The sequence below is a fragment of the Halichoerus grypus genome, chromosome 2, assembly GCF_964656455.1.
Source record: "Halichoerus grypus chromosome 2, mHalGry1.hap1.1, whole genome shotgun sequence".
In the NCBI taxonomy this organism is placed as follows: Eukaryota; Metazoa; Chordata; class Mammalia; order Carnivora; family Phocidae; genus Halichoerus; species Halichoerus grypus.
The window spans coordinates 148,508,373-148,652,551 of NC_135713.1; the positions used below are offsets into that span (position 1 = coordinate 148,508,373).

Sequence of the window (144,179 nt, forward strand, 5' to 3'; positions counted from 1 at the left end):
AATTCAGTGAAGTAGTGTTTACAAAAAACTCAGCGAAATAAAGTGTTTACAAAAAAAGTTCCAAGAATCAAGATGCAAAAGTTACTCCTTTCCAGAAAAGAAGTGTTTTTTTCTTTTATTTTTTTAACTTAACTTCAATTAGCCAACATATAGTACATCATTAGTTTTTGACGTAGTGTTCAATAATTCATTAGTTGTGTATAACACCCAGAAAAGAAATGTTATAAGCAAAGGCCATTTAGAGTGAAGTCATGGGAAACAAATCATCAATGCTGTAACATAAACAAGAGGAGTTTGACTAAACTTCCATCTGGAATATAAATCTCCAGGTTATGAAAATATCTTTTATATAGAGAAATGTAGAGTTACACTAACAATAGTAAAAGTTTTTATTTATATGTATTTTCAAGCCCTAGAATATTCTATAGCTGAGCTTTTTCTTATGAATCAGACTTTATTGTTAGTTAGTCAGAACTAGTTTATTGGTTCAACTACAAAATAATAGAACCAGGGTTGTTCCATCTACTTTATCCTCTACCTGAATGTATGGCTTTTGTCCTCATGTGGATTATGCCCCTCTACACATCTCTATCACATTCAGTGTAGGAGGAAATTAAAATTCTGCCTCATAACAGTTTGCTTAAATTTATTCCATCTTGGGCACAACTTTGGAAAAAAGGAAGACACCAGTCCATCTAGAGATACAGGAAAGCTGAGAACTAAATGTGTTTTTCACAAATAAATAAAATGACTAGTTTAAAACATTTCTCAAATATTTTTATGTAAAGTATTGACCTTATGTTGCTACTGGAAATGGCAAAGTTGGGACTAGACACATGTATTCTATAGTATATTATAGAATGTTGTATAGGTAATTAACCAAAAGAAAATGGGAGAAAATAATCCAAATAGGCTTTTATTAAAACATTTTTTGTGTTTTTTACCACACACAAAAGAGATGTTCATCACAGTAGTGTTTTAAAAAAAAAAAAAAAAAAAAAAAAAACTTTTTTAAATAATCATGTAAAATTTATTCCCAGAATCTTTCCTGGAACTTTCTTTAGTGCCCGTTTAACCTCTTTATTTCTCAAAGTATAGATAAGAGGGTTGAGCATGGGGGTCACCACAGTGTAAAAGAGGGAAACAAACTTTCCCTGGTCCTTGGGTCTACTCTTGGCTGGCTGCAGATACATGAAGATGATGGTTCCATAGAAGATTATGACAACCATCAGGTGGGAGGAGCAGGTCCCAAATGCTTTCTTTCTTCCAGAAGCTGACTTAATCCTCAAAACTGCTTGGGCTATGTAGCCATAGGAAACCAGGATGATGGAAACAGGTATTATAAGGAAGATGATGCTAGCTACAAAGAGCTCAGCCTCATTGAAAGTGGTGTCCACACAAGCCAACTTGATGAGCACAGGGACCTCACAGATGAAATGATCCACTTGACGATGCCCACAGAAGGGTAGCTGCAGGGTGAGAGTGGACTGTACTAGAGTAGTGACAACCCCACTGAGCCATGCCAAAGATGCCAGGGCCATGCAAAGATGGGGATGCATTAAGACAGTGTAGTGGAGGGGACGGCAGACGGCGATGTAGCGATCATAGGACATCACAGCCAGGAGGACACACTCTGTGGATCCCAGGGCAAGAGAGACATAGAGCTGAACCACACAGCCACCGTAAGTGATGTTTTTCATAGGATTCCACAAGTTTACCAGGAGCTGAGGAATAACACTGCTGGTAAAGCAGATATCCAAAAAGGAGAGATGAGAAAGGAAGAAATACATTGGTGTATGAAGCTTGGATTCCAGACGAGATACCAGAATGATGGTGGTATTCCCGAAAATGGTTAATAAATACAAGATCAAAATGACCACAAATAAAACCTTCCGTAACTGAGGGTAATCAGAAAACCCCAAAAGGATGAAACCTGTTAGTTTGCTCTCATTGGTACTCCTCATCATCCCCATGTGCAAAGTGTTTTCCCAAAGGCTGTTACAGCTGAGGAAGATGACATATTACATATGGTCAAATGAGACAGTATCACCTTCCCCAAAAGTATTCTATGTTAAATTCTTAGAACCTATGTCCTTACATCTAGTGACTTAGATCTTTTTTCCTACTATGTGTTTTGTAAATAAATACACATCCTCTTAATGTCTTACCTCTTCTCTGATGCTCTCTAAAATAGAGAAGAGTGACAATTGTAAAAACATCATCATCAAGCTCCAATAATTAGAACATACAGTACTGGCATAAATGTAGACATATAGATCAGTGGAATAAAATAAAGAGCCCAAATATAACCCATTTATATACAACCATTGGATCTCCAACAAAGTTACCAGGAATACATAATGGGGAAAAGATAGTCTTTTCGATAAATGGTGCTGGGAAAGCCAAATATCCACATGCAAAAGAATGAAGCTGGATGTCTAGCTTACACCATATGCACCATTAATCAACTTAAAATGTACTGAAACCTTAAATGTAGGATCTAAAATTAAAACTCCTAGAAGAAACATAAAGGAAAAGTTCATGACATTGGTCTTGGCAATGATTTTATAGATATGATACCAAAACCACAGGCAACAGAAGGAAAAATCTAGGAAATGGGAGAAAATATTTGCAAAAAAAAAAAACACCAAAAGGACTTAATATCCAAAATATATAAGAATCTCAAATAAAACAATAGCAAAATAAATAAATAAATAAAACTTGATTAAAAAGTAGGCAAAGTTTTGAATAGGCATTTCTCCAAACAAGACATACAGATGTTTAATAGGTATAGGAAAAAGTGCTCAGCATCATTAATCATCAAGATAATGCATATAAAAAAATGCAATATCACATCACACCAGTAAATATGGATGTTATAAAAAACAAAAGATAGGAAACATTGACAAGGTTGTGGAGAAATTAGAATCCTCATACAGTGTTGGTGGGAATGTAAAATGGTACAGTCATTATGAAAAACAGAATCAACATTCCCCCAAAAATTAAAAACAAAACTGTCATATGACCCAACAATCCTATTTCTGGTATATATCCAAAAGAATTGAAATCAGGGTCTCAAAGAAATATCTTTATCTTTGTGTTCATTGTAGCATTATTTACAATAGACAACTTAAGTGTCCATCTATGGGTGAATGGAGATGTTGTTTATTACTCATCCTTAATTAATGGAATATCATTTGATATTAATGTAATGTGATTCAGCCTTAAAAAAGAAATCCTGCAATGCACAACACGGATGGACCTTGAGGGCATTATGCTAAGTGAAACAAGCCAGGCACAGAAGGAAAAATACTCCTCTTACATGAGGTATATAGAACAGTTAAACTTACAGAAACAGAAAATAAAATGGTGGTGGCCAGGGGATGGGAGGAGAGGAAAACAGGAAGTTGTTCAATGGTTATAAAATTACAGTCATACAAGATGAATAAATTCTAGAAAACTACTGTTCAACATATTGCCTGAATTTAATAATACTGTATTATGCACTTAAAATGTGTTAAGTGGGCAAATCATGTTAAGTATTCTTATTTCACACACACACACACACACACACACACATACACACAGGACACAAAGTAAACTAGGAAACTTTTGCAGATAATTTATTGCCTTGATTATGGTTAATAGTTCATAAATATGTCCAGATTCATCAACTGTATACTTTAAATATGTGAAGATTTTTGTGTATCAGTAATACATCAATATAACTGTGCGTGTGTCATGGGGGAAACAATATTATGTGTTGTAGAAAATAAATTAGACCATCATTTCCATCCAATCAAATTTACCTCTTTATATTAATGTTTTTCTAATTACAGAAAGACAGAAAAAAATGTTAATTTCAATAGAAGAAAAAAAAACAGGTTTTATTTAAGCAATTTTCAATCAAGAGGGAATAAAACCATTTTTCACCATCCAAAAATAGAGGAAGTTAGTTATAAGTTTATAAAAATATAAACTCAACACTCAAAAAACAAATAATATAGTCAAAAAATGGGCAGAAGACATGAACAGACATTTCTCCAAAGAAGACATACAAATGACCAACAAAAACATGAAAAAATGCTCCACATCACTTGCCATCAGGGAAATACAAATCAAATAACAATGAGATACCACCTCACACCAGTCAGAATGGTGAAAATTAACAAGTCAGGGAACAACAAATGCTGGTGAGGATGAAGAGAAAGGGGAACCCTCTTACTCTGTTGGTGGGAATGCAAGCTGGTGCAGCCACTCTGGAAAGCAGTATGGAAGTGCCTCAAAAAGTTAAAAATAGAGCTATCCTATGACCAAGCAATAGTACTTCTAGGTATTGTATCTAAAGGATACAAACATAATGAATTGAAGGGGCGCCTGAACCTCAATGTTTATAGCAGAAATGTCCACAAACTGTGGAAAGAGCCCAGATGTCCTTCAACAGATGAAAGGATAAAGAAGACCCTCCTACACTGTTGGTGGGAATGCAAGCTGGTGCAGCCACTCTGGAAAACAGTATGGAGGTTCCTCAAAAAGTTGAAAATAGAGCTACCATATGATCCAGAAATTGCACTACTGGGTATTTACCCCAAAGATACAAATGTAGGGATCCAAAGGGGTACATGCACGCCGATGTTTATAGCAGCAATGTCCACAATAGCCAAACTGTGGAAAGAGCCAAGATGTCCATCGACCGATGAATGGATAAAGAAGAGGTGGTATATATATACAATGGAATATTATGCAGCCATCAAAAGCAATGAAATCTTGCCATTTGCAATGATGTGGATGGAAGTGGAGGGTATTATGCTGAGCGAAATAAGTCAATCAGAGAAAGACTTGTATCATATGACCTCACTGATATGAGGAATTCTTAATCTCAGGAAACAAACTGAGGGTTGCTGGAGTGGGGGGTGGGGTGGGAGGGATGAGGTGGCTGGGTGATAGACACTGGGGAGGGTATGTGCTACGGTGAGCGCTGTGAATTGTGTAAGACTGTTGAATCACAGACCTGTACCTCTGAAACAAATAATACATTATATGTTAAAAAAAAAAGAAGAAGAAGAAGAAAATAGCAGGAGGGGAAGAATGAAGGGGGGAAATCGGAGGGGGAGATGAACCATGAGAGACGATGGACTCTGAAAAACAAACTGAGGGTTCTAGAGGGGAAGGGGGTGGGAGGATGGGTTAGCCTGGTGATGGGTATTAAAGAGGGCGTGTTCTGCATGGAGCACTGGGTGTTATACACAAACAATGAATCATGGAACACTACATCAAAAACTAATGATGTAATGTATGGTGATTAACATAACATAATAATAATTTTAAAAAAGAAAGCATAAAGAAGATGTGTGTATATATACACACACAATGGAATATTATTCAACCTTCAAAAAGAATGAAATCTTGCCATTTGCAATGATGTAGATGGAACTAGGGGGAAGTATGCTAAGTGAAATAAGTCAATCAGAGACACACAAATACCATATGATTTCACTCATTTGTAGAATCTAAGAACAAAGCAGCTGAACACAGGGGAAGGGAAGGAAAAATAAAATAAGATGAAAACAGAGAGGTAGGCAAACCATAAGAGACTCTTAACTGTAGGGTTCAAAATGAGGGTTGCTGGACGGGAGGTGGGTAGAGGGATGAGGTAACTGAGTGATGGGCATTAAGGAGGGCATTTGTTGTAATGAGCACTGGGTGTTGTATTTGAGTGATGAATCACTGAATTCTACCCCTGAAACTAATAATACACTATGTGTTAACTAAATTTAATTTAAATAAAAATTAAAATTAAAAAAAAAGAATGAGAGTGCATAGCAGAGACCATATAAGTATATGTTGTTAACACACAATGACTTAAACAGAAGCTTCGCGCTCTCTTTTTCAATCAATATCTTATCAAGAGCATTTTTTTGGGGGGGGGGCGCCTGGGTGGCTCAGTCATTAAGCGTCTGCCTTTGGCTCAGGTCATGATCCCAGGGTCCTGGGATCGAGTCCCACATCAGGCTCCCTGCTCAGCGGGAAGCCTGCTTCTCCCTCTCCCACTCCCCCTGCTTGTGTTCCCTCTCTCGCTCTCTCTCTCTCTGTCAAATAAATAAATAAAATCTTTAAAAAAAGGAGCATCTTTTCCCTAAAACTAAAAAGCAGAAATAAAAAAATCTGCCTAAATTAGAGGAATTCTGTATAGTCATATGTCCCTATATATGCAGATACACAGGAAGCTGCTCACAGCAGTGGCGTATAAGAGTGGTGGACCTTTGGGAAAGAGATGAGACTTTGCCATTCACCGTTTTATTCTTTTGACTGTGTACCACAAATAGTAATTACTCAAATGTGAATAAAATATATTCCCTAATTTAAAAAGATGGAGTGAAAAAAAACTGATCATGTATAGCAAGTAGTTTTATAAAACGTACCTCAGTTTTAAGTATATAAAAGTGTATTTAATATATATTAATTAATATGTTAACTATAACCTGAGCTGAAGGCAGACGCTTAACAACTGAGCCACCCAGGCGCCCCCAATATGTTCACTATAAATAAATATGCTTAATGGTGGAAAAAAACATCCAGGGGAAGAAAAGAATGAAAAGGAAAGACAAATGGTCCTAGTATATTTTAGAAAAGAAAAACCTAGATCACTATGCACATCCAAAGAAGATGAGTATTTAAGAAATATAAAAACACTGGACCTAGGTTTTGCACATCTCAAAAAATATATAATACAAAACAAGACCAAGGACAAAGACAAAAAGGAAAAGGTGGGACCTTCAAAAAACAAAAGTTTGGTGAAGAACATACACTTGAAGAAGAATTTCTCCAAAAACCAGTATAAATATTTGGGAAGCAAACAGGAGTTCTTCACACTCAAGAAATTTAAGACAACAGGGACTTACTAAACCAAATGATTCAAAACAACAGTTGATTTTAAAAGGGAAACTGGCTGTAGAAAACAGTTCAGGACATACAGAGTGGTTACATCCTAATTTGTATTTAGGAAGTGAAAACAAAGAGCTGAATAAAAGATATGCCTGAGTAACTTGGCCAGAGGTAATAAAGGAGAAAGAAGGAGTTACAATGAAAGATGGCATGAAAGAGTAAAAAACATAATGTATCTTGAGGCTTCCAAAGTTAGTAAATTTTGACATCAAACACTCACAGTTTAACACTATGAAAGCTAACATGCAACCTAAAGTACTAATTCTCACAGTTACTTTATAACTATATGTTACTCCACAATGAGACATAGTCCTGTTAAATTCCCAGGCACCAAGTAACATAAAATAAACACATAAAATATGCAACACACTGGTCATTTAATAAAGTTTGTGTCATTGATCAGGTATTAAGCTTTAATGAAAAACTCCATTATGTGGAAAATAGAAATTTTCCTCATTATATTCTCTAACTCATTGCTGTAAAACTTAAATAAATAATAGAAATTTAGGTGAAAGAGGATGCCAACTTCAACTGGGGATTATTAAATGAATTATTTTTTAAAAATTTGAATATGAAAATGTAAGCATACTTTTTTAATACTTCTTTTAAACAGAAAAAATGAATAAAAGAAGATAAGTTAGAAAAATGCCAGAGAGGGGGTGGAGCAAGATGGCAGAGGAGTAGGAGACCTGGATTTCATCTGGTCTCAGTAATTCAGCTGGATAGGGATCAAACCACTCTGAACACCTACGAACTCAACAGGAGATCAAACAATAGCAACAACTCTCTGAACAGAAAAGCGAACACTTTCTGGAAGGTAGGACGTGCGGAGAAGTGAATCCGAGGCGATATTCGGGAGGTTAGATGGCGGGGGAGGGGGCCTCCTTTGGGCGCTACTGGCAAGTGATAGAGCCACAGACACAAAATCAGAACTTTTAGAAGTCTGCTCCGCTGAGGGACGTCGCTCCGGTGGCTAAGCAGGGGGTGGAACCCTCGTGGGACAGTGTGGTCTCAGGACCCTCGGGGTCACACAAAGACCGGGGGTGCCTGAGTGCAGCAGAGCTCCCACGTATCGCAGCAGGGAAGCCGGCTGCAGAGACGGAGCCCAGGCGTGGGCTGTCAGCTTGGGGTTGCCATAAACCGTGATCCACGGCACAGTCGGGCCACTGCTCCTCCAGCAGGGCCTCAACAAGCGGCAGATCTGGGGAGACTCCCCTTCCTCCCCCGGGAGGAGCGGCGCGGGAGCGCACCGCAGGGATCTGCTGGGTTTGGAGACTCCACCTGGGGTCGTGTGCCAGAGATAGAAACGCTCGGTCACAGGCCGGGTGAGCACGGAGTGCGGCCGGAGACCGGGGAGATGGGAGTGACTGACGGCTTTTCTCTGGGGGCGCACTGAGGAGCGGGGCCCCGAGTTCTCGGCTCCTCCGGGGCGGAGATTGGGAGGCCACCATTTTCACTCTCCGCCTCCAAAGCCAAACAGAAAGCTTGCAGGGAACAAAAGCTCCTGAGAGCAAACCCGAGCAGATGACTTAGCCCAGACCGGCAAGGGCGGGGCAATTCCACCTCCGGCAAACACATTTGGGAACCACGGCAACAGGCCCCTCCCCCAGAAGATCAGCGAGAACAGCCAGCCAAGACCAAGTTTACCGATCAATGAGAATGGCAGAACGCCAGCACTAGGGGAATACTGCACATAGAATTCATGGCTTCTTTACCATGATTCTTTAGTCTTTCAAAGTTAATTTTTTTTTAACTGTCTTGTTTTTTTTGAATTTTTCTTTTTCCCTATTTCAACCAACATCTTATCAATCCCTTTTTTAAAAAACATTTTTATTTTTCATTTTTAGAGTCATATTCTATCCCTTCAGAGTAGTTACCTGTATTTTTGATATATATATATATATATATATATATATATATATATATATATATATATAAGTTGTTCTCTCTTTAAAATTTTGAGATACAGTTTCTTCTAACAGATCAAAATATACCCTAAAATTCTAGTATATGGCTTTGTTCTAGTCGCCTGCCTAATCATATTCTCTCCCCTTTTTTTCTTTTTTTTTTATTCAAATCCTCTTCTTTCTTTTTTCAAATGACTTATCTTATCAATTCCTTTTATAAAATCTTTTATAATTTTCATCTTTACACTCATATTGCATCCCTTCATTTTTGTACATATATAAGTTTTTCTTTCTTTAAAATTTTGGGAGGCACTTTCTTCTAACAGACCAAAATACACCCAAAATCTAGTGTGTGGCACTGATCTATGCACCAAGCCTGATCATATTTGATCATATTCTGTTTTGTTGTTGTTGTTGTTTTTTTTGTTTGTTTTTATCTTTTTCTTTTCCTTTTGTTTTCTTTTTCTTTTTTCTTTCTTTCCCTTTCTTTTCCCCCAGTTTCAGGTCTTTTCTGATTTGTGTAGAGTATATTTTCTGGGGTTGTTGTTGTTACCCTGTTAGCATTTTGTTCTCTTATTCATCTATTCTCCTCTGGAAAAAATGACAAGACAGAAAAAATCACCTCAACAAAAAGAACAAGAAGAAGTAATGACTGCCAGGGACCTACTCAATACGGACATTAGTAAGATGTTGGAACTAGAGTTCAGAATGACGATTTTAAAGATACTAGCTGGACTTGAAAAAAACATGGAAGTTATTAGAGAAACCCTTTCTGGAGAAATAAAAGAACAAAAATCTAACCAAGTCGAAATCAAAAAGGCTATTAATGAGGTGCAATAAAAAATGGGGGCACTAACTGCTAGGATAAATGAGGCAGAAGAGAGAATTAGCAATATAGAAGACCAAACGATGTAAAATAAAGAAGCTGAGAAAAAGAGAGATAAACAACTACTGGATCACGAGGGCAGAATTCGAGAGATAAGTGATACCATAAGATGAAACAACATTAGAATAATTGGGATCCCAGAAGAAGAAGAAAGAGAGAGAGGGGCAGAAGATATATTGGAGCAATTATAGCAGAGAACTTCCCTAATTTGGGGAAGGAAACAAGCATCAAAATAAAGGAGGCACAGAGAACCCCTCGCAAAATCAATAAAAATAGGTCAACACCCCGACATCTAATAGTAAAACTTACGAGTCTCAGACGAAAAGAGAAAATCCTGAAAGCAGCTCGGGAGAAGAGATCTGTAACCTACAATGGTAGAAACATTAGATTGGCAACAGACTTATCCACAGAGACCTGGCAGGCCAGGAAGGACTGGCATGATATATTCAGAGCACTAAATGAGAAAAATATGCAGCCAAGAATACTATATCCAGCGAGGCTGTCATCGAAAATTGAAGGAGAGATAAAAAGCTTCCAGGACAAACAAAAACTAAAAGAATTTGCAAACACGAAACCAGCCCTACAAGAAATCTTGAAAGGGGTCCTCTAAGCAAAGAGAGAGCCTAAAAGCAACATAGACCAGAAAGGAACACAGACAATATACAGTAACAGTCACCTTACAGGCAATACAATGGCACCAAATTCCTATCTTTCAATAGTTACCCTGAATGTAAATGGGCTAAATGCCCCAATCAAAAGACACAGGCTATCAGACTGGATAAAAAAAAAAAACAAGACCCATCAATATGCTGTTTGCAAGAGACTCATTTTAGACCCAAAGACACCCCCAGATTTAAAGTGAGGGGGTGGAAAACCATTTACCATGCTAATGGACACCAAAAGAAAGCTGGGGTAGCAATCCTTATATCAGACAAATTAGATTTTAAACCAAAGACTGTAATAAGAGATGAGGAAGGACACTATATCCTACTTAAAGGGTCTATCCAACAAGAAGATCTAACAATTGTAAATATCTATGCCCCCAACATGGGAGCAGCCAATTATATAAGGCAATTAATAACAAAAGCAAAGAAACACATCAACAACAATACAATAATAGTGGGGGACTTTAACACCTCCCTCACTGCAATGGACAGATCATCTAAGCAAAAGATCAACAAGGAAATAAAGACTTTAAATGACATACTGGACCAAATGGACTCCACAGATCTATTCAGAACATTCCATCCCGAAGCAACAGAATACACATTCTTCTCTAGTGCCCATGGAACATTCTCCAGAATAGATCACATCCTAGGTCACAGATCAGGTCTCAACTGGTACCAAAAGATTGGGATCATTCCCTGCATATTTTCAGACCACAACACTTTGAAACTAGAACTCAATCACAGAAGGAAAGTCGGAAAGAACTCAAATACATGGAGGCTAAAGAGCATCCTACTAAAGAATGAATGGGTCAACCAGGAAATTAAAGAAGAATTTAAAAAATTCATGGAAACCAATGAAAATGAAAACACAACTGTTCAAAATCTTTGATATACAGCAAAGGCAATCCTTTTTTTTTTATTTTTTAAGATTTTATGTATTTATTTGACAGAGAGAGACACAGCGAGAGAGGGAACACAAGCAGGGGGAGTGGAAGAGGGAGAAGCTGGCTTCCCGCTGAGTAGGGAGCCAATTGTGGGTCTCGATCCCAGGACTCTGGGATCATGACCTGAGCCAAAGGCAGACGCTTAATGACTGAGCCACCCAGGCGCCCCAGCAAAGGCAATCCTAAGAGGAAAGTATACAGCAATACAAGCCTTTCTCAAGAAACAAGAAAGGTCTCAAATACACAACCTAACCCTACACCTAAAGGAGCTGGAGAAAGAACAGCAAATAAAGCCTAAACCCAGCAGGAGAAGAGAAATAATAAAGATCAGAGCAGAAATCAATGAAATAGAAACCAAAAGAATAGTAGAACAGATCAACAAAACAAGGAACTTGTTCTTTGAAAGAATTAACAAGATTGATAAACCCCCAGACAGACTTATTAAAAAGAAAAGAGAAATGACCCAAATCAACAAAATCATGAATGAAAGAGGAGAGATCACAACCAACACCAAAGAAATGCAAACAATTCTAAGAACACATTATGAGCAACTCTATGCCAGCAAATTAGAAAATCTGGAAGAAATGGATGCATTCCTAGAGATGTATCAACTACCAAAACTGAACCAGGAAGAAATAGAAACCTGAACAGACCTATAACCACTAAGGAAATTGAAGCAGTCGTCAAAAATCTCCCAAGAAACAAAAGCCTAGGGCCAGATGGCTTCCCAGGGGAATTCTACCAAACATTTAAAGAAGAATTAATACCTATTCTTCTGAAACTGTTCCAAAAAATAGAAATGGAAGGAAAACTTCCAAACGCGTTTTAGAAGGCCACCATTACCTTGATCCCCAAACCAGACAAAGACCCCATCAAAAAGGAGAATTACAGACCAATATCTTTGATGAACACGGATGCAAAATTTCTCACCAAAATACTAGCCAATAGGATCCAACAGTACATTAAAAGGATTATTCACCACGACCAAGTGGGATTTATCCCTGGGCTGCAAGGTTGGTTCAACATCCACAAATCAATCAATGTGATACAATACATTAATCAAAGAGAACAAGAACCATATGATCCTCTCAATAGATGCAGAAAAAGTACTTGATAAAGTACAGCATCCTTTCTTGATCAAAACTCTTCAGAGTATAGGCATAGAGGGTACATACCTCAATATCATAAAAGTCATCTATGAAAAATCTACAGCGAATATCATTCTCAACAGGGAAAAACTGAGAGCTTTCTCCCTAAGGTCAGGAACGCGGCAGGGATGTCCACTATCACCACTGCTATTCAACATAGTATTAGAAGTCCTAGCCGCAGCAATCAGACAACAAAAAGAAATAAAAGGCATCCAAATCGGCAAAGAAGTCAAACTCTCACTCTTTGCAGATGAATGACACTTTATGTGGAAAACCCAAAGGACTCCACCCCAAAACTTCTAGAACTCATACAGGAATTCAGTCAAGTGGGATATAAAATCAATGCACAGAAATCAGTGGCATTCCTATACACCAACAACAAGACAGAAGAAAGAGAAATTAAGGAGTCGATCCCATTTACAATTGCACCCAAAACCATGAGATACCTAGGAATAAATCTAACCAAAGAGGCAAAGGATCTGTACTCAGAAAAGTATAAAATACTCATGAAAGAAATTGAGGAAGACACAAAGAAATGGAAAAACGTTCCATGCTCATGGATTGGAAGAACAAATATTGTGAAGATGTCAATGCTATCTAGAGCAATCTACCCATTTAATGCAATCCCTATCAAAATACCACTCACTTTTTTCAAAGAAATGGAACAAATAATCCTAAAATTGGTATGGAACCAGAAAAGATCCCGAATAGCCAGAGGAATGTTGAAAAAGAAAAGCAAAGCTGGCGGCACCACAATTCCGGACTTCAAGCTCTATTACAAAGCTGTCATCATCAAGACAGTATGGTACTGGCACAAAAACAGACACATAGATCAATGGAACAGAATAGAGAGCCCAGAAATGGACCCTCAACTCTATGGTCAACTAATCTTTGACAAAGCAGGAAAGAATGTCCAATGGAAAAAAGACAGTCTCTTCAACAAATGGCGTTGGGAACCTTGGACAGACACATGCAGAAGAATGAAACTGGACCTTTTCCTTACACCACACACAAAAATAGACTCAAAATGGTTGAAAGACCTCAATGTGAGACAGGAATCCATCAACATCCTAAAGGAGAACTCAGGCAGCAACCTCTTTGACCTCAGCCACAGCAACTTCTTCCTAGAAACATTGCCAAATGCAAGGGAAGCAAGGGCAAAAATGAACTATTGGGACCTCATCAAGATAAAAAGCTTTTGCACAGCAAAAGAAACAGTCAACAAAACCAAAAGACAACCGACAGAATGGGAGAAGATATTTGCAAATGACATATCAGATAAAGGGCTAGTATCCACAATCTATAAAGAACTTCTTAAACTCAACACCCAAAGAACAAAGAATCCAATCAAGAAATGAGCAGAAGACATGAACAGACATTTTTCCAAAGAAGACATCCAAATGGCCAACAGACACATGAAAAAGTGCTCAACATCGCTCGGCATCAGGGAAATCCAAATCAAAACCTCAATGAGATACCACCTCACACCAGTCAGAATGGCTAAAATTAACAAGTCAGGAAATGACAGATGTTGGCGGGGATGTGGAGAAAGGGGAACCCTCCTACATTGCTGGTGGGAATGCAAGCTGGTGCAACCACTCTGGAAAACAGTATGGAGGTTCTTCAAAAAGTTGAAAATAGAGCTACCATACGATCCAGGAATTGCACTACTGGGTATTTACCATAAAGAAAGAAATGTAGGGATCTGAAGGAGTACGTGCACCCCGATGTTTATAACAGCAATGTCCACAATAGCCAAACTGTGGAAAGAGCCAAGTAGTCCATCGACAGATGAATGGATAAAGAAGATGTGGTGTATATATATGCAATGGAATATTATGCAGCCATCTAAAAGAATGAAATCTTGCCATTTGCAATGACGTGGATGGAACTGGAGGGTATTATGCTGAGCGAAATAAGTCAATCAGACATAGACATGTACCATATGACTTCACTGATATGAGGAATTCTTAATCTCAGGAAACAAACTGAGGGTTGCTGGAGTGGTGGGGGTGGGAGGGATGGGGTGGCTAGGTGATAGACATTGGGGAGGGTATGTGCTATGGTAAGCGCTGTGAATTGTGCAAGACTGTTGAATCACAGATCTGTACCTCTGAAACAAATAATACATTATATGTTAAAAAAGAAAAAGAAGAAGGGCGCCTGGGTGGCTCAGTTGGTTAAGCGACTGCTTTCAGCTCAGGTCATGATCCTGGAGTCCCAGGATCGAGTCCTGCATCGGGCTCCCTGCTTGGCAGGGAGTCTGCTTCTCCCTCTGACCCTCCCCCCTCTCATGCTCTCTCTCTCTCATTCTCTCTCTCAAATAAATTAATAAAATCTTTAAAAAAAAAAAAAGAAAAAGAAGAAGAAGAAGATATGAGGGAAGATTGAAGGGGGGGAAATCGGAGTGGGAGACGAACTATGAGAGACTATGGACTCTGAAAAACAAACTGAGGGTTCTAGAGGGGAATCGGGTGGGAGGATGGGTTAGCCTGGTGATGGGTATTAAAGAGGGCACGTTCTGCATGGAGACTGGGTGTTATATGCAAATAATGAATCATGGAACACTACATCAAAAACTAATGATGTAATATATGGTGATTAACATAACATAATAAAAAAAAAAGAAAAATGCCAGAAAATAAAACCTAGTAAAAACAAAGATAGTATTTTACATAGCATAATAAACAAAAGTAATCATAAATATTAATATAATATCCTCCAAAAAGTATAAAAAATAACATATTAAAGATAACACAAAATAAACAAGATAATTTTTTAAAATATTTCAGAAACAGCTTAATAATTTAATAATTTTCATATAAAACAACAAATTAAGAGGTTATATTGTAAACAGTTTGTATGTTTTGTCACAAAACTGTAAAGCACCTGCTTGACAAAATACTATCACTGTTTTCTTAATTAAAGCAGAAAATATCTGTAAACAAAGACAAATTTCCTTAAATATACAGTGATACAATGGAAACTATGAGATTGTCTATTTGGGAACTGAATAAATCATGCTAATCATTGCCTCTTTTACCAATATCCAAAGAAGTTTCTTTCAGAGTTCAACCAAACTTCCTTCCAGTCCCCCCAGATGTTGATCCCGCCCCCTATGCTCTGTTTCTCCTTTCTGTGCAAACTAGTCTTCCTTGTTGCTCAACACACACTATAGCCTGGCCCCTAAACTATCGTATAAAGCTGAATTTTGCATTTGGCAACAGAAAAGACCTTTTAACATGAACACTTTTAGTCCCTTTTTCCAGACCCTATCCACAGTGACATGCAGCATCCCATGGGACAGGGTTCTTTACACATTTGCAGATAATGCTTTCTGTGTCCCCATAGTCACCCACCACCTTTAAAGACCACTGATAGTGCCAATCTCAGAACATGAAATAATCCTAATCAATGCTATTTTGGGTATACCTCCTGCCTATCTACCTCAGAGTATAGCAAACTTCTGGGTGTTTCCATATCACACAGTGTCCAGCCTGATTATCATATGAGCATTGATAAAGCCCCTGCCCTGGCTTGTGCTGGATGCCCCCACAGCTGCTCACGCCCACTTGGAGCTTGTTCCTCCCTTGAGAACCTGTTCACAGGATTCCAGCTCTAGAGTCACTCTCTCAGTCTGTTATTCTAGGTTGACCCTGTCAGAAATACTACACGGATCACCAAATGCTGTGAACTCCTACATCATGCCTTCTTCTCTAAGTGAAATTATTTTCACTTTGAGAATGTGTGCCATCCATTATTTCACTGTGTGATTGTAGAGCATGAGTTGAAAGTACTGTTATAGTGATGAACCCACATATTATTAATCTCCTCTAAGTACTTTCCAGTATACAAATGTTGCTATGAACCATTTAGCCTGCTACTCTATTCTGGTAGACTTTTTTTCTTTTCTAAGATCCAACAACAAAACACAAAAATAGGAACTTATTTTTAAACATACTAAAAACAAATTTCTCATCCTAATAGAATAACCCTATGCCAAAAGACACAAATATTGTCAGCTAACTAGATGTACCTTTTAATAACAAGAAAAGTTGCACTCAAAAGCAATACTTAAAATTGAATTCAGAGGCACCTGGGTGGCTTGGTTGGTTAAGCAACCAGCTCTTGGTCTGGGCTCAGGTTGTGTTCTTGGGGTCGTGGGATTGCCCCAGCATCAGGCTCTGCACTCAGCAGGCAGTCTGCTTCTCTCTCTCTGTCCCTCCCCCTGCTCACTCAAAAATAAATATAAATAAATAAATAAATAAAATCTTTTTAAAAAATGAGTTCAGATGCTCTCTCAAAAATGAGATTATGAGATGTGCCATGAAAGGAGTGAGCATGCTGATGTAAAATACAAGCATCTTCATTGTCTATAGAATCAAATGTAGCCCCAGAGCAGGTCAGGAGACTGCGGCTGCAAATAGACAAAGGAGCAAAGAGGGTGGTAAGTGGACATGTGTGCCATATATTAACCTCCTTTTGGACCTGAATTTTTGAGAATTTATTTGTAATCATAATTAAGATCAATTCATTGAGCGAATAATGTATATCCTCACTTAATTCCCTTAATTCAATAAGATTGTCTCCATACCCTGGTAAGATGTTTCACAAATGTGTATCACATGCAAAAATATTTGGGTAGGATAATTTTTTTTTTCAGTTTGAAGAATATAGAAAGCTCAGGGAAGAACAATTTAAACCCAGTCTTTGCTGTCTTTGAGCAGAAGGGATATTGGGTATTAAAAAGAGAGAGAGAGAATGAAGTAAAAAGAATTTTATGAGATATTTCCTGTTTGGTTTTGAATAGTCAAAGACAACATGGAAAGACTACCCTGAAATTCACAGACTTCACGATTCTGAGTTGCTTTAATTTCATAGTTTGATCTACGTGCAATAAAACATACAACCTGACCATCAATGTAAAGGTACCTATTTCAGGCCAAGGACATTCATTCTGGACTCAGGAGTTACTTTCTTGTCTGCAGTATCTTCAGCTGCCTGTGTCTTGAGAGGAAATAAAAAGGTGTCCCCAGGTTAAGATCTCAGAAAGGACCAGCTAGGAACTACATGTAGGGTTCTGAGAAAAAGAGGCATCTGGTTGTTGTAGACTCCAGTCACTGACTGAGACCTAAACCAGAGAGCAGTATGCCCAGAGAGATGATACATAATCTTTCTCCGCTGCCTGGAAAGTTATGCAAAGATGTTGAAGCCATCATCAAGAGTTGGGACCACAGGTGAAGTTTGACCCTCAGTTATGCTTGCAAAGTAACACAATGGCTAGAACGCTACTCTCTGGGGTCTGAATCTCTCTGCAACTGTTCCAAAAGTGGTTGCCTCCTGGTCCACGCAGTTTGTGGTACAACATGGAAGTGTTCAGTCCAAGTAAGGTAAAAAATTAAATGGTTTCTAGATTAGATGTCAGGACTTGCTTGGGAACATGTCAGAAGAACGTGAGCTAACCTCAAGGACTACACTTCTAAGAAAAAGCACTTGGAAGTTAGAAACCCCAGTGACTTACCTCTGCGATGAGGAAATGGCTTAAGCCAGGAAAGAGGAAAAAAAAAAAGGTCCTGTTGATGTGGCCTAATCACATCCCCAGAAGGGTAAGAGAATTACCATCTTCCCTCCATGGAAAACATGTAGCTCATTAAAATGTCCATAGGAGAGGATGCTGGGACGTGGTCATGCTCAAGAGCCCTGCAGTCCTAATTTTCCCCTATCACGTAAGGATTCACTAAGTAAGACATCAGGAGCTTACCCTGACACTTTCCAAAACATTACCAATTAAATTCATCCTGATTATCCCATTGTAATTCAGTAGGTGGTAGAAAAATGCTAGCTTTCAGTAATCACACAGAGTTCAAAGAAATTACAGTAATTCAGGGAAATAACTTCAAGAGTAAATCCCTTGAGGAACTGGCTCACAATATCATGGTGTCTATGGACTGAGTTCCAGTAGGACACCAAGTGCCAGACATTATTGCACTGTGCTATTCTCACTATAGTAAACTGCCCCTTTACATTTTTGAGCAGAAAAATTAATACTTCTTATTTATCTTTTCTACACTTAAAACACTTTAATTGTCCTATAGAAGTAAAAATAAATTGTTGCTTTATTGTTATTCAAAATAGGAGAGTTCATATTTTTCCTTGGTTACCTAAGTCTCTGATCATGCTTACCAACAATTCCCAAACTCTGCCTAAGAAATCTATTTTCATTTCTCATATGTTTTACTAGATCATTAAGCCCTGTTTATTTGGAGTTCAGAGATGTTTGTGCATTCCTCAGCACAAAGGAAAACAGTCTATTTCCAACCATCTCTTGTTATATCTTATATATCCTCTGACTCTTCTAATAATTTTAAAGAAAATGGCCTCTCTGTCATCTAAAATGGATTGTAGCATTTGAAGACTGTTTGGCTTCTGTTACAAGCTGTCAGCCTCTTTAAGATTCACCCATGGATTTTTTTCCTTTCTTATATACATATTAACTTATTTGTAATTTAGCAAATAACAATGTAAACTCTTTCCTCCTTCTTCAAGTTGATGTACCACTGTTTATTTTATTTATTTATTTATTTTTTAATTTTATTATGTTATGTTAGTCACCATACAATACGTCATTAGTTTTTGATATAGTGATCCACGATCCATTGTTTACGTATAACACCCAGTGCTCCATGCAGTACGTGCCCTCCTTAATACCCATCACCAGGCTAACCAATCCCCCCTCCCCCCTCTCCTCTAAAACCCTGTTTGTTTCTCAGGTCCATAGTCTCTCATGGTTCATCTCTGCCTCCAATTCCCCCCGCCCATTTTTCCCTTCCGTCTCCTAATGTCCTCCATGTTATTCCTTATGTTCCACAAATAAGTGAAACCATATGATAATCGATTTTCTCTGCTTGACTTATTTCACTTAGCATAATCTCCTCCAGTCCCATTCATGTTGATGTAAAAGTTGGGTATTCATCTTTTCTGATGGCCGAGTAATATTCCATTGTATATATGGACCACATCTTCTTTATCCATTCATCTGTTGAAGGGCATCTCGGCTCTTTCCACAGTTTGGCTGTTGCGGACATTGCTGCTATGAACATTGGGGTGCATATGGCCCTTCTTTTCACTACATCTGTGTCTTTGGGGTAAATACCCAGTAGTGCAATTGCTGGGTCATAGGGTAGCTCTATTTTTAAATTTTTGAGGAACCTCCACACTGTTTTCCAAAGTGGCTGTACCAACTTGCATTCCCACCAACAGTGTGAGAGGATTCCCCTTTCTCCACAACCTCTCCAACATTTGTTGTTTCTTTCCCTGTCCATTTTAGCCATTCTAACTGGTGTAAGGTGGGATCTCAGTGTGGTTTTGATTTGGATTTCCCTGATGGCTAATGATGATGAACATTTTTTTCATGTGTCTGTTAGCCATTTGTATGTCTTCTTCAGAGAAGTGTCTGTTCATCTCTTCTGCCCACTTTTTGACTTGATTATTTGTTTTTTGGGTGTTGAGTTTGAGAAGTTCTTTATAGATCTTGGATACCAGCCCTTTATCTGTAGTGTCATTTGCAAAGATCTTCTCCCATTCTGTGGGTTGCCTCTTTGTTTTGTTGACTGTTTCCTTTGCTGTGCAGAAGCTTTTTATCTTGATGAAGTCCCAAAAGTTCATTTTTGCTTTTGTTTCACTAGCTTTTGGAGATGTATCTTGAAAGAAGTTGCTGTTGGCCGATGTCAAAGAGGTTACTGCCTATGTTCTCCTCTAGGATTTTGGTGGATTCCTGTCTCACATTGAGGTCTTTCATCCACTTTGAGTTTATCTTTGTGAATGGTGTTAGAGAATGGTCGAGTTTCATTCTTCTGCATGTGGCTGTCCAATTTTCCCAGCACCATTTATTGAAGAGACTGTCTTTTTTCCATTGCATGTTTTTTCCCGCTTTGTCAAAGATTATTTGACCATACAGTTGAGGGTCCATATCTGGGTTCTCTATTCTGTTCCATTGGTCTGTATGTCTGTTTTTGTGCCACTACCATGCTGTCTTGGTGATCACTGCTTTGTAATATAGCTTGAAATCGGGCAACGTGATGCCCCCAGCTTTGTTTTTCTTTTTCAACATCTCCTTGGCGATTCAGGGTCGTTTCTGATTCCATACAAATTTTAGGATTGTTTGTTCCAGCACTTTGAAAAATGTCATTGGAATTTTGATCAGGATGGCATTGAAGGTATAGATTGCTCTGGGTAGCATGGACATTTAAACAATGTTTATTCCTCTGATCCATGAGCATGGAATATTTTTCCATCTTTTTGTGTCTTCTTCAATTTCTTTCATGAGTGTTTTGTAGTTCCTAGAGTATAGATCCTTTACCTCTTTGGTTAGGTTTCTTCCGAGGTATCTTATGGTTTTTGGTGCTATTGTAAATGGAATCATTTCTTTAATTTCTCTTTCTACAGTTGCGTTGTTAGTGTGTAAGAAAGCAGCTGATTTCTGTGCATTGATGTTGTATCCTGCTACATTACTGAATTCCTGGATGAGTTCTAGTAATTTGGGGGTGGAGTCTTTTGGGTTTTCCACATAAAATATTATGTCGTCTGTGAAAAGAGAGAGTTTGACTTCTTCTTTGCCAATTTGAATACCTTTTATTTCTTTTTGTTGTCTGATTGCTGTTGCTAGGACTTCTAGTACTATGTTGAACAACAGTGGTGAGAGTGGGCACCCTTGACGTGTTCCTGATCTTAAGGGAAAGGCTCTCAGCTTTTCCCCATTGAGGATGATATTTGCTGTGGGTTTTTCATAGATGGATTTTATGAGCTTGAGGAATGTTCCCTCTATCCCTATACTCTGGAGAGTTTTAATCAGGAAAGGATGTTGTATTTTGTCAAATGCTTTTTCTGCATCAATTGAGAGGACCATATGGTTCTTCTCCCTCCTCTTATTAATGTGTTCTATCACAGTGATTGATTTGCGAATGTTGAACCACCCTTGCATCCCGGGGATAAATCCCACTTGGTCATGGTGGATGATCCTTTTAATGTATTGTTGGATCCTATTAGCTAGGATTTTGTTGAGGATTTTGGAATCCATATTCATCAGAGATATCGGTCTGAACTTCTCCTTTTTGATGGGGTCTTATCTCTCCCCTTTCATTCATAATTTTATTAATTTGGGTCCTTTCTTTTTTTTTTTGGATAAGCCTGGCTAGTGGTTTATCGATCTTATTAATTCTTTCAAAGAACCAACTTCTAGTTTCATTGATCTGATCTACTGTGTTTCTGGTTTCTAATTCATTGATTTCTGCTCTAAGTTTAATTATTTCTCTTCCAATACGTGGCTTAGGCGTCGTTTGTTGCTTTTTCTCTAGTTCTTTAAGGTGTAGAGTTAGTTGGTGAATTCGGGATTTTTCTGTTTTTCTGAGTGAGGCTTGGATGGCTATGTATTTTCCCCTTAGGACCGCCTTTGCAGTATCCCATAGGTTTTGGACCGATGTGTTTTCGTTCTCATTGATTTCCATGAATTGTTTAAGTTCTTCTTTGATTTCCTGGTTGACCCAAACATTCTTGAGCAGAGTGGTCTTTAGCTTCCAAGTGTTTGAATTTCTGCCAGATTTTTTCTTGTGATTGAGTTCCAGTTTCAAAGCATTGTGGTCTGAGAATATGCAGGGAATAATCTCAATCTTTTGGTATCGGTTGAGACCTGATTTGTGACCCAGTATGTGGTCTATTCTGGAGAAAGTTCCATGTGCGCTCGAGAGGAATGAGTATTCTGTTGTTTTAGGGTGGAATGTTCTGTAAATATCTATGAGGTCCACCTGGTCCAATGTATCATTCAAAGCTCTTGTTTCCTTGTTGATTTTCTGCTTAGATGATCTGTCCATTGCTGAGAGTTGAGTATGGAGGTCTCCTACAATGAACGTATTGTTATCAATATGACTCTTTATTTTGGTTAACAGTTGGCTTATGTAGAGGGCTGCTCCCATGTTGGGGGCATAGATATTTACAATTGTTAGATCTTCTTGTTGGATAGACCCTTTAAGAATGATATAGTGTCCTTCTGTGTCTCTTATTACAGACTTTAGTTTAAAATCGAATTTGTCTGATATAAGAATTGGTACTCCAGCTTTCTTTTGAGGTCCGCTGGCATGGAAGATGGATCTCCACCCCTTCACTTTCAGTCTGGATGTATCTTTAGGTTCAAAATGAGTCTCTTGTAGACAGCATATGGATGGGTCCTGTCTTTTTATCCAATCTGCAACCTTGTGCCATTTTATGGGAGCGTTTAGGCCATTCATGTTGAGAGTGATTATTGAAAGATATGAATTAATTGTCATCATATTGCCTGTGAAGATGTTATTTTTATAGATTGTCCCTGTAAATTTCTGTTGTAGATCACTCTTGGGGTCTTTCTCCTTTTATAGAACCCCCCTTAATATTTCTTGCAGGGCCGGCTTAGTGGTCACATATTCTTTCAACTTCTGCTGGTCATGGAAGCTCTGCATCTCTCCATTCATTCTAAATGACAGCCTTGCCAGATAAAGTATTCTTGGCTGCATGTTCTTCTCATTTAGTACCCTGAATATGTCTTGCCAGGCTTTCCTGGCTTGCCAGGTCTCTGTGGATAGTTCTGACATTATTCTGATGTTCCTCCCTCTGTACATAAGGAATCTCTTCCCCCTAACTGCCCTTAAGATGGTTTCCTTGGTTCTAAGATTTGTAAGTTTTACTATTACATGCCAGGGTGTTGGCCTGTTTTCCTTTATCTTAGGAGGGGTCCTCTCTGCCTCTAGGACTCGAATGTTTGTTTCATTTCCCAGATTAGGGAAGTTCTCAGCTACGATTTGCTCAAATACATCTTCTAGCCCTCTCTCTCTCCACTCCCTCCGGGATTCCAATCGTTCTGACATTGGAATGCCTCATGGTGTCACTTATTTCTCTGATTCTATTTTCATGGATTCTGAGTTGTTTTTCCCTGTCCTCCTCTTTCCCTTTTTATCTATTATACTGTCTTCCAGATCGCTTATTCTCTCTTCTGTCTCAGTTACCCTAGCTGTTAGATTATCTAGATTGGATTGGATCTCATTGATAGCATTTTTAAGTTCTGCCAATTCACCTTTTATTTCTGCCCTTAGAGACTCTATGTTGCCATTAATTGATTTCTCCATTCTAGCCATTGTCTTCACAGTTGCTAGCCTGAATTCCATCTCTGACATCTTGGTTATATCTGCATCCATTTGTAAATCTGCAGCATAAGTCATAATCTCTGAGTCTTTTCTGTTTTGGGGGCTCCTCCTCCTAGTCATTCTGTTGATGGGTGTTTGAGGGAATGTATAGAGTCCAAATTATTGACCAGAACCCAAGCAAGATGCACCTGTTTTCTTGGGACCTTAGGGTTGCTGGCCTCTTGTTTTCCCAGCCTGTCTTCTGGGGGAGGGGCCTGCCACGCTGTTACTCAGGCAACCCTGTTTGGGCGGAGTTGTCCTGTGCCCCTGTGGCGGGGGATGGGCTCAGTGGGAATCAGTCTTTGGGGCTTTTGTTCTCTGGTGCCTTTCCCTGGGGGCTTTCTGCGTCTCTTCTGCGAGTCAGAGCAGAAGAGACCATTTCCAACCCTCTGCCTCAGAGCAGAGAGACTTCAGTCTGTTCTTCAGTGAGCTCTCCAGGCCACACTGTCTCCGTTTCTGTCCGTGTTGCTATAAACTGCAACGTCCTGGGTTGTGCGCCCCTCCGCAGCGCTCCCAGTCCTTCCTCCAGGTCGGGGCACGTCTCTGCCCTTTGTGCTTCTAAAACCACCAGCCGCTCCCAGTTCACACGCGCGCATGACTCCAGCGGTTGGGGTTCTGTCCCGGGGACTGCAGTTCACCTGCACGCGACTCCGCCACTCGGGGATTCCACCCAGGGGGTTGCAGTTCACCGGCCAGACCCCGGCGCACCGGATTTCCATCTCGGAGGCTGCAGTTCACGAGCGTGCGACTGTCGCTCCGGGTTTCTGTGCGGGTGGCTGCGGTTCACGTGCACGCGACCCCGCTGGTCTGGTTTTCCACCCCGGGGCCTGCCCTAAAGTCCTTTCCCGACGCTACCGGTCTGCGAGTCTGTGCCCCGTCTGCAGCACGCGAGGCTGTCACTCACCGGCGGTGTAGGATCCCCACGGCCAGGCACCCTCCCGCTGCTGTTTATCCTCCGATATCTGCCCGCAGAATCACGGCTCTCTGCTTCGTACCTCAAAACCAACCACCTGCGATATTCTGTTTGTAGAGATCCAGATCTTCTTACATCTCAGGCTGGTTTTGTGGGTGCTCAGAGTGGTCTGGTAGATATCCAGCTCAATTCCGGGGACCAGTTGAAATAGGGTCCCCTACTCCTCCACCACCTTTCCCCCCTCCCTCCGAGGTACCACTGTTTAGATAAAGTTGCTTTGCAACCATATCAATTTAGAATAAAAAATCCAAGTAAAATAAAAACACATAGCCATTAAGCTTATAACTTGATTGAGATAGATTTGATTTTACAATCAGCTTTCTGAAAGTGACTTACTCGCCCAGTATTGACTTATTTTGTTAGATAAGAGATACTATCACATAGTAAAAATCTACCAATTAACGGAATTGGACCACTAGCATATAAACTCTATAAAGGCATGGGTACTGTTCCCTTCACATATGTGCCCACAATGCCTCACTAATTGTTGGACAAATAAATGTATTTCTTAAAGCAGATAAGACAAGCATAAGTTCCGTGGTACATTAAAAATTGGTGCACCTATTAATGTAAGGTAGTGGGTATGATGGAAAAGGTGATCAGTTAATTAAATAAATATCTCTCCATCTAGTAAGGAAGCTATCTCAGTAGTATGCAGGTAACAGGAAATTAAGATGGAAAGAATTGGGTAAACCAGAGAGATAATTAAAAATCCACAGAATTGTGTATAGGTTATATACAGTTGGTGAAAGAAAGGGTGGGATTTAGGATGATGCATGCTCCATTTTGTGATATTGAGAATAGTGAGAAAGAGCCAAAGGCCAGGAGCTTTTGACTTAGTTGTGATGTGCTCATTTTGAAGCTGTTTAATATGCCCAGATGAAGTAAAATACATACTTGAACATGAGAATATGGATAGAAAATGTCTTTGTTGAAATACAATTCTGGGAGTCACCTGCAAATATATTCTGCTTTAAATTGTGATTAAGTCAAAACATAGTTATATGAAAACAATGAAGCGTGGATCACTACATCAAAAACTAATGATGTATTGTATGGTGACTAACATAACATAGTAATATAAAATTTAAAAAAAACAACAACAACATAGCTGCCATTCTCAAAAACCTACTAAGGAGAGAAATACAAAAAGTCAGAAACTTTAAAAAAATAATAATAATAATAAATAAAAAGTCAGAAACTTGCCAAGCAGGGGGAAAGTGCAGCAATAGAGATGAGCTCAGTGTGTGATGGAGACTTGACCACAACCTCAGGGTCCAGTAATCCATGGTCTGTTGAAAGAGCAATGTCACTGAAGTTTAGGATTTCCTCTTTCTCTTTTGAGCAAATGGTCAAAAGACCTTGATCTCTGCAAAATAATTATAACAATACCCATCTAGCATACAGTTGTGGCTATTAAATAAAATAAACTTTATGAATAAACCTTATTAAAAGTCAAATGCTTAAGACAGTGATCTAATTTATTTTATTTTATTTTTTTTAAAGATTTTATTTATTTATTTACTTGAGAGAGAGAGAGAGAGAGAGAAACAGCATGAGAGTGGAGAGGGTCAGAGGGAGAAGCAGGCTCCCTGCTGAGCCGGGAGCCCGATGTGGGACTCGATCCCAGGACTCCGGGATCATGACCTGAGCCGAAGGCAGTCGCTTAACCAACTGAGCCACCCAGGCGCCCGACAGTGATCTAATTTTAATTTCAGTTGTTCACTATTATACATTCCAGTTCATAGATGGTATGCAAATTGTTCAGGTCACACAGCTATTATGTAGTGAAATGAGCATTCAAACTCAGGTTTGTCCAACTCAAAAATTCAAGCACTACTGAATTTTTTTTTCTACCAAAACCCACTATAAGTTTATGAACATAACCAAATAATTTATTGAGTCATCATCCATTAAATTAATCAGTCATAATAACGGCATCCTAAAAAAATTCTTGATAATCATGTTTCACTAAGTCATAAAGTTCTTCCAAGAATTTTTTTCAGTGCCTCCTTCACTTCCTTGTTTCTCAGGGTATAGATGAGGGGGTTGAGTATGGGGGTCACCACGGTGTAAAAGAGGGAAACAAATTTTCCCTGGTCCTTGGACCTACTCTTGGCTGGCTGCAGATACATGAAGATGATGGTTCCATAGAAGATTATAACAACCATCAGGTGGGAGGAGCAGGTCCCAAATGCTTTGTGCCATCCAATGGCTGACTTGATCTTCAGAACTGCTAGGGCAATGTGCCAATAGTAGATCAGGATGAGTGATAAAGGCACCACCAGGAATAAAACACTAGCCACAAAGAGCTCTGCCTGGTTGAAAGTGGTGTCCACACAAGCCAACTTGATGAGCACAGGGACCTCACAGAAAAAATGATCCACTTGGCGATGGCCACAGAAAGGCAGCTGCAGGGTGAGAGTGGACTGTATGAGGGTGGTGGCCACCCCACTGAGCCATGCCACAGATGCCAGGATATGACAGAGTCCAGGGCGCATGGCAAAGGCATAATGTAGAGGACGGCAGACGGCGATGTAGCGATCATAGGACATCACAGCCAGGAGGACACACTCTGTGGATCCCAGGGCAAGAGAAACATAGAGCTGAACCACACAGCCGCCGTATGTGATGGACTTATCTGAACCACCCAGGTTGACTAGAAGCTGAGGAGTAATGCTGCTGGTGAAACAGAGGTCCAGGAAGGAGAGATGGGAGAGAAAAAAGTACATGGGAGTGTGCAGTTTAGAGTCCACGAGGGATACTAAGATGATAGTGGCATTGCCTAGGAGTGTCATCATGTACAGAAACAAGATTACCCCAAAGAGAACAAGCTCTAACTGAGGCCGGTCAGAGAAGCCTACCAAAATGAACCCAGGGAGTGTGCTATCATTAGTCCACCACATTACTCTCTGATTATTAACTCCTGAGTGATAAGGTCATATTAAACAGAAACTGCAGGGATTTTATGTAAATTCCTTTACAATTAAGATCTAAGTGTTGAAAAATAAGACTTCAGATGTAGGTAAAGATAAAGAGAATATCGAGTGCGATGTCATTGATTGTCCCATGAAGTGGCATACCTGGTGTGTTGATCATAGGTTTTCCATCTACCTTGAGGACAAAACAAAAGTTAAAATGCTTCAAAGATGAAGTTTTCCCACTGTTTCATAACTATCTTTTTTTTCAATATAAAGGTAATGGAATTGTGTAGGAAATATGGGAATTGCAAACACCATACTGCATTCTCAGAATCGATCAAATGGATGGATATATTAGGTAGGAACATGATGAAATATGCCAGAATGTACAAGATATCACCTGGGTAAGCAGTGTGTTATGAGAATGCTGAGTAGGGAGAGGAGTCTATAGCGGAAAGGTTGAGATTAAGTTCAAGTGCTAGATTACATCTTGCTCTTAAAAAATGAGAAGGAGAGCAAAGACGATAGAATTGCACAATGGTAAGAAATGAGTATAGAAATGGGAAGTACACTATAGAATGCCATCAAAAAGAAAGGAACTAAATTTGAGGTGTGTATACTGCCTATGCTACATAACAGAATATGATACCTACAAGGTAAATTTGAGTCACTTTTTCAGTGACCATAAACATCAGTAAGCATTATTTGGATAGCAGAGGTTTTTGTTAGGAGGGTGTTTGTTTGATTTGAATTGTCCTTTTCAAGATAAATACGGCTACACAACATAGATTTGGGGGGTAACTAGAGGGGAGGTGGGCAGGGGGATGGGTGAGGTAGGTGATGGGTATTAAGGAGTATACTTGTCATGATGAGCATCAAGTGATGTATAGAACTGTTGAATCACTAAATCCTAAACCTGAAACTAATATTACACTCTATGTTAACTAGCCAGAATTTAAATAAAAACTTGGGGGGGAAAAGAAACAATATAGAAGATTTTTAAAAAGAAGACACTCTAGTCCAGAAATAATGTAGGCAGTTAATATAACAGTGAACAAACACCACGTTATGAATTTGGGAGAGAAGGAAGGTGATGTAAATAGAATGCAAGAAATGCCACAGAGAGTTAAGTGACAATCGTTAAGATTTAACTACTAATGGGATATTGGATGAATGAATAGGAAAAAGTTAAATTATTGAAGTTTTACATACGATGAAAAAGGGAAATGGAGTAATTAAGAACAGCCTGCAACCATTCAGTCCAAGTTACTTGGTGATGCCAGGAAGAGTCAGACTGATAATTTCTACAGAGTCCAAGGACAGAATTGACGACCATTGTTTTGATGTTCTCCTTGGGATAAAGACTTGGACTCAGAGTCTCACTTAAGCAACAACACATGGATAGCAGCTACTCATTTGACAGCCCTCACAATTTAGACTCTATGTAACCATGTAATTCATATATATCTTATATAATTATGATAATTGCATAAAAACATAATTAGGGAAGCTCAGTTAAAACAACCACTACCCCCAGTCAAAACCCTGCATGTCTGAAGAACAATATGGTGAATTAATAATTGTGATCTCCAGTCTCTTAAAAAGCAAAAGCAGTTGAAAGGAGTTCATTGAGTTCATTAAGATCCTAAGTCTTTATTCTGAAGTTATGTTTCAACAATCCTATTGAACTTTTAAATTTTTGCTGACTATATTTCTTTATACAACCAAGTTTGCCATCTCAGTTCAAGTTTAAAAAATTTTTCTTTTATGGTCTGAAAATGGACTTAAAACTAGTGTCCTTCCACCGGAACACAACTGAAGCCGTATTCATTGTGCTTAGATATACATGCCATCATTCCCTCTCCCCGTGTTGAAGGCAGTCTATAAAGCATGATGAAAATTCAAGGACTTTGGTAACAGAAAAAGCTTAGATTTAATTCTTGGTCTTCCACCTTTTGGTTGTGCACCCTGAGTAAATCAGTAGGTATCACTAAGCTTTGGTTTGTCTGTCTGTGACATGGAGATGATAAATAGTTCCCGTTTCTAGGGATAGTGTAAGGAAAGTATGAGGTGGCAGCTCACACTACCTGTGCTGTCGTTGGGAATGAAGGTGCATGAAAAAACAGTGTATTCAGTGTGTGAATCAGAATATTAAATGGTAAGGTCAGAAGTCCTTCATATGGCTTACAAGCCCCTCCGTATTTGCCTAAACCTAGCTTGCCAGCTTTTGATGCCTCCTTCCAAGCCACAGAAGGAGGTACCGCCAGTCCTCCAAACTCAGAGCATGACGTTCCATGGCCAAGTTCTGTCACCTGCTGTGATTTTCATAGTGTTCACTCACGGCATCTGCCCAGACATTTTTACACAGCCTTTAAGATTTGGTTCAAGTAACGCTTTCTGGGAATCTTTATAGAAAAGTCACCTTTCCCAGTTCATTTCTACATCACTCTGTAGGTACTTCTATATACATTGTTAGCATTAAAGGATATTGAATGCTATATCTCACTGATCTTGATGACCTTAATATGTAGCACAGTCTCCAAAAAATGATTGTGAAATCAATATGTGTGTATGTGTGTAAATGAATTAAAATAAAAATGAAGATTTTTATCACTTATTTCATTATATATATCTTTTATCTGCCAACATTAATACTGATCTTTTATCTTTATCATGGATTTCATTATAAATACAATATATAATTAATAATATAATATATAAAACATATAATAATAAAACATATAATGAAATCCATGATAAAAATAAAATATCTATAAAAATATGATATACAGTCATGTGCACATTATATTATAAACAAATATTAATATATAGTCATGTATACATTGTTATATTAAAATAAATGTAATGAATATATAATGTATATTTTATATATAGTAAAATAAATGATAAAAATAACAGATAATAGATGAAGAGAAATAAAACTTTGGAAATAGATAAAAAGAACGGGTTAAAATAGAGAATATAAGGATAAAATAAAAAATACATTCAGGTTAAGGGTTTCCCTACTTTTTCATCACTATCAAATTTATTTATATATAATTTTTATATATATATGTATATAAAATTATATGTGATTGACAAACACTGCTCCATTCAACCATACACACACTGAGGGTATGTTTTTCCATCTTTTCAACAGCAGGTTTTAAGGTATTTTATAGATCTTAGATGGATAATTATAACTTATTTCCCATTGGGCATTATGTCAATTAATGTATCCACCAGTATTTATTGGATATATACAGTGTTCCAGGCCCTCTGCTAGATATCAGGGATATGAAATTAAAAGGGCATGAATTTGCGGTGCCTGAGTGGCTCAGTCAGTTAAGCATACGACTCGATTTCTGCTCAGGTCATGATCTCAGGGTCATGAGATCAAGCCTTGCATCAGGCTCCACACCCAGCGTGAAGCCCACTTGAGATTTTCCCTCTCCCTCTGCCCCTCCCCCTGCTCATGCACACTCTCTATATATAAAAACAAAACAAAAAGGCATGAATTTTGCTATCAAGAACTTTCTTGGCTATCAGAAACAGAAGCAAACTAAAACAAAAAAAAAAAGTAAGAACAATAGGAAGCTTTAGGTGCAACTGCATGGCAAATCTTACTCTACTCTACAATGACAAATAGAAGAGACAAAGAAGGAGATGAATGAAAGACCTCAGAAAGCAGATTTGAGTTGAGTTTTTAAGACTATGAAGTGTTCTTGAGTTGGACAAGGTTGTTCCAGGAGGAAAAAGCAGTCTGATTGATGATACAAAGTCTTGAAATAATTGAGCATCATCTTTCATCACTCCTGGAGGTTGTGTGTGCTGCTGGAGCTAAGATTATAAGGGATGGAGGGGAAAGGGGAGAATAAACCAGCTTTAGATTGATTTTAGGCCATGCTCTTTAGGTACTAGAAATCCAAACAACATTTTACAAACTATGTGGAAAATTTTACCAAAAGGAATGTTATAAAATGACTTTGAAGACCTCAGTGGCTGAGTGAGGGTAACAGGATCTGAAATGGCAGGATGGGAAGGATATGGATATAGGGACCACTGACCTCCAGTTTCATTTCCCACTGTCTCTGACCCAATTTATGTCTTTATCTAAAAATAAATGCATCTTGGGGCACCTGGGTGGCTCAGCCGTTAAGCATCTGCCTTCGGCTCAGGTCATGGTCCCGGGGTCCTGGGATCGAGCCCCACACTGGGCTCCCTGCTCGGCGGGAAGCCTGCTTCTCTCTCTCCCACTCCCTGCTTGTGTTCCCTCTCTCACTGTCTCTCTCTGTCAAATAAATAAATAAAATCTTAAAAAAAAATAAAATAAAAATAAGTGCATCTCATTGCTGCTTTTGAACAGGACATTCTGATAAGAGAATTCCAAGTGGGTTTTCTGTTTATCTACAAATATTGATTACATAATATACAGAGACCTAGAAGTCTGGCTCTTCCATCCTCATGTAAATAAAATATTAGCTAAGGATGTCACTCTTCAGGAGTTCTACTAGGAGGGTTATTGGGTGTAAAACAGCCTCAGGTCATTTCTATGAATGTTCCCTGCACCGTAGTAACACATAGACAAGTAAAGAAGTATGCAGGGAGGAGAATAAAATTAGGGGAAAAAAGGTAATAGACATGAGACAAACAATAAAAATGTAACAGTGGTTTAACAGGTATCAATAGATAGCAGTACAGAGAGAAAGCATGATGCATTTCTGAGAGTTAAAGCATAATTCATGTGGCTGTTCTTAAACTTTTTAAGGTTCTTTAGGATATCATAAATATAAAGCTCAGATTAACAGCTTTACCAGCTGTGTACATCAGTGTTTGTCTGCACTCCCTAACTCAAATACCCTGTTATGTTTTCCTCTTTGCTGGAAGAATATGTGAGTTTATCCAGGGGAGGGCTACCAGTTGGGTACAACCCATATCCATTTGGAAAATGACCTGAAAGTGAAGAGACAGCCTGATCTGTGTCTGCAGGGAAGTGGTCAGCAGCATATCCCTCTGAAGCCTGAGGCACAGAGAGAACTTCCAAGACAAACGTCCAGGTCTGACCACAAATCAGGCACTCAGAAAATAAACCCAGCACTGGGTGTTATGTGCAACTAATGAATCATTGAACACTACACCAAAAGCTAATGATGTACTATATGTTGGCTAGTTTAAATTTAAAAAGAAGAAGAAAAGAAACCCATTGGTGCATCTCATATTGTTGAACAGCTTCCTTCTACATAACAATGCACCACCTGGTTTCCATGCTTTGCTACAGAAAACTTCCACCTGCTCTTACCTTTCTTTTGGAACAGAAAAAAGGTGTTCTGGAGTGCTAATGCTGTATTTATCCTGCAGGAATGCTAGGACTACAATCTGTGCTGCTGCCCAGGGATTCACTAGATGGTTGATGAGATACGAATCCATGCTCAGGTTGATCACTAACCTTGGGAAATGATTTCATGTCCCTAAAACTAAGTATCTCCATATATAAAGAAGTGAGGATAGTAACATCAGTTTCTGCAAGCACTTAAGACATGTTGCCATGAAGAATGATAAATGTCTGAGCATCTGCACTGAGAGTCCACAGTCCAGCCCTGAGCTCATGGTGATCATGATATAAGGCACACTTACAGAGGGCTCACCATACACCTCAGATTCTGGTCCGAGGACTTATCTTTCTTGAACCCACTGAACCTCTCCACGATGAAAGTAAGGGTGTTACTATTCCTATCAATGCGGATGAGGAAACTAAGACTCTGAGTGGATAAGAGACATGCCCAAGTTGACCTTAGTGCCAAAGCCAGAATCTGAGTGCAGGTGCTTGCATTCCCAAGCCCCTTGCACTGTGCTGGCCTCCTGGATTCCTGCTGAGATGGAAGGAATGGACATGATTGCAACTGCTGGGCAGGAACCGGTACCTTCTAAGTCATCTCTCTGTCATGCTCTTCATAGTGCTTTGCTTCCTTGTAAGCTATTTGTTTTGCTGAATGTTAGCTCTGCTTTGAATTACAGCTTTGAGCTTCCAAGTTTGTGCTGGTCACTTAGAGAGCTCTCAGATATTTCACGTTTAAACACCTGACATTTACACTGCAAGACTGCAGACAGGACACAGTGTCTCCTTGGTGACATACCAATTCTCATTTCAAATATGCATATCTGAATGTGCTGCTTTGGGTTACAGAGACAAAGAAAGATTGTAAAAGAATATATAGAAAAGGCCAGTGACAGGTGGAGTTCTGATAAATATTTGGAATAGTGGAAAAGGAATGAGGGCATAAGAAATAGAATCTTGAGATAACTGGCAGATATGATCCAGTTTACAGCTTCTGGGGCTGAAGATACTTTCCTTATCATCTGAATAAACCCTGACATGAATGAGGCCGATGTTTAGGGTTTAATCTCAAGGTGGTATCTTTAGGTTCAGAAGTGTGCATCACAGGACAATGTGTGGAGAGGGGTGGCAGTCCAGAAAAATGTTTCTATTGCTCAACATAATGGACCCTTAGGCACTATGTCTAAGCATATTTTACTCAAATTAATATATAATGGGGTTATCTGGTTAGATTTTGTGAAACACTTAAACGTTACTTATGGGAGAAGGGGGTATTGGAAAAATCTTAGCAAAATCATTCTTGAATCCTGATAATAAAAGACTATGTATAATTGTTTCTCTGAGCTGCCCAGTGTGAAGCTCATAAGTGACCCTTGCTATGATAGGAGACTCACATCATTTCTGCAAGAAACATTTGGTCTGATCTTAATAACTAGTTTTCTTCTTTTTTTTTCTTTTTCTGAGGAATGCCCCCCCTTTTTTTTCCTGAAGTAGAATAAAAGAATGGAGAAGAAAATTGAACTGTGAAAGGACTGGGTTATAAAAATTTAATTCTTCAAACTAATGGTCACCAGAGGGGAGGTGGGTGGGTGGATTGGTTAAATGGGTGATGGGCATTATGGGTGATGAGCACTGGGTGCTGTACTTAAGTGTGGAATAACTACGTTCTACACCTGAAACTAATATTACACTGTCTGTTAATTAACTGGAACTTAATAAAAACTAAAAAAAGCTCAAAAAATGAAAAAATAAAAATTTAATTCTTATCATAACCCAAATCTAAGCGTTGCCCAGGGCACAGGGAATCTTTGCTACTATCTCATCTAAATTATATATATTACTATAAAGGAAATACAGTTTAAAATGCAGTGTTTTAAGCCCACAAAACATAAGAGGACCTTGTGTTTTAATAAATTTACCAAGGAATGGGACTTTGGAAGCCAGTCAGTAGGCAATCTCTCACAAATCTGCTGGCATTTCTCATTGGAAATGCATTACCCAGTTACCTTTTCTCTGCTCCATGGTGACATTAGTCCAAACAATCTGCCACCAACTCATTGTAGATTCTCAGACTCATAGTTTCATCTCTATATGCTTCTGTTTTCACCTCTGGAAAAAGGAAATGAAAATTAAAATAACTTCTGTATATGCTTTAAAGAAAAACTAAAATAATTTAATTTTTAAAATTGTAAAGTTACTGTAAGTCAATAAACTATGCATTATATATAAATTTATGGCTCACAAATGGAGATTCTGCAAATGCTTTAGAAAGCTGTCTCTGAAGCAATAAAGTTATGATCAAAATTTGGTTGAAATTTAAATGAACTCCCTCACTTTATCCAACTCTAAACACATGAGCATTTCTCTTTGGTCAGCATGATAGTCCAACCAGAGTTCTAAGAAACATACTTAAAAGCTATCCTTCCAGATGATGTAATACCTAATTTTGAAGAATTTCAAAAAAAAAAAAATGCTATCTTTAGAAAAATCCATATTTGGAGCAGTACAATATTTGTACTAGGTAATGGTATTTTTCTTCCCTTCATGTTCAGAGGATAGACACAATTTATTCTGAAGTTGCCAATTTCCCTGAAGTATGGATGCTTGCATACTCTAGAGAGAGGTCATGAGTCTGTCTTCTGGGTATCAGGCACCATGAGGAAATACTTATTAAACGCAAGATGGCCAAGGAGACCAGTGCATTGTAAATCTTACTCATTTTTTTTTTTTTATCATTTGAATCATTATCTTATAGCCTAGGAAATTCCAGTAGTATTTCTGGAAGCGCTCAATTTTGAACACATGCAGTCTTGCATGCACCCAGCCAGCCAGCTAGCCAACGAGCCCTCTATCCATCTTGTCATGTTAACATTTCATTTAATGACTTCTCATTAGATTCTTAAAATATCCCAAAGTTCCTTTTTTTCACTTTTGTTGTTGTTGTTTCAAGTTTTTATTTAAATTCTAGTTAGTTGGGGCTCCTGGATGGCTCAGTCAGTTAAGCATCTGCCTTTGGCTCAGGTCATGATCTCAGGGTCTGGGGATTGAGCCCCAGGTCAGGCTCTCTGCTCAGCAGGGAGTCTGCTTCTCCCTCTCCATCTGTGCTCACGTGCTCTCTCTCACTCTCTCAAATAAATAAATAAAATATTTTTTAAAAAATTCTAGTTAGTTGACATATAGGCTAATATTGGTTACAGATGTAGAATTTCGTGATTCATCACTTACATACAACTCCCATTGCTCATCATAACAAGTGCCAACCTTAATACCCATCACCTAGTTAACCTATCCCCAACCCCCACACAACTCCCCTCCAACAGGTCTCAGTTTGTTCTCGATTGTTAAAAGTTTCTTATGGTTTGCCTCCCAAAGTTATGTTTGTTTGTTAATAACAACTTTAATAAACATCCTGATGGGAAACAATGCAAATAACCAAACAAGCCTTTATATATCTATACAACAGAATACCACATAACAAATAAAAAAGGAGAAACAACGGATACATCTTAACATAGTACAGGGCCCAGCATGATTTGTCTCAGCTTGCTTCCTCAACTCCATTTGCTGGAGTTCCGTGTTGTTTTGTTTTGTTTTACATTTCTCACATTTTAATTTATTCCTTATTTTGAGGCATTTTTAACTGTTTTCCTTAACATAAAAATGTTATTCTCAGTCTATCTATTCCTTATACTTAATTCCTTACATACATTTTCCATACTACCAATCTGAAACAAATCTCTTTTTTATCATGCCCTTTATTATTTTTTTAGAGCACCTAAAAACAATTAGTAAATTCCACAACATGTTTTTCTAATACCTGGCTATGACCCTAAATTCTGAACTTTGTGATGGCGTCTTAACAATTGTTAAAAGAGGTCTTAAAAGATGGCAGAGGAGTAGGGGACCCTATTTCAACTGGTCCCCGGAATTGAGCTGGATATCTACCAGACCCCTCTGAGCACCCACGAAACCAGCCTGAGATGTAAGAAGATCTGGATCTCTATAAACAAAATATTGCAGGCAGTTGGTCTCAAGGTAGGAAGCAGGGAGCCGTGATTCCACCGGCAGATATCGGAGGATAAACAGCAGTGGGAGGGTGCCTGGACGTGGGGATCCTACACCACTGGTGAGCAACAGCCTCGTGAGCTGGGGGCAGGGCACAGACTCCCAGACCAGTAGCGTCGGGAAAGAACTTTAGGGCAGTCCTCGGGGCGGAAACCAGGAGCAGCGGGGTCAGATGGACGAACTGGGAGCAGCTGGCGGTTTTAGAAGCACAAAAGGCAGAGACGTGCCCTGACCTGGAGGCAGGACTTGGAATGCTGCGGAGGAGTGCACAACCCAGGCCCCTGCAGTTTATAGAGCACAGACAGAAACGGAGACAGTGTGGCCTGGAGAGCTCACTGAAGAACAGACTGTGGTCTCTGCTCTGAGGCAGAGGGTTGGAAATGGTCTCTTCTGCTCTGACTCGTGGAAGAGACAAGGAAAGCCACCAGGGAAAGCCTCCAAAGCACAAAAGCCCCAAAAACTGATTCCCGCTGACCCCATCCCCCACCACAGGGGGACAGGGCAACTCCTCCCAAACAGGGTTGCCTGAGTAACAGCCCGGCAGGCCCCTCTCCCAGAAGACAGGCTAGGAAAACAGGAGGCCAGCAACCCTAAGGTCCCAAGAAAACAGGTGCATCTTGCTTGGGTTCTGGTCAATAACTTGGACTCTATACATTCCCTCAAATACCCATCAACAGAATGACTCAGAGGAGGGCCCCCCAAAATAGAAAAGACTCAGAGATTATGACTTATGCTGCAGATTTACAAATGGATGCAGATATAACCAAGATGTCGGAGATGGAATTCAGGCTAGCAATTGTGAAGACAATGGTTAGAATGGAGAAATCAATTAATGGCAACATAGAGTCTCTAAGGGCAGAAATGAAAGCTGAATTGGCAGAACTTAAAAATGCTATCAATGAGATCCAATCTAATCTAGATAATCTAACAGCTAGGGTAAGTGAGACAGAAGAACGAATAAGTGACCTGGAAGACAATATAAGAGATAAAAAGGGAAAAGAGGAAGCCAGGGAAAAACAACTCAGAATCCATGAAAGTAGAATCAGAGAAATAAGTGACACCATGACGCGTTCCAATGTCAGAATTATTGGAATCCCGGAGGGAGTGGAGAAAGAGAGAGGACTGGAAGATGTATTTGAGCAAATTGTAGGTGAGAACTTACCTAATCTGGGGAATGAAACAAACACTCATGTCCTAGAGGCAGAGAGGACGCCTCCCAAGATCAAGGAAAACAGGCCGACACCCCAGCATGAAACAGTAAAATTTGCAAATCTTAGAACAAGGAAACCATCTTAAGGGCAGTTAGGGGGAAGAGATTCCTTACGGACAGAGGGAGGAACATCAGAATAACGTCAGAACTATCCACAGAGACCTGGCAAGCCAGAAAGGCCTGGCAAGACATATTCACGGTACTAAATGAGGAGAACATGCAGCCAAGAATACTTTATTCAGCAAGGCTGTCATTTAGAATTGATGGAGAGATGCAGAGCTTCCACGACCAGGAGAAGATGAAAGAATATGTGACCACTAAGCCGGCCCTGCAAGAAATGTTAAGGGGGTTCTATAAAAGGAGAAAGACCCCAAGAGTGATCTACAACAGAAATTTACAGGGACAATCTATAAAAACAACGTCTTCACAGGAAACATGATGACAATTAATTCATACCTTTCAATAATCATTCTCAACGTGAATGGCCTAAATGCTCCCATAAAACAGCACAGGGTTGCAGATTGGATAAAAAGACAGGACCCATCCATACGCTGCCAACAAGAGACTCAGTTTGAACCTAAAGATACATCCAGACTGAAAGTGAAGGGGTGGAGATCCATCTTCCATGCCAGCGGACCTCAAAAGAAAGCTGGAGTACCAATTCTTATATCAGACAAATTCGATTTTAAACTAAAGTCTGTAGTTAGAGACACAGAAGGACACTATATCATTCTTAAACGGCCTACCCAACAAGAAGATCTAACAATTGTAAATATCTATGCCCCCAACATGGGAGCAGCCATCTACATAAGCCAACTGTTAACCAAAATAAAGAGTCATATTGATAACAATACGTTCATTGTAGGAGACCTCAATACTCCACTCTCAGCAATGGACAGATCATCTAAGCAGAAAATCAACAAAGAAACAAGAGCTTTGAATGATACATTGGACCAGATGGACCTCATAGATATTTACAGAACATTCCACCCTAAAACAACAGAATACTCATTCTTCTTGACCGCGCATGTAACTTTCTCCAGAATAGACCACATACTGGGTCACAAATCAAGTCTCAACCAATACCAAAAGATTGAAATTATTCCCTACATATTATCAGACCACAATGCTTTGAAACTGGAACTCAATCACAAGAAAAAATTTGGCAGAAATTCAAACACTTGGAAGGTAAAGACCACTCTGCTCAAGAATGTTTGGGTCAACCAGGAAATCAAAGAAGAACTTAAACAATTCATGGAAATCAATGAGAACAAAAACAAATCGGTTGAAAACCTATGGGATATTGCAAAGGCGGTCCTAAGGGGGAAATACATAGCCATCCAAGCCTCACTCAAAAAAATAGAAAAAGCCCAAATTCACCAACTAACTCTACACCTTAAAGAATTAGAGAAAAAGTAACAAACGATGCCTAAGCCACGCATTAGAAGAGAAATAATTAAAATTAGAGCAGAGATCAATGAATTAGAAACCAGAAACACAGTAGATCAGATCAACAAAACTAGAAGTTGGTTCTTTGAAAGAATTAATAAGATCGATAGACCACTGGCCAGACTTATCCAAAAGAAAAGAGAAAGGACCCAAATTAATAAAATTATGAATGAAAGGGAAGAGATTATGACTAACACCAAGGAAATAGAAACAATTATTAGAAATTATTACCAATAACCATATGCCAATAAGCTGAGCAATCTGGATGAAATGGATGCCTTCATGGAAACCTATAAACTCCCAAGACTGAAACAGGAAGAAAGGGAAAACCTAAATAGGCCAATAACCAGTAACGAGATTGAAGCAGTGATCAAAAACCTCCCAAAAAACAAGAGTCCAGGGCCTGATGGATTCCCTGGGGAATTCTACCAAACATTCAAAGAAGAAATAATACCTATTCTACTGAAGCTGTTTCAAAAAATAGAAACAGAAGGAAAACTTCCAAACTCATTCTATGAGGCCAGCATTACTTTAATCGCCAAACCAGGTAAAGACCCCATCAAAAAGAATTTCAGACTGATATCCCTGATGAATATGGATTCCAAAATCCTCAACAAAATCCTAGCTAATAGGGGGCGCCTGGATGGCTCAGTTGGTTAAGCGACTGCCTTCGGCTCAGGTCATGATCCTGGAGTCCCGGGATCGGGTCCCACATCGGGCTCCCTGCTCGGCAGGGAGTCTGCTTCTCCCTCTGACCCTCCCCCCTCTCATGCTCTATCTCATTCTCTCTCTCAAATAAATAAATAAATCTTTAAAAAAAAAAAATCCTAGCTAATAGGATCCAACAATACATTAAAAGGATCATCCACCACGACCAACTGGGATTTATCCCCGGGATGCAAGCGTGGTTCAACTTTTGCAAATCAATCAATGTGATAGAACACATTAATAAGAGGAGAGAGAAGAACCATATGGTCCTCTCAATTGATGCAGAAAAAGCATTTGACAAAATACTGCATCCTTTCCTGATTAAAACTCTTCAGAGTATAGGGATAGAGGGAACATTCCTCAAGGTCATAAAATCCATCTATGAAAAACCCACAGCGAATATCATCCTCAGTAGGGAAAAGCTGAGAGCCTTTCCCTTAAGATCAGGAACACAACAAAGATGCCCACTCTCGCCACTATTGTTCAACATAGTACTAGAAGTCCTAGCAACAGCAATCAGACAACAAAAAGAAATAAAAGGTATTCAAATTGGCAAAGAAGAAGTTGAACTCTCTCTTTTCACAGACGACATGCTACTTTATGTGGAAAACCCAAAAGACTCCACCCCCAAATTACTAGAACTCATACAACAGTTCAGTAATGTGGCAGGACACAAAATCAATGCACAGAAATCAGTTGCTTTCTTATACACTAACAACGCAACTGTAGAAAGAGAAATTAGAGAAACGATTCCATTTACCATAGCATCAAAAACCATAAGATACCTTGGAATAAACCTAACCAAAGAGGTAAAGGATCTATACTCTAGGAACTACAAAACACTCATGAAAGAAATTGAAGAAGACACAAAAAGATGGAAAAATATTCCATGCTCATGGATCAGAAGAATAAACATTGTTAAATGTCTATGCTACCCAGAGCAATCTATACCTTCAATGCCATCCCGATCAAAATTCCAATGACATTTTTCAAAGTGCTGGAACAAACAATCCTAAAATTTGTATGGAATCAGAAAGACTTCGAATCACCAAGGAAATGTTGAAAAAGAAAAACAAAGCTGGGGGCATCACGTTGCCCAATTTCAAGCTATATTACAAAGCTGTGATCACCAAGACAGCATGGTAGTGGCACAAAAACAGACATACAGACCAATGGAACAGAATAGAGAACCCAGATATGGACCGTCAACTCTATTGTCAAATAATCTTTGACAAAGCAGGAAAAAACATGCAATGGAAAAAAGACAGTCTCTTCAATAAAAGGTGCTGGGAAAATTGGACAGCCACATGCAGAAGAATGAAACTCAACCATTCTCTAACACCATTCACAAAGATAAACTCAAAGTGGATGAAAGACCTCAATGTGAGACAGGAATCCATCAAAATCCTAGAGGAGAACATAGGCAGTAACCTCTTTGACATCGCCAACAGCAACTTCTTTCAAGATACATCTCCAAAAGCTAGTGAAACAAAAGCAAAAATGAACTTTTGGGACTCATCAAGATAAAAAGCTTCTGCACAACAAAGGAAACAGTCAACAAAACAGGCAACCCACCGAATGGGAGAAGATCTTTGCAAATGACACTACAGATAAAGGGCTGGCTGGTATCCAAAATCTATAAAGAACTTCTCAAACTCAACACCCAAAAAACAAATAATCAAGTCAAAAAGTGGGCAGAAGAGATGAACAGACACTTCTCTGAAGAAGACATACAAATGGCTAACAGACACATGAAAAAATGTTCATCATCATTAGCCATCAGGGAAATTCAAAACAAAACCACATTGAGAGGGGGCAGAGCAAGATGGCAGAGCAGTAGGAGACCTGGATTTCGTCTGGTCTCAGGAATTCAGCTGGGTAGGGATCAAACCATCCTGAACACCTACAATCTCAACAGGAGATCAAAGAAAAGAATAGCAACAACTCTCTGAACAGAAAACCGACCACTTTCTGGAAGGTAGGACGTGCCAAGAAGTGAATCCGAGGCAATATTCGGGAGGATAGACCTTGGGGGAGGGGCCTCCATTGGCCGCTTCTGGCAAGTGATAGAGCCGCGGATAACAAAATTGGAACTTTTAGAAGTCTGTTCCGCTGAGGGACGTCACTCCGGTGGCTAAGCTGGGGGTGGAACCCTCATGGGACAATGTGGTCTCAGGACCCTCAGGGTCACAGAAAGAACAGGGGTGCCTGAGTGTGGCAGAGCTCCCAGGTATCGGAGCAGGGAAGCCGGCTGCAGAGACAGAGCCGAGGCGCGGGCTCTCACCTCGGGGTTGCCATAAACCGTGATCCGCGGCACAGTCGGGCCACTGCTCCTCCAGCAGGGACCCAACAAGCAGCAGATCCGGGGAGACTCACCTTCTTCCCCCGGGGGGAGAGGTGCGGGAGGGCACCGCGGGGATCTGCTGGGTTTGGAGACTCCACACGGGGTCGGGTGCCAGAGATAGAAATGCTCGGTCACAGGCCAGGTGAGCACGGAGTGCGGCCAGAGACTGGGGAGATGGGAGTGACTGACTGCTTTTCTCTGGGGGCTCATGGAGGAGCGGGGCCCTGAGTTCTCGGCTCCTCCAGGGCGGAGATTGGGAGGCCAACATTTTCACTCTCCTGCTCCAAAGCAGTACGGAAAGCTTGCAGGGAACAAAAGTTCCCGAGAGCAAACCCGAGCAGTTTACTTAGCCAGGACCATGCAAGGGCGGGGCAATACCCCCTCTGGCAAAGACATTTGGGAAACATGGCAACAGGCCCGTCCCCCAGAAAATCAGCAAGGACAGCCAGCCAAGACCAAGTTTACTGATCAATGAGAATGGCAGAACTCCAGCACTACGGGACTGCAGCACATAGAATCCATGGCTTTTTTACCATGATTCTTTAGTCTTTCAAAGTTAATTTTTTTTAACTGTTTTTTTTTTTTTTGAATTTTTCTTTTTCCCTTTTTCAACCAACATTTTATCGATCCCTTTTTAAAAAAAAAAACATTTTTATTTTTCATTTTTAGAGTCATATTCTATCCCTTCATAGTAGTTACCCATATTTTTGGCATTTATATATAAGTTGTTCTCTCTTTAAAATTTTTAGATACTTTCTGCTAACAGATCAAAATATACCCTAATTCTCTAGTGTATGGTTTTTTTCTACTCTCCTGCCTGATCACATTCTCTCCCTTTTTTTTTTTTAAATCCTCTTCTTTCTTTTTCAAACAACTTCTTATCAATTCCTTTTATAAAATACTTTTATAATCTTCATCTTTACATTCATATTCCATCCCTTCATCATATCAACCCTTATTTTTGTACATATGTAAGTTTTCTTTCTCTAAAATTTTGGGAGACAATTTCTTCTAACAGACCACAATACACCCAAAATCTAGTGTGTGGCACTGATCTATGTACCAGCCCGATCATATTTGATCATATTCTGTTTTTTTTTGTTTTGTTCTGTTTTTGTTTGTTTTTACCTTTATCTTTTTCTTTTTTCTTTCTTTTTCTTTTTTCTCTCTTTCCCTTTCTTTTCCCACTGCTTCAGGTCTTTTCTGATTTGTTTAGAGTATATTTTCTGGAAACGTTGTTACCCTGTTAGCATTTTGTTCTCTCATTAATCTATTCTCCTCTGGACAAAATGACAAGACGGAAAAAATCACCTCAACAAAAAGAACAAGAGGTAGTACCAACTGCCAGGGACCTACTTAATATGGACATTAGTACGATGTCAGATCTAGAGTTCAGAATCATCACTTTAAAGATACTAGCTGGGCTTGAAAAAAGCATGGAAATTATTAGAGAAACCTTTCTGGCAAAATAAAAGAACTAAAATCTGACCAAGTCAAAATCAAAAAGGCTATTAATGAAGTGCAATCAAATATGAGGGCACTAACTGCTAGGATAAATGAGGCAGAAGAGAGAATCAGTGAGATAGAAGACCAAATGATGGAAAATAAAGAAGCTGAGAAAAAGAGAGATAAACAACTAAGGGAACACGAGGGCAGAATTCGAGACATAAGCGATATCATAAGACGAAACAACATTAGAATAATTGGGATCCCAGAAGAAGAAGAAAGAGAGAGAGGGGCAGAAGGTATATTGGAGCAAATTATAGCAGAGAACTTCCCTAATTTGGGGAAGGAAACAGGCATCAAAATAAAGGAAGCACAGAGAACCCCTCTCAAAATCAATAAAAATAGGTCAACACCCCGACATCTAATAGTAAAACTTACGAGTCTCAGAGACAAAGAGAAAATCCTGGAAGCAGCTCGGGAGAAGAGATATGTAACCTACAATGGTAGAAACATTAGATTGGCAACAGACCTATCCACAGACACCTGGCAGGCCAGAAAGGACTGGCATGATATATTCAGAGCACTAAATGAGAAAAATATGCAGCCAAGAATACTATATCCAGCTAGGCTGTCATTGAAAGTAGAAGGATAGATAAAAAGCTTCCAAGACAAACAAAAACTAAAGGGATTTGCAAACACGAAACCAGCCCTACAAGAAATATTGAAAGGGGTCCTCTAAGCAAAGAGAGAGTCTAAAAGCGACATAGACCAAAAAGGAACACAGACAATATACAGTAACAGTCACCCTACAGGCAATACAATGGAACTAAATTCATATCTTTCAATAGTTACCCTGAATATAAATGGGCTAAATGCCCCAATCAAAAGACACAGGCTACCAGACTGGATTAAAAAACAAGACCCATCGATATGCTGTCTGCAAGAGACTCATTTTAGACCCAAAGACACCCCCAGATTGAAAGTGAGGGGGTGGAAAACCATTTACCATGCTAATGGACACCAAATGAAAGCTGGGGTGGCAATCCTCGAAGACAATCACAAGAGGAAAGTCAGAAAGAACTTAAATACATGGAGGCTAAAGAGCATCCTACTAAAGAATGAATGGGTCAACCAGGAAATTTAAGAAGAATTAAAAAAATTCATGGAAACAAATGAAAATGAAAACACAACTGTTCAAAGTCTTTGGGATGCAGCAAAGGCAGTCCTAAAAGGAAAGTATATAGAAATACAAGCCTTTCTCAAGAAACAAGAAAGGTCTCAAGTACACAACCTAACCCTACACCTAAAGGAGCTGGAGAAAGAACGGCAAATAAAGCCTAAACCCAGTAGGAGAAGAGAAATAATAAAGATCAGAGCAAAAATCAATGAAATAGAAACCAAAAGAATAGTAGAACAGATCAACAAAACTAGGAGCTGGTTCTTTGAAAGAATTAACAAGATTGATAAACCCCTGGCCAGACTTTTCAAATAGAAAAGAGAAATGACCCAAATAAATAAAATCGTGAATGAAAGAGGAGAGATCACAACCAACACCAAAGAAATACAAACAATTCTAAGAACATATTATGGGCAACTCTATGCCAGCAAATTAGATAACCTGGAAGAAATGGATGCATTCCTAGAGATGTATCAACTACCAAAACTGAACCAGGAAGAAATAGAAAACCTGAACAGACCTATAACCACTAAGGAAATTGAAGCAGTCATCAAAAATCTCCCAAGAAACAAAAGCCCAGGGCCAGATGGCTTCCCAGGGGAATTCTACCACACATTTAAAGAAGAATTAATACCTATTCTTCTGAAACTGTTCCAAAAAATAGAAATGGAAGGAAAACTTCCAAACTCGTTTTAGGAGGCCACCATTGCCTTGATCCCAAAACCAGACAAAGACCCCATCAAAAAGGAGAGTTACAGACCAATATCCTTGGTGAACATGGATGCAAAAATTCTCACCAAAATACTAGCCAATAGGATCCAACATACATTAAAAGGATTATTCACCAGGACCAAGTGGGATTTAGACCTGGGCTGCAAGTTTGTTTCAACATCTGCAAATCAATCAACGTGATACAATACATTAATAAAAGAAAGACCAAGAAACATGTGATCCTCTCAATTGATGCAGAAAAAGCATTTGACAAAGTACAGCATCCTTTCTTGATCAAAACTCTTCAGAGTATAGGGAGAGAGGGCACATACCTCAATATCATCAAAGCCATCTATGAAAAACCTAGAGCCAAATATCATTCTCAACGGGGAAAAACTGAGAGCTTTCCCCCTAAGGTCAGGAACGCGGCAGGGATGTCCACCATCACCACTGCTATTCAACATAGTAGTAGAAGTCCTAGCCACAGCAATCAGACAACAAAAAGAAATAAAGGCATCTGAATCAGCAAAGAAGAAGTCAAACTCTCACTCTTTGCAGATGATATGATACTTGTGGAAAACCCAAAAGACTCCACCCCAAAACTGCTAGAACTCATACAGGAATTCAGTCAAGTGGCAGGATATAAAATCAATGCACAGAAGTCAGTGGCATTCCTATACACCAACAACAAGTCAGAAGAAAGAGAAATTAAGGAGTCGATCCCATTTACAATTGCACCCAAGACCATAAGATACCTAGGAATAAATCTAACCAAAGAGGCAAAGGATCTGTACTCAGAAAACTATAAAATACTCATGAAAGAAATTGAGGAAGACACAAAGAAATGGAAAAACGTTCCATGCTCATCGATTGGAAGAACAAATATTGTGAAGATGTCAATCCTACCTAGAGCAATCTACACATTCAATGCAATCCCCATCAAAATACCACTCACTTTTTTCAAAGAAATGGAACAAATAATCCTAAAATTTGTATGGAACCAGAAAAGACCCCGCATAGCCAGAGGAATGTTGAAAAAGAAAAGCAAAGCTGGCGGCATCACAATTCCGGACTTCCAGCTCTATTACAAAGCTGTCATCATCCAGACAGTATGGTACTGGCACAAAAACAGACACATAGATCAATGGAACAGAATAGAGAGCCCAGAAATGGACCCTCAACTCTATGGTCAACTAATCTTTGACAAAGCAGGAAAGAATGTCCAATGGAAAAAAGACAGTCTCTTCAACAAATGGCATTGGGAAAATCGGACAGCCACATGCAGAAGAATGAAACTGGACCATTTCCTTACACCACACACAAAAATAGACTCCAAATGGTTGAAAGACCTCAATGTGAGACAGGAGTCCATCAAAATCCTAAAGGAGAACACAGGCAGCAACCTCTTCGACCTCAGCCACAGCAACTTCTTCCTAGAAACATCGCCCAAGGCAAGGGAAGCAAGGGCAAAAATGAACTATTGGGACTTCATCAAGATGAAAAGCTTTTGCACAGCAAAAGAAACAGTCAACAAAACCAAAAGACAACCGACAGAATGGCAGAAGATATTTGCAAATGACATATCAGATAAAGGGCTAGTATCCAAAATCTATAAAGAGCTTATCAAACTCAACACCCAAAGAACAAAGAATCCAATCAAGAAATGGGCAGAAGACATGAACAGACACTTTTCCAAAGAAGACATCCAAATGGCCAAGAGACACATGAAAAAGTGCTCAACATCGCTTGGCATCAGGGAAATCCAAATCAAAACCTCAGTGAGATACCACCTCACACCAGTCAGAATGGCTAAAATTAACAAGTCAGGAAACGACAGATGTTGGCAGGGATGCGGAGAAAGGGGAACCCTCCTACACTGTTGGTGGGAATTCAAGCTGGTGCAACCACTCTGAAAAACAGTATGGAGGTTCCTCAAAAAGTTGAAAATAGAGCTACCATACAACCCAGCAATTGCACTACTGGGTATTTACCCCAACGATATAAATGTAGGGATCCGAAGGGGTACGTGCACCCCGATGTTTATAGCAGCAACGTCCACAATAGCCAAACTGTGGAAAGAGCCAAGATGTCCATCAAGAGATGAATGGATAAAGAAGAGGTGGTATATATATACAATGGAATATTATGCAGCCATCAAAAGGAATGAGATCTTGCCATTTGCAATGACGTGGATGGAACTGGAGTGTGTTATGCTGAGAGAAATAAGTCAATCACAGAAAGACATGTATCATATGACCTCACTGATATGAGGAATTCTTAATCTCAGGAAACAAACTGAGGGTTGCTGGAGTGGGGGGTGTGGTGGGAGGGATGGGGTGGCTGAGTGATAGACACTGGGGAGGGTATGTGCTATGGGGAGCGCTGTGAATTGTGCAAGACTGTTGAATCAAAGATCTGTACCTCTGAAACAAATAATGCAATATATGTTAAGAAAAAGAAAAAGAAGAAGAAGATAACAGGTGGGGAAGAATGAAGGGGGGGAATCGGAGGGGAAGACGATCCATGAGAGATGATGGACTCTGAAAAACAAACTGAGGGTTCTAGAGGGGAGGGGGGTGGGAGGATAGGTTAGCCTGGTGATGGGTATTGAGGAGGGCACGTTCTGCATGGAGCACTGAGTGTTATGCACAAACAATGAATCATGGAACACTATATCTAAAACTAATGATGTAATGTATGGGGATTAACATAACAATAAAAAAATTAAAAAAAAAAAAGATCAGCTGATAACCTTATGGGCTTTCCCTTGTTTGTAACTTTTCTATGTTGCTTTTAAAGTTCTCTATCACTACTTTTTTTAAAAGATTTTATTTATTTATTTGTCAGAGAGAGAGAGAGTGCACAAGCAGGAGGAGGGGCAGGCAGAGGCAGAGGGAGAAGCAGGGTCCCCGCTGGGCAGGGAGCCCTATGCAGGACTTGATCTCAGCACCCTGATCATGACCTGAGCTGAAAGCAGACGCTTAACCAACTGAGCCACCCAGGCATCCCTCTGTCACTACTCTTTACCATTTTAATTGTTATGTGTCTTGGTGTGGACCTCCTTGGGTTGATTTTGTTGGGGGCTTTCTGTGCCTCCTGAATGTGGATATCTGTTTCCTTCTCCAGGTTAGGGAAAATTTGAGCTATTATTTATCCAAATAAATTTTTTGCCCCCATCTCTCTGTCTTCTCTTTCTGGGATCATTATAATGCCAATGTTATTAGGTTTGATGATGCCACCTAGTTCCCTTAATGTATTTTTTATTTTTTTATTATTCTTTTTTTTATTTGCTATTCAGCTTTATTACTTTCCATTACCCTGTTTTCCAAATCACTGATCTGCTCTTCTGCTTCCTCTAATGTTTTAGTGATTCCCTTTAGTGTATTTATTTTGAAATTTCAGTTATCGTGTTCTTTATTTCTAGTTCATTTTTATATTTCCTATATCCTTGTTGAAGATCTCACTGATATTTTCCACTCTTTTCTCAAGTCCAGTGAGTACATTTATGACCATTACTTTGAATTCTTTATCAGGCATATCCTGTTTCATTTTGCTCTTTTGCTGTGGCTTTGCCCTGTTCTTTTATTTGAGACATATTCTTCCGTTTCTTCATTTTGTCTGACTCTGTTTGTTTCTATGTATTAGGAAAGTCAGCTATGTTCCAGATCTTGAAAATAGTGGCCTTATGAAGAAGAGATCCTATGGCGCCCTGTTGTACAATATCCCCTACTCACCAGACCAAGCACTTGAGGTGTGTCTCCTGTGTAGGTTGCAGGTGCCCAACTCTTGTGGCTGAACCATGTTTATTTTCAGTCCAGTTGGCTGCAATGTCCTGACACACTAGGGAGGGCTGGGTTCCTGTGCCATTAATGGGCCTGTCTGGAGCCACCATGGGCTTGTAGTTGCCATGTCAGCAGTCAGAGCTGATGCCTGCCTCAGCCTATTTGCTGGGACCACAGTCACACTGAACTGCAGGGCCCTCTCACTATGCGGCCCCCTAAGAGACTTTTGTTGCTGGGCTGATCTGGCCATCAGAACAGATGCCTACTCCCAGTCCATCTATTGGGACTGCAGTCATACCATCTTGCAGGGTGCTCCTCCCTATGTTGTCCCCTGAAAAGCTTTCATTTGTGGGTGGGACCAGACAGACTAGATGCCTGCCCCAGTTTACCCACCAGAGCCGCAGCTGCACTGATTACCAGTGGGCTCTCTCTGTGCTGCCAGGTATAAGATTCAGCTGCTTGGACTGCTGGTGCACTGGTTTGATCATCTTCCCCTCTCCCCAGGGAAGGAGTCACTTCCAAATGGTGCTGGTCCCTGTTGGGGTTGCTTCCAGGGTGTGTTGGGGCAGTAGTCACTTTGGAGGGAGGCCGACAGAGTGTGGTGGGTTGATTGGGGTGGATCTGGAGGAGAACATGTGGGTGAGATGCATGGTGTTAGCAAGGTAGGTGGAGGCCATTCTTGCCGATCCCCACAAATGTCTTGCTATCTAGAAAATGGTGCCTTTTTGTTCTTGGAGAAGTATTTATTTACTTGAGATGAGTAAATAAATCTCCTCTTGTGTATTCCAAGCACTTTTCAAACTGCTGATTCCATGCTGTATCTCAGCAGGGTTATTTTTTTATGCTATCTCTTTAAGGGTGGAGACTCAGTTTTCTATTGCCCTCCAGCTCTCCTGGAGCTAAGCCCACTGATTTTTAAAGTACCTGGAGTTAAGGCCCACTGATTGTAGAAACTCACCAATTTAAGCCCCACTTGTTATCAAGGCCAAATATTAGGGGGACTCATCTTAGTGCAGGTCCCCCATACCTCGGGTGCCTGGTGTGGAAGTCTTATCTTCTTGTTTCACCATGCTTATGGTGTCCCTTTTGTTTGTGGTTAGTCTTGCCAGGTACTTGCTTCCCAAAGTATCTGCCTTTCCTACCTTTTCTGATATGGCCTCTTCTAGATAATTAACTATGGAAAATCTGTTCTGCCAGTCTCCAGGTCCTTTTCAGAGTTAGTTGCACTAATGTGTCTATTATCTCAGTGTGTTTGTGGAGTGAGGTGATCTCAAGATCTTCCTACTCTGGCATCTTCCCAGAACTCCCAATATGCCTGAATTTTAAGACCAAACACTCTTTACAATCCTTCAGCAGAGGTAACTAGTAATAGATTAAACTAACTAATATGTTGTGAACAAGGCTATACACACAAAGCTTACTTTTGGGTTTTTGTTTGTTTGTTTATTTTTGTTTTTTACTGATCTTTGAACAGTCTTCTGATTTACCATTGGAGAAAAAGGCAGTGGGTAACTAAACTTGACGCATTTCTTCCTTTTTAATGACTTTCAGCTTCCCCTCTCAGAAAGGTCAATATCAAAACCTATTGATTCTTGGAACTCTTACCACAATTTACCAAGAAGAATTTCTAATACATGAAAAAATAAAAATTTAAATAAAAATCAGTTTAGCAAAGGGTCACTGGTCTTATATTTTAAAAGTTTATTGAGTAGATTACACCTCAAAAGTGAAATAGATAATTATGAACAGAAATTTTTGGCATTTGAAATTTGGAGAGCAGTGTTGGAATTGGATATTAGGTCATATATCTATGGATGTCCATTGCCCTAGGAAGGTTCCACCATCTCCATGTCTTCAAACCTTACAAACAAAAAGACGTAGAATACTCTATACCTTTATGTCAATTTATATGGCTTAACCCAAACCACAGAATTGTCATGTTCCAAAGGTGTAGAAACACTTCCCTGGAGGTCACGATTCTGAATCATCTCTGTTAGTGTAAGATGATGAAGGATGAGATTTCTAGTGGGGAAGCACAAGTTCATAATCATGCTCGAGGGTACAGGAAGAAGGCCTAGTAACACAAGTCATCTTGACAAGGGCATATTCTGTTTCTGACCCATTTCTAAATGGCCTCACTCTCTTTGTGGTAGAGTCGATATTCTCATAACCATCATCATTGGAGCTCAGGGAGGGCCTCCGATAAGGTCTGTGACTAATGATGGAGTAGCACAGTTCCTCAGAAGCACTGCCATTCTCATTTTCCTGCCAAGCACAAAAACAATAATAACAATAAATAAAGGATCCAGGACCATCCATCAGATTTGAGCTTAGTGACTGCCCTTCCTTTCTTCTTGTCTGACAGTGATCTTACATATCAGGTATCCAAAGCCCTTTCTCCAAATCCTGATATCTTATAGACTTCATTTTAGCAAATATGTATTGTGCTCCAAGCTACTATTCATTATGCTTTCATTTCACTTCAAATAACAAAAGAGAAAAGAAGGATGTTATTATCCTTCTGAATATCTAAAAGAAAGTAGTTGTATACATTAAGTCACACATAATCAGACATTAAATATGCAATAATCATACCTCAAATGAGTAATTACTCAAACAACATAAAAAAACAAGTTTCATAAGACAAAGTAAAATTAAATTTCTGAGCTTAAATACATTCTCAGTTGCATAGACCATGAAAGAAAAATGAAAACATTAAGGTACTATATTGTAATTAAATCAATAAAATGCTTGTGATGTAGTATTAAAAGGAATAAACATTTTTATGTCTATTAATTTCCACCATACTTGTAAATATAAATGTTAACCCCTGGGCTTAACTATTGGAACACAACATAGAAAACAAAAGAATGAATGTTTTATGGTAGTCAAATTATAAGTGTAAATTTATTTCATTTTATTTTTGTTATGGTAGTTTTGAAAATTAAAATAATAAACTTCAGTAGAATTGGGTCAACAATTAGAATTTGCCAGTCACTAAAATCAGTTAAAATAATGTTTTATTTTTTTAATGTTCTCTATTTCAACATTAAAATTATAAATAAAAGTATTTAAAGCATAAGATACTTTGATAAGCTCATTCAGAAATTACAAGAAAGACCTACAGCTATCTTTAAATAAAGTCATCTGTATTTTGACATTTATCACACAAATTAATATTTTTATTACCTGATTAGAAGTAGATGAAACTTCTTTACCTGAAGGATTAAAAAAATAAGATTTTTTGAACTATCATAAGATGGGGGAAAAGGGGGAAAGGATAAAATACAGTGACAAAACTGCAAGGAAGTCACTATCTAAGTATGTGACATTATCTCATGTTATTATTGAGGTTCTCAAGCTGAATGACAAGATCAGGAAAGAATAAATGTTAATATATGTGAATCTATGTAAAAGAACATATGTGAATATATGTTCAGGAAGCATTAATACTGTGTTTCTGTGTAATTTGCTAAAATAAATTTGCTAAATAAAGGTAGATATTGGATTTGAGTAATAAAATTTTCTTCACAAACATGCTATGACAGTAAAGTATGGCAAGTTCAAAGAAAGAACAATCATATATGAAATTTAGGATATAAATTCTATAATATGACAGAGATAGATACTGAAGTAACAAAATCAACTATTTCAAATTAAATACAAATATTAAGATTCAGGTTAATTGCATCTATGAATGCTAAAGTAATTTATATTTTTGTTGTTAATCTGAGATCCACAACTGGTATTTATTTTAGAGAATTATTTCTTTATTTGTTCAAATCTGTTTTTTTTTTTTATTTTTGTTTTTTATTTCCCTTGCTTCAGGAGACATATCTAGAAAGAAGTTGCTATGGACAATGTCAAAGAGATTACAAAACTAAAAGGCACATAAGGAATGGTAGAAGATATTTGCAAATGACATATTTGATAAAGGGTTAGCATCTAAAATATATAAAGATCTGGGGCGCCTGGGTGGCTCAGTTGGTTAAGCGACTGCCTTCAGCTCGGGTCATGATCCTGGAGTCCTGGGATCAGTCCCGCGTTGGGCTCCCTGCTCAGCGGGGAGTCTGCTTCTCCCTCTGACCCTCCCCCTCTCATGCTCTCTCTCTCTCTCTCTCATTCTCTCTCTCAAATAAATAAATAAAATCTTTAAAATCTTTAAAATAAATAAAATATATAAAGATCTTATAAGACTCAAAAACAAAAATAAATTAATAATCCAGTTACAAATGGGCAGAAGACATGAACAGAAATTTTTCCATAGAAGACATCCAGATGGCCAACAGACACATGAAAAGATGCTCAACATCACTCATCATCAGAGAAATACAAATCAAAACCACAATGAGATACCACCTCACACTAGTCAGAATGGCTAAAATCAACAACACAAGAAAAAACAGGTGTTAGTGATGATGTAGAGAAAGGGGAACCTTCTTGCACTGTTGGTGGGAATGCAAGCTGGTACTGCCATTGTGGAAAAAAGTTTGGAGGTTCCTCAAAAAGTTAGTCTTCACATCCAAATGACCAACAGACACATGAAAAAATGTTCAACATCACTTGGCATCAGGGAAATCCAAATCAAAACCTCAATGAGATACCACCTCACACCAGTCAGAATGGCTAAAATTAACAAGTCAGGAAATGACAGATGTTGGCGGGGATGCAGAGAAAGGGGAACCCTCCTACACTGTTGGTGGGAATGCAAGCTGGTGCAGCCACTCTGGAAAACAGTATGGAGGTTCCTCAAAAAGTTGAAAATAGAGATACCATACGATCCAGGAATTGCACTACTGGGTATTTACCCCAAAGATACAAATGTAGGGACCCGAAGGGGTACATGCACCCCAATGTTTATAGAGCAATATCCACAATAGCCAAACTGTGGAAAGAGCCAAGATGTCCATCGACAGATGAATGGATAAAGAAGAGGTGGTATATATATACAATGGAATATTATGCAACCATCAAAAAATGAAATTTTGCCATTTGCAATGACGTGGATGGAACTAGAGGGTGTTATGCTAAGCGAAATAAGTCAATCAGAGAAAAACAAGTATCATATGATCTCACTGATATGAGGAATTTGAGAAACAAGACAGAGGATCATAGGAGAAGAGAGGAAAAAATAAAACAAGATGAAACCAGAGAGGGAGACAAACCATAAGAGACTGTTAATCTCAGGAAACAAACTAAGGGTTGCTGGTGTGGTGGGGGGTGGGAGGGATGGGGTGGCTGGGTGATAGACATTGGGGAGGGTATGTGCTATGGTGAGCGCTGTGAATTGTGTAAGACTGTTGAATCACAGATCTGTACCTCTGAAACAAATAATACAGTATATGTTTAAAAAAAGATAGTAGGAAGGGAAAAATGAAGGGAGGAAATCAGAGGGGGAGACAAACCATGAGAGACGATGGACTCTGAAAAACAAACTGAGGGTTCTAGAGGGGAGGGGGTTGGGAGGATGGGTTAGCCTGGTGATGGGTATTAAAGAGGGCACGTTCTGCATGGAGCACTGGGTGTTATATGCAAACAATGAATCATGGAACACTACATCAAAAACTAATGATGTAATGTATGGTGACTAACATAACATAATAAAGTTAAATTTAAAAAAAGTTAGTCTTTGTTTTACAGTCTAGTTTGTCCAGTGTAAGTATTGCTACTCTGGCTTTCTTTTGACATGCATTTGCATGAGAAATGTTTCTCCATCCCCTCACTTTTAATTTCCAGGTATCTTTAGGTCTAAGATGAGTCTCTTGCACATATAGATGGGTCTTGTGCTTTGGTTTTTTTTTTTTTTTTCAACTTTTAGAAACTGTTTATTTTCTGTCAACCTTATTTCAACTTTGCCTTTGTGGAAGAGCGGCTTAAGACCACACAGAGTTTGTTCCTACCCATTCAGTGGCTTGAATAGTGGGAGCTGCAGACCAATGCTCAGTGGCTGGCTAAGTGCTCCAGTCTTCAGTAGGGAACTGCTGAAAAGACACCAAGAGCACCTGCATGCCTTCAGACCAGTTTGTGACTTTAGGATGAGTAGTGGTAAACTCAGGAGCTGGAGTACATTCACCCTGAAATTCCTCCTCGGTCACAGCCTTTTCAGCAGTGGCCTGATCTTCCTTTTCAATCTCTTCAGAATCTCTGTAGAAGTAGAGATCAGGCTTGACCTCCCATGGGTCTTCATGGGAAATGGTACCACACATGTGCAGAACTTCCCCAGGGCTGGCCTCCCCCACATCAGACCGTGGAGTGAGCTCTGTTGTTGTTACAAGGGATGGCAGTGTCCACATAGGGCAGAGGAGAGTCTGTGTTACACAGAGAGATGGTAGACAGGTTAATATAAGATGCCTCTGTGAAAGGCTGGTGGTCAGCCCTGGGATCTGTAACCACCAGAAATCTGGGCTCCTAGAAGGCTGCCTGGATCAGGTTATTGAAGGTTCCAGGAGTGAAGTGGCCAGCAATAAAGTGGCTCCAGTAGCATCAGCAAACTTTGGCACAGCTCACTGGCCAGTGTTCCTGGACGATATGACACTGACATCAGCTGGGTTTTCAATGGCAACAATGGCACGAGCTTCCAGCAGAAGCTTCTCCCAGGTTCTCCTCAGATTCATGATGTAGATGTTGTCACTTTTCCTTTTGTAGATGTACTGTTCCATTTGGAAGCAAGGTTGGTGCTACCTAAGTGGGCTCCTACTGCAAGGAATTTAAGGACACCCTCTTCATTCATTTGCAGGACATCAAGGGCTCTGGACTTTGTGGAAGTTTCCCTATAAGTTATGATGGGAACACAACACCATACTCTCCTTGGGTACTGTGGAAAGGGATGGGGTTTGTTTTTGTTTTATCTAATCCGACACCTTATGTCTTTTGATTGGAGCATTTAGTCCATTTACATTCAAAGTAATTATTGATAGATATGTATTTATTGACATTTTATTACTTGTTTTGTACCTTTTGTTCCTGTGGTAAGGGTCTCACTGATGTCTTCTATTTTTTTCTCAACCCCAGCGTGTATCTGCATGATCACTGCCTTGGATTCTCTATCAGGCATGTTGCTTATACCTGTTTTACTTAAATCTCTGAACAAGTCCTCATGTTATTCTTTCGTTTGGGATAAATTCCTCTGTCTTTACATTTTGTCTAAGTCTCTGCCTTCTTTGGTGTGTTAGAAAAACCAGTTATGTCTCCTGCTCCTAAAAATAATGGCCTTGTGAAGAAGTCATGTAGCACCTGGCACTTTAGGGAGTATCGCTGGTATATGCTCTGTACACCTGCTGTTGTGTTCTGGCTGCTCTATCCTTCAGACCAGTCATCTACAGAGGCTCTCCTTGCTTGCTGTGGGCAGGGTTTGGCCCCTGACCTGAATATGGTGCAGTTTTAACTAGGTGTGCTCTAGTCTGCTTGTGTAATGACACTTGACACCTCCTCCACTGGAAGCGAGGCCCTGGAAAACTCTGGTCAGGAGATATGTCTTCTGGGGAAAGGGCCCACTGCACTGGAACTGAGGCAAGTGTGACCGAGAAGTGCACTTCCACCAGAGACAGGGGTGTGAGTCTTGGGGTAAGTAATTTAGGCAGCCAGTGTTGGGACTGCACTGTTTCCCAGAGATGAATCTATATTTATGCTGAGGTGCAAGGGACAGAAATGGCACTGACCTGCTCCATTTTTCCCAGAGAGATGTTTCCATGAATGCTGCTTATCAGGGAAGTGCTAGGAGAGGAGCAAATAATCTCCCACCTGTGTGCCCTGGGTGTTCTTCAGATTGCTGCTTCCATGCTATCTGCTCCCCAGTTATTTGCCTGCCTTCTCTCCAGGAGCAGCACAGTGCCCTCCAGGCTCTATTCCAGCCAAGCCTTCGCCTTTAAAACTCCAAGCTTTAAGCCTTGCTGGTTGCAAGAACCCATGATATTCAGGGATCCCCATTTTCCAAGCCAATGGCTTTAGGGAAACATTCTCCTTGTGGGTTCCTCTATTTCCTCCTCTCTCTCTCTTGCCCTTGTCTATGACCATGGCTCCCTCCCTTCCACAACACCTGTGATCTTTCTCCCCTAAACCACATCTCTGCACTTCCTACCTTCTTAAATGTGGCTTCTTCCTTCCCTTTAGTTGTTGAGTTTGTTCCGTCAGTCTTCAGGTCTATTTCTGGGGTATTTAAGATGATTTGCTTGTTATCTAGTCATGTTGGTGGAATGAGGCAAGCTCAGGGTCCTACTCCACTGCCATCTTCCTGCTCCCCACAACTAATATTTTTTTAATTAACAATCTAGAATGAGGGATGTCACAGAACACTAAATATGGCAAAAATACCAATTTGTAAGAGGAATATTGAGTAATTCTGAAATTTACAACTTCATAAGCTTGATAGTGAGCCTTAGTATATACTAGGTAAATTTAACAGATTCTGCAAAACAACAATATGTTAATAATTTCTCATAGCTCACTATTTTTCAAAAATAAAATGTCGTGTTCAATGCACCAATTTTGTGTATGTGACTTATTTTATTTATTTATTTATAAATGTATTGATATAAAATGATTTAATTAAACAAAATTTCAATCTAGAGGGGAGGGGAGTAGGAGGATGGGTTAGCCTGGTGATGGGTATTAAAGAGGGCACGTTCTGCATGGAGCTCTGGGTGTTATACACTAACAATGAATTATGGAACACTACATCAAAAACTGATGATGTAATGTATGGTGATTAACATAACATAATGATAATTTTAAAAATATTTGTTTTTTAAAGATTTTATTTATTTATTTGACAGAGACACAGCGAGAGAGGGAACACAAGTGGAGGGAGAAGCAGGCTTCCCACCGAGCAGGGAGCCCAATGCGGGACTCGATCCCAGGACCCTGGGATCATGACCTGAGCCAAAGGCAGATGCTTAATGACTGAGCCACCCAGGCACCCCCAAAATTTCAATCTTAATATTGTTTTATAATCATAAACTGAGGGATTTCCACTCTCACCTCTTTTATTCAACATGGTACCGGAAATCCTAGCTGCAGCAATCAGACAAAAAGAAATAAAAGACATGCAAATCAGTAAGGAAGAAGTAAAATTTTCACTATTTACTGATAATATTGTACTCTACATAGAAAACCTGAAAGACTCATCCAAAAATCTGCTAAAACTGATGAACAAAGTCATTAAAGTTGCAAGATACAAAATTAATGTACAGAAATTGGTTGCATTTCTATACATTGATAATGAAGCAGCAGAAAGAGAAATTAAGGAATCAATCCCATTTATATTTGCACTGAAAATAAGATACCTAGGAATAAACCTGACCAAAGAGGTAAAAGATCTGTACTCTGAAATGTATAAAACACTGATGAAAGAAATTGAAGAGGACACAAAGAAATGGAATGACGTCCCATTCTCATGGATTACAAGAACAAATATTGTTAAAGTGTCTACACTACACAAAGCAATCTACACAATTAAAGCAATCCCTATCAAAATAACAACAGCATTTTTCACAGAACTAGAGCAAACAATTTTAAAATTTGTATGGAACCACAAAAGACCCTGAATTGCTAAAACAATCTTGAAACAGTAAAGCAAAGCTGGAGGCATCACAATTCCGGACTTTGTTATATCATTAAGCTGTAGTAATCCAAGCAATATGGTACTGGCACGAAAATAGACACACAGATCAATGGAACAGACTAGAGAACAGAAATAAGTCTGCAATTAGATAGTCAATTATCCTTCACAAAATCAGGAAAGCATATCCAATGAGAAAAAGACATTCTCTTCAACAAATGGTGTTGGGAAACTGGATAGCAACATGCAAAAGAGTGAAACTTACCACTTTCTTACACCATACGCAAAAAATAAATTCAAAATGGATTAAAGACTTAAATGTGAGACCTGAAGCCTAAAAACTCTAGAAGAGAACACAGGCAGTAACTTCTCTGACATTTGTCATAGCAAATTTTTTCTAGATATGTCTCCTGAGGCAAGGGAAACAAAAGCAAAAATAAAATGGAACTTCATCAAAATAAAAAGTTTCTGCACAGTGAAGGAAACAGTCAACAAAAGTAAAAGGCAACCTACAGAATGAGAGAAGATATTTGCAAATGACATATTGATAAAGGATTAGTATCAAAAATATATAAGGAACTTATAAAACTCAACACCCAAAAAACAAAGAATCCAATTAAAAATGAGCAGAAGACATGAATAGACATTTCTCCAAGGAAGACATAAAAATGGCCAACAGATGTTCTGCATGAAAAGATGCCCAACATCATTCATCATCAGGGAAATACGAATCAAAACCACAATGAGATACCATCTCATACCACTCAGAATGGCTAAAATCAACAACACAAAAAACAACAGGTTTGGGCGAGGATGTGGAGAAAGAGGAACCTTCCTGCACTGTTAGTGAGCATGCAAACTGGTATAGTCACAGTGGAAAGCAGTATGGAGTTTCCTCAAAAAGTTAAAAATAGAACTATCCTATGATCCAGAAATCCCATTACTGGGTATTCACCCAAAGAATGCAAAAACACTAATCCAAAGGGATACATGCAGCTCTATGTCTATAGCATTATCAATAATAGGCAAATCATGGAAGCAGCCCAAGTGTCCATTGACTGATGAATGCATAAAGATGTGGTATATACGTATTATTTCACTCATATGTGAAATATCAGAAACAAAACAGATGAACATGGCAGGGAAAAAAAATAGAATCAAACCAGGAAATAGATTTTAACTATTAGAGAACAAACTGATGATTACGGGAGGGGGGTGTGGGTGGGGGTATCGTTGAATAGGTGATGGGGATTATGGAGGGCACTTGTTGTAATGAGCACTGGGTGTTCTGTGTAAGTGATGAATCACTACATTCTACATCTGAAACTAATATCACACTGTATGTTAACTAACCAGAATTTAAATAAACACTTGAGGAAAAAAAATAAATGTCAAGTGTTACCTCCCTCCCCACCACCACCAAAAAAAGATGTGGTATATAGGTGATGTATGGAATTGTTGAATCACTGTATTGTACACCCAAAGCTAATATTACACTGTACGTTAACTAACTTGAATTAAAATAAAAACTTTTTTAAAAATCCAAGATACTCTCCCCACCTTAAGATTTTTAATTACATCCTCAAAATCCCTTTTTGTCGTATTAAAGAAAAAATAATTCAGATTTAAATTGGATGTCTTTATCCTGCCTACCACATATGTATCCCTTATTATTGAAGAAAACAGGAAAATACAGATTTGGGAGTATATGAATATTAAAGTGAATATATTAATGTAAACTACTCATCCATCCCCCAACATTTCATAAAATAGCAAAGAAAATCCTCCTTTCCCTAAGTCCATGACATAATACACTGGAAAGCATCACTATGTTTGTTTGTTTGTTTTCTGAAATACAAAATTAACCTTCTGTTTGTTTCTTTTTTAGTAAATCTGGTAACCCTATTATGACTCATAAGACTTTAGTGGACTACAATGTCTTTTCTGCGATTCAAACCAGTAATTATGACTGAACTGCAACAATTGGTACCATGAATGATTGAAAGCAACAAAGTCCCCAAAGTATGAGAATCTAGTTTTAGTTATATCATCAGGTTTGGTTCAGAGGCAGAGAGGATCCCAACAGTATTGAAATATGGGAAACAAGTGGTCCACCGCACACATGGCTAAGAGTTTGCTAAAGCTAACCTGCAGTCACCAGAATGGAAGAGGCCAGCCTAAATGGCTGTTCCAACAGACCATTACAGAAAGAATGAAGAGTACAAAGACTGAGCCATCTGATCATTCTGATTGCTTCTGAAGCACATAAACAGAAATCAAGATACCATCATGACTTTAAATTTGTAATTCAAGAATCAAAAGACCAAGTAAATTGCTCTGAAAGAATATCCTTTGTACTTGAGCCCACTAATCAGAGTAAAGGGTAAAATAATTTTCTCCTATATCTGTTTCACAGTGAGTGGAAAGGATCCATAAACACAGCCTGTGAATATCACCACAACATATTTTGACCAATGGGCAACATGATCACATCGATTCTCCTAATCTGCTCTGGTGACCTGGTCCAAACGGAATGTAAACAAACTAACCAACAGCAATGTATCTTCCTTAAGGAAATCAGGAAATTATTGATTTGAATATCGAAAAGGTGCAAAGGTGGTAATTTTTAAGTCTTTATTTAAATTGCACCTAGTTGGGGAAGGAGCTAAGATGGCAGAGTAGTAGGGGCCCCTGAGCTTGCCTTGTCCCTTGAACACAGCTAGATCAACATCAAACAATTTTTTTAAAGATTTTATTTATTTATTTGACACAGAGAGAGAGCACAAGCAGGGGGAGCAGCCGAGGGAGAAGCAGGCTCCCCGCTGAGCAGGGAGCCTGATGCGGGGCTCGATCCCAGGACTCTGGGATCATGACCTGAGCTGGAGGCACACACACTTAACCGACTAAGCCACCCAGGTGCCCCAACATCAAACTATTTTGAATAACTAGGAATATAATCTGAGGATTAAGAAAACAATCTGCACAACTGGAGGGAGAGAATGTGGGAGATGTGAGCTTTAGAGCTGTGAATTGGGGGAGAGGAAAGCCACAGGGCCGTGAAAGGGAGGGAACCCTTTTTGTCGAACAAAGTCAAGGAGAGGGAGAGAGCAGGAGAGAGTGCAGCAGGTAGGGATTGTTCCATAAGACTCAGCGAGGAGATCCCCTGGGTAGCATGGGAGGGATCACACCCCTTCCTGGAGTACATTTGCAAGAGTGTATTTTACCTCTCCAAGGACAAAAGGCCAGGTGGGAGCTGGGACATAGGTGCACAGAGGTCAGATACCCTGGTAGCAGCTTTCCTCTGTGATCCACAATAGACTCAAGCCACTGTGCACACACAGAGCGGCTGCTCTTCTGGACAGACCTGAGCAGAGACCAGAGACACCTGCAGACTGCAGACAACCTGGTGGCTGCTTTTTTTTTTTTTTTTAAGATTTTATTTATTTATTTGACAGAGAGAGACAGCGAGAGAGGGAACACAAGCAGGGGGAGTGGGAGAGGGAGAAGCAGGCTTCCCGCTGAGCAGGGAGCCCGATGCGGGGCTCGATCCCAGGACCCTGGGATCGTGACCTGAGCCGAAGGCAGACGCTTAATGACTGAGCCACCCAGGCGCCCCATGGTGGCTGCTTTTAATTCTGTGTCACAAGGGAATCAATAGACACAATACTGTGCTTTTCTGGGACTGAAGCATGCGCAGATGGCAGATAACTGGGTCACCTTTCGCTGTGTGACACAATAGACTAGGACAGTACACACACTGTGCAACTGCTTTTCTGGGACAGGATAGTGCTGGGCATGCCGCAAGCCTCTGCTCTGGGGGAGAAGAGTAGGGCTGCACCTTGTCAGGCTCTTTACAATGGGGAGTTTTGAATCCCAGCTGCTCAACGGCCTGAGCACAGACAGGTTAAGGCCAGGGATCTGAGGAAAGCCCAGAACATAGGAGATTGTTTGCTTTTCTGTGAGGGCCACCTGAGCAGCAGCAACCATGAGTTCCCCTCCCCGGAGATGAGAGGATGGGGTGATGCCATCTTCTTCCTTCACCACCACTCCCTTCGCCCCCACAGCCCACCAGCACAGGTGGACTACAGAGAGAAACACAGCACCTCCAGTGGAGGATGGAATCCCCTACCCTGAACCCTGCACCCCCAGCTCCTGGCAGGAGCATCTTTACAAGGGCAAGTCAGCTTGTGAGCCAGCCCACTGGGCCTCTCCCTCAGAAGAGCAACACAAACCCCACGCATATAACTAGTCTACCGATTAAAGAGTGCTCTAAAGCGTCAGCTTCAGTTCTGGTGAAAATAGGATGAGGCTTTCTTTTTCTTTTTTCTTTTAATTTTTTCTTTTTTTATTTCTTTTTTTTTCTGTTTTTATTTTATTATGTTATGTTAATCCCCATACATTACATCATTAGTTTTTGATGTAGTGTTCCATGATTCATTGTTTGTGCATAACACCCAGTGCTCCATGCAGAATGTTCCCTCTTTAATACCCATCACCAGGCTAACCCATCCTCCCATCCCATTCCCCTCTAGAACCCTCAATTTGTTTCTCAGAGTCCATCGTCTCTCATGGTTCATCTCCCCCTCCGATTTCACCCCCTTCATTCTTCCCCTCCTGCTATCTTCTTTTTTTTTTTTTTTTAACATATATTGTATTATTTGTTTCAGAGATACAGGTCTGTGATTCAACAGTCTTACACAATTCACAGCACTCACCATAGCACATACCCTCCCCAGTGTCTATCACCCAGCCACCCCATCCCTCCCACCCCACCCCCCACTCCAGCAATCCTCAGTTTGTTTCCTGAGATTAAGAACTCCCCATATCAGTGAGGTCATCTGATACATGTCTTTCTCTGATTGACTTATTTCGCTCAGCATAACACTCTCCAGTTCCATCCACATCACTGCAAACCAATGAATGGATAAAGAAGATGTGATGGATATATATACAATGGAATATTATGCAGCCATCAAAAAAAACAACAAAATCTTGCCATTTATTTCTTTTTTTTTAATTTTTTATCTTTTATTTTATATATTTTTCCTTCTTTTTTTCTTTACCTTTTTCTTGGTATCAGGCTTATAATTTTTTTTGTTCATTTGTTGGTTTGTTTCTTTCTCTTACCTTTTGGATCAGGCTTTTTTTTTTTTTTTTTTCTTTCCTTACTCTTTTTTGCTTCTTTCTTTCTTATTATTTGGAACCAGTCTTATATATATATATATATAGTCTGTTCGGTTTTTTGTTCCTTTTTCTTTCCTCTTGTCTTGAATCAGGATTTTTTTTTTTCTTTTCCAGGCTTACCTTAACAAACAAATCAAAGCACACCTAGTTAAAGGTCCAATCACTCCCCACTAAAAGCAAGGAGGAACTCTGTAAAAGACAAACCACTGGGAAAGAGCAGCCAAAATGCAACAACAGAGTGTACACAGCCTACAAAAGAAACACTTTCTGAAGTGCCAGGCCCTGGACAGTGTATGACCTCTTTTTAATATACCATTACTCTGAGATGCAGGAAACATAACAAGCTTTCATAGCGCTCAAAAGATAGAAACTTAGCCAAAATGGTAAGATGGAGTAATTCTCCCTGAAAGAAAGGTCAGGAATGTTTCACGGCCAGGGACATGTTCAAAGCAGATGTAAGCAATATATCTGAACTAGGGTTTTGATCAACAGTTATAAGACAATGAGCTGAACATGAAAAAAGCATAGAAGATACCAGAGAAACACTTGCTGCAGAGATAAAAGACCAAAAACTAGTCAGGCAGAAATTTTTTTTAAAAAAATGCTATAACAAAACAGATGGAAAACAGACCGGATATAATCACTACAAGAATTGAAGAAGCAGAGGAGAGGAAAGGTGATATAGATGATAAAATTATGGAAAATAATGAAGCTGTAAAGAAAACGGAAAGAAAACTATTAGGTCCAGAAGATAGACAGGGAAATCAGCGATTCCGTAAAACAAAATAATATCCATATCATAGAATCCCAGAAGACAGGTGGGAAAAAGGGCAGAAGGTTCCTTTGAACAAATTATAGCTGAGAACTTCTGTAATCTGGGGAAGGAAACACACATTCAACTCCAAGAGACACAGAGAACTCCCCTCAAAATCAACCAAAACAGGTCAACACCAAGATATAACATAGTGAAACTTGTAAAATACAAAGATAAAGAGAGAATCCTGAAAGCAGCTCAGGAGAAAAAGTCCTTAACATACAAGGGTAGACACATAAGGCTGGCAATAGACCTGTCCACAGAAACTTGATAGGCCAGAAAGGACTGGCATATTCAACATGCTAAATAGGAAAAATGTGCATCCATGAATACTTATCCAGCAAGGCTGTTGTTCAGAATAGAAGCAGAGATAAAGTGTTTCTAAGATAAACAAAAACTAAAGGAGCACATGAACACTAAACCAGCCCTAAAGAAATATTAAAGGAGACCATTTGAGTAGGAAAGAGAGACCAAAAGTAAAAAAAAGACTAGAAAGGAACAGAGATAATCTACAGGAACAGCAACTTTACAAGTAATACAATGGTATTAAATTCATATCTTTCAATAATTACTCTGAATATATATGTATGAAATGCTCCAATAAAATTACAGGGTATCAGAATGGATAAAAACAAACAAACAAGCAAACAAACAAAAAAGACCCATCAGTATGTTGCCTACAAGAGATTCATTTTAGGGGGCGCCTGGGTGGCTCAGTTGGTTAAGCGACTGCCTTCGGCTCAGGTCATGATCCTGGAGTCCTGGGATCGAGTCCCGCATCGGGCTCCCTGCTCAGCAGGGAGTCTGCTTCTCCCTCTGACCCTGCCCCTCTCATGCTCTCTCTGTCTCATTCTCTCTCTCAAATAAATAAAATCTTAAAAAAAAAAAAAAAAAAAAAGAGATTCATTTTAGACCCAAAGACACTTACAGATTTAAAGTGAGGGGGTAAAGAACTGTTTATCATGCTAATGAACATCAAAAGAAAGCTAGAGTAGCCATCCTTATATCAGACAAACTAGATTTTAAATCAAAGACTAGGGCGCCTGGGTGGCTCAGTTGGTTAAGCGACTGCCTTCGGCTCAGGTCATGATCCTGGAGTCCCGGGATTGAGTCCCGCATCGGGCTCCTTGCTCTGCGAGGAGTCTGCTTCTCCCTCTGACCCTCCCCCCCTCATGCTCTCTCTCTCTCTCAAATAAATAAATAAAATCTTTAAAAATAAATAAATAAATAAATCAAAGACCATAATAAGAGATGAAGAAGGACACTATATCACAATAAAAGGGTCTATCCAACAAGAAGATCTCACAAATGTAAATATGCCCCTAACTTGGGAGCAACCAAAAATATAATTAAATTAATAACAAACTATAAGAAACTCATTAATAATAATACGATCATAGCATGGACTTTAACACCCCATTCACAGCAATGGATAGATGATCTAAGCAGAAGATAAACAAGGAAACAAGGGCTTTGAATGACACACTCAACCAGATGGACTGAAAACAGAACATTTCTTCCCAAAGCAGCAGAATACACATTCTTTTCAAGAGCACATGGAACATTCTCCAGAATAGGTCACATACTGGGTCATAAATCAGGACTCAAGCAGTACAAAAAGATTGAGATCATACCATGCATATTTTCAGACCACAATGCTATGAAACTTTAAATCAACCACAAGAAAAAATTTTGAAGGACCACAAATACATGGAGGTTAAAGAACATCCTACTTAAGAATGAATGGGTTATGGTGAGCATTGTGAAGTGTGCAAGACTGTTGAATCACAGATCTGTACCTCTGAAGCAAATAATACATTATATGTTAAAAAAAAAAAAAAAAGAAGGAGAAGGTAACAAGAGGGGAAGAATGAAGGGGGGGAAATCGGAGGGGGAGACGAACCATGAGAAACTATGGACTCTGAGAAACAAACTGAGGGTTCTAGAGGGGAGGGGGGAGGGAGGATGGGTTAGTCTGGTGATGGGTATTAAAGAGGGCACGTTCTGCATGGAGCACTGGGTGTTATACACAAACAATGAATCATGGAACACTACATCAAAAACTAAAGATGTAATGTATGATGATTAACATAACATTAAAAAAATGAATGAATGGGTCAACCAGGAACTTAAAGAAGAATTTAAAAAGTACATGGAAGCAAATAAAAATGAAAATACGAAAGTTCAAGACCTATGGGATGCAGCAAAGAAGGAAGCAGATAGCAATACAGGCCTTTCTCAAGAAGCAAGAAAAGTCTCAAATACAAACATAAACTCACACCTAAAGGAGCTGGAAAAATAACAGCAAATAAAGCCTAAAACCAGCAGGAGAAGGGACAGAATAAAGATTAAAGCAGAAATCAATGATATAGAAATAAAAAAAAAAAAAAAACAGTAGAAGAGATCAACAAAACTAGGAGCTGGTTCTTTGTTTGTTTGTTCCTCATTTTTAAAAAATTAAATTCAATTGGCCAGAGCCGATTCTTTGAAAGAATTAATAAGATTGATAAACCCCTAGCCAGATTTATCAAAAAGAAAAGAGAAAGGACCCAAAAAATAAAATCACGAATGAAAGAAAAGAGATCACAACCAACATGACAGAAATACAAACAATTATAAGAGAATATTATGAGCAATTATATCAACAAATTAGGCAATCTGGAATACATGGATACATTCTTAGAAACAAACTACAAAACTGAAACAGGGAGAAATAGAAAATCTGAATAGATCCATAACCCACAGAGAAATGGAATCAGTAATCAAAAAATCTCCCAACAAACAAGAGTCCAGAACCAAATGACTTCCCAGGAGAATTCTACCAAACCTTTGAAGAATTAATACCTATTCTCCTGAAACAGTTCCAAAAAATAGAAATGGAAGGAAGACTTCCAAACTCATTCTATGAGGCCCCATTACCTTGATCCCAAAATGAGACAAAGACCCCATTAAACAGGAGAATTACAGACCAATATCACTGATGAACATGGATGTAAAAATTCTCACCAAGATAATAGTTAATGGGATCAAACAGTACATTAAAAGGATTATTCACCACGACCAAGTGGGATTTATTCCTGGTTGCAGGGGTGGTTCAGCATCTGCAAATCAATGTGATACACCACATTAATAAGAGAAAGGGTAAGAACCATATGGTCCTCTCAATACATGTAGAAAAAGCAGTTGAGAAAATACAGCATCCTTTCATTATAAAAACCCTCAACAAAGTAGGGATAGAGGGAACATACCTCAACATCATAAAGGCCATAGACAAAAGACCCACAGTGAATATCATTCTCATTGGGGAAACCTGAGCACTTTTCTCTTAAGGTCAGGAACATGACAGGATATCCACTCTCATCACTGTTGTTCAACATATTACTAGACACCCTAGCCTCAGCAATCAGACAACAAAAAGAAATAAAGGCATCTAAATTGGCAAAGAAGAAGTTAAACTTTCACTCTTTGCAGATGACATGATACTTTATACAGAAAACCCAAAAGATTCCACCTAAAAATTGCTAGAACTGATATACGATTTCAGCAAAGTTGCAGGATATAAAATCAACACACAGATGTCTATTGCATTTCTATACACCAACAACAAAGCAGCAGAATGAGAAATCAAGGAATTGATCCCATTTACAATTGCACCAAAAACCATGAGATACCTAGGAATAAACCTAACCAACGAGGTAAAATATCTGTACTCTGGAAACTATAGAACACTTATGAAAGAAATTGAGGAAGACACGAAGAAATATAACAACATTCCATGCTCATGGATTGGAAGAACAAATATTTTTAAGACGTCTATATTACCCAAAGGAATCTACACATTTAATACAATCCCTATCAAAATAACAGCAACATTTTTCACAGTGCTAGAACTAACAATTCTAAAATTTGTATGAAACCAGAAAAGACCCCAAATGGCCAAAGTAATGTTGAAGATGAAAACGAAAGCTGAAGGCATCACAATTTCAGGCTATTCAAGCCATATTACAAAGCTGTCATCAGCAGGACAGTATGGTACTGGCACAAAGCAGACACATAGATCAATGGAACAGAATAGAGAGCCCAGAAATGGACCCTCAACTCTATTGTCAAATAATCTTCAACAAAGCAGGAACGAATATCCAATTGAAAAAAAGACAGTCTCTTCAACAAATGGTTTTGGGAAACTTGGACTGCCACATGCAGAAGAATGAAAATGGACTGCTTTCTCAGTGGTGGGGGGTGAGAGGGATGGGGTGGCTGGGTGATAGACATTGGGGAGGGTATGTGCTGTGGTGAGCGCTGTGAATTGTGTAAGACTGTTGAATCACAGACCTGTACCCCTGAAACAAATAATACATTATATGTTAAAAAAAAAAGAAGAAGAAGATAGTAGGAAGGGAAAAATGAAGGGGGGAAATCAGAGGGGGAGACGAACCATTAGAGACTATGGACTCTGAGAAACAAACTGAGGGTTCTAGAGGGGAGGGAGTGGGGGGATGGGTTAGCCTGGTGATGGGTATTGAGGAGGGCACGTTCTGCATGGAGCACTGGTTGTCATACGCAAACAATGAATCATGGATCACTACATCAAAAACTGATGATGTAATGTATGGTGATTAATATAACAAAATAAAAAAATGTTAAATTAGAAAAAAAAATACAAAAAAATAAATTCAAAATGGATGGGAAAGACCTAAATGTGAGACAGGAACCCATCAAAATCCTAGAGGAGAACACAGGTAGCAACCTCTTTGACCTCAGGTGTAGCAACTTCTTCCTAGACACATCCCCAAAGGCAAGGGAAACAAAGCAAAATTGAACTATTGGGATTTCATCAAGATAAAAAGCTTTTGCACAGCAATGGAAATAAAATGAATAAAATTAAAATTAAAACAAAATGAATAAAATTAAAATGAACCTACAGAATGGAGAAGATATTTGCAAATGACATATCAGATAAAGGGTTAGTATCCAAGATCTATAAAGAACTCATCAAACTCATCAAACTCAACACCCAAAAAACAAATAATCCAGTCAATAAATGGGCAAAAGACATGAACAGACATTTCCCCAAAGAAGACATACAAATGGCTAACAGACACATGAAAAGATGCTCAACATCACTCATCATCAGAGAAATACAAATGAAAACCACAATGAGATAACACCTCACCCCTGTCAGAATGGCTAAAATTAACAACTCAGAAAGCAACAGATGTTGGCGAGGATGCAGAGAAAGGGGAACCCTCTTACACTGTTTGTGGAAATGGAAACTGATTCAGCCACTCTGGAAACAGTATGGGGGTTCCTCAAAAAGTTAAAAATAGAGCTACCCTATAACCCAACAATTGCACTACTAGGTATTTATCCAGTGGATACAAACATAATGATTTGAAGGGGCATATGCACCCCAATGTTTATAGCAGCAACATCCACAATAGCCAAAATATAGAAAGAGCCCAGATGTCCATCAATAAATGAATGGTTAAAGACGATGTGGTGTATATATACATGGAATATTACTCAGCCATTAAAAATAATGATATCTTGCTATTTGCAATGATGTGTATGGAACTATTATGCTAAGGGTATTATGGGTATTAATGCTAAGCAGAATAAGACAGTCAGAGAAAGACAAATACCATTTGATTTCACTCGTGGAATTTAAGAAACAAAACAGAGGAACATAGGGGAAGGGAAGGAAAAATAAAATAAGATGAAAATAGAGAGGGAGACAAACCATAAGAGACTCTTAACTATAGGGAACAAATTGAGGGTTGCTGGAGGGGAAGTGGGTGGAGGGAAGAGGTAACTGGGTGATGGGCATTAAGGAGGGCACTTGATATAATGAGCACTGGGTGTTATATGCAACTGATGAATCACTAAATTCCACCCCCAAATTAAAATACATTATATGTTAACTAACTTGAATTTAAATAAAACCAAAAAATTAATTAAGTTAATTAATTCCAGTTAGTTAACATACAGAGTTCTATTGCTTTCAGGTGTACAATACAGTGATTCAACATTTCCATACAACACCTGGTGCTCATCACAAGTACACTTCTTACCCCCCAACTTCTCCATTTAATTTCCCCTTTTGGACATTTTCACAAATTTAATTAAATGGCAAGTTCAATCACATTTACTATTGCAAATGAGGTCTGTTTACTTGACTAAAGTAATACAATGACAGACATCTAACATGCCTTTTTTTTACATGAAGGAACACCAGCACAGCTACATTAGTGTATTTCAAGGCTTTATCCATTTTTGTCTCTTTCAAAATCTGCTTTGCAGGAATATTGATCATTTCATATATCCAAAGGACATAGTAATGGTGTACTACATGGAAAACATAAAGCTAAGTCCAGGTGAACAGCAAGGAGCAGGTACCCTAGCCTACCTGAAATACCAGCATGTCTAAGGAAAATGAAAGTGTCAGCACCTTAGTGAAATTTCAGGTGGTTTAGTAGTCTGAATTATTTCAGGGTAAATCCATCCAAATGAATTTGCATCTCTTTTCCCCATAAAACAGCACAGTATTTGGGGAGTCTCTTAGAATTTAAGTAAGTCATATACCAGTTGGAGTTGGACCTGAAAAGAGATTCCCCTGTGGTAAAGAACTAAAAAAAATCAAAATTTGATTCTGTAAAAATATGAATGAAGTGAAAGAACTCTAGCAAGACTGATTAATTAAAAAACAGATGGAAAACACACACACTCACACACATGCATTCACACACACAGAAACAATGTTAGGAATGAGCAAGAAGGCACCATATAGATCCTGAAAACATTAAATACATACAAGGATATAATGAATAATTTTAAAGTTTAATACATTAAAATTTTAAATGAAAAGGACAAATTTAATGAGAAATGGAACTTGTAAAGCTGACAAGATGAAACAGAAAATGGTAATAGTCTGCAACTACAGAAGTGTTTTCATCTCTGTTAAAAAATTTCTTAATAAATGTCCTCTCCCCTAGATAGCTTTACCAGAAAACTCTATCAAAGATAAGAGGAAAGATTTATCAGAAACAAATTCTTCATGAAAGTAGAAAAAAATCCTAGCCTGGATCACTGAGGAGCACCAGCACTTTAGGTGTCCCCAAAAAAGGGCAAGTCAAATATCAGAAAAGTGGCTGTGACCTAGGACATGAACAGTAAAGTGTAGAGGTCAAAGAAATGGATAAAGGAACACTTTTAGGAGGGAGATGTTGAGCAATATTTGTAAGTGCTAGAAATAGGGTAATTGAAATTAAGACTGACAACTGTCCTTTGGAGTCTGTAGTTACATTTTGGCAGAGGCATTCTGCTTTTATTTTTTAAGATTTTTTTATTTATTCACTTAGAGAGACAGCGAGAGAGGGAACACAAGCGGGGGGGGGGGGGAGAGGGAGAAGCAGGCTTCCCGCCGAGCAGGGAGCCCAATGTGGGGCTCGATCCCAGGACACTGGGACCATGACCTGAGCAGAAGGCAGACGCTTAATGACTGAGCCACTGAGGTGCCCCAAAAGGCATTCTGTTTTTAAAAAATAAAACAAAACAAACCCCACAGATAGAAATATCGTGAATCCAATAGCCAAACTATGGAAAGAGCCAAGATACCCATCAACAGACGACTGGATAAAGATGTGTGGGGGTGAGGAGCAAGATGGCAGAGGAGTAGGAGACCTGGATTTCGTCTCCTCTCAGGAATTCAGCTGGATAGGGATCAAACCATTCTGAACACCTACGAACTCAACAGGAGATCGAAAAAAGAATAGCAGCAACTCTCTGAACAGAAAAGCGACCACTTTCTGGAAGGTAGGAGGTGCAGAGAAGTGAATCCGAGGCGATATTCGGGAAGATAGATGGTGGAGAGGGGGCCTCCATCAGCCGCGGCAAGTGATAGAGCCACGGAGCACAAAATCAGAACTTTTAGAAGTCGGCTTCTCTGAGGGCCGTCACTCCGATGGCTAAGCTGGGGGTGGAACCCTCTCGGGACAGTGTGGTCTCAGGACCCTCGGGGTCACAGAAAGACCGGGGGTGCCTGAGTGCGGCGGAGCTCCCAGGTATCAGAGCGGGGAAGCCAGCTGCAGAGACGGAGCCCAGGCACGGGCTGTCAGCTCAGGGTTACCATAAACCGTGATCCGCGGCACAGTCAGGCCACTGCTCCTCCAGCAGGGACCCGACAAGCGGCAGATCCAGGGAGACTCCCCTTCCTCCCCTGGGAGGAGTGGCACGGGAGCACACCGCAGGGATCTGCTGGGTTTGGAGACTCCACACTGAGTTAGGTGCCAGAGATAGAAATGCTGGGTCACAGGCCGGGTGAGCATGGAGTGCAGCTGGAGACCGGGGAGACGGGAGTGACTGACTGCTTTTCTCTGGGGGCTCACTGAGGAGCAGGGCCCTGAGTTCTCGGCTCCTCCAGGGCAGAGATTGGGAGGCCGCAATTTTCACTCTCCGCCTCCAAAGCTGTACGGAAAGCTTGCAGGGAACAAAAGCTCCCGAGAGCAAACCCGAGCAGATTACTTAGCCCGGACTGGGCAAGGGCGGGGCAATTCCGCCTCTGGCAAAGACATTTGGGAAACAGGTGACAGGCCCCTCCCCCAGAAGATCAGCGAGAACAGCCAGCCAAGACCAAGTTTACCGATCAATGAGAACAGCAGAACTCCAGCGCTAGGGGAATACTGCACATAGAATCCATGGTTTTTTTACCATGATTCTTTAGTCTTTCAAAGTTAATTTTTTTTAACTTTCTTTTTCTTTTTCTTTTTTTTTGAATTTTTCTTTTTCCTTTTTTCAACCAACATCTTATCAATCCCTTTTTTAAAAAATCTTTTTTATTTTTCATTTTTAGAGTCATATTCTATCCCTTCATATTAATTAACCTTATTTTTGGTATATATATATAGGTTGTTCTCTCTTTAAAATTTTGGGATACAGTTTCTTCTAATGGACCGAAATATACCCTATCTCTAGTGTATGGCTTAGTTCTGGTCTCCAGCCTAATCACATTCTCTCCCTTTTTTCTTTACTTTCTTTTTTTTAATCCTCTTCTTTCTTTTTTCAACCAACTTCTTATCTTATCAATTCCTTTTATAAAATCTTTTATAATTTTCATCTTTACAGTCATATTCCATCCCTTCATCGTATTAACCCCTATTTTTGTATATATATAAGTTTTTCTTTCTTTAAAATTTTGGGAGGCACTTTCTTATAACAAACCAAATTATGCCCAAAATCTACTGTGTGGCATGGATCTATGCACCAGCCTGATCATATTTGATCATATTCTCTTTTTTTGTTTTGCTTTGTTTTTGTTTGTTCATTTTTATCTTTTTCTTTTTTTTTTTTTTCTTTCTTTCCCTTTCTTTTCCCCCAGTTCCAGGTCTTTTCTGATTTGTTTAGTGTATACTTTGTGGGGACATTGTTACCCTGTTAGCACTTTGTTCTCTCATTCATCTATTCTACTCTGGACAAAATGACAAGATGGAAAAAATTACCTCAACAAAAAGAACAAGAGGCAGTACCGACTGCCAGGGACCTAAACGGACATTAGTAAGATGTCAGAACTACAGTTCAGAATGATGATTTTAAAGATACTAGCTGGGCTTGAAAAAAGCATGGAAGTTATTAGAGAAAACCTTTCTGGAGAAATAAAAGATCTAAAATCTAACCAAGTTGATATCAAAAAGGCTATTAATGAGGTGTAATCCAAAATGGAGGCTCTAACTGCTAGGATAAATGAGGCAGAAGAGTGAACCAGTGAGATAGAAGACCAAATGATGGAAAATAAAGAAGCTGAGAAAAACAGAGATAAACAACTACTGGATCACAAGGGCAGAATTCGAGAGATAAGTGATACCACAAGATGAAACATTAGAATAATTGGGATCTCAGAAGAAGAAGAAAGAGAGGGGCAGAAGGTATATTGGAGCAAATTATAGCAGAGAACATTCCTAATTTGGGGAAGGAAACAGGCACCAAAATCCAGGAGGCACAGAGAACCCCTCTCAAAATCAATAAAAATAGGTCAACACCCTGACATCTAATAGTAACACTTACTAGTCTCAGAGACAGAGAAAATCCTGAAAGCAGCTCAGGAGAAGAGATCTGTAACCTACAATGGTAGAAACATTAGATTGGCAACAGACCTATCCACAGAGACCTGGCAGGCCAGAAAGGACAGGCATGATAAATTCAGAGCACTAAATGAGAAAAATATGCAACCAAGAATACTCTATTCAGCTAGGCTGTCATTGAAAATAGAAGGAGAGATAAAAAGCTTCCAAGACAAACAAAAACTAAAGGAATTTGCAAACACAAAACCAGCCCTACAAGAAATATTGAAAGGGGTCCTCTAAGCAAAGAGAGAGCCTAAAAGCAACATAGACCAGAAAGGAACACAGACAATATGCAGTAACAGTCACCTTACAGGCAATACAATGGCACTAAATTCCTATCTTTCAATAGTTACCCTGAATGTAAATGGGCTAAATGCCCCAATCAAAAGACACGGGCTATCAGATTGGATAAAAAAAAATAAGACCCATCGATATGCTGTCTGCAAGAGACTCATTTTAGACCCAAAGACACGCCCAGATTGAAAGTGAGGGGGTGGAAAACCATTTACCATGCTAATGGACACCAAAAGAAAGCTGGGGTGGCAATCCTTATATCAGACAAATTCGATTTTAAACCAAAGACTGTAATAAGAGATGAGGAAGGACACTATATCATACTTAAAGGGTCTATACAACAAGATCTAAAAATTGTAAATATCTATGCCCCTAACATGGGAGCAGCCAATTATGTATTCCAATTAATAACAAAAGCAAAGAAACACATTGACAACAATACAATAATAGTGGGTGACTTTAACACCCCCCTCACTGAAATGGACAGATCATCTAAGCAAAAGATCAACAAGGAAATAAAGACTTTAAATGACACACTGGACCAAATGAACTTCACAGACATATTCAAAACATTCCATCCCAAAGCAACGGAATACACATTCTTCTCTAGTGCCCATGGAACATTCTCCAGAATCGATCACATCCTAGGTCACAAATCAGGTCTCAACTGGTACCAAAAGATTGGGATCATTCCCTGCCTATTTTCAGACGACAATGCTTTGAAACTAGAACTCAATCACAAGAGGGAAGTCGGAAAGAACTCAAATACATGGAGGCTAAAGAGCATCCTACTAAAGCATGAATGGGTCAACCAGGAAATTAAAGAAGAATTAAAAAAATTCATGGAAACCAATGAAAATGAAAACACAACTATTCAAAATCTTTGGGATACAGCAAAGGCAGTCCTAAGACGAGAGTATATAGCAATACAAGCCTTTCTCAAGAAACAAGAAAGGTCTCAAATATACAACCTAAACCTACACCTAAAAGTGCTTGAGAAAGAATAGCAAATAAAGCCTAAACCCAGCAGGAGAAGAGAAATAATAAAGATCAGAGCAGAAATCAATGAAATAGAAACCAAAAGAATAGTAGAACAGATCAACGAAACTACGAGCTGGTTCTTTAAAAGAATTAACAAGATTGATAAACCCCTGGCCAGACTTATCAAAAAGAAAAGAGAAATGACCCAAATCAATAAAATCATGAATGAAAGAGGAGAGATAACAACCAACACCAAAGAAATGCAAACAATTATAAGAACATATTATAAGCAACTCTATGCCAGCAAATTAGATAATCTGGAAGAAATGAATGCATTCCTAGAGATGTATCAACTACCAAAACTGAACCAGGAAGAAATAGAAAACCTGAACAGACCTATAACCACTAAGGAATTTGAAGCAGTCATCAAAAATCTCCCAACAAACAAAAGCCCAGGGCCAGATGGCTTCCCAGGGGAATTCTACCACACATTTAAAGAAGAATTAATACCTGTTCTTCTGAAACTGTTCCAAAAAATAGAAATGGAAGGAAACCTTCCAAACTCGTTTTATGAGGCCACCATTACCTTGATCCCCAAACTAGACAAAGACCCCATCAAAAAGGAGAACTACAGACCAATATCCTTGATGAACACGGATGCAAAAATTCTCACCAAAATACTAGCCAATAGGATCCAACAGTACATTAAAAGGATTATTCACCACGACCAAGTGGGATTTATCCCTGGGCTGCAAGGTTGGTTCAACATCTGCAAATCAATCAATGTGATACAATACATTAATAAAAGAAAGACCAAGAACCATATGATCCTCTCCATAGATGCAGAAAAAGCATTTGACAAAGTACAGCATCCTTTCTTAATCAAAACTCTTCAGAGTATAGGCATAGAGGGTACATACCTCAATATCATAAAAGCCATCTATGAAAAACCCACAGCGAATATCGTTCTCAATGGAGAAAAATTGAGAGCTTTCCCCCTAAGGACAGGAACATGGCAGGGATGTCCACTATCACCACTGCTATTCAACATAGTATTAGAAGTCCTAGCCACAGCAATCAAACAAGAAGAAGAAATAAAAGGCATCCGAATCGGCAAAGAAGTCAAACTCTCACTCTACAGATGATTTGATACTTTATGTGGAAAACCCAAAAGACTCCACCCCAAAATTGCTAGAACTCATACAGGAATTCAGTCAAGCGGCAGGATATAAAATCAATGCACAGAAATCAGTGGCATTCCTATACACCAACAAGATAGAAGAAAGAAAGAGGGCGCCTGGGTGGCTCAGATGGTCAAGCGTCTGCCTTCAGCTCAGGTCATGATCCCAGGGTCCTGGGATCGAGTCCCACATCAGGCTCCCTGCTTGGCGGGGAGCCTCCTTCTCCCTCTGCCTCTGCCTCTCTCTCTGACTCTTATGAATAAATAAATAAAACATTAAAAAAAAAAGACAAAAAAGGGAAATTAAGGAGTCGATCCCATTTACAATTGCACCCAAAACTATAAGATACCTAGGAATAAATCTAACCAAAGAGGCAAAGAATCTGTACTCAGAAAACTATAAAATACTCATGAAAGAAATTGAGGAAGACACAAAGAAATGGAAAAACGTTCCATGCTCATGGATTGGAAGAACAAATATTGTGAAGATATCAATGCTACCTAGAGCAATCTACACATTCAATGCAATCCCTATCAAAATACCATCCACTTTTTTCAAAGAAATGGAACAAATAATCCCAAAATTTGTATGGAACCAGAAAAGACCCCGAATAGCCAGAGGAATGTTGAAAAAGAAAAGCAAGGCTGGCGGCACCCCAATTCCGGACTTCCAGCTCTGTTACAAAGCTGTCATCATCAAGACAGTATGGTACTGGCACAAAAACAGACACATAGATCAATGGAACAGAATAGAGAGCCCAGAAATGGACCCTCAACTCTATGGTCAACTAATCTTCGACAAAGCAGGAAAGAATGTCTAATGGAAAATAGACAATCTCTTCAACAAATGGTGATGGGAATATTGGACAGCCACATGCAGAAGAATGAAACTGGACCATTTCCTTACAACACACAAAAAATAGACTCCAAATGGTTGAAAGACCTCAATGTGAGACAGGAGTCCATCAAAATCCTAAAGGAGAACACAGGCAGTAACCTCTTCGACCTCAGCCACAGCAACTTCTTCCTAGAAACATCGCCAAAGGCAAGGGAAGCAAGGGCAAAAATGAACTCTTGGGACTTCAAGATAAAAAGCTTTTGCACAGCAAAAGAAACAGTCAACAAAACCAAAAGACACCCGACAGAATGGGAGAAGATATTTGCAAGTGACATATCAGATAAAGGGCTAGTATCCAAAATCTATAAAGAACTTATCAAACTCAACACCCAAAGAACAAATGATCCAATCAAGAAATGGGCAAAAGACATGAACAGACATTTTTTTTCCAAAGAAGACATCCAAATGGCCAACAGACACATGAAAAAGTGCTCAACATCGCTCAGCATCAGGGAAGTCCAAATCAAAACCTCAATGAGATACCACCTCACACCAGTCAGAATGGCTCAAATAACAAGTCAGGAAACAACAGATGTTGGCAGGGATACGGAGAAAGGGGAACCCCCCTATACTGTTGGTGGGAATGCAAGCTGGTGCAGCCACTCTGGAAAACAGTATGGAGGTTCCTCAAAAAGTTGAAAATAGAGCTACCCTACGATCCAGAAATTGCACTACTGGGTATTTACCCCAACGATACAAATGTAGGGATCTGAAGGGGTACGTGCACCCCAATGTTTATAGCAGCAATGTCCACAATAGCCAACCTGTGGAAAGAGCCAAGATGTCCATCGACAGATGAATGGATAAAGAAGAGGTGGTATATATATACAATGGAATATTATGCAGCCATCAAAAGGAATGAAATCTTGCCATTTGCCACAATGTGGATGGAACTGGAGGCTATTATGCTGACTGAGATAGGTCAATCAGAAAAAGACAAGTATCATATGACCTCACAGATATGAGGAATTCTTAATCTCAGGAAACAAACTGAGGGTTGCTGGAGTGGTGGGGGGTGGGAGGGTTGGGGTGGCTGCGTGATAGACATTGGGGAGGGTATGTGCTATGGTGAGTGCTGTGAATTGTGTAAGACTGTTGAATCACAGATATCTGTACCTCTGAATCAAATAATACATTATATGTAAAAGAAGAAGAAGAAGAAGAAGAAGAAGAAGAAGAAGAAGAAGAAGAAGAAGAAGAAGAAGAAGAAGAAGAAGAAGATGATAGCAGGAGGGGAAGAATGAAGGGGGGGAATCGGAGGGGGAAAAGAACCATGAGAGACAATGGACTCTGAAAAACAAACTGAGGGTTCTAGATGGGAGGGGGGGTGGGGGGATGGGTTAGCCTGGTGATGGGTATTAAAGAGGGCACGTTCTGCATGGAGCACTGCGTGTTATACACAAACAATGAATCATGGAACACTACATCAAAAACTAATGATGTAATGTATGGTGATTAATATAACAAAAAAAAAAGAAAGAAATGCAAAGTTCCAAATAATGAGGCTACACAATTTTTTCAATACACTTGGCTGTAAGATGAGAAGACAGTTGAAGCAATAGTGATAAGAAGTGAGTTTCTTTCACATATGTCTGTCCCCAGGGAACAAACATTGCTGTTCATAATTGTTCATTCTGAGTAATTACATGATTACTATACCTGGTTACTATGTCAAAAAAATGAATGCTACAGCAAAACAAGAAAAGAAAAGAAAAGAAAAGGGAGGGGAGGGGCAGGGAGTGGAGGGGAGAGGTGAGGAGAGGAGAGGAGAGGAGAGGAGAGAAGAGGAGAAGAGGAGAGGAGAAGAGAAGAGAAGAGAAGAGAAGAGAAGAGAAGAGAAGAGAAGAGAAGAGAAGAGAAGAGGAGAGGAGAGAAAAAAGAAACACTTAACACAGCTAATTTTCAAAATGGCCCTATTTAAAACATCTATATAGAAATGTAAATCATCAGGATTTGGGTTAATCGCTTCCCATGGAAGTTTATAAAGTGTTGCTCAAAATAAATCATATCACCATAGTTTAACTTTGCTTTTGTTTCCCTTGCCAGATAAGACATATCTTTAAAAAAAATGCTTCTACAACTAATGTCAAAGAAATTACTACTTATGTTTTCTTATAGGAGTTTTATGGTTTCATGTCTCACATTTAGGTCTTTTTTCATTTTGAGTTTGTGTGTGTGTGTGTGTGTGTGTGTGTGTGTGTGTGTGGTGTAAAAAAGTGGTTCAATTTCATTCTTTTGCATGTTGCTGTTCAGTTTTCCAGATATCATTTCACCATTTGTTGAAGAGACTATCTTTTTCCAATTATATATTCTTGTCTCCTTTGTCATAGATTAATTGACCATAGAGTTGTAGGTCCATTTCTGGTTTTTCTATTCTGTTCCATTGATCTATGTGTCTATTTTTGTGCCAGTACCATACTGTTTGGATTACTATCACTTTGTAGTACATCTTGGAATCTGACACTGTGATATTTCTGGTTTTGTTCTTATTCAAAACTGCTCTGGCTCTTCGGAGTCTTTTGTGGTTCCATACAAATTTTAGGATTATTTGTTCTAGTTCGGTGAAAAATATTGACATGTTGATAGGGATTGCTTTGAATCTGTAGATTGCTTTGGGTAGTGTATACATTTTAACAAATTGGTTCTTGCAATCCATAAACACTGAATATCTTTCCATTTATTTGTGTTGTCTTCAATTTATTTCATCAATGTTTTATAGTTTTCAGGGTACAGGTTTTTCACCTCCCTGGCTCAGTTTAATCCAAGGTATTTTATTCTCTTTGGTGCAATTGTAAATGAGATTTTTTTAAATTTCTATCTCCTCTACTTCATTATTTGTGTATAGAAATGCGACAGATTTCTGTATATTAGTTTTTTATTTTGCAATTTTACTGAATTCATTTATCAATTCTAATAGTTTTTGGTGGAGTCTATAGGGTTTTCTATATATAGTATTATGTCATCTGCAAATGAAAGTTTTTCTTCTTCCTTACCGCTTTGGATGCCCTTTATTTCTTTTTCTTCTTTGATTGTTGTGGCTAAGAATTCCAGTATGATGTTGGACAAAAGTAATAAGAGTAACTATTGGGACTACACCGAAATAAAAAGTTTTTGCAGAGCAAAGTTAACCATCAGCCAAACAAAAAGGAAACCTACTCAATAGGAGAAGATATTTGCAAATGATATATCTGATAAGGAGTTAATACTCAAAATGTGTTAAGAACTTACACAACTCAAAGGAGCTAAGTCCTTAAGGACTGAAGAAAAGCTGTTCTCCAGAAAAAAAATAAATGGCCATTATACTTAAAAAAAAAAAAAAAAAAAAAAACACTTACACAACTCAACACCAGAAAACCGAACAACCCAATTACAAAAATGGACAGAGGACCTGAATAGACATTTTTGCAGAAAAGACATACAGATGGCCAACAGACATGAAAAGATGCTCAACATCACTCATCATCAGGGAAACACAAATCAAAACTACAACAATATATCTGTCAGAATGGTTAAAATTAACAAAAGAAACAAGTGTTGGCGAGGTAGTGGAGAAAATGCAACCCTTGTAAAATGGTGGGAATGCAAACTGGTACAGCCACTCTGGAAAACAGTATGGAGGTTCCTCAAAATTTAAAAATAGAACTATCCTAGAATCCAGCAATTGCACTACTGGGTATTTACCCCAAAAATACAAAAACACAAACTCAAAGGAAAATATGCACTCCTATGTTTATACCAGCATTGTTTACAATAGCCAAATTATGGAAGCAGCCCAAGTGTCCATTGACTAATGAGTGAATAAAGATTATATATATGTAATGGAACATTATCAACAATAAAAAAAGAATGAAATCTTGTCATTTGCAATGATATGAATGGAACTACATAGAATAATGCTAAGCAAAATAAGACAGTCAGAGAAAGATAAATACTATATGATTTCACTCATATGTGGAATTTAACAATCAAAACACATCAAACAAACTGATGGTTCCCAGAGGGGAGGTTGGCAGGGGGATGGGTGAAATAGGTGATGGGGATTAAGAAGTGTACTTCTGATGAGCACTGAGTACTGTTTTGAATTTTGGAATCACCATATTGTACACCTGAAGCTAATATAACATTTTATGTTAACTATACTAGAATTAAAATAAAAACTTACTAAATAAAAAAAATACAATTCACAAGAAACAAAAAAGAAGAAGAAATTCAGGCCACCCAGGAAAGAAAGGAATATTTCTTTTTTTTTTTAATTTATTATGTTATGTTAATCACCATAAAATACATCATTGGTTTTTGATGTGGTGATCCACGATCCATTCTTTTCGTATAACACCCAGTGCTCCATGCAGTACGTGCCCTAATTAATACCCATCACCGGGCTAACCAATCCCCACCTCCTCCTCTATAAAACCCTGTTTGTTTCTCAGAGTCCATAGTCTCTCATGGTTCATCTATCCCTCTGATTTCAACCCCTTCGTTTTTCCCTTCCTTCTCCTAAAGTCCTCCATGCTATTCCTTATGTTCCACAAATAAGTGAAACCATAAGATAATTCCCTTTCTCTGCTTGACTTATTTCACTAAGCATAATCTCCTCTAGTCCCATCCATGTTGATGTAAAAGTTGGGTATTCATCCTTTCTGATGGCTGAGTAATATTCCACTGTATATATGGACCACATCTTCTTTATCCATTCCTCTGTTGAAGGGCATCCGGGCTCTTTCCACAGTTTGGCTATTGCAGACATTGCCGTTATGAACATTGGGGTGCATATGGCCCCTCTTTTCACTACATCTGTGTCTTTGGGGTAAATACCCAGGAGTGCAATTGCTGAGTCATACGGTAGCTCTATTTTTAAATTTTTGAGGAACCTCCACACTGTTTTCCAAAGTGGCTATACCAACTTGCATTCCCACCAACAGTGTAAGAGGATTCCCCTTTCTCCACAACCTCTCCAACATTTGTTGTTTCTCTCCCTGTCCATTTTTGCCATTCCAACTGGTGTAAGGTGGTATCTCAATGTGGTTTTGATTTGGATTTCCCTGATGGCTAATCATGATGAACGTTTTTTCATGTGTCTGTTAGCCATTTGTATATCTTCAGAGAAGTGTGTTTTCATATCTTCTGCCCACTTTTTGACTTGATTATTTGTTTTTTGGGTATTGAGTTTGAGAAGTTCTTTATAGATCTTGGATACCAGCCCTTTATCTGTAGTGTCATTTGCAAAGATCTTCTCCCATTCTGTGGGTTGCCTCTTTGTTTTGTTGACTGTTTCCTTTGCTGTGCAGAAGCTTTTTATCTTGATGAAGTCCCAAAAGTTCATTTTTGCTTTTGTTTCACTAGCCTTTGGAGATGTATCTTGAAAGAAGTTGCTGTGGCCGATGTCAAAGAGGTTACTGCCTATCTTCTCCTCTAGGATTTTGATGGATTCCTGTCTCACATTGAGGTCTTTCATCCACTTTGAGTTTATCTTTGTGAACGGTGTTAGAGAATAGTCCAGTTTCAATCTTTTGCATGTGGCTGTCCAATTTTCCCAGCACCATTTGTGGAAGAGACTGTCTTTTTTCCATTGCATGTTTTTTCCTGCTTTGTCAAAGATTATTTGACCATACAGTTGAGGGTCCAGATCTGGGCTCTCTATTCTGTTCCATTAGTCTGTATGTCTGTTTTTGTGCCAGTACCATGCTGCCTTGGTGATCACAGCTTTGTAATATAGCTTGAAATCGGGCAACGTAATGCCACGAGCTTTGTTTTTCTTTTTCAACGTTTCCTTAGTGATTCAGGGTCTTTTCTGATTCCATACAAATTTTAGGATTGTTTGTTCCAGCACTTTGAAAAATGTCATTGGAATTTTGATCAGGATGGCATTGAAGGTATAGATTGCTCTGGGTAGCATAGACATTTTAACAATGTTTATTCTTCCAATCCATGAGCATGGAATATTTTTCCATCTTTTTGTGTCTTCTTCAATTCCTTTCATGAGTGTTCTGTAGTTCCTAGAGTATAGATCCTTTACCTTTTGGTTAGGTTTATTCCGAGGTATCTTATGGTTTTTGGTGCTATTGTAAATGGAATCATTTCTCTAATTTCTCTTTCTACACTTATGCTGTTAGTGTATAAGAAAGCAACTGATTTCTGTGCATTGATTTTGTATCCTGCCACATTACTGAATTGCTGGATGAGTTCTAGTAATTTTGGGGTGGAGTCTTTTGGGTTTTCTACGTAAAGTATCGCATCGTCTGCGAAAAGAGAGAGTTTACTTCTTCTCTGCCAATTTGAATACCTTTTATTTCTTTTTGTTGTCTGATTGCTGTTGCTAGGACTTCTAGTACTATGTTGAACAACAGTGGTGAGAGTGGGCATCGTTGACGTGTTCCTGATCATAAGGGAAATGCTCTCAGCTTTTCCCCATTGAGGATGATATTCGCTGTGGGTTTTTCATAGATGGATTTTATGAGCTTGAGGAATGTTCTGTCTATCCCTATACTCTGAAGAGTTTTAATCAGGAAAGGATGTTGTATTTTGTCAAATGTTTTTCTGCATCAATTGAGAGGACCATATGGTTCTTCTCCCTCCTCTTATTAATTCGTTATCTCACATTGATTGATTTGCAAATGTTGAACCACCCTTGCATCCTGGGGATAAATCCCACTTGGTCATGGTGGATGATCCTTTTAATGTATTGTTGGATCCTATTAGCTAGGATTTTGTTGAGGATTTTGGAATCCATATTCATCAGGGATATTGGTCTGAACTTCTCCTTTTTGACGGGGTCTTTGTCTGGTTTGGGGATTAAGGTAATGCTGGCCTCATAGAATGAGTTTGGAAGTTTTCCTTCTGTTTCTATTTTTTGAAACAGCTTCAGTAGAATAGGTATTATTTCTTCTTTGAATGTTTGGTAGAATTGCCCAGGAAATCCATCAGGCCCTGGACTCTTGTTTTTTGGGAGGTGTTGGATCACTGCTTCAATCTCATTACTGGTTATTGGCCTATTCAAGTTGTCAATTTCTTCCTGTTTCAGTCTTGGCAGCTTATAGGTTTCCAGGAAGGCCTCCATTTCATCCAGATTGCTCAGTTTATTGGCATATAGTTGATGATAATAATTTCTAATAATTGTTTCTATTTCCTTGGTGTTAGTCGTGATCTCTCCCCTTTCATTCATAATTTTATTAATTTGGGTCCTTTCTCTCTTCTTTTGGATAAGTCTGGCCAGTGGTTTATCAATCTTATTAATTCTTTCAGAGAACCAACTTCTAGTTTTGTTGATCTGATCTACTGTGTTTCTGGTTTCTAATTCATTGGTCTCTGCTCTAATTTTAATTATTTCTCTTCTAATGCATGGCTTAGGCGTCGTTTGTTGCTTTTTCGCTAGTTCTTTAAGGTGTAAAGTTAGTTGGTGAATTCGGGGTTTTCTATTTCTTTGAATAAGGCTTGGATGGATATGTATTTCCCCCTTAGGACTGCCTTTGCAGTATCCCATAGGTTTTGGACCAATGTGTTTTCATTCTCATTGATTTTCATGAATTGTTTAAGTTCTTCTTTGATTTCCTGGTTGACCCAAACATTCTTGAGCAGAGTGGTCTTTAGCTTCCAGGTGTTTGAATTTCTGCCAAATTTTGTCTTGTGATTGAGTTCCAGTTTTAAAGCATTATGGTCTGAGAATATGCAGGAATAATCTCAATCTTTTGGTATCGGTTGAGACCTGATTTGTGACCCAGTATGTGGTCTATTCTGGAGAAAGTTCCATGTGTGCTCGAGAAGAATGAGTATTCTGTTGTTTCAGGGTGGAATGTTCTGTAAATATCTATGAGGTCCACCTGGTCCAATGTATCATTCAAAGCTCTTGTTTCCTTGTTGATTTTCTGCTTAGATGATCTGTCCATTGCTGAGAGTGGAGTATTGAGGTCTCCTACAATGAACATATTGTTATCAATATGACTCTTTATTTTGGTTAACAGTTGGCTTATGTAGATGGCTGCTCCCATGTTGGAGGCATAGATATTTATAATTGTTAGATCTTCTTGTTGGATAGACCCTTTAAGAACGATATAGTGTCATATGATACATGTCTTTCTCTGTTTGACTTATTTCGCTCAGCATAATACCCTCCAGTTCCATCCATGTCATTGCATATGGCAAGATCTCATTCCTTTTGATGGCTGCATAATATTCCATTGTATATATATACCACCTCTTCTTTATCCATTCATCTGTCAGTGGACATCTTGGCTCTTTCCACAGTTTGGCTATTGTGGACATTGCTGCTATAAACATCGGGGTGCACGTACCCTTTCGGATCCCTACTTTTGTATCTTTGGGGTAAATACCCAGTAGTGCAATTGCTGGATCATATGGTAGCTCTATTTTCAACTTTTTGAGGAACCTCCATACTGTTTTCCAGAGTGGCTGCACCAGCTTGCATTCCCACCAACAGTATAGGAGGGTTCCCCTTGTCCGCATCCCCGCCAACATCTGTCATTTCCTGACTTGTTAATTTTAGCCAATCCGACTGGTGTGAGGTGGTATCTCATTGAAGTATTGATTTGGATTTCCCTGAAACAAACTGAGGGTTGCTGGAGTGGGGGGTGGGGTGGGAGGGATGGGGTCACTGGGTGATAGACACTGGGGAGGGTATGTGCTCTGGTAAGCGCTGCAAATTGTGCAAGATGTTGAATCTCAGATCTGTACCTCTGAAACAAATAATGCAATATATGTTAAGGAAAAAAAAAAAAGAAGAAGATAGCAGGAGGGGAAGAATGAAGGGGGGGAAATCGGAGGGTTAGACGAACCATGAGAGACGATGGACTCTGAAAAACAAACTGAGGGTTCTAGAGGGGAGGGGGGTGGGAGGATGGGTTAGCCTGGTGATGGGTATTGAGCAAGGCACGTTCTGCATGGAGCACTGGGTGTTATGCACAAACAATGAATCATGGAACACTACATCTAAAACTACTGATGTAATGTATGGGGATTAACATAACAATAAAAAAATTAAAAAAAAAAAAGAATCTCACCAAATAATAAAGACAAGTGTCATGTGGCACATTTGAGAGTGGAAAAAAAAAAAAAAAAGAATGATATAGTGTCCTTCTGTGTCTCTAATTACAGACTTTAGTTCAAAATCTAATTTGTCTGATATAAGAATTGCTACCCCAGCTTTCTTTTGAGGTCCGCTGGCATGGAAGATGGATCTCCATCCCTTCACTTTCAGTCTGGATGTATCTTTAGGTTCAAAATGAGTCTCTTGTAGACAGCATATGGATGGGTCCTGTCTTTTTATCCAATCTGCAACCCTGTGCCGTTTTATGGGAGCGTTTAGGCCATTCACGTTGAGAGTGGTTATTGAAAGATATGAATTAATTGTCATCATGTTGCCTGTGAAGACGTTGTTTTTATAGATTGTCCCTGTAAATATCTGTTGTAGATCACTCTTGGGGTCTTTCTCCTTTTATAGAACCCCCCTTAATATTTCTTCCAGGGCCGGCTTAGTGGTCACATATTCTTTCAGTTTCTGCCGGTCGTGGAACCTCTGCATCTCTCCATCCATTCTAAATGAAAGCCTTGCCAGATAAAGTAATCTTGGCTGCATGTTCTTCTCATTTAGTACCATGAATATGTCTTTCCAGGCCTTTCTGGCTTGCCAGGTCTCTGTGGATAGGTCTGACGTTATTCTGATGTTCCTCCCTCTGTACATAAGGAATCTCTTCCCCCTAACTGCCCTTAAGATGGTTTCCTTGGTTCTAAGATTTGCAAGTTTTACTATTACCTGCCGGGGTATTGGCCTGTTTTCCTTGATCTTAGGAGGGGTCCTCTCTGCCTCTAGGACACGAATGTTTGTTTCATTCCCCAGATTAGGGAAGTTCTCAGCTACGATTTGCTCAAATACATCTTCTAGCCCTCTCTCTCTCTCCACTCCCTCCGGGATTCCAATGATTCTGACATTGGAATGCTTCATGGTGTCACTTATTTCTCTGATTCTATTTTCATGGATTCTGAGTTGTTTTTCCCTGGCCTCCTCTTTTCCCTTTTTATCTACTATATTGTCTTCCAGGTCGCTTATTCGTTCTTCTGCCTCACTTACCCTAGCTGTTAGATTATCTAGATTGGATTGGATCTCATTGATAGCATTTTTAAGTTCTGCCAATTCACCCTTCATTTCTGCCCTTAGAGACTCTATGTTGCCATTAATTGATTTCTCCATTCTAGCCATTGTCTTCACAATTGCTAGCCTGAATTCCATCTGACATCTTGGTTATATCTGCATCCATTTGTAAATCTGCAGCATAAGTCATAATCTCTGAGTCTTTTCTGTTTTGGGGGCTCCTCCTCCTAGTCATTCTGTTGATGGTGTTTGAGGGAATGTATTGAGTCCAAATTATTGACCAGAACCCAAGCATGATGCACCTGTTTTCTTGGGACCTTAGGGTTGCTAGCCTCTTGTTTTCCCTGCCTGTCTTCTGGGGGAGGGGCCTGCCGTGCTGTTACTCAGGCAACCCTGTTTGGGCAGAGTTGCCCTGACCCCTGTGGCGGGGAATGGGCTCAGTGGGAATCAGTCTTTGGGGCTTTTGTTCTCTGGCGTCTTTCCCTGGTGGCTTTCTGCAACTTTTCATGAGTCAGAGCAGAAGGGATGGTTTCCAACCCTCTGCCTCAGAGCAGAGACACCGCAGTCTGTTCTTCAGTGAGCTCCCCAGGCCACATCATCTCCGTTTCTGTCCATGCTGCTATAAACTGCATCGTCCTGGGTTGTGCGCCCCTCCGCAGCACCCCCAGTCCTGCCTCCAGGTTGGGGCAGTCTCTGCCCTTTGTGCTTCTAAAACCACCAGCTGCTCCCAGTTCACCCATGTGACCCCGCCGCTCCGGGTTTCATTCTGGGGGCTGCCCTAAAGTCCTTTCCCCACCACTACAGGTCTGAGTCTGTGCCCCATCCCCAGCAAGTGAGGCTGTTGCTCACTGGTGGTGTGGGATCCCCATGGCCAGGCACCCTCTCACTGCCGTTTATCCTCCGATATCTGCTCGCAGAATCAGGGCTCCCCGCTTCGTACCTCGAAACCAACCGCTTGTGATACTCTGTTTGTAGAGATCCAGATCTTCTTACATCTCAGGCTGGTTTCGTGGGTGCTCAGAGTGGTCTGGTAGATATCCAGCTCAATTCCAGGAACCAGTTGAAATAGGGTCCCCTACTCCTCCGCCATCTTTCCTTCTTCCCCATGATGTTCTTTCTAAAACTTCTTCAAAAGCATTTCTTCATGTTGGAGATTATCAGAATCAGAGGGTTCTCTGCACAGTTTTTCCAAGTCTGCAGTAAGGTTTTTGTACCCAATGATGTGCAGAAGGCAAGCCTGAAGAGAGTCCCAACCTGAAAAATTCTCTAGCTGAGGAGTCTTTGCCCGGCCCTCCTATGGCGGAGAAGCGAATGGAATATTTCTAATAGGACAAATAGCTAAGAATCTGGCTTATTTCCTCTCTTTTTCTGTATTTTATATGTCATTTGGTTAACACTCTATGGGGTTATTAGATTTTTAACAAGATAAATAAATTATTACCTCTAACAAAAAATGAATAAAAAACTTGTAAAACTTAAAAATTTAAGGAAAATGAAATAAATCACACACAGATATTACTTTCATAGAAAAAGTAATGAGATCAGTTTTGTTAGACAAAAAAAAAAAAAAAAAAAAAATGAAGGGCTGAGACATCCCCATAAGGACTCGAAGCTGTGTTTCCTTCAATCCTAACATAATATCAAAACTAATTTAGATGTTTAAATTTACAACTTCCCTTGTATGAAGAATATTATGAAGCAATGACTTACTTTTCTTATCTTGAACTTGATTTTGTCTCTCATATGTAGTCATTTCCTGCCTACAAAGGAAAGAGATAATAACGTAAGACAGCCCAATCATCTGAAGCTGAAAACTCACTTGAAAGAGAGGTTTCATTCCTATTAACCTAATGTCATTGGTAGATTTACAATTCAAATGTTAATTAAAATTAAAAGCCTGCTTACTGTAGGTGTTTCTGAAAAACCATGAAATATAGTTGACAACACTGTGGGAGTTGGTGGATATATTAATTAACTGATGAGGGGGATTCTGTTCACAAAGTATACATATATCACCACATACACTTTAAATATTTTAAAATTTTATTTGTCAATTATAACTCAATAAAGCTGAAAAAAACAAAAATCTAGGAAAAGAAGGGTGCTTGGGTGGCTCAGTCAGCTAAGTGTCCAACTCTTGATTTCAACTCAGGTCATGACCTCAGGGTCATGAGATCAAGACCAGCAGTGGGCTTTGTGCTGGGTGTGGGGCCTGCTTGGGATACTCTCCCTCTCCCTCTGCCCCTCCCCCCTCGCTCTCACATGTGTGCACTCTCTCTAAAAAAAAAAAAAAACTAAGAAAAGAATAAGAAGCAGAGAATAAAATTCCATATTTTATGAAACTTAAGGAATTAATAGATTATCATACTATGTATAATACCACATGTACGAAGAACAGATGTGCAATATAGTAAAATTTGGAAAAATTTATTTTTTAAAGATTTTATTTATTTCTTTGACAGAAAGAGAGAACATGTTCACAAGCAGGGGGAGCTGCAGAGGGAGAGGGAGAAGTAGACTCCCCACTGAGCAGGGAGCCCTACTTGGGGCTTGATCCTAGGACTCTGGGATCATGACCTAAACCAAAGGCAGACCTGAGCCAAAGGCAGACACTTAACTGACTGAGCCACCCAGGCACCCCTAAAATTTGGAACAATTTAAAGGAGAATATTGAAAGCCAATTTATTTCTCTGCTGTCCTTGATGAGGGAGTCTATATCTTTAAAGGTAAATGAGAAAGTCCCAAAAATTCTGAACACGAATTTACAGTGACCAGTATTATTAAGTGTGGGCTGGTGATGAGAGAAATAGAGATTATCTCTACGGGGACACACCTCCACACCACAACAGGGAGTGAGTGGTTAAGAGGGGATGGAGTAGCCAGAATGTCACCTTTTATTTCTCTGTGTCCCAGACTCCTAAACTTGAGGGGAAATATAGACAAAGAATCTTGTAATGACCTGCCCACATCAAAGAGGGCAATATACACAGAACAGAAATGTGCTCAGTGCAGAGGGAAGACAGTATTTGGTGAGGAAGCTGAGACAACACACCAAAATCAAAGCTTGAATCTCAGCTTATTTCTTCTCTGTGTCCTCCCCAAACAAATACACAAAGGTACGAACACACCATTTTATCTCACCTACTTCCATTCAAAGTACTAAACACAAAGTTTTAAACATGAACTAGATTAAAAAATAATAATATACAAAGCAGAAAAATGTATCAAAGGCAGATAGATGTAATCATCCTATAATAATTATTGTTAAAATAATAATAAATGGAGAAATAAAGTAGTTACCATAAAGCAGCAAAACAATGGAAAGGCATAATAAAATATTTAGAGATTAAAACAACATGAAAAGGATCCATAAGTACAATCAACTTTTTTGTTAGTTTTGGAGGTAGAATTTAGTGATTCATCAGTTTCATACAACATCCAGTGCTCATTAGTTCAAGTGCCCTCCTTAATGCCCATCACCCCTTCTCCCCACCCACCTCCCCTCCAGCAACTCTCAATTTGTTTCCTATAGTTAAGAGTCTCTTATGGTTTGCCTCTCTCTCTGTTTTTATCTTATTTTATTTTTCCCTCCCTTCCCCTATGTTCCTCTATTTCATTTCTTAAATACCACATGAGTGAAATCAAATGGTATTTGTCGTTCTCTAACAGACCAATTTCACTTAGCATAATACCCTCTAGTTCCCTCCATGTCGTTGCAAATTGCATTTCTAAAAACAAGCAGGCAGCATGTAATGCATGCCTGAAGTGAACATTAAGTGATAGAAAATGAGAATGTAGTATGGTTAGAGAAAGAAAAATAAAATGGAAAGAAATGATCTCATACACACAGTAGTTAATCTTGGAGATGAGAACCACATAAATGAAACAAAAGTATTGAAAGATGTACTAAGATACCTGAAATAAAGACTTCAATCTGAAAATGTATTTTATGGGGGGGAAACCCACAAATCACATGGAACCTTGAGATATGTGATAGCTTCTGAACTTCAAGAATAAATAATAAATTCTAAAACATCCATGCAGAAAACACTTATTGTGCAACTAATTCATCAATGAGATGAGCTTAAGGTAGCCCAACCTTCCCATCTGAAACCAAGCCCACAAAGTGGTGAGGAAAATAGGATGACAACAAGAATTCTATGACTCTCCAAGAAATGAAAATGTACTGTCAAGTACATTAGTACCCAGGGGATATAAAACCTATGAGTTCTTTAGGGAATAAAACAAATCAGAAGATGACTGCAAACTGCATTTGAATATTATAGAATGCAAAGTCATGTTACAAAGAAGTTGGTGAATGATGAATCTAAGTTGCTCAGCCAGCTCTGTCATTGAGAGTCTGGCCATAAAATCCAAATCTGTCCAAATCCATGTTGTGGATTATCACCATCTACTACTGACTGTCTATCTTAAATATAGTGAGATAGTTCTCTCACTGTCCTGTGGCTAGCTGTAACTTGCAGATTGGAAATATCCCTGGATTTATTTCCTTCCTGCCTGCCTTCCTTCCTTCCTCTTTCTTTCTTTCTTTCTTTTCTTTCATTCTTTCTTTCTTTCTTTCTTTCTTTCTTTTCTTTCTTTCTTCCTTCCTTCCTTCCTTCTTTCTTTCTTCTTTCTTTCTTATTGTTGTTGTTGTTTATTGATGTGTGTTATGGATTAAATGGTGTACTCCCCCAAATTAATGCCCAGTATCTTGGAATGCAACTGTTTTTGGAAACAGGGTCTTTACAGAGGGAATTAAATTAAAATGAGTCTTTTGAGGTGAGCCCTCATCTAATTTGAGTGTTGTCCTTATAAGAAGAGGAAATTTGGGAGGAGGGGGGAAAGATGGCGGAGGAGTAGGGGACCCTATTTCAACTGGTCCCCGGAATTGAGCTGGATATCTACCAGACCACTCTGGGCATCCACAAAACCAGCCTGAGATGTAAGAAGATCTGGATCTCTATGAACAGAATATCGCAGGCAGTTGGTTGTGAGGTACGAAGCAGAGAGCCGTGATTCTGCACGCAGATATCGGAGGATAAACGGCAGCGGGAGTGTGCCTGGCCATGGGGATCCTGCACTGCCGGTGAGTGACAGCCTCATGCACTGCGGACGGGGCACAGACTCGCAGACCGGTAGCGTCGGGAAAGAACTTTAGTGCAGCCCCCGGGGTGAAGACCAGACTGGCGGTGTCGCGCATATGCGAACCGCAGCCCCCCGGACAGAAACCAGAGTGACGGTCGCGTGCACGCGAACTGCAGCCTCCAAGACGGAAACCCTGTGCGCTGGGGTCGCACCGGTGAACTGCAACCCCCGGGGTGGAAACCCCAAGCGGCGGGGTCGTGCACGCGCGAACGGGGAGCGGCTGGCGGTTTTAGAAGCACAAAGGGCAGAGACGAGCCCTGACCTGGAGACAGGACTGGGAGCGCTGCAGAGGGGCGTACAACCCAGGACGCTGCAGCTTATAGCAGCAGGGACAGAAACGGAGACGGTGTGGCCTGGAGAGCTCACTGAAGAACAGACTGAAGTCTCTCTGCTCTGAGGCAGAGGGTTGGAAACGGTCTCTTCTGCTCTGACTCGCGGAAGAGACGCGGAAAGCCCCCAGGGAAAGGCGCCAGAGAACAAAAGCCCCAAAGACTGATTCCCACTGAGCCCATCCCCCGCCACAGGGGCGCAGGGCAACTCCGCCCAAACAGGGTTGCCTGAGTAACAGCGCGGCAGGCCCCTCCCGCAGAAGACAGGCTGGGAAAACAAGAGGCCAGCAACCCTAAGGTCCCAAGAAAACAGGTGCATCTTGCTTGGGTTCTGGTCAATAATTTGGACTCTATACATTCCCTCAAACACCCATCAACAGAATGACTCGGAGGAGGAGCCCCCAAAACAGAAAAGACTCAGAGATTATGACTTATGCTGCAGATTTACAAATGGATGCAGATATAACCAAGACGTCGGAGATGGAATTCAGGCTAGCAATTGTGAAGACAATAGCTAGAATGGAGAAATCAATTAATGGCAACACAGAGTCTCTAAGGGCAGAAATAAAAGGCGAATTGGCAGAACTTAAAAATACTATCAATGAGATCCAATCCAATCTAGATAATCTAACAGCTAAGGTAACTGAGACAGAAGAGAGAATAAGCGATCTGGAAGAAAGTATAATAGATAAAAAGGGAAAAGAGGAGGCCAGGGAAAAACAACTCAGAATCCATGAAAATAGAATCAGAGAAATAAGTGACACCATGAAGCATTCCAATGTCAGAATCATTGGAATCCCGGGGGGAGTGGAGAGAGAGAGAGGGCTAGAAGATGTATTTGAGCAAATCGTAGCTGAGAACTTCCCTAATCTGAGGAATGAAACAAACATTCGCGTCCTAGAGGCAGAGAGGACCCCTCCTAAGATCAAGGAAAACAGGCCAACACCCCGGCATGTAATAGTAAAACTTGCAAATCTTAGAACCAAGGAAACCATCTTAAGGGCAGCTGGGGGAAGAGATTCCTTATGTACAGAGGGAGGAACATCAGAATAACGTCAGACCTATCCACAGAGACCTGGCAAGCCAGAAAGGCCTGGAAAGACATATTCATGGTACTAAACAAGAAGAACATGCAGCCAAGAATACTTTATCTGGCAAGGCTTTCATTTAGAATGGATGGAGAGATGCAGAGCTTTCATTTACAATGGATGGAGAAAGAGGCAGAAGTTGAAAGAATATGTGACCACTAAGCCGGCCCTGGAAGAAATATTAAGGGGGGTTCTATAAAAGGAGAAAGACCCCAAGAGTGATCTACAACAGAAATTTACAGGGACAATCTATAAAAACAACGTCTTCACAGGAAACATGATGACAATTAATTCATACCTTTCAATAATCACTCTCAACGTGAATGGCCTAAATGCTCCCATAAAACGGCACAGGGTTGCAGATTGGATAAAAAGACAGGACCCATCCATATGCTGTCTACAAGAGACTCATTTTGAACCTAAAGATACATCCAGACTGAAAGTGAAGGGATGGAGATCCATCTTCCATGCCAGCAGACCTCAAGAGAAGGTTGGGGTAGCAATGCTTATTTCAGACAAATTAGATTTTAAACTAAAGTCTGTAATAAGAGACACAGAAGGACACTATATCATTCTTAAAGGGTCTATCCAACAAGAAGATCTAACAATTGTAAATATCTATGCCTCCAACATGGGAGCAGCCATCTACATAAGCCAACTGTTAACCAAAATAAAGAGTCATATTGATAACAATACGTTCATTGTAGGAGACCTCAATACTCAACTCTCAGCAATGGACAGATCATCTAAGCAGAAAATCAACAAAGAAACAAGAGCTTTGAATGATACATTGGACCAGATGGACCTCATAGATATTTACAGAACATTCCACCCTGAAACAACAGAATACTCATTCTTCTCGAGCGCACATGGAACTTTCTCCAGAATAGACCACATACTGGGTCACAAATCAGGTCTCAACCGATACCAAAAGATTGAGATTATTCCCTGCATATTCTCAGACCACAATGCTTTAAAACTGGAACTCAATCACAAGACAAAATTTGGCAGAAATTCAAACACCTGGAAGCTAAAGACCACTCTGCTCAAGAATGTTTGGGTCAACCAGGAAATCAAAGAAGAACTTAAACAATTCATGGAAATCAATGAGAACGAAAACACATCGGTCCAAAACCTATGGGATACTGCAAAGGCGGTCCTAAGGGGGAAATACATAGCCATCCAAGCCTCACTCAAAAAAACAGAAAAATCCCGAACTCACCAACTAACTCTACACCTTAAAGAACTAGAGAAAAAGCAACAAATGATGCCTAAGCCATGCATTAGAAGAGAAATAATTAAAATTAGAGCAGAAATCAATGAATTAGGAACCAGAAACACAGTAGATCAGATCAACAAAACTAGAAGTTGGTTCTTTGAAAGATTTAATAAGATAAATAAACCTCTAGCCAGACTTATCCAAAAGAAGAGAGAAAGGACCCAAATAATAAAATTTGAATGAAAGGGGAGAGATCACGACTAACACCAAGGAAATAGAAACAATTATTAGAAATTATTATCAACAACTATATGCCAATAAACTGAGCAATCTGGATGAAATGGAGGCCTTCCTGGAAACCTATAAGCTGCCAAGACTGAAACAGGAAGAAATTGACAACCTGAATAGGCCAATAACCAGTAACGAGATTGAAGCAGTGATCAAAAACCTCCGAAAAAACAAGAGTCCAGGGCCTGATGGATTCCCTGGGGAATTCTACCAAACATTCAAAGAAGAAATAATACCTATTCTACTGAAGCTGTTTCAAAAAATAGAAACAGAAGAAAAACTTCCAAACTCATTCTATGAGGCCAGCATTACCTTAATCCCCAAACCAGACAAAGACCCCATCAAAAAGGAGAATTTCAGACCGATATCCCTGATGAATATGGATTCCAAAATCCTCAAGAAATTCCTAGCTAATAGGATCCACCACGTGGATCATCCACCACGACCATGTGGGATTTATCCCCGGGATGCAAGGGTGGTTCAACATTTGCAAATCAATCAATGTGATGGAACACATTAATAAGAGGAGGGAGAAGAACCATATGGTCCTCTCAATTGATGCAGAAAAAGCATTTGACAAAATACAACATCCTTTCCTGATTAAAACTCTCCAGAGTATAGGGATAGAGGGAACATTCCTCAAGCTCATAAAATCCATCTATAAAAAACCCACAGCGAGAATCATCCTCAATGGGGAAAAGCTGAGAGCCTTTCCCTTAAGATAGGGAACACGTCAAGGATGCCCACTCTCACCACTGTTGTTCAACATAGTACTAGAAGTCCTAGCAACAGCAATCAGACAACAAAAAGAAATAAAAGGTATTCAAATTGGCAAAGAAGAAGTCAAACTCTCTTTTTGCAGACGACATGATACTTTATGTGGAAAACCCAGAAGACTCTACCCCCAAATTACTAAAACTCATCCAGGAATTCAGTAATGTGGCAGGATACAAAATCAATGCACAGAAATCAATTGCTTTCTTATACACTAACAACGCAACTGTAGAAAGAGAAATTAAAGAAACGATTCCATTTACAATAGCACCGAAAACCATAAGATACCTCGGAATAAACCTAACCAAAGAGGTAAAGGATCTATACTCTAGGAACTACAAAACACTCATGAAAGGAATTGAAGAAGACACAAAAAGATGGAAAAATATTCCATGCTCATGGATTGGAAGAATAAACATTGTTAAAATGTCTATGCTACCCAGAGCAATCTATACCTTCAGTGCCATCCTGATCAAAATTCCAATGACATTTTTCAAAGTGCTGGAACAAACAAACCTAAAATTTGTATGGAATCAGAAATGACCCCGAATCGCCAAGGAGATGTTGAAAAAGAAAAACAAAGCTGGGGGCATCACGTTGCCCGATTTCAAGCTATAGTACAAAGCAGTGATCACCAAGACAGCATGGTACTGGCACAAAAACAGACATACAGACCAATGGAACAGAATAGAGAACCCAGATATGGACCCTCAACTGTATGGTCAAATAATCTTTGACAAAGCAGGAAAAAACATGCAATGGAAAAAAGACAGTCTCTTCCACAAATGGTGCTGGGAAAATTGGACAGCCACATGCAGAAGAATGAAACTCGACCATTCTCTAACACCATTCACAAAGATAAACTCAAAGTGGATGAAAGACCTCAATGTGAGACAGGAATCCATCAAAATCCTAGAGGAGTACCTAGGCAGTAACCTCTTTGACATCGGCCACAGCAACTTCTTTCAAGATACATCTCCAAAAGCTAGTGAAACAAAAGCAAAAATGAACTTTTGGGACTTCATCAAGATAAAAAGCTTCTGCACAGCAAAGGAAACAGTCAACAAAACAAAGAGGCAACCCACAGAATGGGAGAAGATCTTTGCAAATGACACTACAGATAAAGGGCTGGTATCCAAGATCTATAAAGAACTTCTCAAACTCAACACCCAAAAAACAAATAATCAAGTCAAAAAGTGGGCAGAAGATATGAAAACACACTTCTCTGAAGAAGACATACAAATGGCTAACAGACACATGAAAAAATGTTCATCATCATTAGCCATCAGGGAAATCCAAATCAAAACCACACTGAGATCCCACCTTACACCAGTTAGAATGGCAAAAATGGTCAGGGAAAGAAACAACAAATGTTGAAGAGGTTGTGGAGAAAGGGGAACCCTCTTACACTATTGGTGGGAATGCAAGTTGGTACAGCCACTTTGGAAAACAGTGTGGAGGGTCCTCAAATTTTAAAAATAGAGCTACCCTCTAACCCAGCAATTGCACTACTGGGTATTTACCCCAAAGACACAGATGTAGTGAAAAGAAGGGCCATATGCACCCCAATGTTCATAGCAGCAATGTCCGCAATAGCCAAACTGTGGAAAGAGCCAAGATGCCCTTCAACAGATGAATGGATAAAGAAGATGTGGTCCATATATACAATGGAATATTACTCAGCCATCAGAAAGGATGAATACCCAACTTTTACATCCACATGGATGGGACTGGAGGAGATTATGCTAAGTGAAATAAGTCAAGCAGAGAAAGTCAATTATCCTATGGTTTCACTCATTTGTGGAACATAAGGAATAACATGGAGGACATTAGGAGAAGGAAGGGAAAAATGGGGCGGGGGGAATTGGAGGGAGAGATGAACCATGAGAGACTATGGACTCTGAGAAACAAACAGGGTTTTAGAGGGGAGGGGGGAGGGGGGATGGGTTAGCCCGGTGATGGTATTAAGGAGGGCACATACTGCATGGAGCACTGGGTGTTATACGAAAAGAATGGATTGTGGATCACCACATCAAAAACTAATGATGTATTATATGGTGACTAACATAACATAACAAAATTAAAAATAAAATAAAATAAAATAAAATAAAATAAAATAAAATAATAAAATAAAAAAATAAAAATAAGAAGAGGAAATTTGGACACAGACAGGCATAGAGTGAAGATAATATGAAGACACAGGGAGAACACAGGCATGTAAACCTAGGTAAGAGGCCTCAGAAGAGACCCACTCTGCCAACACTTTGATCTTGGACTTAGGGCCTCCAGAATTGTGAGAAAAAAAGTTTCTGTTAAATCTTCCAGTCTGTGGTACTTTGTTATGGCAACCCAAGCAAACCAATGCAGCCTTATATGTAGAAATTAGTTCAGACAATATTAAGTGTTAATATGATAATCACCCTTATCCTCTTTGTTTCCTGAAGGGGAGTTGCCTGCCATCCCCCCACCTAGCTCGACCCTTCCACCACATGGGTCTTCACACACATTAGAAGATAAAGACTAGCAAATTGCCCTCCTCTCATTTCAGAACAAAGATGGACAGGAGATGACATGATAAAGACAATACCATAAACACCTGCAACTCTTATGAAATGTTACTTACTGAAATACTTAGAATCAATATGAAGCAAAGAAAAAAATGAACATTAACTCAAATGAAATAGTAGTAGATTAATTTCTCAGACAGCAACAAATAGTAAGAAAAATAAGGACATAAAATATATGAAATACATAATTAATCAGGTTTCCCTAATAGATAAATTTCAAATTATGAACCTTAAAATAATTATCATTGGAATTTTCAAAGCCTATGGGGCATAACAGACATAATGCTAGTTTGCACTTTTAAATGCTGGTTTCATCCAGCATGTGCTCATGTCTGAACGTTAATTTTTAAAATGTTACTTTTACAACCACAATCTAAATTTGCAGTGTTTTTAATTGTAAGACTATTTTCCATATGAAGAAACAAGAATTTAAAGAATATAAGTAACTTCTTTCAAAGTTGGTGCACAATACATGACAAAGAACTTTGACAAAATCCACAAGCAGAAATAACAGATACTGATACTGATAATGCAATAAAATCAGAACTTATTATTAAAAATATAATACACTGTTTGGAATTAAAAACAGTTCAAGTCCAAGAAAACATAAAAAGCAAAGTAACACAATTTTGGACAATAATACTAATTCCTTTAATAACACATGGGATACAGATACAATGGAATACTACTCAGCCATCAAAAAGAATGAAATCTTGCCATTTGCAACAACGTGGAGGGAACTAGAGGGTATCATGCTAAGCAAAATAAGTCACTCAGAGAAAGACAAATACCATATGATTTCACTCACATGTGGAATTTAAAAAACAAAATAGAGGAACATAGCGGAAGGGAAGGAAAAACAAAATAAGATAAAAACAGAGAGGGAGGCAAACCATAAGAGACTCTTAACTATAGGGAACAAACTGAGGGCTGCCAGAGGGGAAGTGGGTAGGAGGAAGGAATAATTGGGGGATGGTCATTAAGGAGGGCACTTGAACTAATGAGCACTGGATGTTGTATGAAACTGATGAATCACTAAATTCTACCTCTGAAACTAACAAAAAAAAAAAAAAGAGAGAGAGAAAGAATTGATTGTACTTACTGATGCTTTTAATGTTGTTTTAATCTCTAAAGATTTTATCATTCCTTTCCATTGTTTTCCTGCTTTATGGTAGCTACTTTCTTTCTCCATTTATTATTATTTTTAAAATAATTATAACAGATTATTATATCTATCTGCCTTTAATACATTTTTCTGCTTTGTATATTATTATTTTTTAATCTAGTTAATGTTTACAACTTTGTGCTTAGTACTTTGAATGTAAGTAGGTGAGATAAAATTTTTAACATTATAGAGGTACCCTACAACCCAGCAATTGCACTACTAGGTTTTTATCCAAAGAATGCAAACATAGTAATTCGAAGGGGCACATGCACCCTAATGTTTATAGCAACAATGTCCACAATAGCCAAAATATGGAAAGAGTCCAGATGTCCATTCAAAAATGGACAAATAAAGAAGAGGTGATATATAGTGGACTATTACTCAGCCATAAAAAAGAATGAAATCATTTTCAACAATGTGGTTGGAACAAGAATGTATTATGCTAAGCAAAATAAATCAACCAGAAAAAGACAAATATCTCATTATTTTACTCATATGCAGAACTTAAGAAACAAAACAGATGAACATAGGGGAATGGAAGGAAAAATAAGACAAAATCAGAGAGGGAGACAAACCAAGTATGCGGTAATTGGGTAGTGGACATTAAGGAGGACACCTGATGTAATGAGCACTAGGTGTTATATGCAACTGATGAATCATTAAACTTTACCTCTGAAACTAATAATACACAATATGTTAATTAAATTGAATTTAAATAAAAAATTAAAAGAGAAAAAATATTGGAGAAAAAGTTATATTTTTACATGTCCCCATTTTTAAACAAGAAAAAATTGAAAACACAAAAATTGAGTTTTTAATTCAAAACAATTAGAATAGCAACAATGATAAAAAACTAAGAACAGCAAAAATAAGAACCTAATAAAGATAAAAGCAATAACACTGTGACATCCTGGAAAAAAGCAAAACAGAAATCAGATCAGTGGTTGCCAGGGCTTGTTAGTGAGGGGAAAGCTGATAAAAATATTCCATATCTTGATTGAGATGGTGGTCACATGACTGCATGTTTTTCTAAACTTATCAAACAATTTACCTAAAAAGGATGAATTTTACTGTGCTATACATCTATAAACCTAAATTTTAAAAAGCTAAATGACTTGAAAGAGCTCATACTATACCTTTGGTAAATATGTTTAAAATCATGAATTAAATGATAATATTCTAGTAAAAATAAAATAACCAAAATTGACTCAGGAAGATGTAGAGAATGTGACTTTATTCAGAGAATATCATCCCGTCAAATTAGCCAAAATGAAACTGAATTTAGTTCTAGCCCATATAAGTCTTATATAATATATTTGATTGCAGTTGACTCAGGTAGTCAGGACAATTGAGTTCTGCCTCACCAAACTGACTGGTTAAAGTTCTGTGAGTCCCATTCATAAAATTTGCAGCCACTGCAGAAAACAGTATGGAGGTTCCTCCAAAAGTTAAAAATAGATCTACCCTATGATCCAGCAATTGCACTACTAGATATTTACCCAAAGGATACAAAAACACTAATTCAAATGGATAAAAGCATCCCAATTTATAGCAGCATTATCAACAATAGCCAAACTATGGGACGAGCCCAAATGTCCATTGACTCATGAATGGATAAAGAATGGTGTGTGTATATATACACACAATGGACTATTACTCAGCCATCAAATAGAATGAAATCTTCCCATTTGCAATGCTATTCATGGAACTAGAGGGTATTATGCTAAGTGAAATAAGTCAGTCAGAGAAAAACACATACCATTATGATTTCAGTCATATGTGGAATTTAAGAAAGAAAAGAGCGGTGCCTGGGTGGCTTAGTCAGTTAAGTGTCCAACTCTTAATTTCAGCTCAGGTCATGATCTCAGGATCGTGAGATTGAGCCCCCGGTCAGGCTCTGTGCTGGGCATGGAGCCTGCTTTGGATTCTGTCTCTCTTTCTCCCTCCCTCCCACCCGCCCCCGCTTATGCTCTCTCTCTCTAAAAAAATAAAATAAAATAAAATAAAAATTGTTTTAAAAGAAGCAAAACAAACAAGCAAAGGGAAAAAAAGAGAGAGGCAAATCAATAGACTCTTACCTACAGAGAACAAACTGATGGTGACCAGAGGGAAAGTGTGAGGGGAGATAGGGGAAATATGTGATGGGGATTAAGGAGTACACTTATCATGATGAGCACTGGGTGTTGTATGTAAGTGTTGAATCACTAAGTTGTATACCTGAAACTAATATAACACTGTATGTTAACTACACTGGAATTAAAATAAAACTTTTTTTTTAATATTTTACTTATTTATTTGACAGAGAGAGAGAGACAGCGAGAGAGGGAACACAAGCAGGGGGAGTGGGAGAGGGAGAAGCAGGCTTCCCGCCAAGCAGAGAGCCCGATCTGGGGCTCAATCCCAGGACCCCGGGATCATGACCCCAGATGCCTAATGACTGAGCCACCCAGGCACCCCTAAAATAAAACTTTAAAAAAATTGTTCAGATTGGGACACCCTGGAGACATTTAATTTTTCATTTAGTTACTGTCTGTTTTTAATAAAGACTCTGTTGTATTTGGCATGTCAACACTTCAGTTCCTTTAAAAGGGAAGAATTGGAGAACATCACCTAGCACAGATCTCATTTTAGACACAAGAAAGCAAAAGTCAAGTTTAAATGACTCTATGTTGTACAGAACAGGTTTGTGACAGCCTGAGACAAGGACCTTAGTTCAATAACATCACCTCTTCAGCCACACACTGTAAAGGGGAATTAGTTACAATGATGGCATAGTCACCCCACTGTCTACCTTTTCCTTTGTGCCAAGAAAATATAAGTGAAATTCTTAGGTAATGGCTGATTCCTGCAAACAGCATTTCATATCAACAATAAATATGGGCCTTTCCTTTAATCCTGCACCCTTTAATACTTAGTTAGAGAAGAAGGAGCCATCTCAGATAAAAACCCAGATCTTGACATGCAATGATTAGGAAAGAGGATGAGTGCAAAGATACGGAAATCCTACAGTCAGCAAACAAGGCAGGGTTTATCTAAGCTGGGGTAATATATCAGTGTCCAGATAGCTGTTGTTTTTTCCACTCTTTTTTTTTTCTTTTTTCATTGAGTAGCTTGTAAAGGTTGGGCAACAGCTAGGCAAGGCAAGCAGTGGTCAGAGCCTCAAAGACCACATGGTCTATAAAGGAAGATGGACGATAAAAAGCTAAACTAACTAATATAAAGTTACTAGGTGATAGAAAAGCATAGTGGGCAATGCAGGAAATTCATGGGGTGTGGAAGCAATGTTCCCACATTGTGAGAAAACTCAAGGATGTTTTCTAGAGGAGAGTGTGAGAGCCAGAATTTCCAGAAAGAGATGCTGTGAAGCACAAACATCAAAAATAAAAACCATGAGTGCTAAAAGAGCAGTGTGCACTAGGGCACTGAGTTCAGGCTGAGCTTGGTGGCTTCAAGAACATGAAATGCTACAGAATTCCTGGAAGACGATGGGTGAGGGTGGAGGGTGGGGAATGAAATCAGAGAGGTATGCAGGGGTCAATCCTTATAGGACTACAATCCCATTGAAGAGTTTGGATTTTATTCTGGATGCAATGGAGAAAAATTGAAGGGTCTCAAGAGAAAGGCATGATGAGACTTATACTTTCCAAAGATTATTCTAAGAGTGAGGGATAAGTTGGAGGTGTAGCCATTGTAAATAGCCAACCTGAAATAAGCATTTCAGCTATATGTTTGTACATGTGCTTTATATAACCATGAAGGAATGAAACATGTGCACTAATACCCCATTTCTTTTGTTTAGAGCCTCCAACTAACCTTCTGCCAAGTCTTAGAGGCAATTACCAAAGAATTCTATGATTGTAGCTCTATGAGGTTTAAAATAAGATGTTAGCTCTTATGAGACAGATTCTCAGTCCCTTGTGAGACAGAGGTAAATCTCAGAGAAAAATGCTCTGATACACTGTGTGCTTACCGTTTTCTTTCCACATCTTGGTTTCCTTTCTTGAGCTTCTTTTGATTGTTTCTCAGGCAACTAGATGGAAACACATAGAAAAGAGACTCTTATTTTCCTTCAAATATTTTCACCCCCTTTTCTTGCTTTCCTTACCATTAAGACAAAGCCTGCTTCTTCTTTTTGCCAAATTTCTCTGTCGTTTAGAACTGGCAGGCAGTCACAAATATAGAAGCAGTTCAAAAATTAACCACGGAGACCAGCTTACAATGGGTAGGAATGTCTATAGTCTGACCTCTCCAGAAGAGGTGGGAGGGGCCAAAAATGGAAAGAGATCCTAACAACAGGAAGGTGTGACTTCTCCAGTGAGCCCAGAGGAGACCAGCAGTTCCTGTGCATCCATCCCCATGGAATAGCTGCACCATTAACTTTGGCCCCATGAGCCAGAGCAAGAGTCTCCAAACCCTGCTGGGGTTTGGCCATCCATGCACATATAGAATACTATGATCCACACCTACATTCAGAGAAGTTTGTTGTGCACATTACTCTTGATATTTTCCCAACAATTATCATCTTCCTTATAAGAATCAAGCAAGCACTGAGTGATGGAATTGAGGTTAGAGAAACCAGAGGCTTTCATGGTTACACAAACCCATGACTGAGTTAAGCAAATTTATCCCTACACTGGTTATCCAAACAGTATTTCTTTGAATGGTCTTTTTCTTCTGTTATCACATCCCAACACTTGTCTATTCTCCTGCTTCTATGTAAGACTGCATGCAAAATATCCCAGACTATGAGCCTCACTCTTGCTTACTGTCAATATTTGGAGAAGACATTTCCTCAGTGTTGGTGTTTAAAAGTTCAAGAACACGGTTATATATTGACATATTGGGCCAGTAAGCAAAGAATAGAAGTTGTTAAATACAAAGTAAGTCAAATATGAGGAAGAAGGGCCCTTTTTGGAGATTAGTTCAGATGTAGAGATTTCTGGATAATCACAAATGATTAAATTTGGATGTAATGATTGTAAATCAGGCAAAATTTAATCTCAGTGTCCAATGTGTTTTCTTCTGTTTCCCTAGAGTCCAGTTTTCTCAATATTCCATTTTTCTAAACTGGCCAATGAAAAAAGAATCTGATAAAATAATTCTCTTTGATGTTATTGATTCACTGACTTTCCCTTCTAAGGGATGTTTGTATTTTATTTTATTTTATTTTTTATTATGTTATGTTAATCACCATCCATTACATCATTAGTTTTTGATGTAGTGTTCCACGATTGCGTATAACACCAAGTGCTCCATGCAGAATGTGCCCTTTAATACCTATCACCAGGCTAACCTATCCCCCCTACCCCACTTCCCTCTAGAACCCTCAGTTTGTTTTTCAGAGTCCATAGTGTCTCATGGTTTGTCTCCCCGTCCGATTCCCCCCCTTCATTCTTCCCCTCCTGCTATCTTCTTCTTTTTTTTTTTTTTTAACATATAATGTATTATTTGTTTCAGAGATACAGGTCTGTGATTCAACAGTCTTACACAATTCACAACGCTCACCATAGCACATACCCTCCCCAATGGGATGTTTGTATTTTAAAGTTAAGAACAGGAACATAAAATCCTTACCATTAGCAGGAACCTAATTGGAATTCCATGTCATTATTACTGAACATAAATGGGCACTAAATTCTGCTGTATACAAAGTAATTTTTTTATCAGCATAATTCAGATAATGTCAGGTCATAGGTGATATACAAAGATTTATTGGCTGAAATAATATATCATCTTATACTCTATCATTAAGACAATAGACATTAAATGAATCTTAAAAATGTATCTTGGTCAAAGTGTTGAGATCATGGGTGATTTTTCCATACTTCCTGGCTTTTTTTTCAATTCTTTTTTTAACTCCCCAAATATTTGGAATTAATTTAAGACATTATAACTCCACAAAGGAAACCTAAATGCAAAAAATCAACAGTTTACATTCTATTTCTTTATCAAGCAATAAAATTAAAAATCAACAATGAAATACCTAAAAATGTACATATGTCTAGACATTAAGTAATATAATAAGTAATCTTTATTTTAAAGATGAGAAGATAAAGGAAATTTCCTAAAACACTAATAAAATGATAGTGAAAGCCACAGAAGACAATTTCCAGGATATAGATAAAGGGAAATGTGAAGAAAATGAGTTGTTTTCATAAGAAAACACAAATGATTGAAAATGACAAAGTAAGCAGATATCTATCTACTTGGAAAAAAAGAAAAAGGAAACAAAGAAAGTTATGGGCAGAAATGAATGTGAGAACCAAATATTAGAAAAGAATAATATTGGCAAGATGGGCAAAAATCTAGCAGGATCATTTAAATAAAAAGAAAAGGGGAATAAAACTAACATCAAAACAAATTTCAGAGTAAGTACTACAGAGATAAAAAACAAGTAGTATGAACAGCTATATAATAAACATGATGACTTAAAATGGATATCTGAGAAAAACAAAATGCAAAAATTGTCACTTGAATATCACCCATACCTCAAAATATTCTAGCCAACATGTTTCCATATAAAGTTTTACCAAATTTCATGTGACAAATATATCTTCTTATAAAAGATGTTCCAGAAATAGAAAAACAGAAAATGATGTCAAATCCATTTAATGAGATTAGAAGACTCTTCAGTCCAAAATTAAATAAATGGGAGAAAAGAATTACAGGTCTAATTTATGCATGAAAATAGATACGATAATCCTCAATAAAATATGAATTAACTAATTCTAAAAGTTCAGTAAAAATAACACACACTTGACAATTGAGTGGGTTTTATCCCAGAAATTAAAGGATAGGTCATCAACAAAAAAACCTAGTCCATGGGGTGCCTGGGTGGCTCAGTCCTTAAGCACCTGCCTTCAGCTCAGGTCATGATCCCAGGGTCCTGGGATCCAGCCCCACATCGGGCTCCCTGCTCAGCGGGAAGCCTGCTTCTCCCTCTTCCACTCCCCCTGCTTGTGTTCCCTCTCTCACTGTGTCTCTCTCTGCCAAATAAATAAATAAAATCTTAAAAAAAAAAACAAAACCTAGTCCCATGATTTACCACCTTAGAGGTCTAAGAGAAAAATTACAAGTTTATCTTAATAGTTTCAAAAAAAATGCATTTGGTGATATCTAGTCCCATTAACAGTAAAAATTGAACAATAAAACTTATTATAAGATGAAACTTCCTTATTGTGATAAGGTCAATATAGCAAAAACATACAGCAAACTTAATGGAACAATTCAGGAAAAAAAAAATCTAAGATCATTTACAAGACAAGGACACCCAAGAACATTGATAGTTTTAAACATAATAATGACATAAAACAAGAAAAAAGGTACTAGTTGTAAGATGAAAGGAGAGAAAAATCTTTAACTTTATAGATGCTATATTAACTATGTAGAAAGCCCAGTAAAATTAACAAAACATTAAAAGAAATGAGAAGGTCAGCAAGGCTGGTAGATACACAATAATCTTACAAAATTTAGTAGCATTTCAACAATAGCAGGCTAGAAAATAAAACACTTCATAGACTGACTATTGTAAGTGGCTTCTAGAAATCAACCTAACAGTGCAAGAAAGACAAAAATTATCAACTCTACCAAAATGCATGAGGAGAGACTTGAATAAATGCCATAGAAATCATTGTTTTTATTGAATAATGTATTTACATAAACATAGCATTTTTCCCTCAAATTAATCTGTATAGTCAGTGTCATCCCAATCAAAATTCAAATTTTACTTTTGATAAAATCAACAAATTCAGTGTTAAATAAATGTGGGAAGAGGAAGTCTTCAAAGAGCTAAATCCGTTTTGAAACAAAGAACAAAGAAGGCATGTCCTGGAAACTGTTAACAGGGCAATGGCAACTTCCGTTCCACGTTCTTTCTGGCCAGAGGGGAAAGCAACATCTAACTACCTTTCTAGGACTCACTTGCAGCCACTATTCAGGCTGTAAATTAGGTGCTGTCCAAAGTGCCCAGAGGCCTTTTGTGTCTCTTCCTCTGACAATCAGGCTCAGAGGTGGGAAGTTTTTCAGCATCAACATTCTGGTGTCCAATCTCCAACCTCATAGACATTGCTGGTGGCAAATTCTTGAATGTGGAATCACTCAAAAAGCCTCCTCGGCAGCAAAACTCCATGGATCAATTCTGTAGGGTGAGGGTATCTTTACAAGAGCCCAGCCTCAAACCCACACCTTCAGCCATTCCAATGATTTTGTAAGCGCCTAATTCTTTATATTGAAACCCATCTTATTTAAAAAAAAAAAATCTGCCGTGGTTTATATCTCCTGTGCCAAGCCTCTATGATGTCATAGAAGATGACAACACACCAGATACCAGATGATGCTACAAAGTCATAATAATAAAAACAGTATGCTGCTAGTAAAGACAAACAAGAACTAAGTCAATATAAAGAAATTAAGTAGAAAGGAACAGATCTATCTATATGTAGAAACTTGATATACAGTAAAGAAGTAACCATAATTCAATGGGAAAAGAGTGAATGAAGTTGAAGTTGCAAAATCTGACTCACCATTTGGAGAGAAAAAAAAAAAGCAAACCCCTACTTCATGCTTTATTCACTGGGGAATAAAGATCTAAATAAGAAAGTCAGCCAGAGAAAATTTAGAGAAATAGCTTTGTCACATAACAGTGGAAGAAAATATAGGAGCCTTCACAAGAGAATGAAGACCCAAAGAATCCCATAGATGAGCAACAGTTAGAATGTTGCATCGCATCCCCTTAATCCCCTCTGAAAACCACGAAAAGTTTCTGGGCACAGCATGGGCTCACTTTTAAGATGGAAAGGAGTCCTATAGAAGACCTCTCTCAAGTAAGTAGAGAAGGCCAGTGGGCTTTAGAGTCTTGCTTGGTTTATGTCTAGTGATTTAAATTACCTTTTCTTACTGTGAAACTACAATCCTTTAACCTAAATTTCAAAACTTGTAAAAATTGGAATAACAACATCTCCTTTATAGGCTCATTAGGAGTTAAGGCCACTATATAACATGCTTGGCACCCTTCAATAACTTCATAAATGTCATTTCCCTTCCTCATTAATTCCACTGGACTAGAGTGACTGAGAATAAAATCTGGAGAGCCTTTGGTACAAGTCCTGTGGCTCTTTTGTTGCTTGGCTGATCCTGCGTAATGGTTGGGTCTGGACACAGTGAAACACTTTATCAAAGAAAATGAAAGTGACTCATGATGTAGAATGAGTGTCTATTTCTTATCAGTTCTGTTTCCTTCATCTGGTACACTTGTTGAGGATCTGACAGCCAAGGAGGAAATTGGGAATTTCCCAACTCAGTATCACCTCACGTAAAATCCATCCCTGTTCTCCCTGCTTCTTTGTCTCCTCTACCTCCATGTATGTACAGTATATTCCAAGATTCTCTAATGGTGGAGAGCTCTCTGGGAGATACCAGGAGTGACTTTAAATTTCATTTGGGGAAATAATCTTAGCCTTCTCTTATACCACATCTGTGATCTAAATGACTGACAGACATCAAGATGAATCATTGGAAATGCATTTACTTTAACTGAACCTTTTTTTTTTTTTTCCATTTTGGTTGTTCCTGACAAATTTCAGCTCTTTACCCTCTATTGCTTGGTATATTTTAAGTTTCTTAACTTCTCCATCTTTGTCTGCCATTCCATCTAATGCACATTAGAGGACAGACATTTCTCCCTAAAATATGAGCCACATTACATCTTTCTCCAATTCACAAATACCCACTGAATCACCAGTTCCTATGGGCCTTTGAAGACTGCATCATCAAATACCAAACCTCATTTCCAACTTCTTTTCCTGCTGGCTCTATTCTTGAACAATATGCTTGTTATTGACAGCTAATTGTTATTCCTGAACCACCAGATACTTCAAACTCTTATACATTTTCACATATTGTCCCTTCAGTCTGGAAAGTCTTTTCTGACTTTCATTAGCTTGTTAAACATTTGCAGCACAATCCATACAGCAATTCTTCAAATGTGACCTTCCTTCTGGCCATTTCAAATCAGAATTGCATTCATTATTTCCTCTTGTTTCTATAGCATAGTCTTTGTGCTTCTACCTAAAATACATTAACTTCCTTTTTCTTTTGCCCTTCAAAGACTTTATTTATTTATTTATTTATTTGAGAAAGAAAGAGAGAGAGCATGGTGAAGAGCAGAGGGGGAGGAAGAGGAAGAGGGAAAGAATCTGTGCTGAGCATGGAGCCCAACCCAGGGCTCAATCTCAGGACCCTGAGATCAGGACCTAAGCCAAAGAAACCAAGAGTTGGATGCTTACCTGACTGAGCCATCCAGGCATCCTGTAGCTTGCCCTTTAATCTCACTACATCTTTCAAAGAACAGAATCTTTATGGGTGATGGGCATTAACACATTAACTTCTGCCTTATCTGAAAAAGAGGCTATTGTGGTATAGTGGAAATGACACATGACCTGACATCAGAAATTTTACCCTCATACTCACTTCACAGTATATTAGATATATTAAATCATCATGCCATAAACCCTGAAAAAAAAGGAAGACAGAAATTACACTGTAACTTCATCCCTTAATAGCAAAAAAGACCTTGACAAGTTTTCATCTTCTCTTAGCTATGTAATCGTTCTTAAGTTACAGCACAGTGATTAAGTGCAGTGTTTCTTGAAGGGGCTTATCTTTTTTTTTTTTTTTTTTTTTAATCAACATCCACTGAGATCTCTTCTCTAATTTTTTTCTTAAGGCCAAGAGTGCTCATATGGATTTTCCATAAATATTGATTAACCCCAAAGAGAGGAAAGCATTTTCAATCAAAATGCATGTTTGAATTCAACTCTTTGAGCACAATTATGTTGTTTTCCCTCTGTCTCCAAGGAAGACACACAGATGACCAGTAGGTATATGAAAAGATACTCAACATAAATAATTATGAGTGAAATGCAGATCAAAACCACAATGAGTTGTTATTTCACACCTGTTAGGAGGGCTGTTATCAAAAAATTAAAAAATAATAGGTGTTGGTAATGGTATGAAGAAATTAAAACTCTCGTGCACTGTTGGTAGGAATGCAAATGGTACAGGTACTATGGAAAACAGCATGAAGCCCCCTCAAAAATTAAAAATAAATTAACTATATGAACCAGCAATCCTGTTCCTAAGTATATAGCCAAAGAATCAAAATCAAGATCTTAAAGACCTATCTGCACATCCATGTTCACCATAGCATTATTTACTTATAACCAAGACATGGAAACAACCCAAATGTCTCTCCACAGATAAATGGATAAAGAAAATGTGGCATATATATACAGTGGAAAGTTAGTCAGCCATAAAAAAGAATGAAATACTACCATTTGCAACTACATGAATGAACCTTACAGATATTATGCTTAAATGAGTTAATCTAGTGACAGGAGAACAAGTACTGAATTACCTCACTTATATGTGAAATTGAATAGAGTCAAACTCTTTGAAGCAGAAAATGGTGTGGTGGCTGCCAGGGGCTAGGGAGTTGTTGCCTAATGCATACAAAGTTTGTTATGTTGCATGAATAGTTTCCAAAGATCTGCTGTACAACATAGTGCCTATAATTTAGAATACTGTGCACTTCAAAATATGTTAAAAGGGTAGATCTCACATTGAGTGTTCTTATCACACACACACACACACACGAACACAAGGAAATTTAAAGCAATGAATATGTTTAGTACCTTGATTGTGGTGATGATATCACAGGAGTTCACATATGTCCAAACTCAACAAAATGTATCCTTCAACTATGAGCAATTTTTTGTCTGCCAATTATACCTCAATAAAACTTAGAGGGAAAAAAAAAAAACAAACTCAGGATAATCAGCTGTGGGATGTGGAGTGGCCAAGTAGTGAACCAACTCATTTCATTAACCTCATATACTCCTGTCCTTTTTGTCCCACTGCACACCATGCTCAGACTCTTCTCAGGGTCTTCATGTATGGTCTTTTGTCTGGAAGCTAATCCCTCAGATCTTTGCCTAACCTGCTCATTCTTAATTATCCAAGGCTCTCCTCAGAAGTCAGGTCTCCATAGTATCACACCCTTCCTTCTGCTATATTTCAGTCATAGTACTTATGATTTATATAACTGTTTGCAATTCCTTCATCCTGCTAGAATAAGTTCCATGAGGTGGAATTTTTCCAACTTGTTCTCAATCATATCTACAGTGCATTGAATGAGATTCCTTGAGAACCGCATAATTCCTGTGACTGGTTCATTGAAACAAAATACATAGCTCAAGAACCTGAAAACAAGTTCAACTTCAGAGCATTATAAGTAGTTAAATAATAGCTAATACTGGTTAATCACCTACCATGTTCTTGCTAACATAAATGCATTGTTTCATTTTATCTTCACAAAATCTAGGATCTGGCAATATTCATATCCTTACTTTGAGCATGGGAATATAGAATCAGAGAAACCAAGGAATGTATCCAGTACTACAGGAAAAGCAGGATGAGATTTCCCAGGTGAACTTTTATTGGAAACTATCCATCTCCCTTTTATCTAATTGTATGAGTCCCAAGCAATGCTGCTAACCTGCCTTCCAAAGTTCACCACTAATTTACTCAAAGAATACAAGAACACTAATTCAAAGGGATACATGCACCCCTATGTTTATTGCAACATTGTTTACAATAATCAAACTATGGAAGCAGCCCAAGTATTCATCAACTGATGAATGGATAAAGAAGATGTGGTGTATATGTACAATGGAATGTTGCTCAGTCATAAAAAAGAATGAATTCTTGACATTTGCAACAACATGAATGGAGCTAAAGAGTATAATGCTAAGCAAAATAAACCAGTCAGAGAAAAACAAATATCATATGATTTCACTCATATGTGGAATTTAAGAAACAAAACAAATGAGCAAAGGGAAAAAAATAAGAGAGACAAATCAAGAAACAGATTCTTAACAACAGAGAACAAACTGATGGCTATCAGAGAGGAGAGGTGGTGGAGGGGATGGGTTAAATAGGTGATGAGGATTAAGGAGGGCACTTGTCATGAGCACAGGGTGATGTATGGAAATGTTGAATTACTATATTGTACACCTGAAACTAATATAATACTCTATGTTAACTAACTGAAATTAAAATAAAAACTTAAAAAAGGAATCCAAATAATATCCATATATTCCGATTAATAGCTGTCCAAAGTCCCTTTTAACCTCTAGGATTTTTTTCCCCTCTTGTTTGGAATTTGGAATTTATCTGTTGAAGAAATGTTCTGGGTCTTGCTGGTTGCATTTGTATGCTATTGTTTCAAATACGCCTCTTGTAAGTTGTGATTATATCTAGATACTTGATCAAATTCAGGGTTGATACTGGGGGAGAAGGATACTCCATAGGTAGTTTGTGGACTTTCCTCAGAAGACGCATTATTTTTTCCCTACTTTTTTTTAAATTTTATTTTATTATGTTATGTTTATCACCATACATTACATCATTAGTTTTTGATGTAGTGTTCCATGATTCATTGTCTTCGTATAACACCCAGTGCTCCATGCAGTACGTGCCCTCCTTAATAGCCATCACCGGGCTAACCAATCCCCCCTCCCTCCTCCCCTCTAAAACCTGTTTGTTTCTCAGAGTCCATAGTCTCTCATGGTTCATCTCTCCCTCCAATTCCCCCGCCACCCCGCATTTTTCCCTTCCTTCTCCTAATGTCCTCCATGCTATTCCTTATGTTCCACAAATAAGTGAAACCATATGATAATTGACTTTCTCTGCTTGACTTATTTCACTTAGCATAATCTCCTCCAGTCCCATCCATGTGGATGTAAAAGTTGGGTATTCATCCTTTCTGATGGCTGAGTAATATTCCATTGTATATATGGACCACATCTTCTTTATCCATTCATCTGTTGAAGGGCATCTTGGCTCTTTCCACAGTTTGGCTATTGCGGACATTGTCGCTATGAACATTGGGGTGCATATGGCCCTTCTTTTCACTACATCTGTGTCTTTTTTCCCCTACTTTATTAAGATATAACTGACAAATAAAATTGTTTTGTAATATAAAAAAATTACTAAGGACCAATCAAATAATAATAATAATAATAATAATATTTACCAATGAAAGGAGTGCTCTAGACAGAAATTACCTATATTTTACTTACTGGGAATAAAATATCTCCGTCACCAATTAGTAAATATATCCAACTATGCAATTCACATTTATTTATTTATTTATTTGCTTACTTACTTACCTATTGATTGACTGATTGACTCCACAATCATAGTACAGTATGAGGGTAATAACAACAACCACGTCATATAGTAGTTATAGAAAAATAATGAGATAATCCCGTGAAATTTTTAACACTATGTGGGCAGAGAGAAAGCCTGAAATAATCATCACTTGTTATTTTCAATGCAAGTTGAATACTGTGTTCAGTCCTGTGAATTCCTTGAGTGCCACTGAATCTGGCTGCTGTGAAGTATGTGGGAATGTTGGACTGTGGAGGTCTCATTCACAGATACCCATGGTGAGACCTCTTGAGTCAATGTCCTCCTCTTTCTTCTTTGTGTCTGTATGGATTTTAAAATAGAACAGAAAGTGATATCACACTGTATGTTAACTAACTGGAATTTAAATAAAAACTTAAAAAACAAATAGAACCAAAACCCAGCAAATGGACTTCTCCAGAAAGTCAGGCCTAGGACCCTAAGCAGAGAGCAATGACTGAAGAGTAGAATGAGAAGGGGTCTTTGCAACTGCAAATGTGAGCAAACCAAAACATTTCCATCTCTCTGAGTCTAAATGACTTCACTACAACATGGTTGAATTGAAGCAGCATCCTCTTGCTGCTTTAATGTTTATAAAGTAGAAGTCCATGGCTGTTTCCAAAGACTGCCATCTCTATCAGAATATGGTAACAGATGTCAGAAAATTTAACAATCAATTCAGAAAGGGAGATAATTAAAAATGGAAAGTTCCTTTAAGTCTCAGTATTCTGAAGCAGATCATTTTGTCCTCTGCTTCCCTCAAATGAGAATTACATATGCTTCTTCATAATAGCCAAAAATCATTTATAGAAAAACTTCTTTCCATAGAGCATAAGCACAAGTTTGAGGGATGCTCAAGTTTTAAAGGCACTGTCATTGTAATCAAAGGATTCATAATCTAATGGCACTAGGTAGAATGTGGCTAGTGTCATAAATGTATACAAACCATTTACAAGTCATTAAAATGTGAAAGAATAATTTCTGGCAAAGATCAGGAAGATGTCATATTTGGCCAGGGCATTGCAGAATTAATATTCTGACAAGTAAAGATGGTTGAAAATGTACTTTGGAGTAAGAGTTTTGATAGCCAGTGCACAAAAGCTTGAAATCAAAAGGTGAACCAGTGGTCAGATTGATAAGGGTATAGGGTCCATGCAACATATTTATGGTAGAAAGGGCAGAAAAGTATATTTAACCAAATTAATTTTACTTTCTTTAAATCCCTGCTTTGTGCTAAGTTCTAGGGAGACATAGGGACTGCAAAGATATATTCAAGGCAACAATTACCCTTGACAGATTCTCTACTAAACAGAAAACAACTGATCAGAGGCTCATTGCTAAACCAGGCAGTGGAGGAAATGCCCAAAGTGAGAAGAGAACAAGAAGGAGGGAGTTATTAAAACAGAATATACAAGACCTTAAATTCCAAAATAAGTGGTCTACACATTACATGTTAAGTAGTGGGAAATGGATGTACCCTGAAACACAAGAGTAATGTGATTAGAGTTTTGCCACGGGCAGATCAATCTAGTTGTGTTAAAGAACACAACAGAATGGCCAAAAGCTACATTAAAAGGTGCTCGACATCACTAATCATCAGAGAAATGCACATCAAAACTACAATGAAATATCACCTCCTGCTTGTCAGATGGCTACCATCAAAAAGAGAAGAGGTATTAAGTGTTGGCAAGGAAGTAAAGAAAAGGAAACACTTTTATACTATTGGTAGAAATATAAATTGATCTAGCCACTATGGAAAACAATTTTTAAATTAAAAATGGAACTACCATATGATCCAGCAATCCCACTTCTGGATATACAGCCAAAGGAAATGAATACAGGATATCAAAGAAATATCTGCATTACCATGTTTATTGCAAAATTACTCACAATAGCCAAGATATGGAAACAATCTAAGCATCTGTCAATGGATGAATGAATAAAGAAGATGTGGTAGAATCAAAAGGAATGAAATCTTGCCATTTGCAATGACGTGGATGAAACTGGAGGGTATTATGCTGAGCAAAATAAGTCAATCAGAGAAAGACATGTATCATATGACCTCACTGATATGAGGAATTCTTAATCTCAGGAAACAGACTGAGGGTTGCTGGAGTGGTGGGGGGTGGGAGGGATGGGGTGGCTGGGTGATAGACATTGGGAGGGTATGTGCTATGGTGAGTGCTGTGAATTGTGTAACACTGTTGAATCACAGACCTGTACCCTTGAAACAAATAATACATTATATGTTTAAAAAAAAGAAGAAGAAGAAGAGAGCAGGAAGGAAAGAATGAAGGGGGGGAATCGGAGGGGGAGACGAACCATGAGAGACTATGGACTCTGAGAAACAAACTGAGGGTTCTGGGGGGGAGGGTGGGAGGATGGGTTAGCCTAGTGATGGGTATTGAGGAGGGCACGTTCTGCATGGAGCACTGGGTGTTATGCACAAACAATGAATCATGGAACACTACATCAAAAACTAATGATGTAATGTATGGTGATTAACATACCATAATAATAAAAAAAATGTGGTGTATATGTAAAAAAAATAAAATAAAATGAAGATGGAAAAGTTTTAAAAAAAACAAGATGTGGCAGATAGATGATAGATTAGATAGATAATAGATGATTGATGATGATAGATGATAGATGATAGATAATAGATAGATGATAGATAGATAGATAGATAGATAGATAGATAGATAGATAGATATGATAGATAGAGTATGTCCATATATATTATTCAGCCATGAGAAAAAAAGAAATCCTGCCATTTGTGACAACATGGCATGTCATGAACTTGAGGGCATTATGCTAAGTGAAATAAGTCAGACAGAGAAAAACAAATATCACTTCTATGTGGAATTTTAAAAAGCTGAACTCTTAGGAACAGAGAGTAGAATGGTGGTTATCAGGGCTGGAGGTGGAGAAATTAGGGAGATATTGTTTAAGCGTACAAACTTACAACTAGTAGATAAATAAGTCTTGGAGATCTAATGCACAAAATAGTGATTATAATCAACAACACTGGATTGTAAATTTCAAACTTGCTAGGAACTAGATCTTAATTAGTCCAATCACAAAAAAGAAGTGATAATTTATGTAATGTGATAGAAGTGTTGGCTAACACTATGGCAGTAATCATATTGTAATATATAAATGTATCAAATCAACAAATTGTGCACTTTAAACTTATACAATATTATATGTCAATTATATCTTAATTTTAAAAATCTAGTCTTGTTATATAACATAATATAATTAGGCTGCAGGGAGGTAGGGTAAGTGGATGGGAGAGTGAGGTGCTATAAAGAAAATCCTTTAAGATTAAGCAAGCTGTAAGAATGTCTGTTATTCACATCTATTCTATGACTTCAAAAGCATTTGAGGGGCACCTGGGGGGCTCAGCCGGTTAAGTGTCTGCATTTGGCTCAGGTCATGATCCTCTTGGGATCAAGTCCCACATCAGGCTCCTGCTCAGGAGGGAGCCTGCTTCTCCCTCTCCCTCTGCCTGTCACTCCTCCTGCTGGTGCACTCTCTCTCTCTGTCAAATAAATAAAATCTTAAAAAAAAAAAAAAGCATTCAAAGATGAGGAAGGTTAAATATAACCAAGAGAAGGCACTACTTAAATCAAAAGCATTTGAGTACATTATTTTGCATCCATAATTTTCAAGAACCTGACTGTTTATTCTCATGAAGATCCCATGAAGTTGATGAATAGGAAGATAAACCATATACCCAGATGAGGATAGAAAGGTATAGAAAGATTCAAGTGACCACAGACTAGGGTTTCTGGATAAAATGCAGAATGACAGTTAAATTTGAATTTCAGATAAACAACAATTTCTTTAGTGTAAGTATGGCCCATGCAATAATGCTCCAAATATTGATTAAGGCACACTTACACTAAAAAAAAAAAAAAAAAAGTTTGTTTATCTGAAATTCAAATCTGACTTGGCAACCTGTATTTTTATTTTCTAAATCTGGCAACCTACCATAGTTCCAAAGTAAGGCAAAAGAGTGAGTAAACTGGGGTGGTGAGGGGTCACTGTGTGTTCTTAAAGAATGCTGTCTTCAGGTTCAAACCTCTTAAAGCACCACAGTCTCACTGTTCCAAATGCATACACCCAGTCTCCCACTCCCTGTTCTTCCGAACAGCTTCAGACTCACCTGAATTCTCTCAGGAGATAATTCCCCATTCTCTCACTGTGACTCTGCTTTTCAGCTCTGGAGTTTCACTCCACTTTCAGCAGTGATGGGCACAATATGAGGCAGGACGTGGCATCTGACCACTGGCTTCTGCTCCTACCAACCATGAGCTGCCAAGGGATGGGCATGGTAGAGAAGGCAGGAAACATTCTGAAGGGGAGGGGAAAAGAAAAAAGCACATGGGTAAAAAAAAAAAAAAATCAGGCTGAAACATGAGAGGATAAATCTAACACTCCAGGTTCACCTTGCTTTCAAGGAAACTCCAGGATTGGAGAATCAGAAGAGGGAGGACTTTCAGATTCTTCAGAAATCTTACATCTCCAGAATACCAATATTTTGTCCTCTTCCAAACACACAAAAAGAAAGCCTCTTGTAGGGAAACTTAAAAAAGAAAAAAAAAAGAAAAGTTAGAAATAAAATGTGTTTGTTCCTCAGGTTATAAACATCAAATCGAATGTAAATGTCTCTCCTAAAAGGTCTGATACTTCAAAAAATAGTAATAACAAAATGGGAAAGAAAGAGAAAAAGAGTATGAAAATAGAAGAGTATTGATGTTATACAAGTTAGGTAAAGGAGTAATTGTTCTTCCTGTTGTTGTTCCAAGGCTAGCGTTGCAATGGGGAAGGAGACAGAGGCTGACAAACCCATCTTCACCATCTGTTCCCCCACTTCCTCCCCTACGCTACCCACCAGAGCCACAGAGCACAAGCTGGCCACAGTGATAACTTCATGCAGGCGATTAGCTGACTGCTGACCCTGAGCTGTTGCTGTTGGGGGAATGAAACAGTTTATTTTTGTTTCAATCATAGCATGGGGGAAAAAAGCATTTGAAGCAGGAGTGTCACAAACCCATGCTGAGTTTATGCTTTACCTAACTCATATTTGTGAACCTATGTACTAAAACCCTGCATCCCAAACTTTCACATCTTACCAATCCTCAGAGGACTCTTAAATGCTAATTCTAAGAAAGAAGAATGTAGCAGGAGGGGAAGAATGAAGGGGGGGAAATCGGAGGGGGAGAAGAACCATGAGAGATGATGGACTCTGAGAAACATACTGAGGGTTCTAGAGGGGAGGGAGGTGGGAGGATGGGTTAGCCTGGTGATGGATATTGAGGAGGGCACGTTCTGCATGGAGCACTGGGTGTTATGCACAAACAATGAATCATGGAACACTATATCTAAAACTAATGATGTAATGTATGGGGATTAACATAACAATAAAAAAAATTTTTTAAATGCTAATTCTGATTCTGTCAAACTAGGTTCAACATTCTGCCTTTTTAACAAGCTCCCAGAAGATACCACTCTTGCTCTTCCTTTGAGTAGCTAGACACTAGACCAGCAGTCCTCAAAGCATAGTCCCAGACTGGTGGCATCAGTTTCACCTGAATGTATTAAAAATACAAATTCTCAGGTCCTAACTCACACACACCTGCTGAATCAGAAACTCTGGGAGCAGAATCCTCTTGTTGCCTGCTAAAATTTGAGAAGCACTGCAATCAGCTTCCTCTTATTCTGATTACTCATGAATAAAGTCATTAATCCACAAATGCTCAGTTAAGTAGGTCCCTGTTGGGTCTCAGACACTAAATGATAGAGATGTGGTACTCAGAACGCTTTTAGTTTCTTCAGCCTCTTTAACTTCCCTTTCTGCTCACACTAGCATGAATCTATCTGGGAAAGGACAAGACTTTAATTCCACTACCAATGTCTAACCAATGGACATCCTGGAACTCCTCTTCTTCTGTAGGATGGATAGGATATAAGGAAGTGAGCTTTAGTGAACTGTATTCTGCAGGGATGGTGGCAGTGACTATTCACTAACCACAATAGATATGCACACGTCCAACTTCATTTGGACTCTCAGTGCCATGTAGAAGAGACAGTAGTCCTTCCAATGTCAGTGTCTCAACTTACCCACAGGACGCAGGTCATTTATATCTCTACAGGAGTTCTCTCTGCTAATATCCTCTACTTGTTTGCTACTCTGTTTGGTCTTACTACTTAGTCTTCTGCCTATCAACAAGTTCAGGTTTTACACAAAATACTCTGGTGACTCTCATACTCAAAGAACTATCATCTCAGTTTGGGCTTTTAAAGTCAGGAATTTTGAATGGGAAAAATCTGTAGCCAAGAATACTCTATCTAGCAAGGTCGTCATTCAGAAAAGAAAGAGAGAGAAAGAGTTTCCCAGGCAAACAAAAACTAAAGGAGTGTGTGACTGCTAAACAGCCCTCCAAGAAATGCTAAGCAGACTCTTTGGGAAGGACAAAAAACAACAAAGACTACAAAGGAACAGAGAAAATCTGTAGAAACAATGGCAAAACAAGTAATAGAATGGCACTAAATATGCATCTATCAATAATTACTCTGAATATAAATGGACTAAATGCTCCACTCAAAAGACATAGGCTGCCAGAATGGATAACAAAACAAGGCCCATTCATATGCTGCCTACAAGAGATTCAACTTAGACCTAAAGACACCTGCAGATTGAGAGTGAGGGGCTGGAGAACCATCTATCATGCTAATGGACATCAAAGGAAAGCCAGAGTAACAAATACTTACATCAGACCAACTAGATTTTAGACCAAAGACTAACAACAGATGAAAAAGGTACTGTATCATAATAAAGAGGACTATCCAAAAAGATCTAACGATTGTAACCATTTATGCCCCTAATTTGAGGCATCCAAATATATACAACAATTAATAACAAACATGAAGGAACACATTCATAATAATACAATAGCAGCAGAGGATTTTTAATGCCCCACTTACAGCAAAGGACAGATCATCAAAGCAGAAGATCAGCAAGGAAACAATGGTTTTGAATGACACACTGGACTACATGGACTTAAAAGATATATTAAGAGCGGGGGCGGAGCAAGATGGCGGAGGAGTAGGAGACCTGGATTTCATCTGGTCTCAGGAATTCAGCTGGATAGGGATCAAACCATTCTGAACACCTACAAACTCAACAGGAGATCGAAGAAAAGAATAGCAACAACTCTCTGAACAGAAAAGCGACCACTTTCTGGAAGGTAGGACGTGCAGAGAAGTGAATCCGAGGCGATATTCGGGAGGACAGACGGCGGGGGAAGGGCCTCCGTCGGCCGCTTCTGGCAAGTGATAGAGCCGTGGAGCACAAAATCGGAACTTTTAGAGTCTGCACCGCTGAGGGACGTCACTCTGGTGGCGAAGTGGGGGGTGGAACCCTCGCGGGACAGTGTGGTCTCAGGACCCTCGGGGTCACAGAAAGACCGGGGGTGCCTGAGTGCGGCAGAGCTCCCAGGTATCAGAGCGGGGAAGCTGGCTGCAGAGACAGAGCCGAGGCGCGGGCTCTCACCTCGGGGTTGCTATAAATCGTGATCCACGGCACAGTCGGGCCACTGCTCCTCCAGCAGGGACCCAACAAGCGGCAGATCCGGGGAGACTCACCTTCTTCCCCCGGGAGGAGAGGCGCGGGAGCGCACCGTGGGGATCTGCTGGGTTTGGAGACTCCACCCGGGGTCGGGTGCCAGATAGAAAGGCGCGGTCACAGGCCAGGTGAGCACGGAGTGCGGCCAAAGACCAGGGAGACGGGAGTGACTGACGGCTTTTCTCTGGGGGTGCACTGAGGAGCGGGGCCCCGAGTTCTGGGCTCCTCTGGGGCGGAGACTGGGAGGCCGCCATTTTCACTCTCTGCCTCCAAAGCTGTACGGAAAGCTTGCAGGGAACAAAAGCTCCTGAGAGCAAACCCGAGCAGATTACTTAGCCCAGACCGGGCAAGGGCGGGGCAATTCCGCCTCCGGCAAAGACATTTGGGAACCACGGCAACAGGCCCCTCCCCCAGAAGATCAGCGAGAACAGCCAGCCAAGACCAAGTTTACCGATCAATGAGAACGGCAGAACTCCAGCGCTAGGGGAATACAGCACAGAATTCATTGCTTTTTTCCCCATGATTCTTTAGTCTTTCAAAGTAAATTATTTTTTTTAACTGTCTTTTTTTCTTTTTTTTTTCTTTTTTTTTGAATTTTTCTTTTTCCCTTTTTCAACCAACATCTTATCAATCCCTTTTTTAAAAAAAAAAACATTTTTATTTTTCATTTTTAAAGTCATATTCTATCCCTTCATAGTAGTTACCTGTATTTTTGGCATATATATATAAGTTGTTCTCTCTTTAAAATTTTGAGATAGTTTCTTCTAACAGATCAAAATATACTCTAAATCTCTAGTGTATGGTTTTTTTCTACTCCCCTGCCTGATCACATTCTCTCCCTTTTTTCTTTCTTTTTTTTTTTTTAAATCCTCTTCTTTCTTTTTTCAAACAACTTATCAAATCCTTTTATAAAATTTTTTATAATTTCCATCTTTACAGTCATATTCCATTCCTTCATCATATCAACCCTTATTTTTGTACATATATAAGTTTTTCTTTCTTTAAAATTTTGGGAGGGACTTTCTTTTAACAGACCAAAATACACCCAAAATCTAGTGTGTGGCACTGATCTATAAACCAGCCTGATCATATTTGATCGCATTCTGTTTTTGTTTTGTTTTGTTTTTTTCTGCTTTTGTTTGTTTTTATCTTTATCTTTTTCTTTTCCTTTTTTCTTTTTTTCTTTCTTTTTCTTTTTTCTCTCTTTCCCTTTCTTTTCCCACTGCTTCAGGTCTTTTCTGATTTGTTTAGAGTATATTTTCTGGGGACGTTGTTACCCTGCTAGCATTTTGTTCTCTCATTAATCTATTCTCCTCTGCACAAAATGACAAGACGGAAAAAATCACCTCAACAAAAAGAACAAGAGGTAGTACCGACTGCCAGGGACCTACTCAATACAGACATTAGTACGATGTCAGATCTAGAGTTCAGAATCATCACTTTAAAGATACTAGCTGGGCTTGAAAAAAGCATGGAAGTTATTAGAGAAACCCTTTCTGGAGAAGTAAAAGAACTAAAATCTAACCAAGTAGAAATCAAAAAGGCTATTAATGAGGTGCAATCAAATATGGGGGCGCTAACTGCTAGGAAAAATGAGGAAGAGAAAGAATCAGTGAGATAGAAGACCAAATGATGGAAAATAAAGAAGCTGAGAAAAAGAGAGATAAACAACTACTGGATCACGAGGGCAGAATTCGAGAGATAAACGATACCATAAGACGAAACAACATTAGAATAATTGGGATCCCAGAAGAAGAAGAAAGAGAGAGGGGGGCAGAAGGTATAATGGAGCAAATTATAGCAGAGAACTTCCCTAATTTGGGAAAGGAAACAGGCATCAAAATCCAGGAAGCACAGAGAACCCCTCTCAAAATCAATAAAAATAGGTCAACACCCCGACATCTAATAGTAAAACTTACGAGTCTCAGAGACAAAGAGAAAATCCTGAAAGCAGGTCGGGAGAAGAAATATGTAACCTACAATGGTAGAAACATTAGATTGGCAACAGACCTATCCACAGACACCTGGCAGGCCAGAAAGGACTGGCAGGACATATTCAGAGCACTAAAGAGAAAAATATGCAGCCAAGAATACTATATCCAGCTAGACTGTCATTGAAAATTGAAGGAGAGATAAAAAGCTTCCAGGACAAACAAAAACTAAAGGAACTTGCAAACACGAAACCAGCCCTACAAGAAATCTTGAAAGGGGTCCTCTAAGCAAAGAGAGAGCCTAAAAGCAACATAGACCAGAAAGGAACACAAACAATATACAGTAACAGTCACTTTACAGGCAATAAAATGGCACTAAATTCCTATCTTTCAATACTTACCCTGAATGTAAATGGGCTAAATGCCCCAATCAAAAGACACAGGCTATCAGATTGGATTAAAAAACAAGACCCATCGATATGCTGTCTGCAAGAGACTCATTTTAGACCCAAAGACACCCCCAGAGTGAAAGTGAGGGGGTGGAAAACCATTTACCATGCTAATGGACACCAAAAGAAAGCTGGGGTGGCAATCCTTATATCAGACAAATTAGATTTTAAACCACAGACGGTAATAAGAGATGAGGAAGGACACTATATCATACTTAAAGGGTCTATCCAACAAGAAGATCTAACAATTGTAAATATCTATGCCCCTAACATGGGAACAGCCAATTATATAAGGCAATTAATAACAAAAGCAAAGAAACACATCGACAACAATACAATAATAGTGGGGGACTTTAACACCCCCCTCACTGAAATGGACAGATCGTCTAAGCAAAAGATCAACAAGAAAATAAAGACTTTAAATGACACACTGGACCAAATGGACTTCACAGACATATTCAGAACATTCCATCCCAAAGCAACGGAATACACATTCTTCTCTAGTGCCCATGGAACATTCTCCAGAATAGATCACATCCTAGGTCATAAATCAGGTCTCAACCGGTACCAGAAGATTGGGATCATCCCCTGCATATTTTCAGACCACAATGCTTTGAAACTAGAACTCAATCACAAGAGGAAAGTCGGAAAGAACTCAAATACATGGAGGCTAAAGAGCATCCTACTGAAGAATGAATGGGTCAACCAGGAAATTAAAGAATAATTAAAAAAATTCATGGAAACCAATGAAAATGAAAACACAACTATTCAAAATCTTTGGGATATAGCAAAGGCAGTCCTAAGAGGAAAGTATATAGCAATACAAGCCTTTCTGAAGAAACAAGAAAGGTCTCAAGTACACAACCTAACCCTACACCTGAAGGAGCTGGAGAAAGAACAGCAAATAAAGCCTAAACCCAGCAGGAGAACAGAAATAATAAAGATCAGAGCAGAAATCAATGAAATAGAAACGAAAAGAACAGTAGAACAGATCAACGAAACTAGGAGCTGGTTCTTTGAAAGAATTAACAAGATTGATAAGCCCCTGGCCAGACTTATCAAAAAGAAAAGAGAAATGACCCAAATCAACAAAATCATGAATGAAAGAGGAGAAATCACAACCAACACCAAAGAAATACAAACAATTATAAGAACATATTATGAGCAACTCTATGCCAGCAAATTAGATAACCTGGAAGTAATGGATGCATTCCTAGAGATGTATCAACTACCAAAACTGAACCAGGAAGAAATAGAAAACCTGAACAGACCTATAACCACTAAGGAAATAGAAGCAGTCATCAAAAATCTCCCAAAACACAAAAGCCCAGGGCCAGATGGCTTCCCAGGGGAATTCTACCAAACATTTCAAGAAGAATTAATACCTATCCTTCTGAAACTGTTCCAAAAAAATAGAAATGGAAGGAAAACTTCCAAACTCATTTTATGAGGCCACCATCACCTTGATCCCAAAACCAGACAAAGACCCCATCAAAAAGGAGAATTACAGACCAATATCCCTGATGAACATGGATGCAAAAATTCTCACCAAAATACTAGCCAATAGGATCCAACAGTACATTAAAAGGATTATTCACCACGACCAAGTGGGATTTATCCCTGGGCTGTAAGGTTGGTTCAATATCCGCAAATCAATCAACGTGATACAATACATTAACAAAAGAAAGAACAAGAACCATATGATCCTCTCAATAGATGCAGAAAAAGCATTTGACAAAGTACAGCATCCTTTCTTGATCAAAACTCTTCAAAGTATAGGGATAGAGGGTACATACCTCAATATCATAAAAGCCATCTATGAAAAACCTACAGCGAATATCATTCTCAATGGGGAAAAACTGAGAGCTTTCCCCTAAGGTCAGGAACGCGGCAGGGATGTCCACTATCACCACTGCTATTCAACATAGTATTGGAAGTCCTAGCCACAGCAATCAGACAACAAAAAGAAATCAAAGGCATCCAAATTGGCAAAGAAGAAGTCAAACTCTCACTCTTTGCAGACGATATGATACTTTACGTGGAAAATCCCAAAGACTCCACCCCAAAACTGCTAGAACTCATACAGGAATTCAGTAAAGTGGCAGGATATAAAATCAATGCATAGAAGTCAGTGGCATTCCTATACACCAACAACAAGACAGAAGAAAGAGAAATTAAGGAGTCGATCCCATTTACAATTGCACCCAAGACCATAAGATACCTAGGAATAAATCTAACCAAAGAGGCAAAGGATCTGTACTCAGAAAACTATAAAATACTCATGAAAGAAATTGAGGAAGACACAAAGAAATGGAAAAACGTTCCATGCTCATCGATTGGAAGAACAAATATTGTGAAGATGTCAATCCTACCTAGAGCAATCTACACATTCAATGCAATCCCCATCAAAATACCATCCACTTTTTTCAAAGAAATGGAACCAATAATCCTAAAATTTGTATGGAACCAGAAAAGACCCCGAATAGCCAGAGGAATGTTGAAAAAGAAAAGCAAAGCTGGCGGCATCACAATTCCGGACTTCCAGCTCTACTACAAAGCTGTCATCATCAAGACAGTATGGTAGTGGCACAAAAACAGACACATAGATCAATGGAACAGAATAGAGAGCCCAGAAATGGACCCTCAACTATATGGTCCACTAATCTTTGACAAAGCAGGAAAGAATGTCCAATGGAAAAAAGACAGTCTCTTCAACAAATGGTGCTGGGAAAATTGGACAGCCACATGCAGACGAATGAAACTGGACCATTTCCTTACACCACACACAAAAATAGACTCCAAATGGTTGAAAGACCTCAACTTGAGGCAGGAGTCCATCAAAATCCTAAAGGAGAACACAGGCAGCAAACTCTTCGACCTCAGCCGCAGCAACTTCTTCCTAGAAACATCGCCAAAGGCAAGGGAAGCAAGGGCAAAAATGAACTATTGGAGGGCGCCTGGGTGGCTCAGTTGGTTAAGCGACTGCCTTCGGCTCAGGTCATGATCCTGGAGTCCCTGGATCGAGTCCCGCGTCGGGCTCCCTGCTCGGCGGGGAGTCTGCTTCTCCCTCTGACCCTCCCCCTCTCATGTGCTTGCTCTCTCTCATTCTCTCTCTCTCAAAAAATAAATAAAAAATCTTAAAAAAAAAAAAAAATGAACTATTGGGACTTCATCAAGATAAAGAGCTTTTGCAAAGCAAAGGAAACAGTCAACAAAACCAAAAGACAACTGACAGAATGGGAGAAGATATTTGCAAATGACATATCAGATAAAGGGCTAGTATCCAAAATCTATAAAGAACTCATCAAACTCAACACCAAAAGAACAAAGAATCCAATCAAGAAATGGGCAGAAGACATGAACAGACATTTTTCCAAAGAAGACATCCAAACGGCCAACAGACACATGAAAAAGTGTTCAATATCGCTCGGCATCCGGGAAATCCAAATCAAAACCTCAATGAGATACCACCTCACACCAGTCAGAATGGCTAAAATTAACAAGTCAGGAAATGACAGATGTTGGCGGGGATGCGGAGAAAGGGGAACCCTCCTACACTGTTGGTGGGAATGCAAGCTGGTGCAGCCACTCTGGAAAACAGTATGGAGGTTCCTCAAAAAGTTGAAAATAGAGCTACCATATGATCCAGCAATTGCACTCCTGGGTATTTACCCCAAAGATACAAAAGTAGGGACCCGAAAGGGTACGTGCAGCCCGATGTTTATAGCAGCAATGTCCACAATAGCTAAACTGTGGAAAGAGCCAAGATGCCCATCAACAGATGAATGGATAAAGAAGAGGTGGTATATATATACAATGGAATATTATGCAGCCATCAAAAGGAATGAGATCTTGCCATTTGCAACGATGTGGATGGAACTGGAGGGTATTATGCTGAGCGAAATAAGTCAAACAGAGAAAGACATGTATCATATGACCTCACTGATATGAGGAATTCTTAATCTCAGGAAACAAACTGAGGGTTGCTGGAGTGGGGGGTGGGGTGGGAGGGATGGGGTGACTGGGTGATGGACACTGGGGAGGGTATGTGCTCTGGTAAGCGCTGTGAATTGTGCAAGACTGTTGAATCTCAGATCTGTACCTCTGAAACAAATAATGCAATATATGTTAAGAAAGAAAAAAAGAAGAAGAAGAATGTAGCAGGAGGAGAAGAATGAAGAGGGGGCAATCGGAGGGGGAGAAGAACCATGAGAGACGATGGACTCTGAAAAACAAACTGAGGGTTCTAGAGGGGAGGGGGGTGGGAGGATGGGTTAGCCTGGTGATGGGTATTGAGGAGGGCATGTTCTGCATGGAGCACTGGGTGTTATGCACAAACAATGAATCATGGAACACTATATCTAAAACTAATGATGTAATGTATGGGGATTAACATAACAATAAAAAATTAAAAAAAAAAAAAAGAACTAGAGAAAAAGCAACAAACGATACCTAAGCCACGCATTAGAGGAGAAATATTTAAGATTAGAGCAGACATCAATGAATTGGAAACCAGAAACACAGTAGATCAGATCAAAGAAACTAGAAGTTGGTTCTTTGAAAGAACTAATAAGATCGATAAACCACTGGCAAGACTTACCCAAAGGAAAAGAGAAAGGACCCAAACTAATAAAATTATGAAAGAGAGGGGAAAGATCATGACTAACACCAAGGAAATAGAAACAATTATTAGAAATTAATATCAACAACTATATGCCAATAAGCTGAGCAACCTGGATGAAATGGAGGCTTTCCTGGAAACCTATAAGCTGCCAAGACTGAAACAGGAAGAAATTGACAACCTGAATAGGCCAATAACCAGTAACGAGATTGAAGCAATGATCAAAAACCTCCCAAAAAACAAGCGTCCAGGGCCTGATGGATTCCCTGGGGAATTCTACCAAACATTCAAAAAAATAATACCTATTCTCCTGACACTGTTTCAAAAAACAAGAAACAGAAGGAAAGCTTCCAGACTCATTCCATGAGGCCAGCATTACCTTAATCTCCAAACCAGGCAAAGACCCCATCAAAAAGGAGAATTTCAGACCGATATGCCTGATGAATATGGATTCCAAAATCCTCAACAAAATCCTAGCTAATAGGATCCAACAATACATTAAAAGGATCATCCACCATGACCATGTGGGATTTATCCCTGGGATGCAAGGGTGGTTCAACATTCGCAAATCAATCAATGTGATAGAACACATTAGTAAGAGGAGAGAGAAGAACCATATGGTCCTCTCAATTGATGCAAAAAGAGCATTTGACAAAATACAGCATCCTTTCCTGATTAAAACTCTTCAGAATATAGGGATAGAGGGAGCATTCCTCAAGTTCATAAAATCCATCTATGAAAAACCCACAGCGAATATCATCCTCAACGGGGAAAAGCTGAGAGCCTTTCCCTTAAGATCAGGAACACGACAAGGATGCCCACTCTCGCCACTATTGTTCAACATAGTACCAGAAGTCCTAGCAACAGCAATCAGACAACAAAATGGAATAGAAGATATTCAATTTGGCAAAGAAGAAGTCAAACTCTCTCTCTTTGCAGATGACATGATACTTTATGTGGAAAACCCAAAAGACTCCACCCCCAAATTACTAGAACTAATACAGCAATTCAGGATTGTGGCAGGATACAACATCAATGCACAGAAATCAGTTGCTTTCTTATACACTAACAGCACAACTGTAGAAAGAGAAATTAGGGAAACGATTCCATTTACAATAGCACCAAAAACCATTAGATAACTCGGAATAAACCTAACCAAAGAGGTAAAGGATCTATACTCTAGAAACTACAGAACACCAATGAAAGAAATTGAAGACAGAAAAAAAATGGAAAAACATCCCATGCTCATGGATCGGAAGAATACACATTGTTAAAATGTCTATGCTACCCAGAGCAATCTATACCTTCAATGCCATCCCAATCAAAATTCCAATGACATTTTCCAAAGTGCTGGAACAAACAATCCTAAAATTTGTATGGAATCAGAAAAGACCCTGAATCACCAAGGAAATGTTGAAAAAAGAAAACAAAGCTGGGGATATCACGTTGCCCGATTTCAAGCTATATTACAAAGCCATGATCACCAAGACAGCATGGTACTGGCACAAAAACAGACATATAGACCAATGGAACAGAATAGAGAACCCAGATATGGACCCTCAACTCTGTGGTCAAATAATCTTTGACAAAGCAGGAAAAAATATGCAATGGAAAAAAGATAGTCTCTTCAATAAATGGTGCTGGGAAAATTGGATAGCCACATGCAGAAGAATGAAACTCGACCATTCTCTAACACCATACACAAAGATAAACTCAAAACGGATGAAAGACCTCAATGTGAGACAGGAATCCATCAAAATCCTAGAGGAGAACATAGGCAGTAACCTCTTTGACATCGGCCACAGCAACTTCTTTCAAGATTCATCTCCAAAGGCTAGTGAAACAAAAGCAAAAATGAACTTTTGGGACTTCATCAAGATTAAAAGCTTCTGCACAGCAAAAGAAACAGTCAACAAAACAAAGAGGCAACCCACAGAATGGGAGAAGTTATTTGCAAATGACACTACAGACAAAGGGATGATATCCAAATCTATAAATAAGTTCTCAAACTCAACACCACAAAATCAATAATCAAGTCAAAAAATGGGCAGAAGACATGAACAGACAGTTCTCCAAAGAAGATAGACAAATGGCTAACAGACACGTGATAAAATGTTCATTATCATTAGCCATCGGGGAAATCCAAATCAAAACCACATTGAGATACCACCTTACACCAGTTAGAATGGCAAAAATGGACAGGGAAAGAAACAACAAATGTTGGAGAGGTTGTGGAGAAAGGGGAACCCTCTTACACTGTTGGTGCGAATGCAAGTTGGTACAGCCACTTTGGAAAACAGTGTGGAGGTTCCTCAAAAAATTAAAAATAGAGCTACCCTATGACCCAGCAATTGCACTCCTGGGTATTTACCCTGAAGACACAGATGTAGTGAAAAGAAGGGCCATATGCACCCCAATGTTCATAGCAGCAATGTCCGCAATAGCCAAACTGTGGAAAGAGCCGAGATGCCCTTCAACAGAGGAATGGATAAAGAAGATGTGGTCCATATATACAACGGAATATTACTCAGCCATCAGAAAGGATGAATACCCAACCACTACATCAACATGGATGGGACTAGAGGAGATTATGCTAAGTGAAATAAGTCAAGCAGAGAAAGTCAATTATCATATGGTTTCACTTATTTGTGGAACATAAGGAATAGCATGGAGGACATTAGGAGAAGGAAGGGATAAATGAAGGGGGTGATATTGGAGGTAGAGATGAACCATGAGAGACTATGGACTCTGAGAAACAAACTGAGGGTTTTAGAGAGGAGGGGCGTGGGGGGATGGGTTAGCCTGGTGATGGTTATTAAGGAGGACACGTACTGCATGGAGCACTCAATGTTATATGAAAACAACGAATCGTGGAACACTACATCAAAAACTAATGATGTAATGTATGGTGACTAACATAACAATAAAATAAAAATAAAAAAAATAAAAATAGAAAGTAAAAAGTTCATTAAAATTATTTTTAAATGTTTTCCTATCCCAGAAACTGCTTAAAAACTCATATGTTCCAGGACTGGATTTTGTGATATAGTCTAAAAATAAAAACTATGATTAAGACAAACAAAAACAACCAAATGCACAGCAGATACACACACACACACACACACACACACACACACATTTCAATTGTTATAAGTCTCCTTCCTGGCAGTTGCCTCAAGAGGAAAATTTAACTCTTTACAGGATAGGAGTTGAGAACTAGGCACCACAGAGAGAAAGACATTGTCAAAACTATCATATCTTCCATCCTATTCTCTTAAAGCTTATTTATCATTTCTAAAATTCATTTTCTCTCCTCTAAGTGGCCTTTGGCCCTTTACTCTCCCTATTAAGATGATACTCCACTGGATAGTCTCTTCCTATCTGTGATGCTCCATGAAGGTAAAAATTAATAAATTTGTATGCTTTGTCTCCTGTCAATCTGTCTGTTATCAGTTTAATTCATAGGACCCCAGGAACTAAGATCTTACTAAAGTTTTAACTTAAATTTTTCCTCCCTTACAATTGCTTGGCTATTCATTATTATTAGTATTACTTTGTGCTTAAGAATTTTGAAATTAGCCTAATTTGTCATCAGGAATTTGTGGAGAATGTACTTTGGTAGTCACAAAATATTTGCAAATGTATAAGAAAATGTTCTTATTATGATGTCACTTGCCTGGAATTTATCACAACCATGTGTTGTATTTCATCCAGTGCTGCTGCCCAAAAATGACCAGAAACTTTGAAGGATACAAAAGTTGAAGCTAACAGTGTTGGAGGGTTTGAGGAAGCCCTGTCCACCATCCCTTTTAGAGTCAAGACCTGATTGAAAACATTTGGCTGACGAATGAATGTTGCAATTTGGTTAAAGAAACTGTGGAGACTGGTGGCCTCATTGTGTCTGTCCAGAATGCAAGTGTTCAACCTCTTATCAAATGTATGATTAGCAAATATCTTCTCCCATTCACCAGGTGGCCTTTTCATTTTATTGAATTATTTCCCTCAGTGTGCCAAAGCTTTTTATTTTGATGTAGTCCCAGTAGTTTAATTTTGCTTCTGTTTCCGCTACCTTAGGAGACCTATCTAGAAAAATGTTGCTGTGGCCCATGTCAGAGATGGTTTCAGGTCTCACATTTAGGTCTTTATTTTTTTTAAAGATTTTATTTATTTTTTGACAGAGAGAGACGTAGTGAGAGAGGGAACACAAGCAGGGGTCGTGGCAGAGGGAGAAGCAGCTTCCTGTGGAGTAGGGAGCCCGATGTGGGGCTCGATCCCAGGACCCTGAGATCATGACCTGAGCTGAAGGCAGACATTTAATGACTGAGCCACCCAGGCGCCCCACATTTAGGTCTTTAATCCATTTTGAGTTTATTTTTGTGTATGGTGTAAGAAAGTGGCCCAGTTTCACTCTCTTGCATGTAGCTCTCCAGTGTGTTGTATACATATACATATATATTCATATATCACAAACACAAAAGAATATTACCCAGCCATATAAAAGAATGAAATCTTGACAATTTTGACAACTTAGTGGACCTTAAGGGTATTATGCTAAATGGAATATATCAGACAGAGAGAGACAAATACCATATGATTTCACTTATAGGTGGAATCTAACAAGTGAAATAAAAGAACAAAACAGAAACAGACTCATAGATATAGAGAAAAAATCTGTTGGTTACCAGAGATGGGGAGTGTTGGGGGTGGGCAAAATAGGTGAAGGAGGTTAAGAAGTACAGTCTTTTAGCTATGAAATAAATATAACTTAGGGAAATAAAGCATAGGAAATAAAGTCAGTAATATTTTAATAACTTTGTATGGTGACAGATAGTATTTGGACTTTGTGGGGATCAGTTCATAACATACAAAAATATCAAATAACTATGATGTATACCTGAAATTGATAGGATATTGTATGTCAATTATACTTCAACTAATAAAAAAATAAAAACAAAAGGAACAATATGAAAATACCTAGTAGAATAGATTATTATTACAATTGCCTTTCCCATGAGTCCCTAGATTCATTATAATAAGTCACAGGATATTGAGCTCACCCAGATGGAGAGCTGAGCCCTGCCTTATCCTGGGGGGAAAGAATTAAGCCCATAGAGAATTATTAAAGATGCTGATTCAATCCTTCTATTCTGAACAGTGGATCCAGATCCCTAACAACAAAGGGCCTGAGTTCTTGAAGAATACATATCATACCTGCAGTGATGCTCATGGGCTGTGATTTGTTAGGATATATGTGTTGAAAAGGTTCTCAGTGGAAAAGATGCAGCATTGGCTACAGGATGTGGAATCCCCATTCCTCTCCCTGGACCAGCGATCAGCATTGTTATCTGTTTTAAAAATTATATTTATTTTTTATTAAGTTAGAATAGTTTTATAAATTATATTTATTTAAAGTATACAACATGATGGGGGGAACTTGGGATGTTGGCAGAGTAGGAGGACCCTGAGCTCACCCTGCCCCACGTTTTCAACTAGATATCATCAACATACAAGTCAATAAAAGGGAGAGTGACTGAAGCCTGACAGAACAAACTGCACAACTAAATATAGAGAAGAAGATGCATTTGAAAGGTTAAGAAGATCAGAAAGGTGACAGGAGGTTGCCCACAGGAGAGGGAGCTGTTCACACAGAGAGTGTAGAGAGATGGGTCCTCACCAGGGAGCCCACATGGGGGAGACTACCCCATAATATTTGTCTTTAAAATCCAGAAGGGCTGAATTCCATGGGTTTTTAAAACCAGTGGGACATGGATCCTGGAGATTTAAAAGTCAACTGACTCAGCACTTGGTGAGCCAGGAGAGCAAGTGACACCTGGGTCATGACCCGTAAAGATATAGCAGCATGTGCAGAGGGACAATATAAAAAAAAAAAATGGTAATTTACACAATACTGGGGGTGAATGGGAGATAGATCTGTTCATACTGATTTCTGAGCATGTTGGGGCACTTCTCTGAAAAGGAGTGAGCTGGCAGTTGCCATTTTCCTCCCCTGCCCACCAGCATAAGCACAGAGCCACCTGCAGGAAGTGAGGCTGCACAGACACTTGAAGCCTCAGCCCAGGGCTCATGGCACATTCTATTAAAGCTGTGAATGCCCCCGAAAAAAAAAAAAAAAAGGAGTGGGGGAAGAACTTAAGTGAGTTCTTCCCTGTTAGGGAATTGACCATAGTTCTGAACTCCTAGAATTGAAGAATCACAGTGCTGTGGACTGAATTATGACCCCCCCATTCATATGTTGAAACCCTAATTCCAGTACCTTAGAATGCATATTTGAAGATAGGATCTTTAAAGCAGCAATTAACTGGGGCACCTGGGTGGCTCAGTTGTTAAGCGTCTGCCTTCGGCTCAGGTCATGGTCCCAGAGTCCTGGGATCGAGCCCCGCGTCAGGCTCCCTGTTCTGTGGGAAGCCTGCTTCTCCCTCTCCCGCTCCCCCTGCTTGTGTTCCCTCTCTCTCTGTGTCTCTCTCTGTCAAATAAATAAATAAAATCTTTAAAAAAAAATAAAGCCGCAATTAACTAAAACGAGGCCATTAGAGTGGGCCCTGATCCAGAATGACTGGTGTCATAAGAAGAGGAGATTTGAACACACAGAGAGACACCAGGGATGCACAGACATGTGAAGACACAGACAGAAGTTACCATCTACAAGCCAAGGAGAGATGTCTCAGGAGAAACCAACCCTGATAGCCCCTTGATCTTTACAGAACTGCATCCTCCAGAACTGTAAGAAATAAATTTCTGTTGTTTTGGCTACTCAGTTGTTGTGGGGTTTTTTTGTATTTTGTTGTATCAGCCTTAGCAAACTAACACATATATTTCCATCACAATTTGCCACACACACATTCATTAACAACCACAAACACACACAAAAAGAAAGATAGTGTATATCTTTCACTTGTAGAGGGGAGTCACCTTGGGGATTAGGATTTCAACATATAAATGGTGGGACACAATTCTGTCCATAACAGTACAGGCAATTAGCTATAGAAATCTGAAGTTTGGCATAGAGGTACTGGTCACAGATATAACATGGGAAGTCTTCAGGATTTAGTACTTGAACCCATTGGACTAGATGAGGTCACTAAGGGAATGTGTGAAATAGAAAAGGAATGTTACTTAGGAGTGGAAACATGTGCAGTCCTTGCCCTGCCATTTAGTAGACATGTGACCTTGTGCAAACCCTCTCAAAGCCCTAGTAGCCTCATCTTTGAGGTGGCACTCATAATAGCTCTTTACAGAGTTAATTAGGAGTAATCTGCATAATTCAGAGATAATTGAAAAGTTAGATAAAATTATTGGTGTAAAATGACCCATATTGGAGTAAATTATGTCAAATACATATTCCAATGCCTCTATTCCTATGTTATATCAAAAGCATTATATACTCATTAACAGAATAGACCCAGAATCACTCATTCATTGAATAATAATAATAATAATAATAATTAATATGTATTGGATGTTGTCAACATGCCAGGTATCAAATCAAGGCATATATTGGGACAATGTAGAATATAATAATAACCAGGATAGACACAGACCTTACCTTCACAGAGTTTAAAAATTAAAATGATATTCTGCAAATCTTTTAATGTGCATATCAAAAAAAAATGGAAGACAAGTAAATTTCAGAGGCTTGACTAATAGCCAGGACTAGCTAGTTCCAGTGCAATGTGCAAACTCAGTCTTAGTAATTATGCTCCCGCAAATCTTTACACAAATTGAAGAGTAAATTAATTATGGTTCAATTAGGGACCAGTGCTAAAGGAATAAGAAATAGTATCCAGTGAAGTTATTCCAGAATATATGTAAAAATGTAGAGCTGTCAGCTAAAGACATTGAAGAAAAGAAAATTGCAGACTAATGTACTTTATGAATATAGATACAGAAATCCTCAGAAAAATAGCAAATCAAACCCTGCAGAGCGTATTAAAAGCATTATACATGATGACTAAGTGAGATTTAGTACAGGAATGCAAGGACAGTTCAATATACAAATATCAATTCATGTAATTCAAGAAGGAAACTGTTTCAACGTGGTAAGGTAATATAATTTTAAAAACCCACACCTAACATCATACTCAATTGTGAAAAACTAAGATTACTTCCTAAAATCAGGAACAAGTCAATGGCGTCCACTTTTTCCACTTTTACCACTTCCATTCAACATTGTGTTGAAGTTCTAGCCAAAGTAATTAGGCAAGCAAAAGAATAAAGACTCCCAAAATGAAAAGGGAGTAGTAAAATTATCTATATTCACAAATGGCATGATTTTTAATGTATACAATCCTGAAGAATCCACAAAACTGTTAAAGCTAATAAATGAATTCACCAAAGTTTCAAGACACTTGATCAAAACACAAAATACAGTTGTATTTTTGTATACTAGCAATAAACACCCCAAAAGGAAATTAACAGAATAATTCTATTTACAATAGCATGGGAGAAAGATAATACTTAGGAATAAATTTAAGAATGTTTAAGACTTGTACACTGAAACAACAAACTATTGATGAAAATATTGAAGACCTAAATGAATAGAAAGACATCCATGTCTATGAATGGGAAGACCTAATATGGCTAAGATGGCAACACTCCCCAAAGTGATCCATGGATTTAATGCAATGCCTATCAAAACCCCAATGTTTTTGTTGTCATTGTTGCAAAAATTGAAAAGCCAATTCTCAAATTCATATTGAATTACAAGGGACCCAGCATAGTCAAAACAATAATGGAAAAAAAAAACCCGCAAATTTACAGACCTCACATTTTCCAATTTCAAAACTTACTACAACTCTATAGTAATCAAAATTGTGGTCCTAACATAAAAGATGAGCAGTACAGAACTGGAAGTACAGAAATAAACTCATACATCTGTGGCAATTGATTTTAGACAAGGATGCTAAGACCATTCAATGGGGAAAAAATAGTTTCTTCAGCAAATAACACTGGGACAACTGGATATATAGCTATTAAAGAATGAAGCTGAACCCCTATCTAATATCATATTGAAACATACATACATACATACATACATATATACATAAAGGATCAGGGACCTAATTATAAGGGCTAAAATTATGCAACTCTTAAAAGAAAATACAGAAGGAACACTTCATGAGTCTGGATTTGGCAATGGTTTCCTAAATATGACACCCCAAACAAAAGAAACAAAAGAAAAATAGATTGGACTTCATGAAAAAAAAATTTCTTTGTCAAAGGACACTATGAAAAAAGTGAAAAAAAAAAAGCCCAGAGATGAAAGAAAATATTTGCAAATGATCTATCTATAAGGGATCTAATAATCAGAATATATAAAGAATTCATTTCTTAAGAACAACAACAACAACAACAAATAATGCAATTAAAAGTGGAACAAGGACCTGAATAAATACTGCTCCAAAAAAAGATAAAGTGACCAAAAATACATAAACAGATGCACAATATCATCAGTCTTTAGGGAAGTACAAATCAAAACCAACAAGGAAATATGTCTTCACACCCACCAGGATTATTACAAAAAAAATTTAAGTGGAAAATAGAAAGTATTGGCGAAGATGTAGAGAAATCAGAACATACAATGCAGGGCTTGCAGGAATATAAAGGGTGTGTCACTGTGAAAAAATTTGGCAGTTCTCCCATAAGTTAATCACAGAGTTATCACATGACCCAATGAGTTCACTCCTAGGTGTACACCTGAAATAATTGAAAACAGGCATTCAAACAAAATGTGTAGAGAAATGTTCATAGACATTCTATTCACAATAGCCAAAGGTAGAAATAGCCAAAATACCCAACAAATTCACCCAATGTCCATCAGCAGATGAATAGGTAAATATAATATGGTGAAGGCACACAATGGAATAGTATTCAGCTACAAGAGCGAGTGAAATACTGGCACATGCTACAATGTGGATGAACAAGACATTATGCTAAGTGAAAGAATCCAAACACAAAAAGCCACAAAATGTATGATTTCATATACATGGAATATTGACAATAGGTAGATCCTTAGAGACAGAAAGCAGATTAGTGTTTGCCAAGGCCTGGAGAAAGAAAGCAAATGAAGAGTGACTAGGTAGGGGGTACATCTGGAGTGATGAGAAAGTTCCGGAACTAGATGTTGGTTATGGTTGCAATATTCTGTGAATGCACTTAATTTCACTGATTTGTATACTTAAAAAATTTTATGCTAAATTTATGTTATGTGTATTTTAATACAATAAAAAAATAAGCTCATTTTTAAAGAAGAAAATGTTAGTTCATTGCTGTGGTGGACACCAATAATTATATGATTGAATTTTAAAGAAAATCTATGAGCACTGGGTGATATACTCAACTAATGAATCATTGAATATTATATCAAAAACTAATGATGTACTATACTTTGGCTAATTGAATTTAAATAACAAAAATAAAAAATAAAATTCTTGATTGTCTTCTCTCTTGAAAAAGAAAAGAAAATCTATAGCGACATGTACCAAAATTACTGTAATGAGCAAATATTTCAGACTCTCTCCACTACCTGACAAATCTTTGAGTAGAGACTTGATTCTTATGTTCGGTAAACAGTGTTTGACAGTATAAAAACTTAAAATGGTGTTTTATTCATAAAAGTAATCATTAATTTGATTACAATGAAATTGTAATTATTCAATAGGGAAAAAAATCTCCAAAGCTTCTTTCCTTCCAATTTCACTCCCCTGACATATACATCACCCTCTGTCTCCCTCCTGAATGCTCCAGAGGATAAAATGAGTGTCTTGTGATTACACGGGCTTTATGACACGCTAGGTCCTTTGAGAGTGGGCATAAATTTCTCGTTCTGGAAACACTATGAGGCATCTTCACTCCTTTTGCAAAAAATTTTCATAGGAAAAAATAAGGGTTTCTTTCTAACTTAAACCTATTCTGATTTTAAAACTTAAGAATGTATTCTTTAGACATGCATTTGAACAGAATCTAACATGTCTGCCACCAATGACTTGGAGATTTCCAATATTTTTAGTGCTTCTCAAATCCCATGGCTACCTTCCTAATTTTTAATGCCACATCCATTGAATTCATGGGTTTTACCAATCTTTGAAGTAAAATACTCCCCATTATTCAACATTTCCACTCTTCATACAGGGAGATGCTGCTGCTAGCTCACCATCAGTAAGTGACATCCTTGGGTTTGTTTATTTCTGTTTGTTCATTTGTTTGTTTTTTATGGTATTTAAGATGAACTGGGATCACAGACTTTCTGGTAATTCCAGTTAAGGTTGATGAACACGGATCCATTTCAATAATCTGACTTGCTCTTCTTGAGGTCTTTGGTATTTTGGCAGGTTACCTACAGCCAGGAGTAGAGTTTGTGACTACATAATTCACTTAAAATTTGAATTAAAAACGTTTTCACAACTGTCACTATGCTATCTTTCTTTGTCATAATGTCACAGGACTTGGGGTGAGATCACATTTTCAAGAACGATTATTTATTGGGCAGTTTTGGTGAATCTCTGCAAATGATCAAACCTCCTCCTTTACTGGGAATGTTATTTTTGTACTAAGAATCTGAATGTTGGGTGTAGCTCCAGTACCAGCACTGAGCAGCTCTGGGACTTTGGGTAAACCACTGAACATTTCCAGAAATAGATCAGATCACCACAACGGTTTCTACTTCCTCAAAAATTCTATTGAACTGTTACCTCGTGATTGACCTTATGGCTGCCATCTCTTGGTGACATTCATACATTTTCTTCATATGTGAGTCCACAAAGTTTACATATCTCCATGGAGGGGACACTTATATCCACAGGGAACAATATGGTTTTGAGTTCTGTCCTTTACTTTTCTATGTCCTCATCAGCTCATTTGAGATGACTCTCTATATGGGGTAATCCCCTCATTGTGTCATGGCTCAGTTGCTCGTATCTGTCCTCATTCACTTCTCCTCTCTCATATCCACATTATGAAGCCACCCATATCTTTGCAGCTCTCGATGCTTCCCCGGGTTGCAGGGGGTCAGAATCCATCTCCCAGATGCTTTTTCAGAGCGTCAGTGCTGCCCTGCTCTGCTACATGCAAAGCAGACGGTTGTCTCAGCATTGTGGCTCAGTGAGGTCCACACTGGTTCAGCTTCTGTGCATAAATTTCAGCAAATGCATGAAGTTTTCTGAGCCCCATTTTTGCATATGCATGATGGAAACCCTACATGTATTTTGAAAATCTGTGATGAAACATGTGTGTTCAAGTTTATTTTTCTTGGTCAACTTCCTGTTTTAGAGATGAATAAATTTCACTCCCTGGGATTTAGAAAGGGATGACCTTTGAGTTTATAGCTGCTCTGTTCTTCACACCTGGCTGGATTCTAATCATGATGAATTTACTCTTCCTTTTAAAAGACAAGGAAGAAAAAATTAATGTCTTTGTAAGAAGGACCCCAGAACTTTTCAAGGACATCTGAAGCACACTGAGATTGTCCGTGTTTGTCAATGGGGATTTCTGGCTTCTCACATTGTCCCACAGTTTGTTTTCTTCCACCTGCATAAGAGGAAAGAATAATCTGGGTCACCAGTGCATGACTTTGACGGTTTCAAGAGTTCTTTCCTGACAATACTGCGGTGACATTACAGTGAGCGTTCCTTACCTATGCCTTTATATTTCTCTGCTCCATGTACCCATTCTTTTTTTTCCTATTTTTAGTTTTTCATTATGTTCAGTTAGCCATGAACCCATTCTAATGAACTGTTTCACAATTTGCTCATTCAGTGACTATTGATTAAGGGATTTTTGTGTACCAGACACTGGGCTAGGCACTGGGGACCCAGAAGCAAGCAAAGTAAACAGAGAGCCAGGAGTCCATAGAATTTAAACTCTAGCAGAGTGAGACAGGTGCAAACATAGCAACTTAGAATAGCATATGTGTTCCATTGTGATAAGTACTATGAATAAAAATAAAGCAGGAAAGGAAAAGAAGGAAGCTGGGAAGGGTTTCAACATTAAATAGCATCTTTGCTTCAGTGTATGAAGTGTTGAATCACTATATTGTACACCTAAAACTAATATTACACTGTAGGTTAACTAACTGGAATTTAAATAAACACTTTTTAAAAATACCACTTTTGCTTCCATGAAAGATGAATTCTAAAAAATATCCTGAAGGAGGTAAAAAATCAAGTTTGTGGATGGATGTCTTGGGGGAAAGTCATTGCAAGCCTTGCTACAAGACAACAGTGGTTCTAAAAGCAATATGATCATATTGTATCCTAACATAATCTTCCAGCTGCTGTGTTGGGAACACTCTGAAGGGAACTAATGGGGAAAGCAGGAAGACAAGTTAAGATATTAGATCAATAATCCAGGTACAAATGATTGTGGCATAGGCCAGGGTGGTAGCAGGGAGGCTGCAAGAAGTGATGAGAATCTGAATTTAATGTTAAAGCAAAAATTTTCTGACTGTGGGATTTAAGAGAAAGAGAAATGTCATGGTGGACTCCCCGTGGTCATTAGCTGAGAGAGGGAGTAGCACAGGCATGATTTTAGTGCCTCTGCAGTGTTTCATCATATGAAGTGCCATCTTTTACCCAAGAAAAACCTCATCACTAAACATTCAGGCTGACTCCAGATGTTGCTACTATAAGTAATATTTTAATAAAATGTGCCAAGAACTTTGCATGAATGTCCGTTTTCCCCTCAGCTATGCATATTTTCATGTCTCTCCAAACTGGCCTTCAGGAAGATGATGCAACATCATCCATGGAGCAGTAG

General features: G+C 38.8%; 3 protein-coding genes and 1 pseudogene across 4 annotated transcripts; all 4 read right to left on the reverse strand.

Annotated features, from left to right (window-relative positions):
* Nucleotides 1–647: 647 nt before the first annotated feature.
* LOC118527097 (olfactory receptor 2G2-like) lies at nt 648–1,973 on the reverse strand. Its single transcript, XM_036078722.2, has one exon. The coding sequence runs from the start codon at nt 1,971–1,973 to the stop codon at nt 1,020–1,022; it is 954 nt and encodes a 317-aa protein (XP_035934615.1). The 3' UTR covers nt 648–1,019.
* A 24,681-nt stretch (nt 1,974–26,654) lies between these two features.
* LOC118527098 (olfactory receptor 2G2-like) lies at nt 26,655–27,584 on the reverse strand. The gene has a single exon (XM_036078723.1). It carries the CDS (start codon nt 27,582–27,584, stop codon nt 26,655–26,657), a length of 930 nt encoding a protein of 309 aa, XP_035934616.1.
* A 23,928-nt stretch (nt 27,585–51,512) lies between these two features.
* On the reverse strand, nt 51,513–120,644 carry GCSAML (germinal center associated signaling and motility like). 2 transcript variants are annotated; one of them, XM_036078726.2, is made up of 6 exons: nt 120,230–120,644; nt 119,947–120,135; nt 105,499–105,558; nt 90,661–90,710; nt 53,016–53,044; nt 51,513–52,091 (listed from the first exon to the last, which is right to left on the reverse strand). In XM_036078726.2, the coding sequence occupies exons 2-6, from the start codon at nt 119,973–119,975 to the stop codon at nt 51,849–51,851; spliced, it is 411 nt and encodes a 136-aa protein (XP_035934619.1). In that variant the 5' UTR covers nt 119,976–120,135; nt 120,230–120,644; the 3' UTR covers nt 51,513–51,848. The 2 variants fall into 2 exon arrangements, with proteins under 2 accessions (XP_035934619.1, XP_077922555.1); XM_078066429.1 differs by having other exon boundaries at nt 119,947–120,644.
* Nucleotides 55,700–56,880, reverse strand: LOC118527102 (small ribosomal subunit protein uS2 pseudogene; annotated as a pseudogene).
* Nucleotides 120,645–144,179: the final 23,535 nt, after the last annotated feature.

What these genes read in the sequence shown, in the direction of transcription:
- LOC118527097 (XM_036078722.2), bottom strand. Translation starts at nt 1,973, where the DNA reads ATGGGGATGATGAGGAGTACCAATGAGAGCAAACTAACAGGTTTCATC.
- LOC118527098 (XM_036078723.1), bottom strand. Translation starts at nt 27,584, where the DNA reads ATGTGGTGGACTAATGATAGCACACTCCCTGGGTTCATTTTGGTAGGC.
- GCSAML (XM_036078726.2), bottom strand. Translation starts at nt 119,975, where the DNA reads ATGGGGAATTATCTCCTGAGAGAATTCAG. An exon ending in CAAGATGTGGAAAGAAAACG is followed by an intron (nt 90,711 to 105,498) that starts GTAAGCACACAG and finishes TTTCCTTTGTAG; the next exon opens with GCAGGAAATGACTACATATG. An exon ending in TTTCATCTACTTCTAATCAG is followed by an intron (nt 52,092 to 53,015) that starts GTAATAAAAATA and finishes TGTGCTTGGCAG; the next exon opens with GAAAATGAGAATGGCAGTGC.